Source organism: Peromyscus maniculatus, chromosome 5, assembly GCF_049852395.1.
Source record: "Peromyscus maniculatus bairdii isolate BWxNUB_F1_BW_parent chromosome 5, HU_Pman_BW_mat_3.1, whole genome shotgun sequence".
Classification (NCBI taxonomy): domain Eukaryota; kingdom Metazoa; phylum Chordata; class Mammalia; order Rodentia; family Cricetidae; genus Peromyscus; species Peromyscus maniculatus.
The window spans coordinates 215,490-359,668 of NC_134856.1; the positions used below are offsets into that span (position 1 = coordinate 215,490).

Below are 144,179 nucleotides of genomic sequence, written 5' to 3' on the forward strand. Positions count from 1 at the left end.
ACTTGTGTTTTCACTGAGTAGATAGGATAATTAGTAGTTCTCATGACCCAGACCTCTAATAGGTCTCACTCTTAATAACATCACATTGGAGCCTAAGTTTCAATATAGATATATGACTCACAGATACTTTCAAAACAAATTACATAGAGGTTCCCAAGTCAGTGACTTGTCTTGAAAACATCTTATTGTGTTTGTAGATTAAATGTCACCTACAATTTCATTTTAACATAATACATATATTAATCGATATTGATTTCTTTTTTCTACCCTTTTTATCATTCAGCCCCATTCATCTATTCTGTCCCAAAGTAGTCGGTTAACACTATTTTATTCTAGATGTAGGTTTAAATATTTATTATCTACTCCAGTCTGAGACAATGTGTGTGTGTGTGTATGTGTGTGTGTGTGTGTGTGTGTGTGTGTGTGTGTGTGTGTGTTTGCTGTTACTAATCATTTTTGGCCTTTCTAATAAATACCATCTCTTTTACTTTATGTCATTATGTAAAAGTGTGAAATTATGCTTAAGCTCCCTGAATTCTCCAAAACAGTTTCTATTTTTCATTAAGAGACCAGATCCTTCAAGATAGAAATCACAATATATCCTAGTGCCTTATGTCTGCTCAGCTTGCCCAACAAACCAAGTTTTCCAAGGTTGGCAAACTCCCTCTTCTAAAATCCAGTCCAAGGAATACTAACCCCAGGACAGCACAACCTCTGGATCAAAATGAAGATTACTGATTGTCCATCCTGGACGCCATGCCGGAGAAAGATACCCTCCAGGAGGGCAGCTGCCAGATTCTCCCACTATGTCCTGAGCTCATTATTGGGCTCCTGATGCCAATGTTTAAGATACATCAGGATGTTCAGGTAACACGAAGACTCTAGTTCCATGTCTTTGATCTTAGAAGAGCTGAGACAGTCCATCTCCTAAAGCCCAGCTGTTCCTTCAGTGGGGAAGCTGAGGGAAGAGAGAACATCTGCCTAGGCCAGGACTGGGAGCACAGATAATTTAAAGGGGAGACACTGAATTGACATCATGCCTTGCTGACTGGGGGTGGGGATGGGCACAGCCCTGGTTGTACCATGCCAGAGGAAACATTCAGAAAAGTATTGAGGAGGAAGGCCTGCTGAGCCAGGCTGTGGGTACTCTAGATTTCTAAGAGCTAGAGAGATGGAACCAGGTTCTCAGGTGGCACTAATGGTTGTCTGAAGTAGATACCCTTCAGTTTCCTCCATGAAGTCTGCCTTAGGCAAGTAGGAGTTCTTGAAGCTGTACTCTTTCATGAATCTTGACACATTCTCTGGAATTTCAAACTCCTGTTCATGGCTCAGTATCTCACCATTATCATAAGCTCTGAGCATCCTGAGAGTCCATGTGTTGGAACCAAAGGGCCCAAAAATGTTTGTCAGGTGGATAAATGACTCTGAAATTGTTCTCAGTAGGAGTCGCCACCATGCTAGCCACAGTATAGAGCAGAAATGAACAGGAAAAGGGCACTGAAGAAGTGCCACACAAAAGCAGAGGTACATCCAAATTAAAGACATCATCAGTCTAGTAGTGTTCATAGACACCTACAGAACACTCCATTTAAACACTACAAAATATACATTTTTTTCTTCAAAGTCCATGAGAATCTTTTATAAAACAGATTTCATAGCTGGTGGTGGTGGGACTTGCCTTTAATCCCAGCAATCAAGAGTCAGAGGCAAGTGAATCTCTATATGTTGGAGGCTAGCCTGGTCTATAGATCTAGTTCTGGGATAGCCAGGGCTATACAAAAAAAACCGTTCTAAAAAGAATACATTGTGTATTAGGACACAAAACAAGTTTTAGAAATACATGAATATTGAAATAATGACATCTATTTGATTACAATAGAATAAAAGTCTAAATCCACAGTCAGAGAAACTGTAGAACACATACAATCTTGTGGGGATTAAACAACATGCTACTAGATGATGAATGCATCATTGAAGAAATCAAGAAGGAAATTTTAAAATATGTAGAATTAAATCAAAAGGAAAAGGCAACAATTTCAAACCCTAGAGGACACACTCAAGGCAGTTCCAAGCTCTATTGACTAAATTAAATACTCAAGGGATCCTCAACACACACCTTCTTAGAGAAGCCAGAGCATCATAAACATGGTGGCTCTAGGTTGGGGGTAATTGTTGCTGGTATCTAGAATGGCTCCAGAGGCCATGCTGTGCCTTCCCAGGGAACCAATTGGGTGAGAAAATCCAGCAGATATGATTCCACCACCTGCTAAATACTGGCTCTCCAACACTGGCTCCTCTCTGTCTAGTCAGTACCACCCTCCTGTAGCTACCACTTTGCCCTTCCCCCAACAAGCTGTTTGCCATTACCTCTGTGAGTACAAATTTTTGCATGGGCAAGGCCTGAAATATCTTCTTTGTGGGAAGCATAGCACATCCATTGCAACACAGACTCAGACCATCATGCCACTGAAACAATTTTCTGAATGCTGTGGCTTAAGGATTCCTGATTCTCTTCTGTGGCATGCTAAGACTCCATAATGTGGGGGGAGGGATATAGACTGGCATCAGAGAGTCAGAGACTGAGAAGGTTGGTGTCAAGGGACAAGGAAGGACTAACCTAATACAGATGATAGATGACAGTGAAGGAAAGTGCGCCACCCAGTGCCCACACCAAAGCCCCTGGGGTGGCCCTTTGACACAGGGAAGGTCAATGATAAGTGAAGATACTCAACCTAAGGAGCCTGTCAGGTGGAGGGACTTTCAGGAGCCAGAACTATAGGTCACAGGTGCCAGGCAAAAAGTTCAAAACAGAGGGATAGATGTGACTTTTCCCTCCTCTGGGGGGTTGTGGCTGTACCTGTGACTCTAGCTGCTACTGACTCCTAGAGAATAATAAAATTAATAATGCCTTCATAGCGCCATTAAGCTCTGAGTATCATCTCCTTGGCCATAGGAGCACCCTTGTGCACTCCAGAATGACCATGGGCAAGTTTCCTGGCCCTAGGGCAAACAGTTCCTAGACCAGTGGTTCTCAACCTTCCTAATGCTGCAACCATTTAATACAGTTCCTCATGTTGTGGTGACTGACAACCCCGACCTGCACTGCAACCATAAAATTATTTTTGCTACTTCATAACTAACTCTGCGACTGTTGTGAATTGTAATGTAAACATTTGTGTTTTCTGGGACCTCAGACTACATGAGTGAAAGGGTTGTTCCAAAGGGGTTGAGACCCAGAGGCTGAGAACCACTGTCTTAGACCCATATTCCTCTGCTAATTGAGAATCTATAGATAATCTTTCCTATGCATCCCACCTTGGGAGAGGGAATGAGTTGGTTTCTAGGCTAAAAGTTAAGTTCTCTGGGTCCAAATGAGAAGTTGAGTCAGGAGGGTACAGTATCCAAGGTGTTTGAGCAACTATTGTTGCCTATCACTCCAGGTGTCCAAATGTGAGCCCTGCTGACCTCACGCCAGGATTGCCAATATAACCCAACCTAAGTGGACATTGCTTACCTCACCCTGTGACCCTTGCATGTTGTTTCTCAGGCTCTGGGGGTCACCAAGCCTTTGAGGTAGGAATATCTGCCTTACTTACTGAACATTCTTTGCTGAGATTCCTGGATTCAGAATCACTTGTAACTCTATGAAAGCATAGTGCTGTGTCTCATCTTCTTTTATCCCTCCCTGATAAAAGGGACAGCAAGGTAGAACTGCTTACACACAGGCCCAGGATTACATGAGAAGGTAAGTGTGAGAACATGCCTGTGCTCAGCATGCTGCATGAAGTGGAGACATAGGAGAAGGCCTACCTACAGGCCAGCCTGGGCTACATAGCAAGAGACTGTCTCAAAGTAACCATATAAGTGAATAATAAAATAAAATATCCTGAGTATGCTGGCTAGTTTTGCCAACTTGACACAAGCTATAGCTATATGAAAGAAGGGAATCTCAGTTAAGAAAATCCCTTCGTAAGATCCAGCTGTAGGGCATTTTTTAGATTAGTAATTGAGAGGGGAGTTCCCAGCCTACTGTGGGTGGCACCATCCCTAGGCTGATGGACCTGATTTCCATAAGTTCAGGAAATCATGGAGTTGGCATGGTCTAACTGCCTTGAGAGGCATATATCAGTCATAATTTTTGAGATTTGAACCTGCAGTTCCTGGGGGGCATTTTCTGTGCCTTTCAGTTCCTGCCTTCAGGCAGGAAAGCATATAGGGCACCTGTGTCTCTCTGTGTACCATAGAGTTTAGTAAAGCATGCAGAAACTGTTTAAACAACTGACATGCACCACCTGCACTATTTGGAGGAAGAAGTGAGTAACTGGTCTCCCACCTGAACTGCCCCAGTTCCTGGGCCCTCCCACTCCTATCTCAGTCCCAGCAGCCAGCCAGCCAGCAGGTAAGAGTCCTGCAAGCAGAAACCACCACCACCACCAACACCAACACCACCACCACCACCACCACCACCACTACCCCTGCCACCCATTCAACCCTGTAACCTGAAAGACCCACTGCTCTACCCAAGCCCACCCAGCCCATCATCCTTTCCCTGGCCAACCATCTCCCTCAAAGTCAGCATCCCCTAGAGGCACAAGCACCACTTGCACCAATCAAAAGAACAGCCTCCCCATTAACAACCCTCTCCAGCAAAATCAGCAGATCCTTTAGGCACAAGCACCACCCACACTAGTTAAAAGAACTAGCATAGGCAAAACCCATCTCAGTTGGAAGAACAGACCCCATAGGCACAAATAAAGCCCACAGCAGCCAGAAGAACTGGGCAATACACTAGATCTATGTACTCAAACCCCCACAACCTCAGGTGAGACAACCATACATGACTTGACAACCAGCCAATCACAGGAACCCTTGGCCATTCAGGACAAAAGACAATAAAGGAAACAGACAACGAAGGAACAAAAGACCCATGCAACAAAGACATTACAAGAATCAACACCTGTTCCTATAATTATCCCAAACACAGGTGGGTAAATGGCAGTGTAAGAATATATTCAGCAACATAAATAGCTGTATGAAAGACACAGGGATTGCACAGCAACGTAGAAATGAATGAGATCTACATGAGCAAACTGGGGGTGAGGAGGGCTAATGGGGGGCAAGGGTTGTGGGAAAGAGAGCTTAGGGAAGTGGAAGGTCCTAGCTAGATTAGGAACAGAGTGGGAGAACAAGGAAAGAGATACCATGATAAATGAAGACATCATGGGAATAGGAAGAAGCAGAGTGCTAAGGAGGTCCCCAGGAATCTATAAAGATAACTTCACTATAGACGACTGGCAATGGTCAAGAGGGTGTCTGAGCTGACCTACTCTGATGATCAGATGGCCAAACACCCTAACTATCATGATAGAACCCTCATGCAGTGACTGATGGAAGCAGATGCAGAGGTCCATGGCAAAGCCCCAGGCAGAGCTCCAGGAGTCCAATCTATGAGAGAGGAGGGATTCTATGAGCAAGAGATATTGAGACCATGATTGGAAAAGTACAGAGACAACTAGCCAAACTAGTGGAAACATATGAACTGTGAACCAATAGCTGAGGATCCCCCATGGTACTGGGCTAGGCCTTCTGGATAACTGAGACTATTGTTTAGCTTGAACTGTTTAGGGGACCCCCAGGCAGTGAGACCAAATGCTGTCCTTAGTGCATGAGTCAACTTTTTGGAACCTATGCTGTGCCTATGCTGAGACACTTTGCTCAGCCTTGGTGTAAGGAGGAAGGGCTTGGACCTGCCTCATCTGAATATATGAGGCTCTGCTGACTCCCCAGGGAAGACCTTGCCTTGGAGGAGGTGGGAATGGGGAGTGGGTTGAGGGGGGAAGACTAGGGGATGGGAGAAGGGAGGACAGGGGAATCAGTGGTTGATATGTAAAATGAATAGAAAAAAATCTCTTAATAAAAAAATAAATAAAAAGAGCTGCAAAGGAAAAAGGCAAAATAAAGTAACATACAAAAACAAATGTATCAGAATTACACCTGAATTCTCAGGGGAGACCCAGAAAGCCAGAAGGTCTTGGACAGACATTTTGCAGACACAAAGAGACCACAGATACCAGCTCAGACTACTGAACCCATCAAAATGTTCAATTATCATAGATGGAGAAAACAAGATATTGCATGATAAAACTAGATTTAAACAATACCTCTCCAAAAATCCAGCCCTACAGAAAGTACTAGAAGGAAAACTCCAACCCAAGGAAGTTAGCTGTACCCACAACAGCACAGGTAATAGATAATTTCACACCAGCAAATCCCAAAAAAGGGAAACACACACACACACTACCACCACCACCACCACCACCAAAAACAAAAAATAACAGTAATTAACAATCACTAGTCATTAATATTTATAAATATCAATGGACTTAATTCACCCATAACAAAGACACAGGCTAACAGAACGGGTATGAAAACAGGATCCATCCTTCTGCTGCATATGAGAAACATACCCCAACTTCAAAGACATTACCTCAGAGTAAATGACTGGGAAAAGATTTTTCCAATCAAATGGAAGTCCGATATTAGCATCTATCCTAATATCCAAGAAAATAGATTTCAAATGAAAATTAATCAAAAGAAATGGATAAGAAAAATTCATATTCATCACAGAAAAAAATCCATCAAGATGAAGTCTCAATTCTGAACATATATGCCTCAAATACAAGGGCAACCATATTTGTAAAAGAAACATTACTTAAACTTGAATCATGTAAGAAACCTCACACACTAATAGTGGGAGACTTCAACACCCCACTCTCACCAATGGACAGGTCTGTCAGCCAGAAACTTCAGAGGGAAATAAGGGAACTGACAAATGTTATGACTCAAAAGGACTTAACACACATCTATGAACATTCCACTGAAACACAAAAGAATATACCTTCTTCTCAGCACCTCATGGAACCTTCTCTAAAACTGACCACATAGTAGGTCACAGAGCAAATCATGACAGATACAAAAAAATTAGAATAACCCCCTGTATCTTATTGCATAACCATGTTTTAAAGTTAGAATTACAACAACAGCCGGGCGGTGGTGGCGCACGCCTTTAATCCCAGCACTCGGGAGGCAGAGGCAGGTGGATCATTGTGAGTTTGAAGCCAGCCTGGGCTACCAAGTGAGTTCCAGGAAAGGCGCAAAGCTACACAGAGAAACCCTGTCTCGAAAAACCAAAAAAAAAAAAAAAAAGAATTACAACAACAACACAAATTACAGAAAGCCTACAATCTCATGGAAAGTGAACAATGTTCAACTGAATCACCACTGAGTCAAGGAAGAAAGAAAGAAATTAAAGACTTCCCAGAATTCACTGAAAATGAATGTACAGCATGCCTAAACTTATGGGACACTATGAAAATAGTGCTAAAACAAAAGTTCATAGCACTAAGTACCTTCCTTCATAAGGAAATTGGAGAAACCACACACTATTGATTTAACAGCACACCTGAAAGCTCTAGAACAAAAACAAGCAAACTCAACCAGAAAGAGTAGATGACAGGAAATAATCAAACTAAGGGCTCAAATCAATAAAATAGAAACAAAGAGAACAATACAATGAATCAATGAAACAAAGAGTTGGTTCTTTGAGAAAATCAACAAGATAGCCAAACTCTTATCTAAGCCAACCAAAAGGCAGAGAGAAAATATCCAAATTAACAAACTCAGAAATGAAAAGGGGGACATAACAACAGACACTGAAGCAATCCAGAAAATCATTAGGTCATACTTCAAAAACGTGTACCCCAGAAAATTGGAAAATCTAAAAGAAATGGACAATTTTCTAGATAAGTACAACTTACCAAAAATAAATCAAGACCAGACTAAACAAGCTTAAGTAGACCTACAACCCATAAAGAAATAGAAGCAGTCATTAAGTCTCCCAAACAAAAAAATCCCAGGGACAGATGTTTTCAGTGCAGAATTCTACCAGAATTTGAAAGAAGAATTAATAACAATACTCTGCAAATTGTTCTCACAACAGAAGAAGAAAGAATATTGCCAAACTTTTTATGAGGCTACAGTCATACTGATACCCAAATCACATAAAGACACAACAAAGAAAGAGAATTACAGACCAATCATCCTCATCAACGTTGATGCAAAAATATTCAAAAAATTCTGACAATCCGAATACAAGAAAACATCAAAAAAAATCATCCACTGTGATCATGTAGATCTCAGAGATGCAGGGATAGTTTAACATACAAAAATTTGTCAATATAATACACCATATAAACAAACTGAAAAAAAAAACCACATGATCATCTCATTAAACACTGAAAAAGCCTTTGACAAAATCCAACACCACTTCTTGATAAAGGTCTTGGAGAGATCAGAAATACAAGAAACATACCTAAACATAATAAAGGCCATATACAGCAAACCAACCGCCAACATCAAAGTAAATGGAGAGAAACTCAAAGCGATTCCACTAAAATCAGGAATAAGACAAGGCTGTCCACTCTCTCCATAACTCTTCAGTATAGTACTCGAAGTTCTAGCTAGAGCAATAAGACAACAAAAGGAGATCAAGTTGATACAAATTGGAAAGGAAGAAGTCAAACTTTTGCTATTGGCAGATGATATGATAGTATACATAAGTGACCGCAAAAATTTGACCAAGGAACTCCTACAGCTGATAAACACCTTCAGAAATGTGGCAAGATACAAGATTAACTTAAAAAAAAACAAAAAACAATAGCCCTTCTGTATACAAATGATATACGAGCTGAAAAAGAAACCAAGGAAACATCATTCTTTACAATAGCCACAAATAACATAAAATATCTTGGAGTAATTCTAACCAAACATATGAAAGACCTATATAACAAGAACTTTAAGTTTGAAGACAGAAATTGAAGAAGATATCAGAAAATGGAAAGATCTCCCAATCTCTTGGATAGGTAGGATCAACATAGTAAAAATGGCAATCTTACCAAGAGAAATCTACAGATTCAATGCAATCCGCATCAAAATCCCAATACAATTCTTCACAAAACTCAGAAGAACAATGCTCAACTTCATATGGAAAAACAAAAAACCCAGCGTAGCCTAAACAATTCTGTATAATAAAGGAATCTCTAGAGGCATCATCATCCCTGCCTTCAAGCTCTACTATAGAGCTATAGTAATAAAAATAGCTTGGTATTGGCATAAAAACCAACATGTGGACCAATGGAATTGAATTGAAGACCCTGACATTCATCTACACACCGATGATCACCTGATTTTTGACAAAGAAGCCAAAATTGTACAATGGAATGAAAGAAACATCTGCAACAAGTGTTACTGGTATAACTGAATATTGACAAGTAGAAAAATGCAAATAGATCCTTATCTATCTCCATACACAAAATTCAAGTCCAAGATCAAAGACCTCAACATAAATTCAGTCACGCTGAATCTGAAAAAGAGAAAGTGGGAAGTAGCCTTGAACACACTGTCACAGGAGACCACTTCCTAAATATAACACCAGTAGCATAGACACTGAGAGCAACAATTAATAAATGGGACCCCCTGAAACTGAGAAGCTTCTGTAAGGCAAAGGACATAGTCAATAAGACAAAACAGCAGCCTATAGAATGGGAAAAGATCTTCACCAACCCCACATCTGACAGAGGCTTGATTTCCAAAATATATAAAGAACTCAAGAAACTAGACATCACAATACCAAACAACCCAATTACAAAAAAATTTACAAGGAGTTTTTCATTTGATGAGTGTGCAATGTCCTTCCCTATTTCTTCTGATTCTTTTATATTTGAAGTCTATTTTGTCAAATATTAAAATGGCTATTCCAGCTTCCTTTTTAGGTTTATTTGCTTAGAAGATCTTTTTCCAACCCTTTACCAGAGGTGATTCCTAGCCTTGATGTTAGGCTGTATTTAGAGGATGCAAGAGAAGAATGGATCCTCTTTTCCAATTCATTCCATTAGTCTGTGTCTTTTTATTGTGGGATTTGAGACGACTGATGCTGAGAGATAGCAATGGCCAATGGTTATTGACTCTTATCATTTTGTTGTGGTTGGTGCTGGTGATGGCAGTGGTGGTGGTGAATGAGTGTGTGTGTGTGTGTGTGTGTGTGTGTGTGTGTGTGTGTGTGTGTCTTCTTTTGAATTTGCTGGTCTATTTATTGCAAAGATTATTTAATACTTGTGTTTTCTTGAACACACTTGTTCTATTTAGGTTGGAATTTTTCTTCTAGCACCTTTTTTAGGGCTGGATTTGTAGATAAATATTGTTAAAATTGGTTTTTGTCACAGATTGTCAGTGCACAGATGTGTGTGTTTACATGGATCCTTTGAAAGAAAATTCAGAGTTACCTTGAGAATGAATCTATCCTTTTTGGCTGCAGGGGGCGTCCAGCCTTGAGGACTGAAGCACTTTCCCTTCACCCAGGACATTTTTATTTTTCTCTATATTTACAGTTTAGCCAACTGATTTTCATATGCTCAAAAAAATCTGAAAGGAGCTCCCAAAAATACAATGCCAAGTACAAATTCCTCAATTTCTTGGGTACCATGGTTTTCTGTGTTTCCTGAACCAAGTTTGCACAGGCCTTTGATCCTTAGGAGACTCTCAGACAAGAATCACATAGGGCAATAAGAGAAACAAAAAGTATCAGTTAAAAAAAAAAAGAATGGATTAGGGCTAGGTGCTACTCTCTGGAACCAGGCCAGGAGTAGCTCAGCAGAAATGCCACCACAGGTCTTACGTGGTGGTCTCATTTCCTCCACCTATGATGATTGAAAGTTCTTCTAGGTCTAATAGTATGAGCTGGTACCTATGGTCTCTTAGACTCTACAGCACATCTTCCCAGGTCCTTCTGGCTCTTCCATTGAGAAGTCAAGTATATTTCTAATAGGTCTACCTTAATATGTTACTTGGTCTTTTTCCCTTTCAGTTTTAAGTATTCTTTCTTTAATCTGTACATTCAGTGTTTTTATTATTATGTGCTGAGGGGACCTTCTTTTCTGTTCCAGTCTATTTGGTGGTATGTATGCCTCTTGTACCTTAATAGACATCGTCTTCTTTAGGTTAGGGAAATTTTCTTTTATGACTTCGTTGAAAATATTTTCTGTGCCTTTCACCTAGGTATCTTCTCCTTCTTCTATTCCTGTTATTCATAGATTTGTTCTTTTCATGGTATCTTAGATTTCCTAAATATTTTGTGTCAGGAGTTTATTTAGATTTAACCTTTTGTTTAAAGATGAATCCACTTCTATGGTTTCTTCAATGCTTGAGATTCTGTCTTCCATCTCTTGTATTGTGCTGGTGAGGCTTGACTGTGGATCCTGTTAGAGTTTCTAAATTTTTCATTTCCAGATTTTTCTCAGTTTTGGTTTTCTTTATTGATTCTATTTCCAATTTCAGGTCTTAAAATCTTTTATTCATTTTCTATACTATTTGTTCTCAATTCCATAGATTTCTTTAATTAAGGGATTTTTCATTTCTGCTTTAAAGACCTCTATCATATTTATAAAAGCTCTTTTTTTCTTATGCTTCAGCTATGTTGGAATATTAAATGTCAGCTGTGGTGGGGATTCTAAGCTCTAGTGAAGACATCTTGTCTGCTATTATTGATTGTGCTTTGATACTGCCGTCTCGATGTCTGGAACTAGGAAGATTGTAATAAATTCTATATGCTGGTATCTGGTCTTGACTTTGTCAGGTGGGTGTTTTATTTCTTGGTTTCTGATACTGCCTCTGGTTCTCATGAGAATGCAGTGACTGTGTGTTGCCACAGGAAATTTTTCTGGGGTCCTGATAGTTGTGGTCACTGGCGGTCCCAGGTAAAATATGTTTCTGAATATTGGGAGCTGAACCTCAGAATTGAGTTGGGTTTTGGTGGGACATCTGATGGGGTTTGCATGGTAAGAAAAGCAGGGTCTGTTTACTTGTGCTCCAGGAATGGGATCAGTGAGTGAGGAGAGGCCAGAGCTGTAAATCTACTATTGTGCTACGGATTGCACTGGGGGATTTGACTTGGAGGAATGGAGGGAGAGGTGAAGATCTACAGTTAGTGTACTTACTTTGCTGGTCCAAGTTACCTGTGGATTCCTGGGGAATTCGTGCTGCAGTTGGAGTCTGGGACAAAGCAATGGAAGGGGGTAGGGACATTAAGTGGGGAGACCTGTGGGATCCCCTGGAGATGGGTGCAGGAGGAGGAAGGTAGGCTGTGGCAGGTGTCCTGGTACAGACCTGGGGATGAAGCTGAGGGGACTGGATTTGGAGGAACAGAGCAATTTTGAAGACCTGTGATCAGCCTACCTGCTTCCCTGGCTAAACTGTGTCTGTGAACTCTCTCTCTCTCCCAAACATATGAATGTTTTCACAATTGCCCCCTATATTTAGAGGATACACCAGGCTGCCCAGGCAACACAAAGAAACTACTTCCATAGTTTTGAGCTTGGGGGATCTTCCATAGACCAGCCATTCCTTAGGCTGGAAAGAACACCTTCAGCAACATAGCAGGATACAGGATCAACTCAAAAAAATCAGTAGCCCTCCTATATACAATGGACAAAGAAGCTGAGAAGGAAATCAGAGATACATCACCCTTTACAATAGCCACAAATGACATAAAATACCTTAGGGTAACACTAACCAAGCAAGTGAAGGACCTATATGACAAGAACTTTAAGTCCCTGAAAAAAGAAATTGAAAAAGATGTCAGAAAATGAAAAGATCTCCCATGCTCATGGATAGGCAGGACCAACATAGTAAAAATGGCAATTTTACCAAAAGCAATCTACAGATGGGAATCAATGCAATTCCCATCAAAAAAACAACACAGTTCTTCACAGACCTGGAAAGAATAATACTCAACCTCATATGGAAAAACAAAAAACCCAGGAATAGCCAAAAGAATCCTGTACAATAAAACAACCTCTGGAGGCATCATGATCCCTGACTTCAAGCTCTACTATAGAGCCACAGTAATAAAAACAGCTTGTTATTGGCATAAAAACCGACATGTGGAGTAATGGAATCAAACTGAAGACTCTGGCATTAACCCGCACACCTATGAACATATAATTTTTGACAAAGAAGCCAAAAGTGTACAATAGAAAAAAGAAAGCAATTTCAACAAATGGTGCTGGCATTTTTCTTTTACCCTCTGACCCAAATCAAGGGACAAAGTCTTAGATGAAAGTGACCTTATCCTTCCCTATTGGTGGCCTATCCACAGCAACCCAAACAGTGTGGGTCTACCATACTGGCCGAGTTGGCCCATGATAAGCAGTACATGCAGCTAGACATTCAGCCTGCTGTGGGCCGAGCCCTGAAGGCAAGAGAGCTATAGTTCTGGACCAAGACTCTGCCCCAGAAGATCCAGGAGATAAAGGGGGCTCAGGTCAAGTATGCAGAGCTTTAGTGTCCTGTGACAGGAAAGATGTCTGGAATGAAGATGGGGTCATCCTGAGTTTACAGAGTCCATTGATTTATCTTTATTTGTTTCAACACTAACATAAACATTTCTAACCTCAGCATTTGCGCTTTCAGTCAAGTATGACAAATCCTCTGTGCCTTTCTCCTTATCCTTCTGGACACATTTTATTAGACTCAATAAACACACTCATAACTATATAGATGTGTGAGCCTGAAAGTTCCCTTATCTTATTTAACACTTCACTGTGAAGGCTTCTTCCTTTCTTCCTTCCATTCTTTCTTCCTTTACTCCTTCTTTGCTCCTACCCTCCCATCATCCTCTCCCCATCCTCTCTCCTTTTTTTTAAGCCTCAGACGTTCTTCAAATGAAGCAGAAGGTTCAGACACTGTGGACTACAGGAAATCCCATGTCCTCTCTCTTCAAGTTCATGTTTTTCCATATTTGTCTGCTGGCAATAGAAAACCTGATTTCCCTAAGCCCCATTGCCTTTTTAATTCACAATGCTGTTCCCAGTAGATAATAAACCACAAACCGCAATCTTAGTGTCTGCAGCTTAGTTGTTTGGAGGATTACATAAGCCTAGGGCAAGTTAATAAGATCCACATCTCAAAAACAAAACAAAAAACATAACCTCAGTAAGTTACAAACAGTAACAAATTATAATTTTGTAGAGGGTCCAGATAGCCGCAGATTTGCTGTGTGGTAAGAAACAGGTGTCTAGCTGGAGGTCTCAAGGATTATATCTTGTGCCCTTTCCTGCTAGAATGTGTAAACAATGGCATCCCAAAGACAACAAACATTAGGTCCCTGCTGACCTGAACTGGGGACAGGGAAGATTTTCCTGTTAGTGAGACTGACCATGCCAGTTGTTTCCATTCTATATGTAGAGCATTTATTGATGTTCCTACTGCTAGCTTGACTCTGCTTTTCAGTTCTGTACATACACAACACTCTTCCAACAGGAAGTCAGAATGTGTTTTCAACTTTTAATAATTATCTCATTTTTAGAAGCTTGAATGTGGATTGTTTTTATGGGGCTAGGGATTGAACTTAATTAAGGCTTGTGCATATTAGGCAGGTGCTCTACCCATGAACTACACCCTCTTACTACTGTGGATTGTTTAAATGTAATTAAATTAATCTATTTTAGGTGTATGGTTTAGTAAGCCTGAGAAAATTTCAAGACATGCAACTGCCACCACATCAGTTATAGAACAGACCTCACTCCCCCACCAAAGGCTTTCCTTGGGCCCCTTTGCTATCATTCACGACCTTTGACCCTGCTTCAAAGCAATAAGACATTACTTTGTCTTGCTATACTGGGCCTTCTCTCCAATGTAACATAAGTAGAATGTTCTGTGACTGGCTATGTCACTTTACATAAAGTTTTTGTTTTGTTTTATTGTGGAATGCCATTCAGGTGTGAACACCACATGTTCTATCCACTTAATCTATGCACAACTATTTCACTTGTTTATTTATTCTTCTTTTAGGGGACAAGGACTCTATGTAGCCCACGCTAGCCCTGAACTCATGACCTCACTGCCTTTGCTTCCTGAGAGGTTGCATTATAGGTATGGGCCTTCCATCCTAGGTTTGGTTTTTTGTTTTTCCCATCCCAGGTGGTTTTTTTTTTTTAGACAGGGTTTCTCTGTGTAGCTTTGCACCTTTCCTGGAACTGACTGTAGCCCAGGCTGGCCTCGAACTCACAGAGATCCACCTGCCTTTGCAACTCGAGTCCTGGGATTAAAGGCATACAATAGGATTGTTGTTTTTTTTTTTTAAGATTTATTTATTTATTTATTATATATACAGTGTTGTGCCTGCACATATGTCTGCAGGCCAGAAGAGGGTGCCAGATCTCATTACAGATGGTTGTGAGCCACCATGTGGGTGCTGGGAATTGAACTCAGGTCTTCTGGAAGAGCAGTCAGTGTTCTTAACCTCTGAACCATCTCTCCAGCCCCTAGGATTGGCTTTTAAATAAAGCTTTACAGATATTCTCATACATGATTTCATGTGATCACATGTATCCAGATTTTGGATTTACAATCTAGAACAAATTTACTAAGTCATGACATATGTAGTAAACATTTAAAGAAGTTGTCAGTCTTTGGGTATATGCCCAGGAGTGGCATAGCTGGATCTTGAGGGAGATCAATTCCCATATTCCCCAGAAATTGCCTCACTGATTTCAATAGCGGTTGTACAAGTTTACACTCCCACCAGGAATGGAAGAGTGTTCCTCTTTCTTCACATCCTTGTCAGTATGAACTGTCACTTCTTCATCTTAGTCATTCTGACATGTATAAGGTGAAATAGCAAAGTAGTATTGAATTGCTTTTCCCTGATGGCTAAGGATGTTAAACATTTCTTTAGGTGTTTCTCAGCCATTTGAGTTTCCTCTATTGAGAATTCTGTTTAGATCTGTACGTGATTTTTAACCAAGATGTTTGTTTCTTGATATCTAGTTTCTTGAGTTCTTTATATATTTTGGATAATAACCCTCTTAGGTGGCAAAATTTGATGCCATTTTGTTGGTTGCCTCTTTGTCTGACTGACAGTGTCCTTTGCTGTGCAGAGACTTCTCAGTTTCATGAGGCCCCATTTATTACTTATTGATCTTAGTGCCTGAGCTAAAGGTGTTCTGTCAGAAAGTCTTTTCCTGTGCTAATTAGTTCAAGGCTATTCCCCCACTTACACTTCTATCACAAACAGTGTATCTGGTTTTAGGTTGAGATCTTTGATGCACTGGGAGTTGAGCTTATTCAGTATGAATCTGTTTACATTCTTCTCCATGCAGTCCTCCAGCTTGACCAGCACCATTTGCTGAAGATGCTGTCTTCATCCCAGTGTGCACTTCTGTCCTCTTTATCAGAAAAATGGTGTCCCTAGGTGTATACACTTATATCTGGGTCTTCTATTTGATTCCATTGATCAATGTGTTTGTTTTTGTGCCAATACCATGCTATTTTGTTATTATAGTTTTGTAGTACTACTTGAAATATGGAATGATGATACCTTCAGCTTTTCTTGTATTATTCAAGATTATCTTAGCTATCCTGGGTTTTTGGTGCTTCCATATGAAGCTAGAAATTGTGAAGTATTATGTTGGAATTTTGGAAGTGGTTGTACTGATCTGTAGAATCCTATTTGGATAATGATCATTTTTAATATGTTAACCTTACTGATCCATGATCATGGGAGATTTTTCTCTCTTCTGATATGGTCTTCAATTTTTTCTTCAATGACTTGAACTTTTTATCATAAAAACCTTTTACTTGCTTAGAGTTACCTCAAGTGATTTTATATTATCTGAGGCTATTATGAAAGATACTTCTCTGATTTCTTTCTCAGTCCATTTGTCTATTGTATATAGTTAGGTGACTGATTTTTATGAGTTAATTTTGTATCCAGATACTTTGATGAATATATTTATCAGCTAGAGGAATTTCCTAGTGGAATTTTTCGGGTCACTTATGCATACTATCATATCATCTGCAAATAAAGATACTTTGACTTCTTCCTTTCCAATTTGTATCCCTTTGATCTCTTTCACTTAACTTATTTCTCTGGCTTAGAATTCCAATACTATATTGAATAGATATGGAGAGAGTGGAAAATCTTGTCCTGTTCCTGATTTTAGTGGAATTGCTTTGAATTTCTCTCCATTTAGGTTGGTGTTGGCTATGGCCTTCATTATATTGAGGTATGTATCTAATCACTTCAAGACGTCTAACATGAAAGAGTACTAAATTTTATTAAAGGCCTTTTCTGCATCTAGTGAGATGATCATGTGATTTTTCTTTCAGTTTATTTTTATGGTGGGCTATATTTATCAATTTACCTATGTTGAACCATCCCTGTATCTCTGGGATAGAACCTACTTAATCATGGTGGATGATCTTTTTCATGGGTTCTTGGATTCAGTTTGTAAGTATTTTATTGAGTATTTTTGCATCTATGTTTTTGAGAATAAATTGTGGTTTGGGTATCAGAGTAATTGCAGCTTTTTAAAATGAATTTGACAATGTTCCTTTTGTTTCTCTTTTGTGAAATAATTTGGTGAGTATTGACATTAACTATTCTTTGAAAGTCTGGTAGTGTTCTACACTAAAATCATGTATCCCTGGGCTGCTTTTGATTGGGAGGCTTTCAATGACTACTTTTATTTCAATAGGGGTTATAGGTCTATATAAATTGCTTATCTGATCTTGATACAACTTTTGTAAGTGGTATGTATGGAGAAAATTATCCATGTCCTTTAGAATTTCCAGTTTGGTGATGTGTAGGTTTTTAAAGTATGTTCTTATGATTCTCTGGATTTCTTTGGTGTCTGTTGTTATCTCCCTCTTCTTTCTTTCTTCCTTCCTTCCTTCCTTCCTTCCTTCCTTCCTTCCTTCCTTCCTTCCTTCCTTCCTTCCTTCCTTCCTTTCTATCTTTCTTTTTTCTTTTTTTTGGTTTTTCCAGACAGGGTTTCTCTGTGTAGCTTTGCGCCTTTCCTGGAACTTGCTTTGGAGACCAGGCTGGCCTTGAAGTCACATAGATCCGCCTGGTTCTGCCTCCCGAGTGCTGGGACTAAAGGCTTGTGCCACCACCCCCAGGCATGTCAATCTTATTGATTTTTCTCAAGAATTCTTTGTTTCATTGATTTTTTGTATTTTTTCTATATTATTGATTTCATCCCTATATTGTTAGATTACTTCTTGCCATCTACTCCTTTTGATGTGACTTCTTTTTGTTCTAGAGCTTTCAAGTGTTCTGCTGAGTTACTAGTGTGAGATGCTCCAGTTTTAGTATGTAGGTACTTAGTGCCGTGAAGTTGCCTCCATTGTGTCCCAATGAATCCTTTCCGAATTCTGTATTGACCCTTTTTTCATTCAGTAGAGAATTGTTTGGTTACCATATGTTTCTGTTGTTATTAATGTCCTGGTTTAATCCATGGTGGTCAGATAGGATTCAGGGCATTATTTCAATTTTTTTCTATTTGTTGAGACTTGCTTTGTATCGGAGTATGTGGTCAATTATGGAGAAAGTCATGAAGTGCTGAGAAGAAGATATATTCTTTGTGTTTAGAGGAAATTTTCTGTAAAAATCTGTTAGGTCTATGTGGTTTATAACATCATTTAGCTTCCACATTTCTCTGTTTAGTTTTGTCTGTATGGTCTGTCCATTTTCCAGAATGGGTTTTGAAATCTGCCACTATCAGTGTGTGAGGGTCAATATGTGATTTCAGCTATATTCGTGTTTCTTTTTCAACCTTGTGTGTCCTGGTATTTGTGGCATAGATGCTAATAATTAAAATGTTCTCCTGGTGAATTTTTCCTTTGAAGAGTGTGTAGTTTCCTTCCCTGTTTCTTCTGATTCATTTTGATTTGAACTCTGTTTTGTCAGTTATTAAAATGGTCATACCAGCTTGCTTCTTAGATCTATTTGCTTGGAAAATCCTTTTTCTAACATTTTGCCTGGAGGTGATATCTAGCCTTGAGGTTAGGGTGTATTTTTTTGCATGCAGCAGAAGAATGGATGCTGTTTTCCCATTCATTCTGTTCATCTGTGTCTTTTTTGGGGGGGGGCATCAAAACTACTGATGTTGAGAGACAGCAATGACCAATGATTTTTGATTTCTGTTATTTTGTTGCTGTTGGTGTTGGTGTTTATGGCAGTGGTAGGTGCTGTTGGTGATAAGTGTGTGTGTGTGTGTGTGTGTGTGTGTGTGTGTGTGTGTGTGTGTGTGTGTGTGTTTGTGAGAGAGAGGGGGGAAGGGAGAGGGAGAGGGAGAGAGATTCTTTTTTTGACTTTCCTGGTCTATTTGTTGCCTTGATTACTTAATCCCTGTATTTTCTTGAATGTACTTATCCTCTTTAGGTTGGAGTTTTTCTTCTAGCACCATCCTTAGGTCTGGCTTTGTAGATAGATACAGTTTAAATTTGGTTTTATCATGGCATGTCTCATTTTCCCCATCTATGGTGATAGAAAGTTTTTCTAGGTATAAGAATATGGTTGGCATCTGTGGTCTCAGACTCTCTACAGAACAACTCCTTTGGTCCTTCTGGTTTTTAGAGTTTCCATTGAGAAGTCAAGTATATTTCTAATAGGTCTACCTTGATATATTACTTGGCCTTTTGTCTTTTTGGCCTTTAATATGCTCTGTTTTTTATTATTATTATTACTATGTGCTGAGGGGACGTTCTTTTCTGATGCAGTCTATTTTTTTTTTTTTGGTTTGTATGCCTCTTGGACCTTGATAGGCGTCATCTTCTTTAGGTTATGGAAATTTCTTTCTATGATTTTGGTGAATACATTTTCTGTGCCTTTGTCCTGAGTATCTTCTTCTTCCTCTGATTCTATTACTCTTAGATTTTGTCTTTCTATAGTGTCCCAGATTTCCTACAAGTTTTGTGCCAGGAGTTTTTTAGATTTAATCTTTCCTTTAATCATCTTTCCATTTCTTCTATTGTGTCTTCAATGCATGAGATTCTCTCTTCCATCTCTTGTATTCTGTTGGTGAAGTTTGACTATGGATTATGTTCAATTCCTAATTTTTCATTTCCACATCTGTCTCAGTTTGTGTTTCTTTATTGATTTTCTTTCCACTTTCATGTCTTGACATCTTTTATTCATTTCTTTCAACTGTTTATCTGTGTTTCCATACATTCCTTTAAGGAATCTACTCATTTCTACTTTAATGATCTATCATATAAATTGCAGATTATTTTTCATGGGCTTCAGGTATGTTGAAATATTCAGATCCTGCTATGGTAGGGTTGCTAGGCTCTGGTGGAGACATCTTATCCTGCCTGTTGTTGATTCTGTGTTTACACTGGCATCTAGGCATCTGGGTTTGGGAAAATTGTAGTTCTTAGTGCTGATATCTTGTATTTTCTCTGTTGGGTGGACATTTTGTTCCTTGGTTTCTGTTGCCTTCTCCTATTCATAGGTGAGTGTGTTAGCTTCATATTGCCACAGGAAATTCTTTTGACACTCAATAGGTTTGGCCACTGGGGTTTGAGGTAAAATGTGTTTGTGTGGCTTGAGAGCAGAAACTTAGGAATTGAGATGGACTCGAGGTGGGGGAGCATCTGAAGGGGTTCAAAGAGTGAGGAAAGCAGTGTTTTTTAGTTAGTCCTCCAGGAATGGGGACAGTGAGTGGGATGAGGCCACAGCAGTTCTACTCCAGTGCTGAGGATTACACTGTGGAATTGGACTTGGAGGAATAGAGGGAAGGGTGAAGATCTGCAATAACCTTACTTCCCTGGTCTAAGTTGCCTGTGGGTTCCTGGGTAGTACCTGCTGCATTTGGGGCCAGAAACAGAGCAATAGGTGGGGTAGGGACATTAAGAAGGGAAGATCTGTGGGACCCCCTAGAGATGGGTGCAGGGGGAGGAAGAGAGGCTGCAGCAGGTGTTCTAGTGCAGACCTGGGGATGAGGCTGAGGAGACAGGATTTGGAGGAGAAGAGGGAGAGGTGAGGATCTGTAATGAGACTACCTGCTTCTTCTTCTTCCTCTCTCTCTCTCTCTCTCTCTCTCTCTCTCTCTCTCTCTCTCGTATGAATATGTACATACAACTGTCCAATATACACAGATTTGAGACTCTTTTTCATTCTTCATAATTACTATGGTCTCCATCATCATCCACAAAAGGCTTCTGAGTGACGCCTTACTGGGTGACACATGGGGACCTTCCCCCAAGTCATGCTACACAGCTTCCCAGGATTAAGAGGACACACCAAGGTTTCCAGGGAACATAAATATACTGCTTCTGTAATTTGAAACTTGAGGGATCATACACAGCCCAGTAATTCCTTACATGAGAGAGAGAGAGAGAGAGAGAGAGAGAGAGAGAGAGAGAGAGAGAAGAGAGTATACATCTTTTCCTAGAAGGGGCTAAAAACCCAAAAATACTGTCTGGAACAGAGAGGGTACTGGTAAGAGACACTGAATCTATAGAATTCTTTATTGATTGTTGGAAGCATGTGAAACCATTGCTATACCATGTCAGTGGGAACACTGCAAACCACTAAAAAGAAAAGTCTACTGTTTGGGGCTGTGTGTGCACTAGACTTGGGGGCTAGACAGAAGGAGCCAAGTTTGGCTAATCCTCAGGTGTCCCTAAGGTCTAAGTTTGCTTACTACCTCACCCAGGAATTCATAGTAAGCTGCTTCAGAACCTTTACCCTGTACTATTTCTGTATTCAGGCAGGGTCCTCTAGGATTCTGAAACTCCTGTTCATGGGCCAGTATCTCAGCTTTATCATGGGCTCTGAGAGCCCAGAGAGTCCCAGTGTTGGAATAAACTGGGCCTGAAAATGTTTGTGGATATACATGTCTCTAAATGTCTCCAAATTTGATCTCAGTGGGAGCTTGCCACTAGTGTGGGTACAGAATGGAAGAGGGATGAATAGGAGATGGGCACTTAAGGAAACAACACAAAAATAAACAGAAAAATATGATGAAAATGATATCATAGAACAAATGGACTTAACAGGTACCTATATAAAATTGCATCCAAATACTACAAAATACACATTCTTTTCAGCAGCTCCTGGGAGTTTCTACAAAATAGGTCATATATTAGGATACAAAGCACTTTTTGACAAATATAGAAAACTGAAATAATTTGTCCTATTTTATTACAATGGAATCAAATTTCCTACCCAGAGCAAAAGAAAGTATAGAATACACACAATCTCACGGAGATTCAACAATAAACTTTTTAATAATGTATGTGTCATCGAAGAAGTAAAAAGGACAGTTAAAATGATAAGAATGAATGGTTGGGGATTTAGCTCAGTGGTAGAGTGCTTGCCCAGCAAGCACAAAGCCCTGGAATCGATCCTCAGATCCAAATAAAAAATTTTAAGAATGAAATAAAACTGAAAAGGAAACAAATGAAAAGCAAAAGAGAGCAGTCAAAATCCCAAGGGAGATATGATAGGCCATGGGGTGGGCATTTGCAGGCCTAAGTCCCAGGGTATAAATTTCAAATGTGGATGCCCTTCTCCATCTGTGTTTTCTCCATCTGTGGAATCTCTGCACATACCTGCTTAGCATCCAGAATCTCCAGTGTAAACCTCTGCTTTCTGTTTCCCACTCCTTCACCCATGCTGGATCTGTGACAAGGGAGTTACCATGATTTGGGGTGAGGTTTGGGGTGAAGTTTACTGATATTCAGAATGACTTCAGAGTCCATGCTGTGCCTTGTGTGTGGGGGAGCAATAAAAAAGCAAAATGATAGGTGGCTTTATCAGCCTGATAAGCACAGGCTCTCCTCACCTCTGTCTGGTCACTGCATGTCTCCTGTGACAATATCTTCCACGGCCCCATAGAGCTCCCACCTACACCTTTTGGGTACAAATTCCCACGTGGACGAGGCCCACAACTGCTTCCTGTTGGGAAACACAGCGCATCCCACAGCAGCACAAACTCAGGCTAAGGAGCTAGCTGAGCCGTTCTCAATCTGACCACTTTGTGGTGGGGAAGGTCATATGATCCTTGCACATGGGTCCCATATCTCATATCCCACACATCAGATATGTACATTACAACTCATGTCAGTAGAAAAATTACATTTATAAAGTAGCACCACAGTAATTTTTGTTTTTTAAATCCTAACCAAAACTCCCCCCCTCCCCTCTTCCCTGTTCCTCCGCACCTACTCTACCCACCACTCCATGCATTCCTCCTCCTTTTCTCTTCAAACACCAGCTGGCATCCCATGGATTTCAGTCAGCCCTGGTATATCACTCTGCAGTGAGACCAGGAAGCCCCATCCTCCCCCAAGCTTAGATAAAGCATTCCTGCAGAAGGAATGGGCCTTAAATGCAGGCAACAGAGTTGGACCAAGATCCCAGATTACACCAAGAGCTCCCATTAAACCAAGAATATCAATTAGACCAAAAGAGGCTCCCTCAGACACAGATATCACTTGCATGGAGTGGAGAAAGAGATGGCTAGATGCCAGTGCAAAAATACAGTCAACATCATAAAGACCAATATGGCACCATCAGAACCTAATGGTGCTACATCAGCAAGACCTGAACATACCAAAGAAGCAGAAGCAGAAGAAATAGACCCTAAAAATGACTTTAAGAAGATGTTAGAGGCCTTTAAAGAGGAAATAAAATTTTCCCTTAAAGAATTTGAAGAAAAGACAAAAAAAATTAGAAGAAATTGATAAATCCCTTAAAGAAAGCCAAGAAAAAGCAATTAAGCAGGTGAATGTAACAGTTCAAGATGTGAAAACTGAAATAGAGGCAATAAAGAAGTCATAAACTGAGGGAATGCTGGAAATGGAAAAATTTGAGTAAACGAACAGAAACTACAGATTCAAGCATAACCAACAGAATGCAAGAGATGGAAGAGTGGATCTCTGGTGTTGAAGATACAATAGAGGAAATAGATTTATCAATCAAAGAAAACACTAAAGCCAAAAAATTCATAACACAAAATATCCAGGAAATTTGGGACACCATGTAAAGACCAAACTAAGAATAATAGGGATAGAAGAAAGAGAAGAATACCAACTCAAAGGAACAGAAAATATATTCAAGAAAATCATAGAAGAAAACTTTCCCAACATAAAGAAGGAAAAGCCTATGAAGGTACAAGAAGCTTACAGAACACCAAATAGACTGGATCCAAAATCATTGCCACATAGTAATCAAACCACTAAACATACAGAATAAAGAAAGAATATTAAAGCCGGGCAGTGGTGGCGCACACCTTTAATCCCAGCACTTGGGAGGCAGAGCCAGGCGGATCGCTGTGAGTTCGAGGCCAGCCTGGGCTACCAAGTTAGCTCCAGGAAAGACGCAAAACTACGCAGAGAAACCCTGTCTCGAAAAACCAAAAAAAAAAAAAAGAATATTAAGAGTTGCAAAGGAAAAAGGCCAAGTAACATACACAGGCAGTCCAATCAGAATAACACCTGACTTCTCAGTGGAGACTCTGAAAGCCAGAAGATTCTGCATAGACATTATGCAGACACTAAGAGACCATGGATGCCAACTCAGACTATTATATCCAGCAAAATTCTAAATTGCCATAGATGGAGTAAACAAAATATTTCATGATAAGATGAGATTTAAATAATACCTATCCACAAATCCAGCCATACAGAAAGCACTAGAAGAAAAAAATCCAACCTAAGGAAGTTGATACACCCACGAAAACACAGGCAATAGATAATCCCATACCAACAAATACCAAAGAAGAGAAACACACAACACTACCAACAAAAATAACAGGAATTAACATCATTGGTCATTAATATCCATTAATATCAATGGTCTCAATTTGCCAATAAAAAGACACAGGCTGACAGAATGAATCACCAATGGTCAAGGAGGCAATAAAGGAAGAAATTAAAGATTTTCTGGAATTCAGTGAAACTCCAAGGAGGCTACCTAGAAAACAGGAGCCTAAGAAAGACACAGGGATCTCCCAATGACAGAGAAATGGATGAGATCTACATGAACAACCTGGACATGAGTGGGGGTAATGCAGGGCAAGGTTCGAGGGAATGAGAGGTTAGGGGAGTGGGAGATCCCACCTGGATCAAGAACAGAGAAGCAGAACAAGAAATAAGAGACCATGATAAATGAAGACCAAATGAGAATAGGAAGAAGTAAAGTGCTAGAGAGGTCCACAGAAATCCACAAAGATACCTCCACAGTAGACTACTGACAATGGTTGAGAGAAAGCCCAAACTGACCTACTCTGGTGATAGGATGGCCAAACACCATAATTGTCGTGCTAGAAATCTCATCCAATTACTGAGGGAACCAGAGGCAGAGATCCATGGCCAGGCCCAAAGTGGAGCTCCGGGAGTCCAATTGGCGAGAAAGAGGAGGGTTTGTTTGAGCAAGAATTGTTGAGACCAAGATTGGGAAAAGCACAGGGACAAATAGCCAAACAAATGGAAACACATGAACTATGAACCAATATCTGAGGAGCTCCCAACTGGATCAGGCCCTCTGGATAAGTTAGACAGTTGATTAGCTTGAACTGTTTGGGAGGCATCCAGGCAGTGAGACTGGGACCTGTTCTCAGTGCATGAGCTGGCTGTTTGGAACCTGGGGCACATGCAGGGACACTTCACTCAGCCTGGGAGGAGGGGACTGGACCTGCCTGGACTGAATCTACCAGATTGAACTCAATCCCCAGGGGAGTCTTTGCCCTGGAGGAGATGGGAATGGGGGGTGGGCTGGGGAGGAGGCGAGGGGTGGGTGGGAGGGGGGAGGACAAGGGAATCCATGGCTGATATATAAAATTAAATTATAAAATAAAAAGATTATAAAAATACCCAGCAATCAGATTAAAAAAAAATGGACTACAAAGCTAAACAGAGAATCCCAAAAGAAGACTCTCAAATGACTGAAAGACATTAATAAATTGCTCAACATCCTTAGTCATCAGGTAAATGCAAATCAAAACAACTCCGAGATACCATCTTACACCTGTCAACATGGTTAAGATAAAAAACACTGAAGACAGCTTATGTTGGAGAGGATGTGGAGCAAGGGGAACACTCCTACTCTGTTGGTGGGAATGCAAACTTGTACATCCACTTCGGAAATCAGTATGGCAGTTTCTCAGAAAATTGGGAATCAATCTACCTCAAGACTCAGCTATACCACTCTTGGGCATATACCCAAGGAATGCTCAATCATGCCACAAGGACACATGCTTAATTATGTTCATAGCAGCATTATTCATAATGTCCAGAACCTGGAAACAACCTAGATGCCCCTCAACTGAAGAATGGATAAAGAAAATGTGATACATATACACAATGGAGTACTACTCAGCAGAGAAAAACAATGACGTTCTGAAATTTGCAGGCAAATGGATGGATCTAGAAAATATCTTACTGAATAAGGTAACCCAGACCCAGGACAAACATGATATGTACTCATCCATTAGTGGACATTAGATGTAAAGCAAAGGATAACCAGACTGCAACCCACAGCTCCAGGGAGGCTAGCTAGTAAGAAGGACTCTAGGAAGGACACATGGATCACCCAGTGAAGGAGAAATAGATGACAGCTATATTAGCAAACTGGGGGTCAGGGTGGGGTAATGGAGGGCAAGGGATGGGGAATGAGAACATAGGGGAATGGGAGTTTTGAGCTGGAACAGGGACAGAGTGGGAGAGCAAGGAAAGAGATACCATGATAAATGAAGACATCAGGGGAATAGGGAGAAACAGATTGCTAGGGAAGTTCCCAGGAATCCACAAGGAAGACCCTACCATGGACTACTGGCAATAGTCAAAAGGGTGTCTCACCTGGCCTACTCTGATGTTCAGATGGATGAGTACCCTAACTGTCATCATGGATCCCTCATTCAGTGACTGATGGAAGCAGATGCAGAGACCTACGGCTGGATGCTGAGCTGAGCTCCAGGAGTCCAATCAATGAGAGAGAGGAGGGATTCTATGAGCAAGGGACATTGAGATCCTGATGGGAAAAAGTACAGAGACAACTAGCCCAACTAGTGGAAATGCATATACTGTAGACGAATGGCTGAGGAGCCCTCATGCTACAGACTATGTCCTCTGGACAGGCGAGCCAGTTGTTTAGCTTAAACTGTTTAGGGGGCTCCCAGGCAGTGGGATAATAACCTGTCCCTAGTGCATGAGCTGGCTTTTTGGAGCCTAGTGCCCATGGTGAGACACTTTGTGCAGCCTTGGTGCAGGGAGGAGGGGCTTGTACCTGCCTCACCTGAATGTACCAGGCTCTGTTGAATCCCCATGGGAGACCTTGCCTTGGAAGAGGTGGGAATGGGGCGTGAGTTGTGGGGGAAGCCTGGGGCAGGAGGAGGGAGGACAGGGGTACCTGTGGTTGGTATGTAAAATGAATGGAAAATCTCTTAGTAATAATAATAAAAAAAGATTAAAGCCATGCACCAACACCACCTGGCCTTCAGTATAGAATTTTATTCAGCTGTAAAGATAACTGCAATTATGAGATTTGTAGGTAGATAAGCAGAAAAGAATTATACTGAATGAGGTAACCCAGGTTCAGAAAGACAAACACCATATTTCTCTCTGATATGTCAATTATTTGACTCCTTAATTCTATTATTTATCATGGAATACATCAGGAAGTCAGAAAAACAAGGAGGGGACATGGAGGAGTATCTTAAGGGAGGGGTGATCTAACAACATAGGTAAAAGGAAAGGGGGATGTCATGGGTGGTAAGTTTAAAGCAGGGAGGGAGGTGGGAGGATTGAGGAGATGAGAGTTTGGGAAGGGAGGGGCTTAGCTGGATGAGGGGAACACAAAGAAGCTGTATGGAAGCCCACTGTCCTGTAACTTAAATGAGAACGTGAAAGGGGGACTGAAGGGTGTTACCCTTCGTATCTAGAGAATGTGACTCTCAGAAACAGTGGATTACAATATTCTAGCCCCAAGTATGAGACTATGAAGTGGATCAGAGAGGTTCCAGAAACCCTCTCAAGATGCCGTCCATAGTGTGTTCCACTTTCCTGCCCCACCATGACAGTGCTGTCAGGCCTAGGATCAGAGAGCCTCGGTTTGTAGGCTTTGTACTTTCCTAAATGGCTTCACTATGTCAGAGGGAGTGAAGAAGGTGCCCCCAGGTTAAGACTAAGCCTGGGGAATGGTTACAGGCTGGGATGGGAAAAGGTAGAATGGGCAAGGGGAAAGCCTAGATCCTGGACGATGGCATTAGTTGTAAACAGAATTGGGCTCCACAGTCAGATTACAGCTTCTTTATGGTGAGTCTAGAGCATGAGAGGTGAAGAGCATGGACCCTTGTTTTACATCTGTTTGTTTCTGACCTCACTGAACAAGAGGAACTTCTGAACAGGATGGTGATGAAGTACTGGGTCAGCTATGCAGGACATGAGAGAACAGACATGATTCCCTTAACTTCCCCCTGGCTTGGTGGTCTATGGTAGCCTCATAGGCATACCTCATATACATATATCCTTAGTAACATGATAGCATACTCTTTAAGGCCAGATCACATTCAGACAGAGGTTCTTTTGGGGTATCAGTCACTAGTCACCTTCTAGTGCTCATGTGTGGGGTGTCCAAAGTGCAAAATCCCTCACTGGTTTTGTATATGTGAGCCCGCCCCTGGGAGGAAGGAAAAAACAGTGCGGCTATTGCTGCCCCATGAGGAGCAGACACTAGTGGAAGCTGTTTGCTTGCCCAACTCAGGACACCAGCCCTCTTTGTCTCCAAGACCTTGGGCTTCTTCACCTGTCATATTGTCCTAAACCAGGGATCAGGCCTGGGGACAACAAGCTTCAGAGTGACCTTCTTCCTGGGAGTTAGGGAAAATCTTTGATAATCCCATCCATAGGAATCCCAAGAAGAGCCAGGAACATTTCTCAGTATTGAACTAGGATGAACATTACCTGCAGTTGGTCATCTAGTTTGCCATGAAAAATGTCCTGAGGCTGGAAGGCTGCACTTCAGGAAGGTGCTCAGAAGATCTTTGAGCTGGACTGAAATGAGGAGAAACAAACAGGCCTGTAGCATGTTAAAGAATGTTTATTGTCCAGTAACATGAGTGCAAATGGGTTCAGTCTGATTTGCACAGACTTTGAAGACACAGGGCCAAGTGTATCTTTCATGTATCCATATATCCATTCCTCATCTATCTGTTCAGCCAACACTTACACGTGGTACTTGTTACCAAGACTGCTAGGGTCATATCTCTTTTCCATGAATCCTCTCATGACAATGTGTTTGTGTGAGCATCAATGGATGCCAAGATTTCTTCATACCCCAATGTACCTACATCTCTTCCTCCCTTCTTTACCTCACCTCCTCCACATTCTCTTTCTTCTTTTCTCCAAGTCCCAACCTCCTCACGTGAATCAGAAGCTTTATGGAATATTGACTATATCAGAGGTGGGTGGGTGTCATACTCCTCTGTCCATCTCTCAGCAAGTCCCCTTTTTCTCAAATCCATAAGTGGCTTACGGAACACCCACTCATTAACCATAGCCCCAGTGTCTTAGTAAATTTCAAATACCATAACCAAGTCATCATTAGTTGCAATCTGAGTGCTGTGGTGGATGTAGTCCCAAATACAAGGGAGCCTGACAGGGGAAGATTTCATGAACTCAAGAGTAAATTTATTCCACATGGACGGTGTATCTAAATACACATGAGTACAATACATATACATGTGAGTATGAACCATAAGCTGTGTGACCTATAAACAGAAATTTGACCCCAAGGTTGATGACCATGTAGTTCTTGGTTATGAAGCCATCATATTTACTCTGTGGTGAGGGCTAACTCTTTGGCTCAAATGTTGCTCATGTGAGGTCCCTAGTCATAAGAGATAATTGTGATCATGACATGGCCACTGACTAAAGGTCCAAACTCATAATACATTGGACACTGGGATTCAATATATAAATATGAGGCATAGGTGTTTTCAGAACAAGCACCTAAAGGTTTCATATCATCTACCAAACTTGCCAACAACTGAAAATGTCTCTACTCACTACATTTGTAAATTAAATGTTATCTAGATTGACATTCAAAACAATTATCAGTTCATCTATTTCTGTTCCAAAGTAGTGTCTGAAAATGAGAAACAATTCTGGGCATGTCCATTAGCTTTTCAAGAGGTGAGGTAGGCTGGGGTTGCAGAAGAACTATTTTGTATTATTGTCTACTGATTATTTATGATATGGAAATTTCCACAACCACTCCATACACACATAAATGCACCAAGGGCATTTTATCTTAGAAAATAGTCAAGGCATGTCCTTTGAATGATGTTCTGTAAGAGGCAGAAGACATTTCCCCTCAACATGACACCAGAGTCTAGCTTTGAAAGATTCTGAAGGAGCTGATGCCTTCACCCAGAGATGGGAGCATCTCTCAGGGTATCTCTCAGCCCCACAACCCATCAATTCCCTGGATCAGAAAATTCAGAGTAGAGAGAACATCTTTCTTGAAGGTCTGGGACCACAAACTGGATAAGAGGGCATTGGGGGGCTACAGTGAATTGACAGCAAACCTTGCTGACTGGAGGAGGCAGAAGAAGCCATGGCTGTGCCCTGCTAGGAGAAAGGAGGAAGTTCTGCTATGCCAGGCTGTGGATGCCCAAGACTGTTAGGGACTGGAAAGATGGAGGCAAGACCTGTGCTCAGCTGGCACTTGTGGGACTTTGAATGTAATTGCCCCCCATAATCTCATAGGCAGTGGCATTATTAGGAGGTGTAGCTTTGTTGGAAGAGGTTTGGCACTGTATGGGAAGGCTTTGAGGTTTCCTTTGCTAAGGATACTGCCCAGTGAGTCAGTCAACTTCCTGCTGCCTTCTGGTCAAGATGTAGCCAACACCACATCTGTTTGTATTCTGCCATGCTCTCTATCATGATGATAATGGGCTGAAACCCTGACATTATAAGAAAACCCAATTAAATGTTTTAGTTTATAAGAGTGGCCATGGTCATGGTCTCTCTTCAAGGCAATAAAATCCCTAACTAAGACAGAACTTCAGGCTGTCTGAACTGATTCCCCACACAACACCCTCCAGAAAGTGAGGCTGGGTCAGGTGGGAGCAACTCCTAATCCTGTACTCTTTGATGTACCTGCCAGGATTCTTTGTGATTCTGAAACTCCTACTCATTAACCTGTATTATAGGCTCTGAAAGCCTAGCTAGTCCCAAACACCAGAACCATAATGTCCCCATTAAACTGTGGATTTGAACTGTGTAGGGGCTGCCCATGAGAATTAGGAAGTATGGAGATGGAGTGGATAGGGGACAGGTACTTCAGAAGTGCTGGCTTTTCAGTGTGTTTAAAGGAAACAGCTATGTTTGAGCAGGGAGAGTAATCTGTTTACTTAAAATCATGACTGAAAAAAAAATCATCAGAGCCCTGGAAAGTAGATTCAGGAAATTGTAAGTTCTGAAAGTGTGGAGCAGTTTTCAGGGTGGTGGTAGTTCTCTTTTTTCCACATCACCTGTCTCAGGTTTGCATCCCATTCTTCACCTGTGGCATCCTGAGCATGCACCTAAGGGAGAGGCCCCCTGATATTTCCAGTTACAACTTTCTGCAGCCTTCTCTTCACCCCAACACCTGCCGTGGGCTTGCTACCGAAAGGACTGTGAACACAGTGACTCCAGGTTGAAGGAAGGGTTGTTGGTTTCCTAGAAGGACCTTGGGAGCCCTGCTGTGCCTTCCAGAGAGACTAAGGGTGAAATAGGAATTGAGTACATGGCTTGGCCCTATCTGCTGCCTACTGGCTCTTGTAACCTCTGCCTTGTCAGTTCAGTTCAATGACCTTGCGCTGCCCCAACAAACTCTCCACCTACTCATTTTGGATCCAAATTCCTGTCTGAGCAAAATCCCTATATTCTGTTTCCTGTTAATGACACACAGTGCACTCCACTGTAGCATAGACTCAGGCCTGGGAGTCCATCATGTTACTTGACAAACTTCCTAACTGGATAAATGCTGTGGCCTATGGGATCCTGCTTCTCCTTTTTCTCATTCAGGGGAGCTCTTCGGGTGACATAGGGAACCTTAGATTAAACTGGTAAGTAATGCAGAGTAAGAGGCTGAGATTACAGAGAGCGAGTAACTCATAGACATGTCAGAAGAAATTGTAGGAAATGTGTGTCCTCAAATTCCCTTACCAGGGCCTGTGAAATGAGCTGGTAAAGGTGCCTGCCTCTGAGCTGGTGGCCAGAGTTCAACCCCAGAACCTACACTATAGAAGGAGAGAACTGACTCCAAATGCCCAGACCAAAGCCCACAGAGTAGCCTTCTCCCAAGCAAAGTATCACTATACAGGAGGAGGTCACCCATAGTGAGGAACCAGCTCAGTAGTAGGGGATCTGAGTTGTGCTGGACCAGCAGGTCAGGGGATAAAGGAGCAAATGGATCTTTTCCCTCAGTGCTTTTGTAGCTGTGACTGCTATTGGACTTGTGGATAATAATGATATAATACATTGATGCTGTCAGATATCTGTGAGTGTGTCAGCCCCAAGGACAGAACAGTGGACGGGCAGTCATCAAAAGGTATTAAAGTTATTGGAGCATAGAGAAATTCCTGGTGCCCCACATTCTTCACTTGACCTTAGTGGTCCCTGGGTTCCCTTCACCATGAACCTACGCTGGGGCAAGGACAGGCTGGATTCTAGAGCAAAAGGCAAGGGTGCTCTGGGCCTATCAGCAACTCTTAGGTCCTTATCAGAAGTTGAGCCAGAATGGCTTCGTGCCCAGGGTGTGTGTGCAGCACTTACACTCTCCTAGTGTGAACACTGTTGACCTCCTCCTGGGCCTCTGCCATTTGACAGTGTAAACTTTGGGACCTCTCCCTGAGCCTCCCTAGTCAGATCCACTGAACTCACCTCACTCGTGGCCCCTGCTTTGGGGCACCAGGCTCAGGGAGGTCAGGAGGGATCTCCATGCATAAAGATCTGCCTGACTGACTTGTGGCTACTGTGTGGAATATCCCTTCTGTGGATTCCTGGGCTCAGAGTCAGTGACAACTTTAAGAGGGAGGGAGTGTATTCTGACTTATTCTGTCTCATCTTGGCCTGTGTCATCCAAGGGAACATCAGAGTGGTGGAGGCTTAGAGAGAATGCCCAGGATTACTTAGAAAGAATATAATAGCTGTGTGTTTTGTGACACACCTATAAACCCAGAACCTGGGAAACTGAAATAGGTCAGTCTGGACTACATACAATACTCTGTCTCAAAAATAAAATAAAATAAAATAAAAAATAAAAAATAATAATAAAAAGAAGAAAAAGAAAACATATGTTCATCTAATGTGGTTTTCACCAATGACTCCTGCTCTGGAATATGGCTTTTTAACTTCCAGCCAGAAGAAAATGTTGCTCAATTACACAGGGTTTCATGGTGAGGTTTTCTTTGAACATAAAGCACTGTGGGTGTAGGCAGGCTCTAAGCAGGACCATTTCTGTAGGTTTTGTCTGTTGCAATAACTGTCAGGCATCACAGGCAGGTGTCCTCAGTGAGACACACGGACAAAGATGCTGTGTGGTAAGTCTTGTGTGTAGGCAGCAAGTCACAGGGACAGGACGAGCACCTGACTCAGAAAGATGTTGACAAGTCACTCTTGGGTGGCTGTGAGTGGCTGATGTCCTGTCCTCATCCATAAAGGTGGCACCAAAGATGCTGATTCCTGGGGGTCGGATGGGGAGGGCTGCAACAGAAGATTCACTAGGCTGATTTGCAGCTCTTAACTTTTCTTGTTGCAACTCACCAGGTTTCCCTAATTCTGCAGTGTGAGAACGTGGTGCTGTGGGAGGGGAGGTGCAGGGAGGTGGGAGCTGGTAGGGATGACACACAGCAGGAGGAGGGTCTCACTGGACACCTCCCTGCACTCTCAGGCAGAGAGGATCAGGACTGCTTAAGACTGCACAGCATCCAGTCAGGACATTTTCTGAGGTAAAGAAGAGTTAACAACCCCATGGTGTCCAAACCCTTATCTTCACCAATGTCCACACTTAGAGCAGGTAGGTTGTCCAGGTCAGTGGGAGACTTTGTGTTGTCTCCTCATTTCCTGATCCCACCACAGCAGCCACCATTTTGTGTGCAGGTCACAGCTGTGCTTCTCTCAGCAGCTGTCACGTCAGTGCTGGCACAGACAATGGTGTGTGAGTGTGTAAGTGTGAGTGTGTGAGTGTGAGTGTGTGTGTGAGTTTGTGTGTCTGTGTGTGAGAGTGTGTGTGTGAGTGTGTGTGTGTGAGAGTGTGTGTGTGTGTGTGAGTGTGTGTGTCTGTGTGTGAGTGTGTGTGTGTCTGTGTCTGTGTGTGAGTGTGTGTGCCTGTGTGTGTCTCTGTGTGTGCCTCTGTGTGTGCGTATACACGTGCGTCTGTGTGTCTGTGTGTGTGTCTGTGTATGAGTGTGTGTCTGTGTGTGCCTGTGCCTATGCCTTTGTGTGTGTGTGTGTGTGTGTGTGTGTGTGTGTGTGTGTTTTGTTGGAATTGGTTGAAGTTTCTCCCCACCTCCCTTATAGAGCCTCTAGACACTATCAGATTTATGTTCACATCCTCTGGACATTTGTGAATATATTTGTGAATATGACTGTGAGTTTTGTCCTGGAAAGTGGGATGGGAGCATCAGAAGGTCCAGAAATGACCAGAAGAGCATCCTAACCCTGTCTCCCTGAGTATATGTCCATGTATGGAAAGTTATTTCTAACTTTCACAGATCCCCATAAATGCTTTGGTTCCTTGTGACACAATCATTCTCCTTCATCTCTTGGATTATTACATTATTCTGATTTTATCATTGTCCCTAAAGTTTTTCTAGGCCCTCTATTAAAATCATTATCTCATAATATATTCTATTATACAAAGGTGACAAATGGTGCTCAATCTGTCTCTCTGTTTCTCTAAAACATTTTCTCTCTGTCTTTAAAGGGCGTTATCCCCCATCTTCTAGATCCTGGTGATCCCAATCCCCCTACATATCACACACCTGTGCCATCCTAGGATACTGCCTTTTACAGATTTCATTCCTTGCCTTGAAAGCCTATCATAGGACTTCACCAAAATCATGATTCTTGCTGATGCCCACTAGGGGTGAGCTTCTCAACCTTGTGGGTCATGGCCACTTTTGGGGACACATATCAGATATCCTGAATACCAGATATTTACATTATGATTCATAACAGTAGCAAAAGTACAGTAGTGAAGTAGTAAAAAAAAATTATCTTTGGGGGTCACCACAACATTTCAAACTGTACTAAAGGGTCACAGCATTATGGAGGTTGAGAACCAGTGCACTAGGGCCTGAAGGTGTTATTGAACTGCTGCACACACAGGAGGAGGAGTCAGAAGTTCAGTGTCTTTCAGAGAAACCAGCATGACCTGACAGGGAGGGGCACTGCACATCCTAAGATCACCATAAGGGACAAGGAATTATGAGTCCTGACAGCAGAGTGGAGTCTTGAGGAGGATGATCACACTTAGAGCACCTTCCCTTGCATTATAGTGACTCCATGTTCAAGGACAGGGATCCTGGCATTCCAGACGGCATTCAGCTGCCATGCTGTGTCTATCCCAGAGACCAGGGGAGGGGCAGAAACTGTAGAGGAGGCTTTGCTCTCCCTGCTGACTATTGGCTCTCTTTGGCTTCCACCTTATCAATCAGTTCTCCTGCAATAAGAACTTTGCCCCACCAACCAAATTTCCACACCTACACCTGAAAGGTACAAATTCCTGCCTGGGCAAGGCCTACCTGTTCTGTTTCCTGCTGTTATTAGAGTGTCATTTTGTAGCAGCACAGACTTAGGCCTGGGATTCAACATGCCACTCGATAGACTTTCTGCCTGGCTGTATGCTGTGGCCTGTGGGCTCCTGCTTCTCCTCCTCCACGTGCATGGTGAGTGAACAGAGGGAACCAGGGTCAGAGCAGTCCCAGTTCTGCAGTCAAAGGCTGATCCTGAGGGAGGGAAGTACCAGGGAGGGAGGAGCTGGTGGAGATGACAGATGAAAGTGTGGGTTTGTGCAACCCTAATGCCTCCACCAAAGACCACATGATAGACCCTGTGGTACATGTATTGTCAGAGTTGTGTAAGGATGCCATGTACTGGGAGCCAGTAGGGACAGAAGAGCAGAAGGGACACGTCCCTCACCATGTGTGGTTGTGGCTAGAGCTCCTCCTGACCTTGGATAATGACAATAGTTCCTTAATAATTCAAAGTGGCTCTGAGCCTGTCATTTTGTTGACTAAAGAAGTGCCCTGTCAATGTTTAAGAGGGCCAATGGACAAGGTTAAAAGCTCTAGGTAATCCAGAAGACCTAATCTGCACATCCCACAGCTGAACTGGGAGGACTTGGCTTATATTTCCCATGTATCACAGTGACAATGATATAGGAATTCCCAAGAATCACAACTGATGGCATCTCTCCACTTACAGGCCAGGACTCATCCAGCCCCATCAGGAACACGCACACAGGACAGGTGAGAGGAAGCCTTGTCCATGTGAAAGACAGTGATGTTGGTGTCCATACCTTCCTGGGAATTCCCTTTGCCAAGCCTCCTGTAGGACCACTGCGCTTTGCTCCCCCTGAGGCCCCTGAGCCATGGAGTGGTGTGAGAGATGGGACCTCCCAGCCAGCCATGTAAGTTCTGGGGCCCAGGGGACTTCCGGCCTGACCTCTAGACCACACTGCAGTGCCTCCTCCATCTCAGCTCTATAGCAGCTTCAGTCTGTGCTGAGGGCAGTCTGCCAGGCTTGTTTTCGGTGAATGAGCTAAGGATTAGAGAAGAACAACTGTGCCAGGCTCCTGGATCAGAGCTTGGCACCTGCAGGGATTTAGCTGCAGGTACTGCAGTGAGGAGAGAGAGGCCATTCTTCATGGTCACTGTGACCATCCATTTCCCAGGTGTCATGGACTAAGGAAAAATTACACATGCTTTCAACTGGAGACTATGTGGAAGAAGGAGGTAACTTGAGAGTCTGGAATAAGATGAAGAATGTCTCACTCCCCTATGGTATTGTCCACTCATCCCTGTAGTTCCCATGTGGGCACAGAATCCCAGTACTGGAGTGTCTTAGTTTGTTTCCTGTTGCTGTGATAAAGTACCCTGACAAAAGCAATGTGGTGAAGAAAGATTTTACTCTGGGTCACAATCCCAGGTTATAATCAACCATAGATGGGAAACCACAGGGGCAGAAGTTTAAGGGAGCTGATCACATCACATCCCCAATGAGGAACAGAGCCTAAAGGAAACATATTGTTTGATGTTGGGTCATAGGTGCTGCAGTAGCAAGAGAAACTCACTAAGATGCTAAGCCTTCATTTTCTGAAGGAGCAGAGGGGTACAGTGTTTTTGGAAAAGACTGACACTCAGTTACCTAACTCCAGTTATTTTATTCAAGCATACAAAATGTTAATTGGGACTGGGAAAGGCTCCAACTACCAAAGTCATCTTCCTCTTGCTGCTCGTGAGAGCAGACAACCCACACACATCTCAGTCCCGTTTGATTATTGCAAGCTGTAATCAAAAGTAAGAATACCAGGTCAACCCCGGTCCTCGGGGGAGACCTTGATCTGGAGGAGGTGGGAATGGGGGGTGGGCTGGGGGGAGGGGTGGGCGAGAGGGGGAGAACAGGGGATTCTGTGGCTATTATGTTGAACTGAATGGTGTTATAAAATAATAATAATAATAATAATAATAAAAAAACCAAAAAAAAAAAAAAAAGAATGCCAGGTCTGCCAGGATTGTCTTAGGACCAAGGTCAGTGTAGTTCCAAGCTCCAAGTTCTCAAATAGCACCAAGCACAGACTCTCCAGAGAAACATTTCTTCAAGGCTTAAACAGTCCCAAAACAATTTCTGAGCCTCTACTGATTAACTCAAACAGAGCAATGGCTTTGCTCAAACAGTTCTCTCAAATTCAGACACAAAGGCTCTACTGTGCATTTCACTTGAAGCTGGACATAAAGGTTTTACTTACATATCACTACAGACGTAAGCATTCCTGCTAATGCTTCACTTACTCTCTCCATTCTTATACAGTTCAGAAGACACTTCCTAGAGAATGGTACCTCCTACAATAGACAAGTGTTTCTATCTCAATTTACATAATCAAGATAATTGGCCACAGACATGCTTAGAGACCAACAGGATCTAGGCCAGTGGTACTCAACCTGTGGGAACTATCCCACAGAGGTCAAATATCAGACATTCTGTATATCATATATTTACATTATTATTCATAACAGTGGCAAAATTAAAGTTATGAAGTAGCAACAAAATAGTTCATTGGAGGTCTCCACAACATGAGGAACTGTGTTCAAGTGTCAAAGAATTTGTAAAGTTGTAATTCACTGATCTAGACAATCCCTCATTAAGATTACTTTCCCAGTAGATTCTACATTGTGTCAAGTCAACAGTCAAAACTAATTGCCACACCAGGTTTTAAACAGTATAAAAGTGATGCAATCATTTTCATAGACTGCCAGCAGTCTCCATCAACTAGCCCTCAGGATATTACTATCTGACCAGAGGTCTCTCTGAAAGTCCTGCTCTATTAGCGTTTCCACAGAGCTGGTGGACTCTACATTGATGGGAAGGGACTTTAGAGAGGAATCATATGTTATAAGGGCATAGTGGAAAGCAGTAGCTAAAGGTGGCTGAGAGAATGTGCAAACTAAGACTTAGGTTTGATTATCACATATCCTGAACTGTCTTCCAATTTCACCAGGTGTCTGCAGACTGATGTGATGACTAATGAGGTCGAAAAGCTGCTGAATCTAAACATGCCTCCCACTTCTATGTCCAAGGACTGCCTGTATCTCAACATCTACACACCAGCTCATACCCATGAAGGATCTAACTTACCTGTGAGTGTCTTGAACTGTGGTTAGATTGGGAAGAGGAAGTTTCTTTCTCAGGAAGCTTGAAAGGGACAAAGTAAATCTGAACACTGTAGTTTACACCATGATTAATAGTCTTACCTTATTGGGTTCAAGAAGGTCACCCCAGCCATGGTGAACTGCTTAAACCTGGGTGTGTGACACAGAGCACTGGGAATCTGAAGATAAGAGGCTCTAAGTCTTTGATTAAATCAGGAATTCTTCTACCAACTTGAACCTGGCAGACCCATGCTAGAAAGTGCTCAAGGACTGCATATTGACACCACTGACATTTCTAGCTGCAGGTTATTTGTTGTGTCAATAAGATATGACGACTCTTCTGAATAGAAATCAAGAAAGTCACTCTTCAAGATACTCCCGTTTGCTCTACTTTGATGGTTCTAAGAGTGATGATCACATTACTTGTGATCTAGATCCACTAATTCACGCTGAGATTTTCTGTTTGGGGAAGTGGGAATGGAAATGTGCTTATAGGCCTAGAGTAATCATCTGTGGATCATGTCCTGAAATCCTGAGAAGGTCTGTGTGTAAATCAACCTGCACAGATGCAAAAACGTTTAATCTAATAGGCAGCTGGGCTGGATGTGGTGCTCCTGAGATCTGTGTTGATATCTCCAGGTGATGGTATGGATCCATGGTGGTGCACTTGTTATGGGCATGGCTTCTATTACTGATGGATCCAAACTGGCAGCTACCGAAGAAATAATAATTGTTGTTATCCAGTATCGCTTGGGTATCCTTGGCTTCTTCAGGTAATTCTGGAACTGAGTTGGAAAATAGGGGCTGAGTAGAATAAGGACAGACCTGTGACTCCTGTTCCTGCTACTTCTCAGCACTGGAGACCAGCATGCCAGAGGCAACTGGGGCTACCTGGACCAAGTGGCTGCCCTACGCTGGGTGCAGCAGAATATTGCCTACTTTGGAGGCAACCCTGGCCGGGTCACTATTTTTGGTGGGTCAGCAGGGGGAACAAGTGTGTCTTCACTTGTTGTGTCCCCCATGTCCAAAGGACTCTTCCATAGAGCCATTATGCAGAGTGGAGTGGCCCTGCTGCCTGACCTTATCTCTGACACATCTGAGGTGGTCTACACTGTAAGTGCACTCTATACTATCAGCAGTTACTTTGCTACCTCAGTCCTTGCCTATAGTACTCTGGTATTCTGTTAATTGGGGAACAAGGGTCATGGGAAATAGCTTCATTCCATTAATTTCTAAAATGCATAAGATTTAGAATCCATCCCTCTCTGGTTTATGTATGCTGAGTGTGATATACAACAGAAAAGCTATGCACAGTGGATGCCATCATTGGCAAAAACACATGTGCATGGTTTCCAAGTTTGCTTTTTATTGCTGTGATAAAGACCATGGTCAATAGCTATGTGGTAAGAAAAAGGTTTATTTCAGCTTACAGTTTATAGTTCAACTTGAATGGAAGTCAGAGTAGGCCCTCATGAAGGTACCTGGAGACAAAAACTCAAGCAGATGCCAGGGAGAAAAACTGCTTACTGCCTTGTTACCCATGACTTCCTCAGTTTGCTTTCTTATACAGCCCAGGACACCTGCCTATGAGTGGCACTATCCATATTGGTATGGGCCCTCCTGCATCAGTCACTTTTAAGATAAAAGCCAGGATTCACCTATGGACCAATCTGATAGAGGCATTTTGGCAGTTGAATTTCATTTTTCCAGTTGTCCCTGGCTTGTGTCAACTTGAAAAAAAATCTAACCGGGACACATGGATTAAGGAAAATAGCTAAGCAAGTATGAGATCCTAAGTTCAAATCCCCAGAGTCCACAAAAGTCTAGGGGTAGTAATATGTGTTAGTAAACCCAATGTTCCTATAGACAGACGGGAAGTAGAGACAGTAGAATCTATGGAAAGTCAGAGTTCAGCTAAGTCAGTGTAGACAAATGCAAACAAGGGGTAAGGTGACAAGTGCCACCTGAAGGTGTTCTCTGTCCTTCACAGGCAAAACATGACACACTATACTCATTGTCACACATGACCACCATGCACAAAAATAAACAAAACAACAACAAAACAAATATGGAGGTAGAACAGCCCCTTTCACAGCTGTCAAGTCTAGGCAATTGAAAATGTGAACATTTCCATTTAAGTCCTTCATACACAACAAACAGTAGGACGTGGAATTGGGGGCAATGACATCTACTGGAATCAAGGAAATTCTGCTCCATTCTGAGACGGATGAGATAACCATTATCGGTGCTTTTTTCAGATGGTTGCCAACCTGTCTTGATGTGAGGCCAAGGACTCAGAGGCCCTGGTACACTGCCTACGAGACACGAGTGAAGCAGAGATTCTGGCTATCAACCAGGTTGGGAGAATTGTATAGATTGGAGGACCTGGTCACCAGGATGTGGGATTGCCAGTACTTACTACTCAAACCAGTTAACTTGACTCTATGATTAGATGTCCTTTAGTACTGTGTGCAAAAAGAACAAGATGGGATAATTTTGATGTCCTATTTCTTCTGCAGTGAGCATAGCACCCTGCGATGAGATAGGAAATAGGGAAATACTGTGGATATTCAGTGGGCATCAGAATATTTACATGGTTAATCTTCAGCACTGACTCTTAATGCCTCATAGGTCTTCAATATGATTCCTGGAGTGGTGGATGGGATGTTTCTACCTAGGCACCCTCGGGAGCTGTTGGCCTCTGTGGATTTTCAGCCTGTCCCTAGCATCATTGGTGTCGACAGTGATGAGTGTGGCTGGGGAGTCCCCTTGGTGAGACCTAGTTCTAAGCCCCTGGGGACCTAAACTCAAATGGTGGGTGGTGGGAACTCAGGTACTTTGATCTAGATCCAACCCATCCTATACTTAAGACTCTCCTCTACCTCCTAGTTGAAGGGCCTTGATCCTGTCATAAACAACATAACCAGAGATACTCTGCCAGCTATTCTGAAGAGCACAGCAGCACAGATGGTGAGCAATGTTGAATCCTGTCCTAACAGAGAGGGTTCCCGTATATTCTTCTAGGATGGCAAGCTCAGAAATAAATGTTAGTGTATGAGGGTATTTCTGTGTGGGCTCACCCAAAGCTCATACCTTTCCCTCTACAGCCTGTTTCGTCCCTGGTCACATTCTTTACAAGGTGGTTGCTGCCTACCTTTCCAGGGGCCCACCCTACATCACTCTTCCTGATTCCTCATGGTGAAGATGCTGCCTCCTGAATGTAGTAACCTGCTAATGGAAGAATACATGGGGGATGTTAAGGACCCCCAGACCCTCCAAGCACAGTTCAGGGAGTTGATGGAGGACTTCATGTTTGTGATCCCTGCACTCCAAGTAGCACATTTTCAGCATGAGTACATTTTAACAAGACCAAGGGCAGTGGGAGCTCAGAACTGTTGGTTCTGTAGTGTCAGGCCTGACCCATGTCTTCACCAGGTCTCTGATATCAGGTACTTGAATACACTTACCATAGTAAATCCTTATGTCTAGAGTAAATGAATGGTTTCTTATCCAGGTCCAGAGGAGGGAACATGGTAGTTACACTTGGTATCTTATCACAACTACTCATCTAGAATGCCAGGGTCACTCTTTGACAAAAGGTTTCCCATAATCAGTTCTCCAGCCTGGAGCTCACCACTAAACTGTGGTTCCAGGTAACCTTACAGGAAGATTTCTAATCACCAAAGGTTGGGCAAAAAACTCCATGTAAGAAATCATCACGGCAACATGTGTCTTCACTTCCAGGTTCCCATGCTCCTGTCTACTTCTATGAGTTCCAGCACCAACCAAGTTTCATCAAGCATGTCAGGCCATCCCATGTGAGGGCTGACCATGGTGATCATGTTGCCTTTGTCTTTGGCTCCCAGCTTTGTGGAATGAAAGGTGAGTCTTCCTTATTTTTCTTGAGCTGAATGGAGTTCCAGATGAGTTCTTGAGGGATTACAGAGCTCTCAGTCTAGCTGAGGAAACTGAGACTATGGGAGAGAACACGATCAAGTATTCAACATTTCTGATCTGAAAAACATAAGACAAAAAACAAAAAACAAAAAACTCTACCAGGGTTAGAATAGGAACCTTCCTAGTCTACCTTGTGCAAGAAGCAATGAGAGCACACTGTGGTAGGAGTGATCCTGAAAGAATTCAAGTAGAGGCTTGGATGGATCCTAGAATCTGACTGGAATGGGAAGAGTTTAAACCAGGCCTAGTATTCAGATTCGGGCTATGGTTGCTCTAGTAGAGCATGAACTGTCACCTGCATGAGGTAGCTAGGACTTGGACCCTTGTCTCCTTCTGTCTGCAGTTGACCTCACTGAGGAGGAGAAGCTGCTGAACAGGAGGATGATGAAGTACTGGGCCAACTTTGCAAGACATGGGTGAGTATATAACCTTCCCTCAAACTCCCTTTGTCTGGGTCTCCATCCAGGGCTCACATGTGGGTGTGTCTCCTTAGCATGTGTAGGTCCTTAATTCTACCATAGTCTCCTCCAGCCTGGGGCACACATAGAGAGACACCTTCTAGCTTTAGTTACTGATCAGCCCACAGAAACCTAGTGGGTGGCTCATTGTATTGTGGAACTGTTCTTTATATTTTCCCTCTGAGAGGGAGAGACAAAACTAGACAGCTTACCTTATTTCACATGGACCAGACACTAATGGGTGACACTTGTATTCTCTATCAGTAGCCAGATATTCTTTACCCTCTGACCCTTAGCCTACTCATCCACTGCTCTGACCCAAATCAAGGGACAAAGTCTTGAATGAGAGTGACCTTATCCTTCCCTATTGGTGGCCTATCCACAGGAACCCAAACAGTGTGGGTCTACCATACTGGCCCGAGTTGGCCCATGATGAGCAGTACCTGCAGCTGGACATTCAGCCTGCTGTGGGCCGAGCCCTGAAGGCCAGAAAGCTGCAGTTCTGGACCGAGACTCTGCCCCAGAAGATCCAGGAGATAAAGAGGGCTCAGGTCAAGCATGCAGAGCTTTAGTGTCCTGTAACAATAAAGGTATCTGGAATGAAGGTAGATGGGGTCATCCTGAGGTTACAAAGTCCATTGATTTATCTTTATTTGTTTCAACACTAGCATAAACATTTCTAACCACAGCATTTGCACTTTCAGTCAAGAATTACAAGTCCTCTGTGCCTTTCTCCTTATCCTTCTGGACACATTTTATTAGACTCAATAAATACATTCATAACCATATGGATGTGTGAGCCTGAAAGTTCCCTCATCTTATTTAACACTTCACTGTGAAGGCTTCTTCCTTCCATTCTTTCTTCCTTTACTCCTTCCTTGCTTCCTCCCTCCCATCATCCTCTCCCCATCCTCTCTCCTTTTTTCCAAGACTCAGATACTCTTCAAAGGAAGCAGAAGTTACAGACACTGTGGACTACAGGAAATCCCATGTCCTCTCTCTTCAAGTTCATGTTTTTCCATATTTGTCAGTTGCCAATAGAAAACCTGATTTCCTTAAGTCCCATTGCCTTCATAAGTCACAATGCTGTTCCCAATAGATAATAAACCACCAACTGGGATCGTAGTGTCTGCGGCCTTAGTTGTTTGGAGACTGAGGCAGGAGGATTACATAAGCCCAAGACAAGATAACAAGACCCACATCTCAAAAACAAAACAAAAAGCATAACCTCAGTAAGTTACAAAGAGTAACAAATTATATTTTTGTAGAGGGTCCAGATAGCCTCAGATTAGCTGTGTGGTAAGAAACAGGTGTCTAGCTGGAGGTCTCAAGGATGATATCTTGTGCCCTTTCCTGTTAGAATGTGTAAACAATGGCATCCCAAAGACAACATTAGGTCCCTGGGGACAGGGAAGATTTTCCTGTTAGTGAAACTGACCATGCCAGTTGTTTCCATTCTATATGTAGAGCATTTATTGATGTTCCTATTGCTAGCTTGACTCTGCTTTTCAGTTCTGTACATACACAATACTCTTCCAACAGGAAGTCAGAATGTGTTTTCAACTTTTAATAATTATCTCATTTTTAGAAGCTTGAATGTGGATTGTTTTTATGGGGCTAGGGATTGAACTTAATTAAGGCTTGTGCATATTAGGCAGGTGCTCTACCCATGAACTACACCCTCTTACTACTGTGGATTGTTTAAATGTAATTAAATTAATCTATTTTAGGTGTATGGTTTAGTAAGTCTGAGAAAATTTCAAGGCATGCAACTGCCACCACATCAGTTATAGAACAGACCTCACTCCCCCACCAAAGGCTTTCCTTAGGCCCCTTTGCTATCGTTCACTACCTTTGACCCTGCTTCAAAGCAATAAGACATTACTTTATCTTGCTATACTGGGGCTTGTCTCCAATGTAACATAAGTAGAATGTTCTGTGACTGGCTATGTCATTTTACATAACGTTTTTGTTTTGTTTTATAGTGGAATGCCATTCAGGTGTGCACACCACATGTTCTCTCCACTTAATCTATGCACAACTATTTCACTTGTTTTACTCTTCTTTTGGAGGAAAAGGTCTCTATGTAGCCCACGCTAGCCCTGAACTCATGACCTCACTACCTTTGCTTCCTGAGAGGTTGCATTATAGGTATGGGCCTTCCATCCTAGGTTTGGTTTTTTGTTTTTCCCATCCTAGGTGGTTTATTTTTTTTTACACAGGGTTTCACTGTGTAGCTTTGCACTTTTCCTGGAACTGACTCTGTAGCCCAGGCTGGCCTCAAACTCACAGAGATATACCTGTTTTTGCATCTCGAGTGCTGGAATTAAAGGCATACTCTAGGTTTGGTTTTTAAATAAAGCTTTACAGATATTCTCATACATGATTTCATGTGAACACATGTATTCAGATTTTGGATTTACAATCTAGAACAAATTTGCTAAGTCATGACATATGTAGTAAACATTTAAAGAAGTTGTCAGTCTTTGGGTATATGCCCAGGAGTGGCATAGCTGGATCTTGAGGGAGATCAATTCCCATCTTCCCCAGAAATTGCCTCACTGATTTCAATAGCGGTTGTACAAGTTTACACTCCCACCAGGAATGGAAGAGTGTTCCTCTTTCTTCACATCCTTGCCAGCATGAACTGTCACTTCTTCATCTTAGTCTTTCTGACATGTGTAATGTGAAATCGCAAAGTAGTATTGAATTGCTTTTCCCTGATGGCTAAGGATGTTAAACATTTCTTTAGGTGTTTCTCAGCCATTTGAGTTTCCTCTATTGAGAATTCTGTTTAGATCTGTACGTGATTTTTAACCAAGATGTTTGTTTCTTGATATCTAGTTTCTTGAGTTCTTTATATATTTTGGATAATAACCCTCTTAGGTGGCAAAATTTGATGCCATTTTGTTGGCTGCCTCTTTGTCTGACTGACAGTGTCCTTTGCTGTGCAGAGACTTCTCAGTTTCATGAGGCCCCATTTATTACTTGTTGATCTTAGTGCCTGAGCTAAAGGTGTTCTGTCAGAAAGTCTTTTCCTGTGCTAATTAGTTCAAGGCTATTCCCCCACTTACACTTCTATCAGAAACAGTGTATCTGGTTTTAGGTTGAGATTTTTGATGCACTGGGAGTTGAGTTTATTCAGTATGAATCTGTTTACATTCTTCTCCATGCAGTCCTCCAGCTTGACCAGCACCATTTGCTGAAGATGCTGTCTTCTTCTCAGTGTGCACTTCTGGACTCTTTATCAGAAAAAAGGTGTCCATAGGTGTATACACTTATATCTGGGTCTTCTATTTGATTCCATTGATCAATGTGTTTGTTTTTGGGCCAATACCATGCTGTTTTATTATTATAGTTTTGTAGTACTACTTGAAATATGGAATGATGATACCTTCAGCTTTTCTTGTATTATTCAAGATTATCTTAGCTATCCTGGGTTTTTGGTGCTTCCATATGAAGCTAGAAATTGTGAAGTATTATGTTGGAATTTTGGAAGTGGTTGCACTGATCTGTAGAATCCTACTTGGATGATGATCATTTTTAATATGTTAATCTTACTGATCCATGATCATGGGAGATTTTTCTCTCTTCTGATATGGTCTTCAATTTTTTCTTCAATGACTTGAACTTTTTATCATAAAAACCTTTTACTTGCTTAGAGTTACCTCAAGTGATTTTATATTATCTGAGGCTATTATGAAAGATACTTCTCTGATTTCTTTCTCAGTCCATTTGTCTTTTGTATATAGTTGGGTGACTGATTTTTGTGAGTTAATTTTGTATCCAGATACTTTGATAAAAATGTTTATCAGCTAGAGGAATTTCCTAGTGGAATTTTTTGCGTCACTTATGCATACTATCGTATCATCTGCAAATAAAGATACTTTGACTTCTTCCTTTCCAATTTGTATCCCTTTGATATCTTTCACTTCACTTATAGCTCTGGCTTAGAATTCCAATAGTATATTGAATAGATATGGAGAAAGTGGAAAATCTTGTCCTCTTTCTGATTTTAGTGGAATTGCTTTGAATTTCTCTCCATTTAGGTTGATGTTGGCGATGGCCTTCATTATGTTGAGGTATGTATCTAATCACTTCAAGACGTTTAACATGAAGGAGTACTGGATTTTATTAAAGGCCTTTTCTGCATCTAATGAGATGATCATGTGATTTTTCTTTCAGTTCATTTTTATGGTGGGCTATATTTATCAATTTACCTATGTTGAACCATCCCTGCATCTCTGGGATGGAGCCTACTTAATCATGGTGGATGATCTTTTCCATGGGTTCTTGGATTCAGTTTATAAGTATTTTATTGAGTATTTTTGCATCTATGTTTTTGAGAATAAATTGTGGTTTGGGTATCAGAGTAATTGCAGCTTTTTAAAATGAATTTGATGGGCTGGAGAGATGGCTCAGCCGTTAAAGGCTAAGCTCATAACCAAAATGAATTTGACAATGTTCCTTTTGTTTCTACTTTGTGAAATAATTTGATGAGTATTGACATTAACTATTCTTTGAAAGTCTGGTAGTGTTCTACACTAAAACCATGTATCCCTGGGCTGCTTTTGATTGGGAGGCTTTCAATGACTACTTTTATTTCAATAGGGGTTATAGGTCTATATAAATTGCTTATCTGATCTTGATACAACTTTTGAAGTGGTATATATGGAGAAAATTATCCATATCCTTTAGAATTTCCAGTTTGGTGAAGCGTAGGTTTTTAAAGTATGTTCTTATGATTCTCTGGATTTCTTTGGTGTCTGTTTTTATATCCCTCTTCTTACTTTTTTTTCCTTTTTTTGGTTTTTCCAGACAGGGTTTCTCTGTGTAACTTTGCGCCTTTCCTGGAACTCACTTGGTACCCCAGGTTGGCCTCGAACTCACAGAGATCCTCCTGGGTCTGCCTCCTGAGTGCTGGGATTAAAGGCGTGCACCACCACCACCACCACCACCACCACCACCACCACCACCACCCCACCCCCTCCCACCCCCGGCTATCCCTCTTATTTCTAATTTTGTCAGTATGGATCTTCTCTAGACCCCTTTTGGTTTTCTGGATAAAAGTTTGTCAATCTTTTTTTGTTTTTTGTTTTTTTGTTTTTGTTTTTGTTTTTGTTTTTCGAGACAGGGTTTTTCTGTGTAGCTTTGCACCTTTCCTGGAACTGGCTTTGCAGACCAGGCTGGCCTCGAACTCACAGAGATACGCCTACCTCTGCCTCCCTAGTGCTGGGATTAAAGACGTGCGCCACCACCGCCTGGCAAGTCAATGTTATTGATTGTCTCAAGAATTAATTATTTGTTTCATTGATTCTTTGTATTGTTTTTCTATATTATTTTTTTCTAATTATTTTTTTCCTTTTATTTTATTTTACAATACCATTCAGTTCTACTTTTTACCTGGAGGTGATATCTAACCTTGAGGTTAGGGTGTATTTTTTTTTGCATGCAGCAGAAGAATGGATACTGTTTTCCCATTCATTCTGTTCATCTGTGTCTTTTTGGGGGGGCATCGAAACTACTGATGTTTAGGGACAGCAATGACCAATGATTTTTGATTTCTGTTATTTTGTTGCTGTTGCTGTTGCTGTTGGTGTTGATGACAGTGGTAGTGCTGTTGGTGGTAATGATGTGTCTGTGCGTGTGTTTGTGTGTGTGTGTGTGTGTGTGTGTGTGTGTGTGAGAGAGAGAGAGAGAGAGAGAGAGAGAGAGAGAGAGAGAGACAGAGAGAGAGAGAGAGAGAGAGAGAGAGAGAGAGAGAGAGAGAGAGAGAGAGAGAGATTCTTTTTTTGACTTTCCTGGTCTATTTGTTCCCTGGATTACTTAATCCCTGTATTTTCTTGAATGTACTTATCCTCTTTAGGTTGGAGTTTTTCTTCTAGCACCATCCTTAGGTCTGGCTTTGTAGATAGATACAGTTTAAATTTGGTTTTATCATGGCATGTCTCATTTTCTCCATCTATGGTGATAGAAAGTTTTTCTAGGTATAATAATACGGTTGGCATCTGTGGTCTCAGACTCTCTACAGCACATCTCCTCTGGCCCTTCTGGTTTTTAGAGTCTCCATTGAGAAGTCAAGTGTATTTCTAATAGGTCTACCTTGATATATTCCTTGGCCTTTTGTCTTTTTGGCTTTTAATATGCTCTGTTGTTGTTTTTATTACTATGTGCTAAGGGGACATTCTTGTCTGATGCAGTCTATTTTTTGGTTTGTATGCCTCTTGGACCTTGATAGGCATCATCTTCTTTAGGTTATGGAAATTTCTTTCTATGATTTTGGTGAATACATTTTCTGTGCCTTTGTCCTGGGTATCTTCTTCTTCCTCTGATTCTATTACTCTTAGATTTTGTCTTTCTATAGTGTCCCAGATTTCCTACAAGTTTTGTGCCAGGAGTTTTTTAGATTTAATCTTTCCTTTAACCATCTTTCCATTTCTTCTATTGTGTCTTCAATGCATGAGATTCTCTCTTCCATCTCTTGTATTCTGTTGGTGAAGTTTGACTATGGATTATGTTCAATTCCTAATTTTTCATTTCCACATCTGTCTCAGTTTGTGTTTCTTTATTGATTTTCTTTCCACTTTCATGTCTTGACATCTTTTATTCATTTCTTTCAACTGTTTATCTGTGTTTCCATACATTCCTTTAAGGAATCTACTCATTTCTACTTTAATGATCTATCATATAAATTGCAGACTATTTTTCATGGGCTTCAGGTATGTTGAAATATTCAGATCCTGCTATGGTAGGGTTGCTAGGCTCTGGTAGAGACATCTTATCCTGCCTGTTGTTGATTCTGTGTTTACACTGGCATCTAGGCATCTGGGTTTGGGAAAATTGTAGTTCTTAGTGCTGATATCTTGTATTTTCTCTGTTGGGTGGACATTTTGTTCCTTGGTTTCTGTTGCCTTCTCCTATTCATAGGTGAGTGTGTTAGCTTCATGTTGCCACAGGAAATTCTTTTGAGACTCAATAGGTTTGGCCACTGGGGTTTGAGGTAAAATGTGTGTGGCTTGAGAGCAGAAACTTAGGAATTGAGATGGACTCGAGGTGGGGGCACATCTGAGTGGGTTCAAAGAGTGAGGAAAGCAGTGTTTTTTAGTTAGTCCTCCAGGAATGGGGACAGTGAGTGGGATAAGGCCACAGCAGATCTACTCCAGTGCTGAGGATTACACTGTGGGATTGGACTTCGGGGAATGGAGGGAAGGGTGAAGATCTGCAATAACCTTCCCTGGTCTAAGTTGCCTGTGGGTTCCTGGGTAGTGCCTGCTGCATTTGGGGCCAGAAACAGAGCAATAGGTGGGGTAGGGACATTAAGAAGGGAAGATCTGTGGGACCCACCGGAGATGGGTGCAGGGGAGGAAGAGAGGCTGCAGCAGGTGTTCTAGTGCAGACCTGGGGATGAGGCTGAGGAGACTGGATTTGGAGGAGAAGAGGGAGAGGTGAGAATCTGCAATGAGACTACCTGCTTCTATGTCTAGACCATAACTGTGAACTTTTAGTTTCTCTCTCTCTCTCTCTCTCTCTCTCTCTCTCTCTCTCTCTCTCTCTCTCGTATGAATATGGACATACAACTGTCCAATATACACAGATTTGAGACTCTTTTTCATTCTTCATATTTACTATGGTCTCCATCATCATCCACAAAAGGCTTCTGAGTGATGCCTTACTGGGTGACACATGGGGACCTTCCCCCAAGTCATGCTACACAGCTTCCCAGGATTAAGAGGACACACCAAGGTTTCCAGGTAACATAAATGAACTGCTTCTGTAATTTGAAACTTGAGGGAGTCTTACATAGCCCAGTCATTCCTTAGGTTGGAGAGAAAGAGAGAGAGAGAGAGAGAGAGAGAGAGAGAGAGAGAGAGAGAGAAGAGAGTACATCTTTTCCTAGAAGGGGCTAAAAACACAAAAATACTGGGTACTGGTAGGAGACATTGAATCTGTAGAATTCTTTATTGATTGTTGGAAGCATGTGAAACCATTGCTATACCATGTCAGTGGGAACACTGCAAACCACTAAAAAGAAAAGTCTACTGTTTGGGGCTGTGTGTGCACTAGACTTGGGGGCTAGACAGAAGGAGCCAAGTTTGGCTAATCCTCAGGTGTCCCTAAGGTCTAAGTTTGCTTACTACCTCATCCAGGAATTCATAGTAAGCTGCTTCAGAACCTTTACCCTGTACTATTTCTGTATTTAGGCAGGGTCCTCTAGGATTCTGAAACTCCTGTTCATGGGCCAGTATCTCAGCTTTATCATGGGCTCTGGGAGCCCAGAGAGTCCCAGTGTTGGAATAAACTGGGCCTGAAAATGTTTGTAAGGTAGATATACATGTCTCTAAATGTCTCCAAATTTGATCTCAGTGGGAGCTTGCCACTAGTGTGGGTACAGAATTGAAGAGGGATGAATAGGAGATGGGCACTTAAGGAAACAACACAAAAATAAACAGAAAAATATGATGAAAATGATATCATAGAACAAATGGACTTAACAGATACCTATATATAATTACATCCAAATACTAAAGAATACACATTCTTTTCAGCAGCTCCTGGGAATTTCTACAAAATAGGTCATATATTAGGATACAAAGCTCTTTTTGACAAATATAGAAAACTGAAATAATTTGTCCTATTTTATTACAATGGAATCAAATTTCCTACCCAGAGCAAAAGAAAGTATAGAATACACACAGTCTCATGGATATTGAACAATAAACTTTTTAATGATGAATGTGTAATTGAAGAAGTAAAAAGGACAGTTAAAATGATAAGAATGAGTGGTTGGGGATTTAGCTCAGTGGTAGAGTGCTTGCCTAGCAAGCACAAAGCCCTGGGTTCGATCCTCAGTGCCAAATAAAAAATTTTAAGAATGAAATGAAACTGAAAAGGAATCAAATGATAAGCAAAAGAGAGCAGTCAAAATCCCAAGAGAGATATGACAGGCCATGTGGTGGGCATTTGCAGGCCTAAGTCCCAGGGTATAAATTTCAAATGTGGATGCCCTTCTCCATCTGTGTTTTCTCCATCTGTGGGATCTTCTGCACACACCTGCTTAGAGATCCAGAATCTCCAGTGTAGCCCTCTGCTTCCTGCTCCCCACTCCTTCATCCATGCTGGATCTGTGACAAGGGAGTTACCATGATTTGGGGTGAGGTTTGAGGTGAGGGTTACTGATATTCAGAATGACTTCAGAGTCCATGCTGTGCCTTGTGTGTGTGGGGGAGCAATAAAAAAGCAAAATGATAGGTGGCTTTATCAGCCTGATAAGCACAGGCTCTCCTCACCTCTGTCTGGTCACTGCAGGTCTCCTGTGACATTATCTTCCATGGCCCCATAGAGCTCCCACCTACACCTTTTGGGTACAAATTCCTACCTGGACGAGGTTCACAACTGCTTCCTGTTGGGAAACACAGCGCATCCCACAGCAGCACAAACTCAGGCTAAGGAGCTAGCTGAGCCATTCTCAATCTGACCACTTTGTGGTGGGGAAGGTCACATGATCCCTGCACGTGGGTCCCGTATCTCATATCCCACACATCAGATATGTACGTTACAACTCATGTCAGTAGAAAAATTACATTTATAAAGTAGCACTACAATAAATTTTGTTTTTTCAATCCAAACCAAAACTCCCCCCCTCCCCTCTTCCCTGTTCCTCCGCACCTACTCTACCCACCACTCCATGCACTCCTCCACCTTCAAACACCAGCAGGCATCCCATGGATTTCAGTCAGCCCTGGTATATCATACTGCAGTGAGACCGGGAAGCCCCTCCTCCCCCATGCTTAGATAAAGCATTCCTGCAGGAGGAATGGGACTTAAATGCAGGCAACAGAGTCAGACACCCCCTGCTTTCACTGCTAGGAGTCCCACAGGAAGATCAATTCACACAACTGTAACATATATGTAGAGAGCCTAGGTCAGTCCCATGAAAGCTCTCTGGTTGTTAGCAATACAATAATTTTATGGTTGGGGGTCACCACAACTACCTTAAAGGGTCACAGCATTAGGAAGGGTGAGAACCACTGAGCTAACTGATCATGCCACTGGATTAACTTCCTGACTTTCTGAAGGATGTAGCCTGTGGGTTTCTGCTTCTCCTCCTGTGTGTTCAGTGTGAGACTCTGAATGGGGAAGATAGGAACAGGGTCAGAGCTGCAAACCTTCGCAGAGTCAGAGACTGGGAGGGCAGCAGGCAATGGGTCAGGGAGTGAGGAGCATATGAGTAATGACAGACAGCTGTGAGGGATAATGCCTCAACTAGAGCCCACAGGGTGGTCCTGCAGCACACAGAGGTCAGTGATGCCCAAGGACACTCAGCATCCAGGAGTAGAACAGTGTGAGGGACTCTGATGAATGTTGGGCCTGGAGGTCAGATAGACAAGGCAGATGGTCAGGAACAGAGGGACAAATGGGTCATTTCCCTTCTCTATGTGTGGCTGTGGTTAGACTGTGGTTGTTGGTGCTGAGAACCCTTGGATAACAATGAAATTATTAACACCTTTGAGACATCATTAGGATCTTATGACTTATCACATTGGTCAGAGAATTACCCAGGTGCCCTCAAAAGGATTCTGGAAAATTTCCTGTCCCAAAACAGAACTAGAGCTGTGCAGCCTTACAGCACAGTGCTGAAACGAGAGGCCCAGAGTTCCGTCAATGTGTCTGACCTTGGGCAAAGATGCAACTTGGCTTCTAAGGCAAAAAGAATGTGGTCAGGTCCTGTAGCAAAGTCTTCAGGCCCTTCCAGAAACTGAGCCAAGAGAGGACCATGGCAGAGTGTGTAAGCAAACCTTGATGCCTCTTCTTCCTAGATATTCTACTGTGAACTCACAAATTCCTGCCACATGCCCTGCCTAGTCAGAGACACTCTAAGGAAGCCATACTTCCCTCAGCCTGAAACCCTTACCTGTAGATTCCTGGGTTCTAATAGTCACTTGGCATTATAGTCAACATGATCTAGTGCACTCATTCCATTATTGCTCTTCTGTACAGTTTTGGTTCATATAACTGGACTCTGAACCACAGACAACTGTAAGAAGACACAGAGTTGTATCACATCCTCTTCTATCACACCCAGATCTGGCTCATCCACAGGGACATCAAGATGACAGTGTCTTACACATGCTCCCTAGGATTACCCTAAAAGATAGGTGTGAGCAGGGTGTAGTGGAACAAGTCTGAAAATCCAGCACTCATGTTGAGGCAGAAGAAATAGGAGACTCTCCAACTGAAGTCTGGCAATCCGGCAAGAATCTGTTCATACAACAAAATCCTGAGGATGTTCAGGCAATGAAGGGTTGCTGGGGCAACAAGCTCAGGAAGTCCATCCCTTCCTCAGCATCTCTGGGTGGGTGATGGATACTGGGGAGGAAAGAGACATTTCCTTTAGTGATGTTGCTACTGGCAAACCACCCATACTCCTGTAAATAAACCCTTATCCAATTAGTTACTCTAATAAAACTGATTGGATGATCAAAAACTGTTTAAAAGACAATAAAGTACAAGAGTGACCAGTTGACAGCAAAAAGGAGAAGATGAACAGTAAGAGTAGTAGAGGAATGAAAAGTAACTAAAACCTCATTCACATGTTTGAAGATGTCATGATGAAACCCATTATTATGTATCATTAATATATACTAAGAGGAAAGTTAGAGAAAAAAAGAATTCCAACACAATAATGTCTTTGCAGATTATCTACATCAAGACAACATTACTTTTGTAGAGAGATGTTTTTAAAAGGGAGTATTAAAAGATCTATTGTGCTGCAGGCCTAAGCATACTCAGCTTGATTCCTCTGTCAGGTGATTCTTGCATGTTCTACCGTGGACACCATGGGGTAGACAGGATACAGCACAGCCCGACTGAGGTGCTGGGAGAGGGAAGAGCAATTCCTCTGAGTGCAGGAGAATGGCTGCCTGATGCTTCCACTGCAGTCTGAAGGCATTATTGAGCTCCTCCTGCAAACACTCCTGTGTGTGCTTAGAGGGTCACAGGACACTTTAGAATTTCAATAGCCATGTTATTTTTGAAGAGCTTCATTATAAAATGATCCATAGATGATCAAATCCAGCCATTTACATGAATACCTTTGTCGTTTTGAGCAAATGTATGAGACATTGTAACCATGTCCAAATGAAGTGTGAGGATGGTTCTGTCACTCAAAACAATTCCTTCCCACCACTTTACACTGGCTATTGTCCTGAACCATGTTTCCTGGCAACCACCTAGCTGCTTTCTCATTCTGGGATAAGAAAAGGACCACAATTAAGAAATTTCAAATCTCTGTGTATGCTATCACAGAAATGGAATTATTTGCCTGTGGCAAAAGTGTGCTTGACATGTCACGTCACCTGTGTCTCCAAGACTCTTCCAATGTGACCTAAGGTAGTGTGGGAAGAATCACATGCCCATTCTCATCTCCATCTTCCCTGAAACTGTCTGCACAGTGAGTGCCCTCTCACCCTGTCCTGACCTGCTGACTCTCTGTTCACCTTGTGAACTCTAGCAGTGTGAGGATAAGAAGGCATGGGAAAGTGCCTTGTTCCTGGGAACTGCTGAGGTTCTCAAGGGACACAATTCATACCCCTCTGCCTTACATAGGTTAATGTTCTCTTTGGCCACAAATTGTACCTAATGGTCCCCATTGTCTGTAAAATCATGTGAGGAGGTGGGATGGCTCCCCTGGCTGTCACTTTTCAGCATGGGGAAGTGGGAACAGTTTCATTCTGGTCACACAGTGTACACTACAAGATTTTCAGGGTGCACACACACATTGGGGATGTTGGAAATCTTCTGTTGTCCTACTGGAAGAATGAGCCAGTGCCTCCCTGCCTAGTTCTTCTACAGTTGCTGTTCAGCTTGTCTGGATGTTGCAGCTCAAAAGCTACTGTGGGATTAGAACTCAAGTTCCTTCCACACCAGCCTGAGCTCGCACCTTCTATACCCATCCCCATGTGAGCACAGTAACAAGTATCCAGGCAGAAGAGCATGCTTTATATTTTTATTTATTTATTTATTTATTTATTTATTTATTTATTTATTTATTTATTTATCTAATTTGAGAAAGGTTGCATTCACAATATTATACTGATTGTCCTAAAGTTCACTTCACAACCCGAATGGCCTGAAACATCACACAGTCCTTCTACCTAGGCCTGAGATTAAAAGGGTGTGCAACTGCTCCCTGACCCAGGAAAACAGGTCCCCAGTCCTTTCACTGCTGTTTTAAACCAATAACCCATCATCAGTGGTGATTCCTGCAGTGCTCTTTTCAAACACCAGTGGGCAGGAGAGACATGAGGATTTTTAGCCTGGCTCTCTGGCTTGGTAGAGAGATGAGACCTTCTCCCTATGAGTAAAGATGAGATGTGACTCTTACATCCAGGGGAGCCTGAAGGCATTACTGAGCTCCTGCTATAAACACACTTTTGTGGAGCTATGCATTTCTGAGGATGAACAGGATACTTCACCAAGCAGTTTTTACACTCTGAGTAGCCCTTACCATTGGAAAATTTGTTGTTGTCAGTTAAATATTCTTTTAACATCATAACTTGGTAAATTTGCATAAGGGTAAGAGATAAGCAACAAGCCCCTTCAAGGGTGAGAATATTTATTTCATTGGAAAATCCAGCTTTTGATCCTTTATGTCTCTGGTCTCTGCTCCCTACAACCACTTGACTACTTTCTGATGGAACAGTTTGGAAACTCCACAGAATTTAAAAACATTAGAGCCCTGGTCCTCCTATCACAGATAAGGAATCATTTGTATCTCATCCTACTATTAGGTAGGAGCTATTCAAGCCTGTAGTCTCCTGTTTTACAGTGTCATTCCTTATATGCAGGCAACACATTTTACCCACTACCAAGTTCAGGACCACCCAAGTGATCTAATTTAACTGCTCTCTCTCTCAAGTCCTTGTGAACATCTCAAACACAGGTTTTTGAGAGCAGTATTTTCTTTTCAATGGGCTAAAGACATCAGCGAAGAACTGCTGAATCTTTTAACATATGCGTGTTTAACTTTTAATGCAAATGCCAAACTGTCTTCCATGACTGTATTTTTGCATCTCCTTCAGACAAATGTGAGGGTGCCAGTGTCTTCCTATCTTTTCGACCACTTGGCATTATGGCTCCTAAGGCTGACTGTATTGAATGGGTGTGAAGGAGTGTCTCATTGCAGATGTTTCAATGAAAATTGAGCCTCTGTTCCCTGCTTCCACTTGCTCCTGTTCACTCCATACTTCCTTCCATAGAGAGGCACCTCAGCATCTTTATTTCACATATCTGCTATGGCCTTGGTAATTACCAGCAGAGGGTCTCTGAATGAAGGTGCAGTGAATGACAAAGCACATAGGTTCCACCCCTCCCCCAGCTGTCTTACTTATTGTTCTAGTGCTGTGAAGAGACACCATGACTAAGACATCTTGTGGTAGAAATCATTTAATTGGGAGCTTCCTTACAGTTTTCAAAGGATGAGTCCATGGGCCACGATCCTGGCGAGCAGCATGGCAGCAGGCAGGCATGGTGCTGTGGTCTCTTGCTGCAGCTGAGAGATTGCGCCCTGATCCACTACACCAGCAGGAGCCAGAGAGTTAGACTGGGCCTGGCGTGGGTTTTTGAAACCATAAACCCCATCCCCATTGAAATACCTTCTCCAATAAGACCATGCCTCCTAAAGGGTCCACCAACTGGGAACCAAGCACTCAAATATATGAGTCTATAAGGGTCATTCACATTCTAACCAGCACACCAGCTGAGCTCTGAAAAAGTCTTCTATCAAGAAGCAGCAACAGGAAGCCCAGGATACATGGAGAAATGACTGAGAGTACGGAGAACAGCTGCCCTTAATGGCTGGGACAAGAGACTGGACAGGAATGCATTGGAGCAGCTACAGTATAACAGTAGGAAATTTGAATCATTAGAGGAGGCTAGGAAAGGCATGGCTGTGTCATTTTAGGAAAAACACAAAAGAACCAAGGAGGGTGTGCCCGCCACTGAACAGGCTCCGGGTGTATGTGTGTGGAACGAAATCCATGAGTCTGTGGAAAAAGACCGAGCCAGGTGGGCCGGGAGCCCCACTCACTGTGGGAGCCCGTTCTTGGGTTCCTTGTGGCTTTACCCAGCAGGTCCACATAGAGGATGATCAGTACCACAGGCCTGAGTGCAGGTGTCTGAGATGGTCTGCACTTGGCTGTGCTGGGGGAGGAGGTCTTTTGCTCCACCCCTTGGTGTTCTATAAAAACCCTGGGGCAGAGACAATCAGGGCTGGTTGGAATAGGTTCCAGGCCCTCTCAAGGCTATCCTTTATTTTCTATCTGTTTATCTCCGTGATATTCTCTGCAATACATCCTTCTATCTAATATTTCCTGCTGCTCACACTCAAGAAAACTCTGGGGAGCTGTGGGGTTGGTGGGTAAACACCCCACAGAATGGCGCCATGAACAGGGACTAAAGAAAAAAATGGGACTAAAGAAAAAAAGGGGGGGGACAAAAAAGGGGTGACTAAAGACAAATGAACAGGGACTAAAGATAAAGTAATAGGGACTAAAGATAAAGGAAAATAATAGTTTTATTACAGAGTTTTTGGTGGAAGTGCTGAGTCAGCCCTGCCAGTGGAAAGGCATGCCGGTGTTATGGGAAAAGTATATTTTTTATATATATTATTGAGAGGCAGGGCTTTTATCCTGAAGAGAAAAGGAAAGCGGACTGGAAGGATGTCCGATGCTGCAGCGAAATTCTCTTCTGTCAAAAATTTCTATCTTCTATCCCTTTCTCAGTTTCTATCTGTGAAAAATAAGTATAAGGTATACGGTAGTAATATTTTTGTGCCCAGATTGTGACCCCCCCAAAGAGACCATCGAAGACCTTGGATGTCCAGAATGCAACAGCAAGGTTTATTCTGCAGATACAAGTCTAGACAGGGACTCATTCCTACACCCAATACAGTGAGGCAAGGAGGAGTCCCTCTTTCTTGGGGAAGTTAGTTTTTATAGGCAAAACCCATAAAATTTCTTAGAGGGGAGGGGGCTAGTACGGGTCCATCCTTGATTGGTCCAGTTTTTCCTGGGCCTGGACTTTATCTTATTCTAGCTTATCTGTTTGCCTTGTCAGGAGTTTTACAACTTCTCTCCAGGGTCAGGTCATGTTATCTCTGGAGAGGGGCATCTCGTGGTTAATTGGTTACCATCAGACATACTGACTCTGTTCTTTTGTTCCTGGGGCTGGCGCCATCATTTCTGGGGACTTGAAACTGGCCTGGGTCTATCTATATTGAGATATCTTTGTCTTAGGCCCCCTTTTTGAGACAATAGAGTGAGGGTCTTGTTGTGCCTAGATCACGTCCCCAAAGCCACGACTGGAGACTTTAGGTACAGAATGCAAAAGTAAGATGTTGTCTAAGTATACAAGCCTCCAGGGAGGCTCTTCTAAATCTCTCACTCACAGCAGGGAGGTTGGAAGGAGCACTCCCCTTTCTTTGTGAGGCTAGTTCTTAAAGGCACAGACCATATAATTTATTTTAACCTGCCTCCCTTTTTAGTCTTTTGGTCGAATATCCTGACTGTGTTTTTCTAAAGTCCCTGTAGCAGATACAGCCACCTGGGGAAAAGGGGTCTAAATTCTTATCTACACTTACGAATCCTGGTTTAAGCTTCTCTTTGTCTGTAGGGGATAGAGTGGGGGGTTTTACTGAGGTATCACAATATAGCGTAGGAAAAGCTTAGAAGTGTAAGATTGTGTAGGAAAAAATAAGTAAGGCGACTAGACAGAAAAACTCTTCCATTTTCTAACTTTGGGGGCTATGAAAGCAAACTGGGGGGATCTTTCTTTGGACTTTATGGGTAGTAAAAAAGCTCTTCTTTTACTTTTGGTTGTGAGCCTTCTTTAGCCGGGCGGTGGTGGTGCACGTCTTTATTCCCAGCACTCGGAGGCAGAGGCAGGCGGATCTCTGTGAGTTCGAGGCCAGCCTGGGCTACCAAGTGAGTTCCAGGAAAGGCGCAAAGCTACACAGAGAAACCCTGTCTCAAAAAACCAAAAAAAAAAAAAAAAAAAAAAAAAGCTCTTCTTTGAGCTTATAGGGAAGAAAAAATTTCCTATGGAAGCTTTTGACCTGGGGACACCTGAAATGCTAAGTCCAAGCGGCAGGAGAAAGTGTTTTCTCCCTGAGTCAAAAATGGGGGTATAAGAAGTCAAAGTTTAAAGTTGAAGTTTGGGGGAAAGTTGGTCTTTCTTTCTCCTGGGGGAAAAAATCGTTCTCTTAAACTATAAAGCTTTTCTTGGAAAATTTGGGGGGGGGATCTCTCTAAAAAGCCTTAATCTTTCTCTCTTAAGAAACTTAAAAACTAAAGCCTTTAACTTTCTCTCTCAGAAGGACAAAAATTAGAATCACCTGAAGATATTTTTATGGGGACCACCTGTGATTAGCTCTAAGGGAAAACAACTTAAAACTCTCTAAGTTCTTTCAAGCTTTAAAAATCCTCCCTGCAATTCAGGAGGCAGGAACAAGTTTCTAAAAAACCCCTTCTAAGCTCTCTCTTCAAGCTAGTAAAAGATAATGGGTCAGAGTACCCTAAGGGAAACACTTGGGGAGAGTAAGGGTGAAGTGCTATAGAGAGCCCCAAAGGGCAGGAAACTTTGCCTGAGAAAAGCAGAAAAACCAAGCTTTTCAGTTACAGCCAAGCTGAGGCATCAAGGGTTTTGTTTCTGAGTGAGCATTTCAGAATGAAAAGGTGCTCCTAACAGTCCTAAAGCAAAGATCCCCTGAAGCAATGCAAACTGTTAGCATTGTATCCTCCCTTCTGAGCAAAAATCCAGAGGCAACTGGCCAGTGTCTCTGAGTTGGAGTGCATTTCGGGGATACTAGGTTTCCTGAAGTTGTAAACTTCCCAGAGCACAGAGCTGAGGCAGGAAGGTGCAGGACCCAGGGGAAGATTGCTAATGAACAGCCAAGGCTAAAGCCAGTGGGAACAGCACAGTTGTCCACTTTCCTACAAGTCCCGGGTTGATAGGTCCACAGCTGCAAAATGAAATCTGAGAAAAAGTTTTCCTGTCAGTGTAAGGACCTTTCTGGGAAAACAGTAAAGCTGAACTGTGTTTGAAGCAGTTGTGCTGCTGAGTCAGAATGCTGTCTGGGGAAAGAGCCCAGCCAGGGCAGAACAGAACTATTCAGGAGTAAGGCTTTCTTTTCTGTCAGAGAAAGCACCTCTTTGAGAAAAGCTTTGTTTCAACTGACTCCCTGAGATGAGGGAGTGGAGCCCTAAGGGGTGATTGCCTCTGGTATAAGCTCTGTCCTTGAGCACCCATAAAAGCAAACACAACCCACTGGGAGACTGGGCCAGGTGAAGGCCTGATGAGGCAAAACACCTGTCCTAATGTGAGTTTAGAAATGGCAAAAACCTCTCTTGCTAAGCTTGATTTATGAACACAAACCACAGACCCCGAAAACAGAAACAGACTAAAGCCCCTACCTTCAAAAGCAAAAAAGCCGCTACTGTAGTGTCAGAAACTGTTTCTGGGGTAGAGAGGATAAACTGAGACCAAACTAGGTACTGTCAGGGAGAAAGACTCTGAAGAAACAGAGGGGACAGATTCCTCCCCCAAAAATGCATGACCTGGGAAAGTTGCTAAGAGTTTGAGGCAGATTGCGGGAGGGGGGGGGCTACCTCCAAAGGCAGCTAGCAGAGGTACAGAGCTGCAGACAGATACCTGAAGCTCTGCATCTGGGGGGAAATGAACAAGCAAAATGAGAATAAAATCAGTGGGAGAAAAATCTCTCTGAAAGAGCTATGGAAAAGCTGTTGTACATGATCTTGTTTTTTACTGACTGGCTAAAACAAATACAAGCCTCGAGGAAAATTGCTATCAGAAATGCCAGCCTCAATGCGCGCTAACGAGGCAGGTGCAGTTCTGATCCGGGGGCCAGTGTCAAATGAAGGAGACACACCTGTTGAAGCCAGCTGAGGAGAGAACAGAAATCTCCCAATGTCCGATAGCTGAAAATGTAAAATGTTTGTTCAAATCTCCCATTGCAAAGGCGAGAGACTTTGTTCAAACCTCCGGGGCAAGTCTAGTAAAAGAGTACTAGTTGACTCTCAGACCTGAAAAGAACTATGGGAAATCAATGATATAAGGGAAATGCATTCTGGGAAAGGTAGTTTTTCCGCTAAAGATGGCGACATTGCCCTGAAACACTTTTGTCAGCTCTAAAATTAAAATACAGCTTTTAAAAGAATAAGAAGGAAAATCGTCTGTTTAAGTGTCAGTTCCAGTGAAAAATTGAAAGGATATGGAACTAGGTGCTTCGCGGTTTGGGGCTCCATTGTTAAAATGCCTTATTTACCCTAATAGCTGTGCAAATGTTTTTACGGTAGTTGGATGACAAAAAGCTACCTTTAAGAGCAAACAAGCCACTTTAAAATCCTTAAAACAAGGGAAAACAGTTTATACACTGAACGTTGTCTTAGATATGAAGAAACTTATGTTGAAATTAAAAAAGTTCTTTGCCTTTTGAACAAACTGTCTGCAATGAGTAATTCCTTTGCAAATCTAATAAGGAGACAAGGAAATAGGCATTCAAAAAAGAAATGACCGCTTTATAGATGGGAAACAAACTTCAGAAAATCTAGCTGTCTTACAAAAGAGTTGCTTCACCTGAAAGTTCCTTATAAGAAATTAATGTTAAATATCACAGCTGCTAATAACATCAGGAGTTAAATCTAATGAAGTGAAAATACTAAATCCTGAAAATGCTTTTTCTCAAAGTAAGCTAATGAAGGATATGTTTCATGAAAGAACATCTATGTTCTTGACTCCTTTGAATAGTAACAGTTGTGGTGAAAATATTGGAACTAACAACAATCAAGTCAAAATGTTTCAACAAATTCAAGACGCTATTCCACAAAAGAAAGCTGCCATGCTTTGTGGGCCATAATAGAGCTCAGTCCAATCTTCCTGGGCCTTTAGCTGAGGGTAATGCAATGGCTGATAAGTTAACAAAGATAGTAGCATTATCCCAAGTGGAAATGGCTCAACAGTCATATGCTCTTCATCAAAATAGAAAAAGCTTAAGAAAGCAATTCAATCTTACCAAAGAAGAAGTTCATCAAATAGTTAAATGATGTGGGGTATGTCCAAACATTTTCGTATCCCTCACTTAGGGGTAAACCCTCGAGGTCTTCTTCCCAATCATATATGGCAAGTGGATGTTATGCATATTGCAGAATTTGGCAAATTAAGATATGTACATGTGACAATTGACACTTATTCAGGGTTTTTAATGGCTAATGCACAACCTGGGGAAGCTACAAAACATGTCATTATGCACTGCTTGAAGTGTTTTTCGCATATGGGTTTACCAAAAATTAAAACTGATAATGGTTCTGGATATAGTAGTAAGGCATTTCTACAATTTTGTACCCAATGGGAAATCGTACATAAAAGAGGTATTCCTTATAATCCTCAGGGACAAGGTATTGTGGAAAGGGCTCATAGCAGTCTTAAAATACAACTTCAAATAATAAAAGGAAGAAATTTACTCTCAATCGCCACATAATACATTAAATCATGCTTTTTGTTCTGAACTTTTTGAATATGGATGTCTATGAACAGTATGCTGCAGATAGATTTTGGCACAGTGGCACCCAAGCGACTTTTGCTCAAGTGAAATGGAAAGATCCCTGCTCGGGATTATGGAAGGGTCTTGATCCCGTTTTAATATGGGGTCAAGGACATATTTGTGTTTTTTCACAAGAGGAGAATGAAGCTCGGTGGTTACTGGAGCATTTGTAAGGAGCGTGGAACTAAGAAAAGTCAGCTCCAATGATGTTCCTATAAAGGAATCAGAATGAAAGTGGCTCGATTAGTGTTTCTGAGGTTTTGTTACTGGTAATGCAAACAGTGAGGAAATAGAGTTTGGAGCTGTGCCGCTTTTGGCTTTACTAGCTCTTTTAGAAAAATACTTTATATCACCTAATAGCTGTGCAGTATTTGGCGAAGAGCTTTACAACAGCTAAATACGGTAATTTCACCCTCAGTGTGAAGTGAATTTTTTCGGGAGAACAAACCAAAAGTACTGCTGTAATTAGAAACGTTTGTCTGAATTGAAGCACTTAAGGGAACTATTAAGAATTTGGGTGAAGGGACAGCCTCTAGTTAAAAACTGTCTACGCTGACAGTACATCTCTGCCAGTTCGGAAAGGCCGAGAGAACTCGGGAACTTTGGGGTGTGGCTTTGTCCATAGAATGTTTACAGTCCCCTAGCAACAAGTATCACAACTCTATAATGACAACACTCACTAAATCCCAGTGTTGTAGAGAAAAGCTGACTATAAACTCTAAACTTTAGAAATGATGTATGTACTTCCTGTCTAGTTAAGAGAATCTTTCTAATAGAGATAGTGATAATAATTAAGAGTAAGAAGTAGAAAAAGATGAAAATATGATATGTGAGTTTGTAGTAATTATTCTGTCTTGTTAGATCTGTGTTAAGAAATCTTTAGGTGTTTGCTAAGTTAGATACATGTTAATGGTGGCCCTATATAAGTTTGTAAAATAGATCTATAGAGTTCCTTTAAGAATATAAGCTTGCAAGAAGTATCTAAGGTAGTCTTAAGACATGTAGTAATAAGCTTGTAAGATGCTAGTTGTAAATGTAAGCTTAAATAAGAAATAAGATGGAATGAATATTAGTATATAAGAATTAATAAGAAATATATTTGCTAAAGTAGTTCTATAGTTTCCATAAAGTATGAATAAGTAGATGTTTATGTTATATGTGAGTTTGTAAAAATGTGTAAATGTTGAGTGAGTTTATGCTTAAACACATGTTATGTGAGTTTGTAAAAAAAAGTGTAAATGTTAAGTGTGTCTAATCTTAAATTATATGGTGAAAAAACCCGAGACACAGGTTAGTGTCCCAGTAGACTACAAAGTAGGCAGTCTGGATGGTTTCAAAAGCTCCAGAAGCCGCTAAGAAGCTAAGAATGGTGGTCGCCAGAACTAGCACAACAAGGCATTTCGCAGCTGAGATCCATGGAAAATTGACACAACACAGAAAAACCTGAGGTAACATCCAAAACGGTGCAGTTTAGAATACTACTGTACCTAAAAAGGTCTTTGGCTTGAGAATAAAAGTTCAGAGACGCTTGTTTGAACAAAAATTGTTAAAAAACGTCTCTTCATATTTGGAAGTGAAAGCCTGATACAGAATTTCTTTCTTTCTTTCTTTCTTTCTTTCTTTTTTTTTTTTTTTTTTTTTTTTGGTTTTTCCAGACAGGGTTTCTCTATGAAACTTTGCGCCTTTCCTGGAACTCACTTGGTAGGCCAGGCTGGCCTCGAACTCACAGAGATCCGCCTGCCTCTGCCTCCCAAGTGCTGGGATTAAAGGCGTGTGCCACCACCGCCTGGCCAGAATTGATTTCTTGTTTGAACTTTTTAAAACATAAAATGAGATAAAACTACAAAAAGATTTTGGTTATAGATTTCTCCAAATTTGAAAGGCTTTATTATTTGAATTTTAAGACTTAAATGAAATAAACAATAGAGATTTCATTGCAATGGGACAATTTTGAGTTTATTCATAGTAATGACCTAGGAAATGTTTGCTGGAATTGGGTTAAAAATGGAACTGTTTAAATGAAGAAATTTATTTCTACCTAGAATCAAGATGCAGTTTTATATATGCATATATGCTTTATTAACTGGTGATTCATGAATTGTTTTGTGGAACTGTTTATGTAAAAATGGAATTACTTATGGAACTGGTTTTTGCGTTACAAATGGAACTGTTTAAACAGAAAAGTTTGGGTTTTCAACTAGGCTTGAGATTTTGCTTAAAATTATGAAGGAAAGGAGGAGTTATGAGATTGCATTATGTTCCCAGAAACCTATTGATATTAATGCACCCTGGTTTTGTGGAGTTAAGGAAATATTTAAGTTTGATGAGAATACATCGAAGTTTTTCCTATGTTAACAAGAAAATTCAAATGATTGAGTTAAATTTGTAAGACGGAGAAAATTGTTAACTATATATAGCACCATATGTGCTAATTCAAATGGTTCTGTTAAGAGTTTGCTTTGTGTTGTAAGATTGGGAGAATTGTGACTATGTATAGTGATATTTATGTTAATGGTAATGATGAAGCTAAGGGCTTCTTTAAGTTTGTAGTCACCTTAAGAGTTTTTGGTTTAGAAAGGGCTTGAGGCAGCTAAGACTGCTGTAGTCACCTTGGACATAATTCAAAAGAGAAATGCCATCTATATCATCCTCTACTCCCATACTGGTAGGTGTAACAGCTATGGAGATTGCTATAAGCCACTAATAGTTATTTTCTATATAGATTAAGAAGGGGGGACCTGTGGGAGCCCGATCTTAGGTTCCTTGTGGCTTTACCCAGCAGGTCCACATAGAGGATGATCAGGACCACGGGCCTGAGTGCATGTGTCTGAGATGGTCTGCACTTGGCTGTGCTGGGGGAGGAGGTCTTTTGCGCCACCCCTTGGTGTCTCTATAAAAACCCTGAGGCAGAGACAGTCAGGGCCCATTGGAATAGGTTCCAGGCCCTCTCAAGGCTATCCTTTATTTTGTATCTGTTTATCTCCGTGATATTCTTCGCAATACTTCCTTCTATCTAATATTTCCTGCTGCTCACACTCAAGAAAACTCTGGGGAGCTGTGGGGTTGGTGGGTAAACGCCCCACAACTCATCACACCAAATATTGCCAGTGCTGGGCAATTACCCCACTTCCCACTGCTTCCAGCCAAGGAACTCAGGAGCAGCTGCATAGCCCTTCCCGGTCCCAGCTAGACCACTCCCGGTACGCTTGCCACAAGGCAGACAGGAGGGCCAGCAAGCACCCGCCCAAGCAGGACTAGAAGTCACAGGAGAAAACTTTTCTTACCACCACCAGCCATGACCCTGCCCACAGCTTGGTTCCGATTGGCGTTCTCAACCGCCTCGCCACGCCCACCGCGTTCCGCCAGCTCTGAGACTAGTCTTGCTTAGTCCCAGGAAAGGGTGCAGCACCGCCATTTCCTGTTACAAGCTGGTGGCCTGCAGGTCTTAGAAGCGTTTCCTCCGCCTCTGCACGTCTGTTTTTTAAAACCCGGAGGTGACCTATTGAAGAAGCCCACGGAAATAGAATCGAAATCATTCTAAGATGGCGAACCGTACGGGCAAGGATGCCCACAGCATCCATGGCACCAACCCTCAGTATCTGGTGGAGAAGATCATTCGCACGCGCATCTATGAATCAAAGTACTGGAAAGAAGAGTGCTTTGGCCTTACGGCTGAACTTGTAGTCGACAAAGCCATGGAGTTAAGGTTTGTGGGTGGTGTCTATGGTGGAAACATAAAGCCAACTCCTTTTCTGTGTTTAACCTTGAAGATGCTTCAGATTCAACCTGAGAAGGATATCATTGTTGAGTTCATAAAAAATGAAGATTTCAAGTATGTCTGGATGTTGGGGGCACTTTACATGAGGCTCACAGGAACTGCAATTGATTGCTACAAGTACCTGGAGCCTTTGTACAATGACTATCGAAAAATCAAGAGCCAGAACCGGAATGGGGAGTTTGAACTGATGCACGTAGATGAGTTCATTGATGAACTTCTGCACAGTGAGAGAGTCTGTGATATCATTTTGCCCCGGCTACAGAAACGCTATGTGCTGGAGGAAGCTGAACAACTGGAGCCCCGAGTTAGTGCTCTAGAAGAGGACATGGATGATGTGGAATCCAGTGAAGAGGAGGAGGAAGAAGAAGAGGAGAAGCTGGAAAGAGTCCCATCACCTGACCATCGCCGAAGAAGCTACCAAGACCTGGACAAGCCACGACGTTCTCCTGCACTGCGCTCCAGGAGGAGTCGGAGTCGGTCTCCCAGGAGGCGAAGTAGATCCCCCAAAAGAAGAAGCCCTTCTCCGCGCCAAGAAAGGCATAGGAGCAAGAGTCCAAGACACCATCGAAGCAGGTCCCGAGACAGACGACACAGATCCCGCTCTAAATCCCCAGGGCACCACCGTAGTCACAGACACAGGAGTCACTCCAAGTCTCCTGAAAGGTCTAATAAGAAAAGCCACAAAAAGAGCCAGAGAGGAAATGAGTAATGGATTCCTTTTGACTTTGGTCCTCCTGTGGATGGCCTCCTGTGGATAGGAGAAGAATATGTTTAGTGAAAGCATCAAGATCTCCTCTTCAGGCAGCTATGCTTATTTTGGGATTTTAAAAAATAAAGTTGTTTGGTTGGTTTCTATTTTGTTTTTATTTTAATATCACAGAGGTGCTGAGGTTTCTATCTCTTTCAGTTATACTCAACATCTTTGAAGGATGTTTTTGACCAAATCAAGGTCAGGTTTTGACCAAAACAGCTATGGTTATTCATCCTTAAAAGGGGTCAAGAGGATATGGGAGTTGGGGAGATTCATGAGAATGAAGAGATGTAGGTAGCCACGTGGTGATCCTTTTTTTCTTTGTAATTAAACCGGACATAGTTGTCATTTTTCTTTAGTTTCTGCTTTCTCCATGAAAACCTGGGAGTTCTGTGGTTGATAATGCTGCGACCCAGCTAGGAAAGCATAGTAATTCCTAACTTCTCATTCGCTACACACAGCAGTAGTACATTAAACATGCAAAGTTACCAGTTAGCGGTTTTGTAAGAACAAAATATGTTCAAACGTAAAGGTTTCCCTGGATTTCTTTTTAATTCAGTTTCATGAAACAATTCAACATGATTGCACATAACATCCTTTATACAAGCCAGGTATGGTGGTTCACACCTGTAAGTAATCTCAATACAGGCTGAAGCAGAATACGGTTTGTGGTTTGACCTAAGTGGCTAGGTAACATTAGAGACTGCTTTTAGAGGGGATGGGAGTGAGAGGGCTGTGCTAATGAAGGGACACATCCAGTTTAGCAAGCTGAAGACATCTCAGGGTATTTCTACATGGATGGAAATAGGGACTAGTGGGGCTCAGCATAGTGATCTAGGCCAGGGCTAAGAAATGTCAAAGATGTTTAGAGGCCCAAGGGAGTGTGAATCGATGTAAGGTCGAACAGAAGCACAGGCAATGCCCACCTTTGGGACTAGTAAGACAGCTCACCTAGTAAATACTGGAATGAGCCGTTCACTTAGGTAGAAGGATCAGTAAGTCAAGGATCCTGAAGGGTCTGAAGATATCAAAGCAAAGTAAAAGCTTTACTATGTCCAAAGGCTCTGACACTAGAGAGAATTACAAACTTAGCTAAACAGTTCCTTTGCCGGCACTTACCTTTCCTCCTTTAAAGGGGTAGAAATGACTTCTTGTAACTCTAATCCTAGGAAGAATTGTAAAGACCAGCTGCCTTATAGGAACCAGGTTCTCAGGAAGTAGTATGGGGTACTAGAATAAACATTTCTATTGTTTGTTGCCTCGGGGACTGTTGTAGCAATATTAAAAGCAGTTTTTATATATAAAAAAAAAAAAAAAAAAAACTAAGGAAGAAGTTCTACAGTGCTAGGCCATGGTCCAGAGATTATTGGGGTCTGGAAAGCCAGAAGGAAGGCAATTATAGGGGTGGATTGAATAGGGAATGTGGCTTAAGAAGTGCTTGAATTGCGGTGTTTAAATGAAATAGCCAGCACCTATCAGGAAGGGTCCACGTAGATGCTATGGTCAACTTAATGGTCACATTTTTAGCTCTCTCAGAATATATTTGTGACACCCCATGAAAAAAAAGCCACTCCAGTATGAGGAGGTCTGAAGAGTACAGAACCTGCAGATTAGGGGAAAGAGAAAAAAAGGGACATTTCCTTCCTCTGGGTGTGACTTTAGCTGCTACAGAACTCTGGATAATAATGAAGATACGACATTCATGCTGCCAAGTGGCTCTGACCACATCTCCTTGTGGGCCAGAGACATGCACAGGCACCACTCAAAAGGGGCGGGGATGTAAGCAACATTCCTGGCTTTGGGGAATAAAGAAACTCCAAGCCTAGACAGGCAGTGCATGTATATACCTTTAATCCCAGCAGTTGGGAGGCAGAGGTAGGAGGATCTCTGTGAGTTCCGGGCCAGCCTGGTCTTGAGAGTGAGTTCCAGGACTCCATGGCTAAACAAAGATCCTGTCTGCAAAAACAAACATGGGGGGTGGGATGTAGGGAAAGGGGGTCGGCTAAAGAAACCCACCATGACCCTGGAGTCCAGAACCAGTGAAAGAAAGAGCCTAGATCTGGAACCGAAGCCAGAGCTCTTCTAGCACCTCAACATATAGCCCGACTCCCTAAGCAGTCAGGATACCTTTCCCTCCAGAACCAAACTGTACCATTGCAGCTCAAGCCACCAGAGCTGTCCTAACATGTCAAGGTATAACATGACCAGACTTGCCTTGAAATCACAGAGATCTGCCTGCCTCTGCCTCCCCAGGGCTGGGATAAAAGGCGTCTGCCACCACTGCCTCTGTGTCCTCATCCCAATGGCTCTCAGCTGAACTGTGCTTCTCGAAAGCCTGAACGCATAACCAGCCAAATGCTCCTAGTTTATGGTCTCCAAGCCTGACATATCTTTCTGTTTTTGCCATCATTCCCTCCGATTAAAGACTCACTTCTTGGGATTAAAGGGGTGTGTCACCATGCCTGACTGTTTCCAAGGTGGCCTTGAACTCACAGAGATCCCAGATGGATTTCTCCCTCTGGAATGCTAGGATTTAAGAAGGTCAGTTCTACTATTTTCTGGCCTCTGTATCTAGTGGCTGTCTGTTGTCTAACCCCAGATAAATTTAGTAGGGTGCCCAATATTTTGGAGAATACAATACCACCACAGCTGTCTAAAGAGTGAATAGCATCCAAGGCAATACCAGTCATCCACCCTCACTCAAATCAGAAGAACTTGCACAACCTGGGTTTATTAGGGTCATTAGATAAAATAGTTGATTCTTGCATGTTCTTCCCTAGACACCATGGGGTAGACAGGATACAGCACAGCCCGACTGAGGTGCTGCGAGAGGGAAGAGCAATTCCTCTGAGTGCAGGAAAATGGCTGCCTGATGCTTCCACTGCAGTCTGAAGGCATTAGTGAGCTCCTTTTGCAAACACATCTGTGTGTGCTTAGGGGGCTCACAGGACACTTTAGAATTTCAATAGCCATGTTATTTTTGAAGAGCTTCATTATAAAACGATCCGTAGATGATCAAATACAGCCATTTATATGAATAACTTTGTCATTTTGGGCAAATGTATGAGACATTGTAACCATGTCCAATTGAAGTGTGAGGATGTTTCTGTCATTCAAAACAGTTCCTTCCCACCCCTTTACACTGGCTAGTGTCCTGAACCATGTTTCCCGGCAACCACCTAGCTGCTTTCTGGTTCTGGGGTAAGAAAGGACCACAATTTAGAAATTTCAAAACTCTGTGTATGCTACCACAGAAATGGAATTATTTGCTTGTGCCAAAGGTGTGCTTGACATGTCACATCGCCTGTGTCTCCAAGACTCTTCCACTGTGACCTAAGGTAGTGTGGGAAGAATCAGATGCCCATTCCCATCTCCATCTTCCCTGAAACTGCCTGCACAGTGAGTGCCCTCTCACCCTGGCCTGGCCTGCTGACTCTCTATTCACCTTGTGAACTCAAGCAGTATGAGGATAAGAAGGCATGGGAAAGTGCCTTGTTCCTGGGAACTGCTGAGGTTCTCAAGGGATACAATTCATACTCCCCTGCGTCACATAGGTTAATGTTCCCTTTGGACACAAATGTACTTAATGGTCCCCATTGTCTGTAAAATCATGTGAGAAGGTGGGATGGCTCCCCTAGCTGTCACTTTTCAGCATGGGGAAATGGGAACAGTTTCTTTCTGGTCACACAGTGTACACTAAAGATTGACAGGGTGCACACACTCATTGAGGATGTTGAAAATCTTCTGTTCTTCTACTGGAAGAATGAGCCAGTGCCTCCCTGCTTAGTCCTTGTACAGTTGCTGTTCAGCATGTATGGATGTTGCAGCTCAAAACCTACTGTGGGATTAGAACTCAAGCTCCTTCCACACCAGCCTGTGCTCCCTTCATTCTTATCCATCTCCACGAGAACACAATAACAAGTATCCAGGCAGAAGAGCATGCTTTATATATGTATGTATGTATGTATGTATGTATGTATGTATGTATGTATGTAAGTATGTATGTAGGTATGTATGTAGGTATGTATGTAGGTATGTATGTAGGTACGTATGTATGTATTTCTCTAATTTGAGAAAGGTTGCACTCACAATATTATACTGATTGTCCTAAAGTTCACTTCACAACCCGCATGGCCTGAAACATCACACAGTCCTTCTACCTAGGCCTGAGATTAAAAGGATGCGCAACTGCTCCCTGACCCAGGAAAACAGGTACCCGCCCCTTTTGAGTGGTGCCTGTGCTTGTCTCTGGCCCACAAGGAGATATGCTCAGAGCCACTTGGCAGCATGAATGTCGTATCTTCATTATTATCCAGAGTTCTGTAGTAGCTACAGTCAAACCCAAAGGAAGGAAATGTCCCTTTTGTTCTCTTTCCTCTAATTTGCAGGTTCTGTACTCTTCAGACCTCTTTACACTGGAGAGGCTTTTTTTATGGGGTGTCACAAACATATTCTGAGAGAGCTAAAAATGTGACCATTAAGGTGACCATAGGATCTACGTGGAATCTTCCCGATAGGTGCTGTGCTGCCAATTTCATTTAAACACCGCAACTCAAGCACTTCTTAAGCCACATCTCCTATTCAATCTCTGGACCATGCCTAGCACTGTAGAACTTCCTCCTTAGTTTTTTTTTTTTTTATAAAAATTGCTTTTAATATTGCTACAACAGTCCCCCAGGCAACAGCAAACAATAGAAATGTTTATTCTAGGACCACATACTACTTCCTGAGAAGCTGGTTCCTATATGGCAACTGGTCTTTACAATTCTTCTTAGGATTAGAGTTACAAGAAGTCACTCATTTCTACCCTCTGAAAGGAGGAAAGGTAAGTGCAGGCAAAAGGAACTGTTTTAGCTAAGTTTGTAATACTCTCTAGTGTCAGAGCCTACGGACATAGTAAAGCTTTTACTTTGCTTTGATATCTTCAGACCCTTCGGTGTGGTGGTATTGTGTTCCCCAAAATATTGTGTACCTTAATAAACTTATCTGGGGTCAGAGAGACAGAACAAGCCACAGCTATCTCACCTCGCCGGATCCTCAGCTGGTCTTATTTCCTCAGACTGGAGGTCTCTGAGTCCTCATCCGAAATGGGTCTCAGCTGAACTGCTGCTCGAAAGCCTGAAGCTTAACCAGCCACATGCTTAACCAGCCAAATGCTTCTAGTTTCTGGTCCTCACGCCTTATATATCTTTCTGCTTTCTACCACCACTCTCTGGGATTAAAGGCTGGCCTTCTGGGATTAAAGGTGTGTGTCACCATGCTTGGCTTTTTCCAATATGGCCTTGAACTCCCAGAGATCCAGAGGGATTTCTATCTCTGGAATGCTAGGATTAAAGGTGTGTGCTATCACTGCCTAACTAGTGGCTTTTCTGTTCTCTGACCCCAGATAAATTTATTAGAGTACACAATATTTTGGGGAACACAATACCACCACATTTTCTCTCTTTTGGTCTAAAATTAAAATAGCTTATAACTAATACAAGAAAAAATATCTTCAATAAGTATATATATGCAATATACAGTCAAGATTACATTAACAATGTCCCCCAGATAAGTTTATTAAGGTACACAATATTTTGGGGAACACAATACCACCACACTTCGGTATCCTTGACTTACTGATTCTTCTACCTTTGTGAACGGCTCATTGCAGTATGTACTAGGTGACCTGTCTTACTAGTCCCAAAGGTGAGCATTGCCTGTGGTGCTTCTGTTTGACCTTACATCCATTCACACTCCCTTGGGCCTCTAAACATCTTTGACAATTCTTAGTCCTGGCCTAGATCACTATGCTGACCCCCACTAGTCCTTATTTCCATCCATGTAGAAATACCCTGGGATGTCTTCAATTGCTAAACTGGATGTGTCCCTTCTAAAAGCAGTCTCTATTGTTACCAAGCAACTTAGGTCAAAACTACAAACCGTATTCTGCTTCAGCCTGTGTTGAGATTACTTACAGGTGTGAACTACCTTACCTGGCTTGTATAAAGCATGTTAAGTGTAATCATGTTGAATTGTTTCATGAAACTGAATTAAAAAGAAATCCAGGGAAACCTTTACGTTTGAACGTATTTTGTTCTTAAAAAACTGCTAACTGGTAACTTTGCACGTTTAATGTACTACTGCTGTGTGTAGTGAATGAGAAGTTAGGAATTACTATGCTTTCCTAGCTGGGTCGCAGCAGTATCAACCACAGAACTCCCAGGTTTTCATAGAGAAAGCAGAAACTAAAGAAAAATGACAACTGTGTCTGGTTTAATTCCAAATAAGAAAAGGATCACCACGTGGCTACATCTCTTCATTCTCATGAATCTCCCCAACGCCCAGATCCTCTTGACCCTTTTTAAGGATGAATAACCATAGTTGGTTAGGTCAAAACCTGACCTTGATTGGGTCAAAAACATCCTTCAAAGATGTTGATTATAATTGAAAGAGATAGAAACCTTAGCACCTCTGTAATATTAACATAAAAACAAAACAGAAACCAACCAAACGACTTTATTTTTTAAAATCCCAAAATAAGCATAGCTGCCTGAAGAGGAGATCTTGATGCTTTCACTAAACATATTCTTCTCCTATCCACAGGAGGCCATCCACAGGAGGACAAAAGTCAAAAGGAATCCATTACTCATTTCCTCTCAGGCTCTTCTTGTGGCTTTTCTTATTAGACCTTTCAGGAGACTTGGAGTGACTCCTGTGTCTGTGACTACGGTGGTGCCCTGGGGATTTAGAGCGGGATCTGTGTCGTCTGTCTCAGGACCTGCTTCGATGGCGTCGTAGACTCTTGCTCCTATGCCTTTCTTGGCACGGAGAAGGGCTTCTTCTTTTGGGGGATCTACTTCGCCTCCTGGGAGACCGACTCCGACTCCTCCTGGAGTGCAGTGCAGGAGAACGTCGTGGCTTGTCCAGGTCTTGGTAGCTTCTTCGGCGATGGTCAGGTGATGGGACTCTTTCCAGCTTCTCCTCTTCTTCTTCCTCCTCCTCTTCACTGGATTCCACATCATCCATGTCCTCTTCTAGAGCACTAACTCGGGGCTCCAGTTGTTCAGCTTCCTCCAGCACATAGCGTTTCTGTAGCCGGGGCAAAATGATATCACAGACTCTCTCACTGTGCAGAAGTTCATCAATGAACTCATCTACGTGCATCAGTTCAAACTCCCCATTCCGGTTCTGGCTCTTGATTTTTCGATAGTCATTGTACAAAGGCTCCAGGTACTTGTAGCAATCAATTGCAGTTCCTGTGAGCCTCATGTAAAGTGCCCCCAACATCCGGACATATTTGAAATCTTCGTTTTTTATGAACTCAACAATGATATCCTTCTCAACAATGATATCCTTCTTAGGTTGAATCTGAAGCATCTTCAAGGTTAAACACAGAAAAGGAGTTGGCTTTATGTTTCCACCATAGACACCACCCACAAACCTTAACTCCATGGCTTTGTCGACTACAAGTTCAGCCGTGAGGCCAAAGCACTCTTCTTTCCAGTACTTTGATTCATAGATGCGCGTGCGAATGATCTTCTCCACCAGATACTGAGGGTTGGTGCCATGGATGCTGTGGGCATCCTTGACCGTACGGTTCGCCATCTTAGAACGCTTTCGATTCTATTTCCGTGGGCTTCTTCAATAGGTCACCTCCGGGTTTTAAAAAACAGACATGCAGAGGCGGAGGAAACCCTTCTAAGACCTGCAGGCCAGCAACTTGGAACGGGAAATTTCGGCTCTGCACCCTTTCCCTGGACTAAGCAAGACTGGTCTCAGAGTTGGTGGAAGCAGGTCAGGAGCCCGCGGTGGGCGTGGCGAGGCGGTTGAGAACGCCAATCGGAACCAAGCTGTGGGCGGGGTCACGGCTGGTGGCGCACAGAAAAGTTTTCTCTGACTTCTAGTCCAGCTCAGCCATTTCCTGGCTGTCCAGTTGGTCCGCGGTGTGGCTGGCGGACCCCGGAGGGTTCTAGTTTGGACGGGCAAGCGCTGTGCAGCTGCTCCCCGAGTGCCTGGGCTGGAAGCAGTGGGAAGTACAGGGAATCGGTCAGCCCTGGCAGTCTTCAGCGTGGTGAGTGGGGCTCCCGGCCCCACCAGGCAAGGTCTTTCTCCACAGACTCACGGATTTCGATCCACACACGTACACCCAGAGCCTGTTCAGTGGCGGGCACGCCCTCCTTAGCTCTTTTGTGTGCTTCCTAGCATGACACAGCCATGCCTTTCCCAGCCTCCTCTAATAATTCAAACTTCCTACTGTTACACTGTAGCGGCTCCAATGCATTCCTGTCCAGTCTGTTGTCCCAGCCATTAAGGGCAGCTGTTCTCCCTACCCTCAATCGTTTCTGCATGTATCCTGGGCTTCCTGTTGCTGCTTCTTGATAGAAGACTTTTTCACAGCTCAGCTGGTGTGCTAGTTAGAATGCCAATGACCCCTATAGACTCATTCATATATTTGAGTGTTTGGTTCCCAGTTGGTGGACCCTTTAGGAGGCATGGTCTTATTGGAGTAGGTATTTCAATGTGGATGGGGTTTAAGGTTTCAAAAACCCACGCCAGGCCCAGTCTAACTCTCTGGCTCCTGCTGGTGTGGTGGATCAGGGCGCAATCTCTCAGCTGCAGAAAGAGCCCACAGCACCATGCCTGCCTGCTGCCATGCTGCTCACCAGGATCGTGGTCCATGGACTCATCCTTTGAGAACTGTAAGGAAGCTCCCAATTAAATGATTTCTACCACAACATATCTTAGTCATGATGTCTCTTCACAGCACTAGAACAATAAGTAAGAGAGCTGGGGGAGGGGTGGAACCCACATGCTTTTTCATTCACTGCACCTTCATTCAGAACCCCTCTGCTGGTAATTTCCAAGGCCATAGCAGATATGTGAAATAAAGATGCTGAGGTGCCTTTCTATGGAAGGAAGTATGGAGTGAACAGGAGCAAGTGGAAGCGGGGAACAGAGGCTCAATTTTCATTGAAACATCTGCAATGAGAAGCTCCTTCACACCCATTCAATACAGTCAGCCTTAGGAGCCATAATGACAAGTGGTCGAAAAGATAGGAAGACACTGGCACCCTCACATTTGTCTGGAGGAGATGCAAAAATACAGTCATGGAAGACAGTTTGGCATTTGCATTAAAACTTACACACGCATATGTTAAAAGATTCAGCAATTCTTCGCTGACATCTTTAGCCCATTGAAAAGAAAATACTGCTCTCAAAAACCTGTGTTTGAGATGTTCACAAGGACTTGAGAGAGAGAGTAGTTAAATTAGATCACTCGGGTGGTCCTGAACTGGGTAGTGGGTAATATGTGTTGCCTGCATATAAGGAATGGCACTGTAAAACAAGAGACAACAGGCATGAATAGCTCCTACCTAATAGTAGGATGAGATACCAATGATTCCTTTTCTGTGATAGCAGGACCAGGGCTCTAATGTTTTTAAATTCTGTGGAGTTGCCAAACTGTTCCATCAGAAAGTATTCAAGTGGTTGTAGGGAGCAGAGACCAGAGACATGAAGGATCAAAAGCTGAATTGTCCAATGAAATAATTATTCTCATCCTTGAAGGGGCTTGTTGCTTATCTCTTACCCTTAAGCAAATTTACCAAGTTATGATGTTAAAAGAATATTTAACTGACAACAACAAATTTTCTAATGGTAAGGGCTACTCTGTGTATAAAAACTCCTTTGTGTAGTATCCTGTTCATCCTCAGAAATGCATACCTCCACAGAAGTGTGTTTATAGCAGGAGCTCAGGCTCTTCAGGCTCCCCTGGAAGAAGAGTCACATCTCATCTTTACTCATAGGAAGGGTTCTTCTCTCTACCAAGCCAGAGAGCCTGGCGAAAAATCCTCATGTCTCTCCTGCCCACTGGTGTTTGAAAAGAGCACTGCAGGAATCACCACTGATGATGGGTTATTGGTTTAAAACAGCAGTGAAAGGACTGGGGACCTGTTTTCCTGGGTCAGGGAGCAGTTGCACACCCTTTTAATCTCAGGACTAGGTAGAAGGACTGTGTGATGTTTCAGGCCATTCGGGTTGTGAAGTGAACTTTAGGACAATCAGTAAATTATTGTGAGTGCAACCTTTCTCAAATTAATAAATAAATAAGAAAGAAAGAAAGAAAGAAAGAAAGAAAGAAAGAAAGAATGATGGATGAATGAATGAATGAATGAATGAATGAATAAATAAATAAATAAATAAATAAACAAACAAACAAACAAACATAAAGCATGCTCTTCTGCCTGGATGCTTTTTACTGTGCTCATATGTGGAAGGGTATAGCAGATGGGAGCACAGGCTGGTGTGGAAGGAGCTTGAGTTCTAATCCCACAGTAGGTTTTGAGCTGCAACATCCAGATATGCTGAACAGCAACTGTACAAGAACTAGGCAGAGAGGCACTGGCTCATTATTCCAGTAAGAGAACAGAAGATTCAACGTCCCCAATGTGTGTGTGTGTGTGCACCCTGAAAATCTTGTAGTGTACACTGTGTGACCAGAATGAAACTGTTCCCACTTCCCCATGCTGAAAAGTGACAGCCAGAGGAGCCATCCCACCTCCTCACATGATTTTACAGACAATGGGGACCATTAGGTACAATTTGTGTCCAAAGGGAACATTAACCTATGTGAGGCAGAGAGGTATGCATTGTGTCCCTTGAGAACCTCAGCAGTTCCCAGGAACAAGGCACTTTTCCATGCCTTCTTATCCTCACACTGTTGGAGTTCACAAGGTGAACAGAGAGTCAGCAGGTCAGGACAGGGTGAGAGGGAACTCACTGTGCAGACAATCTCAGAGAAGATGGAGATGGGAATGGGCATCTGATTCTTCCCACACTACCTTAGGACACAGTGGAAGAGTCTTGGAGACACAGGCGACGTGACATGTCAATCACACTTGTGGCACAGGCAAATAATTCCATTTGTGTGATAGCATACACAGAGATTTGAAATTTCTTAATTGTGGTCCTTTTCTTACCCCAGAACCAGAAAGCAGCTAGGTGTTTGCCGGGAAACAGGGTTCAGGACAATAGCCAGTGTATAGGGGAGGGAAGGAACTGTTTTGAGTGACAGAAACATCCTCACACTTCAATTGGACATGGTTACAATGTCTCATACATTTGCTCAAAACGACAAAGGTATTCATATAAATGGCTGGATTTGATCATCTATGGTTCATTTTATAATGAAGCTCTTCAAAAATAATATGGCTATTGAAATTCTAAAGTGTCCTGTGAGCCCCCTGAGCACACGCGGGGGTTTTTGCAAAAGGAGCTCACTAATGCCTTCAGACTGCAGTGGAAGCATCAGGCAGCCATTCTCCTGCACTCAGAGGAATTGCTCTTCCCTCTCGCAGCACCTCAGTCGGGCTGTGCTGTATCCTGTCTACCCCATGGAGTCCAGTGGAGAACATGCAAGAATCAACAATTTCATCTAATGACCCTAATAAACCTAGGTTTTGCAAGTTCTTCTGATTTGAGTGAGGGTGGATTATGGACATGAGGAATATGCTAACTCTTCTCTGTCTCAAACTGGGATTGCCTTGGATTCTATTCACTCTTTAGACTGCTGTGGTGGTATGTCAGGCTTGGAGACCAGAAACTAGGAGCATTTGGCTGGTTAAGCCTTTGGCCGGTTAAGCGTTCAGGCTGGGTCGCAGCAGTATCAACCACAGAACTCCCAGGTTTTCATAGAGAAAGCAGAAACTAAAGAAAAATGACAACTGTGTCTGGTTTAATTCCAAATAAGAAAAGGATCACCACGTGGCTACATCTCTTCATTCTCATGAATGTCCCCAACGCCCAGATCCTCTTGACCCTTTTTAAGGATGAATAACCATAGTTGGTTAGGTCAAAACCTGACCTTGATTGGGTCAAAAACATCCTTCAAAGATGTTGATTATAATTGAAAGAGATAGAAACCTTAGCACCTCTGTAATATTAACATAAAAACAAAACAGAAACCAACCAAACGACTTTATTTTTTAAAAACCCAAAATACGCATAGCTGCCTGAAGAGGAGATCTTGATGCTTTCACTAAACATATTCTTCTCCTATCCACAGGAGGCCATCCACAGGAGGACAAAAGTCAAAAGGAATCCATTACTCATTTCCTCTCAGGCTTTTCTTGTGACTTTTCTTATTAGACCTTTCAGGAGACTTGGAGTGACTCCTGTGTCTGTGACTACGGTGGTGCCCTGGGGATTTAGAGCGGGATCTGTGTCGTCTGTCTCGGGACCTGCTTCGATGGCGTCATAGACTCTTGCTCCTATGCCTTTCTCGGCGCGGAGAAGGGCTTCTTCTTTTGGGGGATCTACTTCGCCCCCTGGGAGACCGACTCCGACTCCTCCTGGAGCGCAGTGCAGGAGAACGTCGTGGCTTGTCCAGATCTCGGTAGCTTCTTCGGCGATGGTCAGGTGATGGGACTCTTTCCAGCTTCTCCTCTTCTTCTTCTTCCTCCTCTTCACTGGATTCCACATCATCCATGTCCTCTTCTAGAGCACTAACTCGGGGCTCCAGTTGTTCAGCTTCCTCCAGCACATAGCGTTTCTGTAGCCGGGGCAAAATGATATCACAGACTCTCTCACTGTGCAGAAGTTCATCAATGAACTCATCTACGTGCATCAGTTCAAACTCCCCATTCCGGTTCTGGCTCTTGATTTTTCGATAGTCGTTGTACAAAGGCTCCAGGTACTTGTAGCAATCAATTGCAGTTCCTGTGAGCCTCATGTAAAGTGCCCCCAACATCCGGACATATTTGAAATCTTCGTTTTTTATGAACTCAACAATGATATCCTTCTCAGGTTGAATCTGAAGCATCTTCAAGGTTAAACACAGAAAAGGAGTTGGCTTTATGTTTCCACCGTAAACACCACCCACAAACCTTAACTCCATGGCTTTGTCGACTACAAGTTCAGCCGTGAGGCCAAAGCACTCTTCTTTCCAGTACTTTGATTCATAGATGCGCGTGCGAATGATCTTCTCCACCAGATACTGAGGGTTGGTGCCATGGATGCTGTGGGCATCCTTGACCGTACGGTTCGCCATCTTAGAACGCTTTTGATTCTATTTCCGTGGGCTTCTTCAATAGGTCACCTCCGGGTTTTAAAAAACAGACATGCAGAGGTGGAGGAAACCCTTCTAAGACCTGCAGGCCAGCAGCTTGGAACGGGAAATGGTGGCTCTGCACCCTTTCCCGGGACTAAGCAAGACTGGTCTCAGAGTTGGTGGAAGCACGTCAGGTGCCCGCGGTGGGCGTGGCGAGGCGGTTGAGAACGCCAATCGGAACCAAGCTGTGAGCGGGGTCCCGGCTGGCCGTGGGAAGAAAAGTTTTCTCTGACTTCTAGTCCAGCTCAGGCATTTGCTGGCGGTCCAGTCGGTCTGCGGGATCGCTGGCGGACCTCGGAGGCTTCCAGTTTGGACGGGCGAGCGCTGTGCACCTGCTCCCCGAGTGCCTGGGCTGCAAGCGGTGGGAAGCGTGGGGAATCGGACAGCCATGGCAATCTTCGGCGTGGTGAGTGGGGCTCCCGGCCCCACCAGGCACTATCTTTCCCCACAGAGTCATGGATTTCGTTCCACACACGTACACCCAGAGCCTGTTCAGTGGCGGGCACACCCTCCTTAGTTCTTTTGTGTGTTTCCTAGCATGACACAGCCATGCCTTTCCCAGCCTCCTCTAATAATTCAAACTTCCTACTGTTGCACTGTAGCAGCTCCAATGCATTCCTGTCGAGTCTGTTGTCCCAGCCATTAAGGGCAGCTGTTCTCCCTACCCTCAGTCGTTTCTGCATGTATCCTGGGCTTCCTGTTGCTGCTTCTTGATAGAAGACTTTTTCACAGCTCAGCTGGTGTGCTGGTTAGAATGCCAATGACCCCTATAGACTCATTCATATATTTGAGTGTTGGTTGCCAGGTGGTGGACTCTTTAGGAGGCATGGTCTTATTGCAGTAGGTATGTGGATGGGGTTAAAGGTTTCAAAAACCCACGCCAGGCCCAGTCTAACTCTCTGGCTCCTGCTGGTATGGTGGATCAGGGCGCAATCTCTCAGCTGCAGAAAGAGCCCACAGCACCATGCCTGCCTGCTGCCATGCTGCTCACCAGGATCGTGACCCATGGACTCATCCTTTGAAAACTGTAAGGAAGCTCCCAATTAAATGATTTCTACCACAAGATGTCTTAGTCATGGTGTCTCTTCACAGCACTAGAACAATAAGTAAGAGAGCTGGGGGAAGGGTGGAACCCATGTGCTTTGTTATTCACTGCACCTTCATTCAGAGACCCTCTGCTGGTAATTTCCAAGGCCATAGCAGATATGTGAAATAAAGATGCTGAGGTGCCTTTCTATGGAAGGAAGTATGGAGTGAACAGGAGCAAGTGGAAGCAGGGGACAGAGGCTCAATTTTCATTGAAACATCTGCAATGGGATGCTCCTTCACACCCATTCAATAAAGCAGCCTTAGGAGCCATAATGCCAAGTGGTCGAAAAGATAGGAACACACTGGCACCCTTACATTTGTCTGGAGGAGATGCAAAAGGACAGTCATGGAATACAGTTTGGCATTTGCATTAAAAGTTAAACAGGCATGTGTTAAAAGATTCAGCGGTTCTTCGCTGTTGTCTTTAGCCCATTGAAAAGAAAATACTGCTCTCAAAAAACTGTGTGTGAGATGTTCACAAGGACTTGAGAGAGAGTAGTTAAATTAGATCACTCAGGTGGTCCAGAACTGGGTAGTGGGTAAAATGTGTTGCCTGCATATAAGGAATGACACTGTAAAACAGGAGACTACAGGCTTGAATAGCTCCTACCTAATAGCGGGATGAGATACAAATGATTCCTTTTCGGTGATATGGGGACCAGGGCTCTGATGTTTTTAAATTCTGTGGAGTTTCCAAACTGATCCATCAGAAAGTAGTCATGTGGTTTTAGGGAGCAGAGACCAAGGACATAAAGGATCAAAAGCTGAATTTTCCAATGAAATAATTATTCTCATTCTTGAAGGGGCTTGTTGCTTATCTCTTACCCTCATGCAAATTTACCAATGGTGAGTGCTAATCAGAGTATAAAAACTCCTTGGTGAAGTGTCCTGTTCATCCTCAGAAATGCATACCACCACAGAAGTGTGTTTAAAGCAGGAGCTCAGTAATGCCTTCCGGCTCCCCGGGAAGAAAGAGTCACATCTCATCTTTACTCATAGGAAGGGTTCTTCTCTCTACCAAGCCAGAGAGCCTGGCGAAAAATCCTCATGTCTCTCCTGCCCCCTGGTGTTTGAAAAGGGCACTGCAGGAATCACCACTGATGATGGGTTATTGGTTTAAAACAGCAATGAAAGGACTGGGGACCTGTTTTCCTGGGTCAGGGAGTAGTTGCAACCCTTTTAATCTCAGGCCGAGGTAGAAGGACTGTGTGATGTTTCAGGCCATGTGCGGGTTGTGAAGTGAACTTTAGGACAATCAGTAAAATATTGTGAGTGCAACCTTTCTCAAATTAGATGAATAAATAAATGAATAAATGAATAAATAAAGAATAAATAAATAAACAAATAAACATAAATCATGCTCTTCTGCCTGGATGCTTTTTACTGTGCTCACACGGGGATGGGTATAGCAGGAGGGAGCACAGGCTGGTGTCGAAGGAGTTTGAGTTCTAATCCCATAGTAGGTTTTGAGCTGCAACATCCAGATATGCTGAACAGCAACTGTACAAGAACTAGGCACGGAGGCACTGACTCATTCTTCCAGTAAGAGAACAGAAGATTTTCAACATCCCCAATGTGTGTGTAGACCCTGAAAATCTTGTAGTGTACACTGTGTGACCAGAATGAAACTGTTCCCACTTCCCCATGCTGAAAAGTGACAGCCAGAGGAGCCATCCCACCTCCTCACATGATTTTACAGACAATGGGGACCATTAGGTACAATTTGTGTCCAAAGGGAACATTAACCTATGTGAGGCAGAGGGGTATGAATTGTGTCCCTTGAGAACCTCAGCAGTTCCCAGGAACAAGGCACTTTCCCATGCCTTTGAGAGGGTGGATGGTGGACATGAGGAATATGCTAACCCTTCTCTGTCTAAGACTGGGATTGCCATGGATGCTATTCACTCTTTAAACAGCTGTGGTGGTTTTGTATTCTCCAAAATATTGGGCACCCTAATAAATTTATCTGGGGTCAGAGAACAGACAGCCACTAGATACACAGGCCAGAAAATAGTAGCACTCGCCGCTTTTAATCCTAGCATTCCAGAGGAAGAAATCCATCTTGGATCTCTGTGAGTTCAAGGCCACATTGGAAACAGCCAGGCATGGTGACACACCCTTTTAATCCCAAGAAGTAAGTCTTTAATCCCAGGGAGTGATGGCAAAAACAGAAAGATATGTCAGGCTTGGAGACCAGAAACTAGGAGCATTTGGCTGGCTAAGCATTTGGCTGGCTAAGCGTTCAGTGTTTCAAGAAGCACAGTTCAGCTGAGAGCCATTGGGATGAGGACACAGAGACGGTGGTGGCACATGCCTTTAATCCCAGCCCTGTGGAGGCAGAGGAAGGCAGATCTCTGTGAGTTCAAGGAAAGTCTGATCATGTTATACCTTGACATGTTAGGACAGCTCTGGTGGCTTGAGCTGCAATGGTACAGTTTGGTTCTGGAGGGAAAGGTATCCTGACTGCTAGGGAGTCGGGCTATATCTTGAGGTGTTAGAAGAGCTCTTTCTTTCACTGGTTCTTGACTCCAGGGTCATGGTGGGTTTCTTTAACTGGCCCCGTACCCTACATCTCCCTCCCCCATGTTTGTTTTTGCAGACTTGATTTCTTTATATAGCCATGGATGTCCTGGAACTCACTCTCCAGACCAGGCTGGCCTGGAATTCACAGAGATCCTCCCACCTCTGCCTCCCAACTGCTGGGATTAAAGGTATATACATGCACTGCCTGTCTAGGCTTGGAGTTTCTTTATTCTCCAAAGCCAGGAATGTTGCTTACATCCCCGCCCCTTTTGAGTGGTGCCTGTGCATGTCTCTGGCCCACAAGGAGATGTGCTCAGAGCCACTTGGCAGCATGTATATATTATCCTCATTATTATCCAGAGTTCTGTAGCAGCTACAGTCACACCCAGAGGAAGGAAATGTCCCTTTTGTTCTCTTTCCCCTAATCTGCAGGTTCTGTACTCTTCAGACCTCCTTACACTGGAGAGGCTTTTTTTTTTTTGATGGGGTGTCACAAACATAGTCTGAGAGAGCTCAGAATGTGTCTATTAAGGTGATCATAGGATCTACGTGGACCCTTCCTGATAGGTGCTGGTTATTTCATTTAAACACTGCTACTCAAGCACTTCTTAAGCCACATCCCCTATTCACTCCACCTCTATAATTGCCTTCCCTCTGGCTTTCCAGACCCCAATAATGTCTGCACCATGGCCTAGCAAAGTAGAACTTCCTCCTTACTTCTTTTTTTTTTTTTTGATAAAAACTACTTTTAACATTGCTACAACAGTCCGCAAGGCAACAGCAAACAATAGAAATGTGTATTTTAGGACCAGATATTACTTCCTGAGAAGCTGGTTCCTATAAGGCAGCTGGTCTTTACAATTCTTCTTAGGATTAGAGTTACAAGAAGTAAATCATTTCTATGTGCTGAAAGGAGAAAGGTACCAGTGCAGGCAAAAGGAACTGTTTTAGCTAAGTTTGTAATAATGGTCTCTAGTGTCAGAGCCTACGGACATAGTAAACCTTTTACTTAGCTTTGACATCTTCAGACCCTTCGGTATCCTTGACTTACTGATCCTTCTACCTTTGTGAATGGCTCATTCCACTATTTACTAGGTGACCTGTATTACTAGTCCCAAAGGTGAGCATTGCCTGTGGTGCTTCTGTTTGACCTTACATCGATTCACACTCCCTTGGGCCTCTAAACATCTTTGACAATTCTTAGTCCTGGCCTAGATCACTATGCTGACCCCCACTAGTCCCTATTTCCATCCATGTAGAAATACCCTGGGATGTCTTCAGCTTGCTAAACTGGATGTGTCCCTTCCTTAGCACAGCCCTCTCACTCCCATCCCCTCTAAAAGCAGTCTCTAATGTTACCTAGCAACTTAGGTCAAAACTACAAACCGTATTCTGCTTCAGCCTGTGTTGAGATTACTTACAGGTGTGAACCACCATACCTGGCTTGTATAAAGGATGTTATGTGCAATCATGTTGAATTGTTTCATGAAACTGAATTAAAAAGAAATCCAGGGAAACCTTTACGTTTGAACGTATTTTGTTCTTACAAAACTGCTAACTGGTAACTTTGCATGTTTAATGTACTACTGCTGTGTGTAGTGAATGAGAAGTTAGGAATTACTATGCTTTCCTAGCTGGGTCGCAGCAGTATCAACCACAGAACTCCCAGGTTTTCATAGAGAAAGCAGAAACTAAAGAAAAATGACAACTGTGTCCGGTTTAATTGCAAAGAGGAAAAGGATCACCACGTGGCTACCTACATCTCTTCATTCTCAGGAATCTCCCCAACTCCCAGATCCTCTTGACCCTTTTTAAGGATGAATAACCATAGTTGGTTAGGTCAAAACCTGACCTTGATTGGGTCAAAAACATCCTTCAAAGATGTTGATTATAATTGAAAGAGATAGAAACCTTAGCACCTCTGTAATATTAACATAAAAACAAAACAGAAACCAACCAAACGACTTTATTTTTTAAAAAACTCAAAATACGCATAGCTGCCTGAAGAGGAGATCTTGCTGCTTTCACTAGACATATTCTTCTCCTATCCACAGGAGGCCATCCACAGGAGGACAAAAGTCAAAAGGAATCCATTACTCATTTCCTCTCCGGCTCTTCTTGTGGCTTTTCTTATTAGACCTTTCAGGAGACTTGGAGTGACTCCTGTGTCTGTGACTACGGTGGTGCCCTGGGGATTTAGAGCGGGATCTGTGTCGTCTGTCTCGGGACCTGCTTCGATGGCGTCATAGACTCTTGCTCCTATGCCTTTCTCGCGCGGAGAAGGGCTTCTTCTTTGGGGGATCTACTTCGCCTCCTGGGAGACCGACTCCGACTCCTCCTGGAGCGCAGTGCAGGAGAACGTCGTGGCTTGTCCAGATCTCGGTAGCTTCTTCGGCGATGGTCAGGTGATGGGACTCTTTCCAGCTTCTCTTCTTCTTCTTCCTCCTCCTCTTCACTGGATTCCACATCATCCATGTCCTCTTCTAGAGCACTAACTCGGGGCTCCAGTTGTTCAGCTTCCTCCAGCACATAGCGTTTCTGTAGCCGGGGCAAAATGATATCACAGACTCTCTCACTGTGCAGAAGTTCATCAATGAACTCATCTACGTGCATCAGTTCAAACTCCCCATTCCGGTTCTGGCTCTTGATTTTTCGATAGTCGTTGTACAAAGGCTCCAGGTACTTGTAGCAATCAATTGCAGTTCCTGTGAGCCTCATGTAAAGTGCCCCCAACATCCGGACGTACTTGAAATCTTCATTTTTTATGAACTCAACAATGATATCCTTCTCAGGTTGAATCTGAAGCATCTTCAAGGTTAAACACAGAAAAGGAGTTGGCTTTATGTTTCCACCGTAGACACCACCCACAAACCTTAACTCCATGGCTTTGTCGACTACAAGTTCAGCCGTGAGGCCAAAGCACTCTTCTTTCCAGTACTTTGATTCACAGATGCGCGTGCGAATGATCTTCTCCACCAGATACTGAGGGTTGGTGCCATGGATGCTGTGGGCATCCTTGACCGTACGGTTCGCCATCTTAGAACGCTTTTGATTCTATTTCCGTGGGCTTCTTCAATAGGTCACCTCCGGGTTTTAAAAAACAGACGTGCAGAGGCAGAGGAAACCCTTCTAAGACCTGCAGGCCAGCAGCTTGGAACGGGAAATGGTGGCTCCGCACCCTTTCCCGGGACTAAGCAAGACTGGTCTCAGAGTTGGTGGAAGCACGTCAGGAGCCCGCGGTGGGCGTGGCGAGGCAATTGAGAACGCCAATCAGAACCAAGCTGTGGGCGGGGTCATGCCTGGCTGTGGGAAAAAAAGTTTTCTCTGACTTCTAGTCCTGCTCAGGCATTTCCTGGCCATTCATTTGTTCCGCGGTGTGGCTGGCGGACCCTGGAGGGTTCTAGTTTGGACGGGCGAGCGCTGTGCAGCTGCTCCCCGAGTGCCTAGGCTGCAAGCGGTGGGAAGCATGGGGAATCGGCCAGCCCTGGCAATCTTCGGCGTGGTCAGTGCGGCTCCCGGCCTGCTGTGCGCGGTCTTTCTCCACAGAATCACAGATTTCGTTCCACACACGTACACCCAGAGCCTGTTCAGTGGCGGGCACGCCCTCCTTAGTTCTTTTGTGTGTTTCCTAGCATGACACAGCCATGCCTTTCCCAGCCTCCTCTAATAACTCAAACTTCCTACTGTTGTACTCTAGGGCCTCCAAGGCATTCCTGTGGAGTCTGTTGTCCCAGCCATTAAGGGCAGCTGTTCTCCCTACCCTCAGTCGTTTCTCCATGTATCCTGGGCTTCCTGTTGCTGCTTCTTGATAGAAGAGTTTTTCAGAGATCAGCTGGTGTGCTGGTTAGAATGCCAATGTCCCCTATAGACTCATTCATATATTTGAGTGTTTGGTTCCCAGTTGGTGCACCCTTTAGGAGGCATGTGTAGATGTAACCAATCGTCTTATTAAAATAAGAAACACAGAGCCAATGTAAAAGAGAAAGCCGAGAGGTCAGAGCTCAGAGATAAAATCTTACCTCCTGCAGTGCTCCTAACTTCCCCAAGAGAGAGCTACTTCCCGTTTGTCTGTGTTTAAATAGTCTTTCTGTTCTGCCTTCTCATTGGTTCTAAACCCAACCACATGACTGCCTCATCACTGCCTGTAAGTACCCCCCTCCCTCCAGGTCTTAAAGGCATATGTCTCCAATACTGGCTGTATCCCTGAACACACAGAAATCTACCTAGCTCTTTTATCCACCACGCTCTTGCTATGGCTCTAATAGCTCTGACCCCAGGGCAATTTTATTTATTAACATAAAATTAAAATCACATTTCAGTACAAATAAAATATCACCATATTTCCCCTTTTCTATTTTAATAAAAGAAAAAAGGCAAAAGGTTATAACTAACAAAAGAAAAACTATATACAAAAGTACAATAACTATATACAATATATACAAGTAACAAATACCTAAACGATGTCTAGTCCATTTGTATTTGACAAATCAGAGAAAATAATTCCCTTATCTATCCTATTTTACTAAGTCCAAAATGTATCTAATTCACTTTCTATCCTAATTAATCTTCAACTATAACTAACTAATCTTCAACTCCCTCAGAGACCCAAGAAGGAAATAATATTAGCTAACAAAAATAAAAACAGGAAGTGCACAAAAGCAACTTCCAAAAATTTTGTGAGTTGACAGAAACAGCCAGCTGCCTGGACAGTCACCTGAGGTTTCTCTGCAGTGTTGGGGCATCATCTTCAGCCTATAGGCTTAGCATATCTGACAGACTCATTTGTGAAGTAGCTTGTACACAAGGTCAACAGTTCAACCTCACATTGGGTGAGAGCAGTCCATGTACCAGAAACACCTGAATTCCACTAGTGTCATGTCATGATTCAGGATTTTAAATTCTGGAAATTGTTGATGGTTTTTGAATTCAGCTGTCCATTCTTCTTGGCTGTGTATATATGGCTTCATCTCAGCATCCCCTTCTTCTCCACATCCCTCTATTAAATGCCAGTCTACCATTGAGAGGCGTGAGCTTTCAGTTGCTGTTCCATTGCACAACAGAAGCCATCGGCCCACTGCCTGTTCAGCTGCCTTCAAAGAAAAGGGCACTGTACCTTTTCCAGATTGTGAAGGCCACTTCAGGGATGGTGCCATATTGTCCTGGCCTCAGAAGATGCCTTCTGATAAAGCCATAACCACACTTGTTTTGGCAGGAATCGGTAGTCCTTTGTTTCGTGTTCTGTCTGTCCATTTTGTCCTGTTGATTTGAGGATACTTTGTTGTCCAGTGGCTAACTTTTGCCACAATGAAAGTTAACTCCATATGCAGTTTCTTCAATGCCCATATTTTCTCTGAAGTAGATTGGTACTGCCAGGAGCCGACATGTCTCAAAAAAAAATTTTCTAAGTTATTAAAACATTTTAAATGCCATATTCGGTAGATCTCTGAAGGGTTTGAAGATGACCTGTCTAAAATATATCTGCTCAATTTTTAAAACATATCTAATATGACTACAATTTCTATTGTAATGTCTAACTACTTTCATTTCTTTATATCCTAATAATTGGTAATAATGTAAAGTATTTAAAACTAGCAATTGTCTTTTTCTTTTCTTTTCTTTTCTTTTCTTTTCTTTTCTTTTCTTTTCTTTCTTTCTTTTTTTTTAAACAAGAACCTTAAATCTAATCTCCTTTGCTTAGCCTTTTTCCTAAGCCTTGACAACAACGTGTAACCAACCCCCCTAAACACTGAAAATTATCCCAGACCCAAAACCCATTAAAAAGACCAAAAAAAAAAAAAAAAAAAACACCTGCCCCACACCACCTCTTTGGGAATGTGGGCGTCATTCTTAAAATTGCTTCCTGCTGGGTATGGGCGAAGTTATCTTTATCCTGAAAGAAAAATTTTAGGTTAATTGTCAAATTCTAGGAAAGGTAACTATATCCTTCATTATTATCCAGTCTGTGTATAAAGCCAAAGTTCAGGGTTTATCTCAAGTCCTTATTCAAGTAGTCTGTGAGACTGGATCATCTCAGCTAGTCATCTCAAAATTGCTCTGAGCACCTTGTAGTTCAAAGCTGATCTGTAGATGATGTTTGTCAGCTTAGTTATATTATTATTGTCCACGTGGAATTGTTGTTGTTGTTGTTGTTGTGGGGCCCCATCTTCTTTCCGGAGACTTCAGTTGATGTTAGGCCTGGCCGTGATTTCCTGCAGAAAACTGATAAGAGACTCGAACACAAAGACATATATATGCAGCTAATTGAAGCCTTTTTTCTAGAATTAGTTAGTACTCTATATGACCATTCATATCTTAACAAAGTTTAAAATGTATATATATATATATATATATATATATATATATATATATATATATATATATAAATCTTGTAAATTTTGATATAAAATTTATACTTTAAGAAAAGTTTAAAGAATCAGAATAGAATCAAAGAGTTGAGATTAGTAATAGAATAGTCCCTTAATTAATTTGGCTTTTGTCCTGTCCCATAGCAGAAAATGGCTCTTTTATTCTGGCATGATACAGGGAGTTTGTATTTTCCTTTTAACAACATGCTTGAGTTTAAAGAAGGAGAGAGCCATTCTCCAACTCCAAAGTCAGCTTTAAATTTTAATTGAACTGGGACTATTAGAAGACCAATAGTGTTAAATCTTTAGAGAAAAGCAGAAACAAACATTTAAGAAGACATAAATTTATTTTTTAGATAATATATACCCATACGCCATTTCATTCTGTTTCCTGGGATAGATGATTTGTCCCTTTTCTTCAGTTGTCTCATTTGTCTTGTGTTCTTCAGATTCCTTAACCTTCATCCTCCTAAAAGACAAAAAACAAAAACCTTTCCCCAAGACTAATTTTGGAGATGTTCCTTTTTGGCAAGTTATTATCTGATTAAATGAAAAGACATGTGTTGCAGGTACAAGTTAGTTTAAATTGGATGTTCATGCTGGTTGATGAACTATCACCTCCTCTAATTAAGAGGTTTCTCTTGAGCCGGGCGTTGGTGGCGCACGCCTTTAATCCCAGCACTCGGGAGGCAGAGCCAGGCGGATCTCTGTGAGTTCGAGGCCAGCCTGGGCTACCAAGTGAGCTCCAGGAAAGGCGCAAAGCTACGCAGAGAAACCCTGTCTCGAAAATCAAAAAAAAAAAAAAGAGGTTTCTCTTGTTCAAATCGAACCTTTATCAATTTTGATGGTACCCACAGCTTATCTTCTCCTGTAGAAACAAAAGCAAAACCTCATCCCCAATGTAATACATACCCTGGTTTCCATTCTGAGGTCAGCACATCCTTAAAGTATATAGGCTGATTTAATTCTGTAGTTTTTTCTATTACCCAATGTCTCTCTGCAGCTGTTGTTCCTTTCTCATTGGCATTCAGAAAATTCAAAGTTAATAGAGCATTATGCAGTCTATTTCTGGGGGTTTTTGTTACTCCTTTCTGTTTATTTAGCATATCCTTTAGAGTTCTGTTTGATCTTTCTATAACTGCTTGACCTGTAGGATTATGTGGTATACCTGTAATATGCTTTATTTTGTAATAATCAAAAAACTGTTTCATTTTACCAGAGACATATGCTGGAGCATTGTCAGTTTTGATTTGTGCAGGTATACCCATGATGGCCATAACTTCTAGCAAATGAGTGATTACAGAATCAGCTTTTTCAGAACTCAGAGCAGTTGCCCATTGAAATCCTGAATAAGTATCAATGGTGTGGTGTACATATTTCAATTTTCCAAATTCTGCAAAGTGAAACACATCCATCTGCCAGATTTCATTCCTCTGAGTACCCTTTGGGTTACATCCTGCTGGTAATGGTGTTTGATTATAGAAGGAACAAGTAGGACATTTCTTTACTATTTCTTTGGCTTGTTGCCAGGTTATGGAAAAATCCTTTTTTAAACCTTTACTATTGACATGATGTTTTTTTATGAAATTCTGAGGCCTCCAGCACATTTCCTATCAATAATTTATCAATCTCATCATTGCCTTGTGCTAAAGGGCCTGGCAGACCAGTATGAGATCGGATGTGAGTTATATATAAAGGATGACTCCTTTTCCTGATTGTATCTTGTAATTGAATTAATAGTGAAGTTAATTCTGAAGCATCAGGGATAAATTCTGCAGTCTCAATATGTAATACCACTCTTTCAGCATACTGAGAGTCAGTTACTATGTTGAGAGGTTCTGAAAAATCCATTAATACCAACAGAATAGCATACAATTCTGATTTTTGCACTGAATTATAAGGACTTTGTACCACTTTACTTAAATTTTCTGATTTGTAACCTGCCTTTCCTTGTTTGTTGGCATCTGTATAAAATGTACGAACTCCAGATATGGGTTTTTGCCGTACAATTCGAGGCAAGATCCAATCAGCTCTCTTTATAAAATCAATTCTGTTGCTTTTGGGATATTTGCTGTTAATTTCTCCCAAAAAATTACTGCAAGCTCTTTGCCAAGGTTCACTTTCTGTCCATAATTTTTCAATGTCCTCCTTAGTTAAAGGTACGACAATTTCTGCTGGGTCTATTCCTGCTAATTGATGAAGTCTCAATTTTCCTTTCCAAATCAAGTCAGAGATTTTTTCCCCATAAGTTTTTAATTTTTTATTTGGTTTATTTGGTAAAAATATCCATTCCAATATAATATCTTCCCTCTGCATTAATATTCCAGTAGGAGAATGCCTAGAAGGTAAAATAACCAAAATGCAATTCAGCTTTGGATCAATACGATCCACGTGCCCTTCATGTACTTTCTTTTCTACCAAGGCCAATTCTTTCTCAGCTTCAGGTGATAATTCTCTTGGACTATTTAAGTCCTTGTCACCTTCTAAGGTTTTGAACAAATTAGTCAGTTCATCATTTTTTACCCCAACAATAGTTCGTAGATGAGAAATATCTCCAAATAATCTTTGAAAGTCATTAAGAGTCTGTAGTCTATCTCTCCGAATTTGCACCTTTTGGGGTCTAATTTTTTGTAGCTCTATTTTATATCCTAAATAACTAATAGAATCTCCTCTTTGTATCTTTTCGGGAGCAATTTGTAATCCCCAGCAAGGCAAAATTTTCTTTACTTCTTCAAACATTCTTTCTAAAGTATCTGCATTTGAGTCAGCTAGTAAAATATCATCCATATAATGATAAATTATAGATTTAGGAAATTTTTTACGTATCACTTCCAATGGCTGTTGTACAAAATATTGGCACAGGGTTGGGCTATTTAACATTCCCTGTGGGAGGACCCTCCATTGAAATCTTTTAACCGGTTGAGAATTATTATAAGTAGGCACTGTGAAAGCAAATCTTTCTTTGTCTTTTTCTTGTAAGGGTATTGAAAAGAAACAGTCTTTTAAATCAATAACTATGAGCGTCCATCCTTTTGGTAACAGAGTAGGCAAAGGAATTCCAGATTGTAGAGAGCCCATTGGCTGAATTATTTTGTTAATTGCTCTAAGGTCTGTTACCATTCTCCATTTACCAGATTTCTTTTTAAAAACAAATACAGGAGAATTCCAAGGGCTGGTTGACTGTTCAATATGCTGAGCATTTAACTGTTCTTCTACCAGCTCTTCTAAAGCCTGGAGTTTCTCTGTTGTTAAAGGCCATTGCTGAACCCATACAGGCTTGTCTGTTAACCATTTTAAAGGTAGAGCTGTTGGTATTTTTGGAAGATTATCAGTTGTTGTGCCCTGTTCTTGTATAATATGGATGGCTGGTGACCACTCAAAATAATGCCTTCTAATATTTCTCTCAGAAACATGTGCTAGTTTATGATTTGTTTCTGAGATTGGAGGGATTTTAATCTGAGTATTCCATTGTTGCAACAAGTCTCGACCCCACAGGTTCATAGCTATGTTAGCCACATATGGTTTTAATTTTCCTCTCTGTCCTTCTGGACCTATACATTCCAGCCATCTTGCACTCTGTTTCACCTGAGATAATGTCCCAATTCCTAACAGTTGAACGTTTACCTCCTGAAGAGGCCAAGCTGGATGCCAAAATTCTGGTGCAATTATGGTAACGTCTGCACCTGTGTCTACCAGACCAGACAACAAAACACCATTTATTTTTATCGTTAATTTTGGTCTCTGTTCATTAATAGAAGTTTGCCAAAAAATTTTCTTTATGTTTTCTCCTGAATTTTCTATTCTCTCTGTTTCATCATCCTGACCAGCATGATTTATTCCAATAGGCATTTGGTTATTTAGTCGCTCAGAGCAGGGATTTCCTCTACAGCTGCAGGAAAGGTTTGAACTGGTTTTGCTATGGGGGCCTGCATGAGGCCCCTCCGGGAGTTTCCCGAAAACTGAGGCAAAGGATTACCCTGTCTGTCCTTTGTTGATCTACATTCGTTGGTCCAGTGTTTTCCCTTACCACACCTTCTGCATACTCCAGAAGGAAGGGGCATTCTGTTGCCATTGTTCCTTGAAGAAACATTGCTTCTAGGAATGACCTGTTTACAGTCCCTTTTAAAATGTCCTTGCTTTCCACACCCAAAACATCTAACACTCCTCAAACCTTTTGAAATTACTTCTCCTACCCACGTATCATCATGCTCATCAGCCTCAACATTAATTGTTTCTCTAATCCAATCTTTCAAAGGTGCAGATCTTGCCTTTAACGGCCTGATTATTCTTTTGCATGCTGCATTCGCATTCTCAAATGCCAAAGCTTCAATTATTGCCTTACTAGCTTCTGATCCTGAGACCATTCTGTTTACTGCTGAAGCCAGTCTTTCTAAAAAATCTGTGAAAGATTCTTTTGGGCCTTGCATAACCTTTGTGAATGACTCAGGTTTTTTTCCTGGTTCCTCAACTCTGTCCCATGCATTCAAGGCTGCCATTCGACATAAAATTAGGGTTTGAACATCATATAAACATTGTGTTTTTATTGAAGTATATTGGCCTTCTCCAATAAGCTGATCCTGACAAACTTGTATTCCTTTATCCATCCATTGTTTTTCTACGTTTCTAGCTTCCTCCTTAAACCACGTTAGAAATTGAAGTCTCTGGCTGGGTTCCAGAACAGCTTGTGCAAGGTCCCGCCAGTCCTGTGGTATAATCCTATTATATGTTGACCAAGAGTTTAACATTTCCTTTACATATGGGGAATGCATGCCATAAGATACTATTGCCTCCTTAAACCTTTTAAAATCCATCAGTTCAATTGGAGCCCAAATATTTTGTGTAGCCATTTGATCAGGCATCTGCTGTACGGTTACAGGATAAATTAAGGGTGACTGTGTGAAAACAGGCTTTCTTTCTGTAACCTTATGATCCAAACTTGAACCAACTTCACTGTTAATTTCTTCTGTCTGAATTTTTACAGGTTTAACAGGTTTTTCTAAAGCTGTTATCCTGGCACTTAAATCGACTATCTTTTTAAATACTAAAATGAGAATAAGCATGGTGATAAACTGCATAATTCGATCAACATTAATCTTCTCATATAGTTGTTCCATTGTCAGACTGCCTAAAATTTCAAAAACCCAATTTTCTTCCAATGTACACAGAAAACCCATTTTTTTTTAAATGTGGAAAAAATTTGTCTTTTAAATAGTTTCCTTTATGACTTACCAAATCTGCGTAGAACAGTAGAAATCCGAGCGAATTTCAAAAGAGCCACCTAGTGTCCTAGGTGTGAATCCAGAGAGAGAGAGAGAGAGAGACAGAAACAGAGAGACAGAGAGAAAGCAAGAGAAAAAGCGAAAGCGAAAGTGAAAGTGAAAGTGAAAGCGTAGCTGGCTAAAGCTTAAATCCAGCCACTTGTTCCCTCTTGAGTCGAGTCAAGGCTTGGCTTTACAGGCAGGGGCCTTGTTTAGCAGGGCAGGCCTGAGTTGTTTGTAGCACTGGCTTTAAGCAAGCAGCTCACAGTCCGGCCTGAGGCCAAGCAGACCTTGGGCCGGGGCTAGGGAGCTGGCTGCTCCGGCTAGGGAGCTGGCTGCTTGGGCTAGGGAGCTGGCTGCTCGGGCTAGCGAGCCGGCCCCAAGCAGTTTTTAATGGATTCTTGTCACGTTGGGCGCCAGATGTAGATGTAACCAATCGTCTTATTAAAATAAGAAACACAGAGCCAATGTAAAAGAGAAAGCCGAGAGGTCAGAGCTCAGAGATAAAATCTTACCTCCTGCAGTGCTCCTAACTTCCCCGAGAGAGCTACTTCCTGTTTGTCTGTGTTTAAATAGTCTTTCTGTTCTGCCTTCTCATTGGTTCTAAACCCAACCACATGACTGCCTCATCACTGCCTGTAAGTACCCCCCTCCCTCCAGGTCTTAAAGGCATATGTCTCCAATACTGGCTGTATCCAGAAATCTACCTAGCTCTTCTAACCACCACGCTCTTGCTATGACTCTAATAGCTCTGACCCCAGGGCAACTTTATTTATTAACATAAAATTAAAATCGCATTTCAGTACAAATAAAATATCACCATAGGCATGGTCTTATTGGAGTAGGTATTTCAAAGTGGATGGGGTTTAAGGTTTCAAAAACCCACGCCAGGCCCAGTCTAACTCTCTGGCTCCTGCTGGTATGGTGGATCAGGGCGCAATCTCTCAGCTGCAGCAAGAACCCACAGCACCATGCCTGCTTGCTGCCATGCTGCTCACCAGGATCGTGACCCATGGACTCATCCTTTGAAAACTGTAAGGAAGCTCCCAATTAAATGATTTCTACCACAAGACGTCTTAGTCATGGTGTCTCTTCACAGCACTAGAACAATAAGTAAGACAGCTGGGGGAGGTGTGGAACCTATGTGCTTTGTTATTCACTGCACCTTCATTCAGAGACCCTCTGCTGGTAATTACCAAGGCCATAGTAGATATGTGAAATAAAGATGCCGAGGTGCATTTCTATGGAAGGAAGTATGGAGTGAACAGGAGCAAGTGGAAGCGGGGAACAGAGGCTCAATTTTCATTGAAACATCTGCAATGAGACACTCCTTCACACCCATTCAATACAGTCAGCCTTAGGAGCCATAATGCCAAGTGGTCGAAAAGATAGGAAGACACTGGCACCCTCACATTTGTCTGGAGGAGATGCAAAAATACAGTCATGGAAGACAGTTTGGCATTTGCATTAAAAGTTACACACACATTGAAAGACCCCCAGGGGGGATCTTCCTTCAGGAGAGACCCGAAACCCAAGGAACACACTGAAACCACAGATCAGATGCAAACAGCAAGAGGGTGTATTCAGATACACAGGTACCTGGGGGAAGTCTCTCGGAGGACTTGCACGCCTTCCCAGGGCAAGGGGAACTTTTTATAGGATCCCAGGGGCAGAGGCGCGGTTACAGAAGCTAGAAGCATAGTTACAGGGTTCCTATTGGTTGTTTCAAAGAAGGCCAGGGTGAACTTGGGGACGTACTCTTAATTTTCAGAAATTTGATGTGTGTGGCTGACTTGGCCTTGCCTAGGGTACAGTGGGCATTTTTCCAGCCCAGCTGCTTATTCCTCAAGGCCAGGGGGCCAATTATAAATATCCTGATTTGGGGGCTGGAGAGATGGCTCAGAGGTTAAGAGCACCGAGTGCTCTTCCATAGGTCCTGAGTTCAATTCCCAGCACCCACATGGTGGCTCACAACCATCTGTAATGAGATCTGGCACCCTCTTTTGTATACATAATAAATAAATAAATCTTTAAAAAAAAATATATCCTGATTTGACTCAACGGTTTTTCTCCCAAGGCCAGTGGCCGACCACAGTTATCTCTCTCTCTCAAGGCCGGATGGCCGGCCACAGTTATCTCTCTCAAGGCCGGGTGGCTGGCCACAGCTGTGAACTCCTGTTTTTCTAGTTCCTTCAGAATGGCGTTTCTTAGGCTAAGTTATTGGAACGGGGGGGGGGGGGCATTTCATCGGCCCAACGCCCCATGTCCTCATAATGGAGTGGGGGTCTTTCATTCCCCCATTTTTTTTTTTTTTACCAAATGGAATCTTTCATTTTAGGATGGAGAATAAGGTGTCAGCTCCATCTCTGACTGTCTGAGCCTCTGATATTGCTGGGTTAGGACCAAAGCCTGGGCAACAGAAACCCTATCCTTGATGAATTGCACCAATCTGTTGGGGATGCATGGCCCAAACAATAAAATGAGCAGGAGGATGATTAGGGGGATCAAAGGGACCCCCGGGTGAGTCTTATCTTTAGTGGGTTTGGAGAGTGTTGAACCTTCCATGTAGATGTCTCGGTGTTCTCAGCTCCGTCGGGTTCTTTGGCAGCTTTCACATGCGACCCGTGGACCCAAGCTGCTATCCCGTCAACCTTGAGTGCAGTGGGAGTAGTTAACAGGACGGTGTATGGTCCTTTCCACCTCGGCTCTAGGTTCCTGGATTGATGGCGTTGGACCCAGACAGAGTCCCCAATCTTGAATGGGTGAGGCACCACTGGGCGATTCAGTTGCTCCCGGTAGGCATCGGCCAGGGGTTTTCACACCATCTTTTGTACCAGTTGGAGGGCTTGGAGATGCGCCTCCAGGGTAGGGCTAGTGGCGAAAGAGGAGATATCAGGGTGAAGGAAATTTACAATTGGTGGGGGAGCCCCATACATAATCTCAAACGGGGTTAGGCCATGAGGCCCAGGAGTATTCCGGGCTCGGTAAAGGGCTAGAGGGAGTAGGAGCACCCAATCTCTAGTGCCAGTTGCAAGTGTTAATTTGGTTAAAGTCTCCTTAATGGTTCTATTTGCACGTTCTACCTGTCCTGAGCTCTTGGGGCGGTATGCACAATGAAATTTCCAATCTATCCCCAGTAGCCTGGCCATCTTCTGACTTACCTGGGAGACGAAGGCGGGCCCATTGTCTGACCCCAATATCTGGGGCATTCCATACCTCGGTGAAGTCAAGTTCCCAATGGACTTTGGGGCGGTGGCCTCGCAGGCGGCTCCCTCTGCTCAGATGGGCTTTTCCTGGATTAACTTGGGCACAAGCAGGGCAGCTGGAAGTCACCTGTTGGAGGACCTTCCGCCATCCGGAGGGCCTGGGTCAGAGCAATCAGCTCTGCTCTTTGGGCCGATGTTCCAGGCTGCAGCGGTGAGGCCCAAACTATCTCTGATTCAGTGGTGACGGCTGCTCCAGCCCTCCGTTCTCCTTCTTGGAGGAAGCTGCTCCCATCCGTGAACCAGATAAAATCTGGGTTCGACAGCGGTTGATCTGTTAGGTCGGAGCAGGTGCCATGGGCCTCCGCCAGAATCTGGAGGCAATTGTGCTCCTCGGATGGGTCTGGCAAGGGCAGCAGGGTTGCGGGGTTGAGGGAGACAACTGGTCCGAACACCACTCGGTCTGTGTCTAACAACAGAGCCTGTCAGTGGGTCATCCTGGAATTTGAGAGCCATCTATCTGGGGGCTGTCGGACCAGAGCTTCCACCACATGGGAGGATAACACAGTTAATGGCTGTCCCAAAGTCAGTTTCCCTGCATCCTTGAGCAAAACAGCAATGGCGGCTACCATGCGCAGACAGGGGGGCCATCCTGTAGCTACTGGGTCTAATTTCTTGGATAGATAAGCTACAGGTCTCTTCCATGGCCCCAGTCTCTGTACCAACATTCCTTTTGCAAAGCCTGAGTTCTTGTCCACGAACAGTTCAAAGGGCTTAGTCAGATCTGGTAGGCCAAGAGCTGGTGACTCAAGTAAGGTTCTCTTAATTCGTTGAAAGGCCTGTTGTTGCTCCTCTCCCCAGTGGAACATGACCCCGGGCTTGGTGAGAGGATACAGAGGGGCAGCCATCTCAGCAAAACCTGGGATCCAGAGGCGGCAGTAGCCGGCAGTACCTAGAAACTCCCGCACCTGGCGGGGGTTCCTTGGAGGGGGTATGGAGAGTATGGCCTCCTTTCTTGTTTTTGTGAACCATCTCTGTCCTCCCTCTAGGGTATAACCCAGGTAAATGACTTTGCTTTGGCAAATCTGGGCCTTGAGCTTAGTCAACAGGTCTCGGCCCAATAATGGGTGAGGGCAATCGGGTATATGCAAAAAAAAGAGTGGGTTACCTGTCCAGATGCCAGCTGCACCTTTCTCTCGGTGGTCCATCGATACCTCCTGCTACCTGTGACCCCCTGGACCAAAGCTGTGCGGTCACTGAGAGAGCCTCCGGTATGGGTCAGGACTGAATGTTGAGCCCCGGTGTCCACAAGAAGGTCACTGGCTGTCCCCCAATCTTGAGATTTATCCTAGGCTCAGGGGGGGGGGCTCCTGGTCTTGACCTCCCTAATCCTCCAGATTGAGGAGGTCCGTGGCCCTTGGCTTAGTTCTCCGAGACCCTTGAGGCTTCTTTGATCAGTCACGAGCCCAATGTCCTCTCTCTTTACAGTAAGCACACTGGTCTTTGTCAAGTGGTGTCCTTCTTTGATCTCCTGTCCTAACTCCCTCTCTGACCTGTCCCTGAGACATTACAGCGGCCAGGACTTTACTTATTTCCCTATGACGTTTCTTATCTCTCTCTTCTTGCCTCTGTCACATCCTCTCCTCCCACTCTTCGGGAGTTTCTCTCTTATTAAACACGTTCTCTGTCTCTCTCAATAAATCTGACAAACTGAATGAATGCAATCCTTCTAGTCTCTGTAACTTGGCCCTTATATCTGGACTTGACTGATAGATGAAAGACAAGATGACACCCGGCGCCTGTCCTGGATCTTCCGGATCGTCCGGGGTATACATCCTATAAGCCTCTCTAAGTCTTTCCAAGAACGCTGCCGGCGTCTCCTCCTTTCCCTGGATCACATTCCTATCCTGAGCCAAATTGGTAGGGCGCCTAGCAGCCCCTCGGAGACCCGCTAAGAGCAACTGGCGATAGAGACATAGGTGCTCCCTACCTTCTGGGGTCGTGAAGTCCCAGTTCGGGCGGGTGAGGGGAAAGGCTGCATCAATGATATTAGGCAATTGGGTGGGTCTTCCATCGTCTCCTGGAACCTGCTTCCAGTTGTAAAGATCAGAGGCCGAAAACGGCCAGTATTGGAGTTGGTGATTGGGCTGGTTCGTCGTGCCTTCCTCGTAGGCGACCAGCACTTGGGGAGGGAGCCGGGGCCTCATCCTCCTGCTCTCTCTGTAGAGGCTGTTCGGGGGCTGCTGCGGGGACCGTCGGTCCCTCCGGCGCCCGATTCCCCGGGTATGGCGGTGGATCCTCTGTCAGGAGGTCAATAAGAGGTGAATTGGGATCTGGGGGAAGGACAGAGGCCCTAGGGGGATCCTTTCGTGGGAGAACAGGGTGAAGGGGGTAAAGGGAGGAGGTAGGAGGGGCGGGAGGGAGCGGTGGTGCCGTGGAGGGGCTGTAACACTTGGTGCGGGGTGGCTCGGCGCCCACGGGTGATGCCGTCCCCGAGCCATCCTCCCCACACCGGGCCCTCCCAGCCGTCCTGAAGCCGGTGGCGGCGCACCGCCACGGTGGAAGTGCGCCCAACGGCGGCAGGTCGCCAGCCGGGGGGTGGTCCTCCGCAACCCCACCCCCGGCCCCGCCCGCGCATCCCCGCCACACCCCACGCCCGCCGCTGGAGCGGCAGGATGCAGGGAGAGGAAATGACGACGCGCGGGAGGAACGGGGAGCAGGAGAGATCCACCGATCCGGCTTCCTCGGCCCCAGGATTCGGCGAGCGCTGCTGCCGGAAGGGGGGGGGGGCTGGAGGGGAGAGAAACGGCCTAGCCCATGGAGGGGGTTCTGTCGCCAGGAGTCTCCACATGACGATGTATGGGACCTGGTCCGGGTGGCCATGGGGACTTGGAGCGAAAACTTTTCCCTCCACCGGTGAAATAAGACTGAGGTTAAAGGTTCCCTCATTGTTGGATCGTGTCTTCACGTCTGACCAGTGGTTAAGCGTGAGGCTCAGGGGGGGTGGTGACAGTCTGTCCCATGGCTGTTTCTAGGAGGAGAATGGTTAAACAGAAAACAAAGAACGACAGACAAACGCAAATAAGACGAACATGCGCTCCAAACCGAAAGCAAACCAGAAAGAGACTGTGAGGGTCCGGAGCCCTCATCTCCGACCAACACCACATATCCCTCGGATACGTGAGTGGCCCCGAAAAACCGTGCCCCAGAGGGGACTTCAGACACCCGTGGAACGTCTTCCAGGGTCATGGTGGGCGAAGTCCGAGCTCGTCAGCTCCTTCAGCCCCCACAGCCACAGACAGATTATCAGGCGCACGGACAAACAGACAACACTCAGACAGGACAGGGATGACATATACCAAGGCCGGCCAGCTTACCTCCTGACAGTGGGTCAGTGGTCCCAGGGAGGGGTCTCTATCTTGGTGGGACCTCCAATGAAAGACCCCCAGGGGGGATCTTCCTTCAGGAGAGACCCGAAACCCAAGGAACACACTGAAACCACAGATCAGATGCAAACAGCAAGAGGGTGTATTCAGATACACAGGTACCTGGGGGAAGTCTCTCGGAGGACTTGCACGCCTTCCCAGGGCAAGGGGAACTTTTTATAGGATCCCAGGGGCAGAGGCACAGTTACAGAAGCTAGAAGCATAGTTACAGGGTTCCTATTGGTTGTTTCAAAGAAGGCCAGGGTGAACTTGGGGACGTACTCTTAATTTTCAGAAATTTGATGTGTGTGGCTGACTTGGCCTTGCCTAGGGTACAGTGGGCGTTTTTCCAGCCCAGCTGCTTATTCCTCAAGGCCAGGGGGCCAATTATAAATATCCTGATTTGACTCAACGGTTTTTCTCCCAAGGCCGGTGGCCGACCACAGTTATCTCTCTCTCTCAAGGCTGGGTGGCTGGCCACAGTGATCTCTCTCAAGGCCGGATGGCCGGCCACAGCTGTGAACTCCTGTTTTTCTAGTTCCTTCAGAATGGCGTTTCTTAGGCTAAGTTATTGGAACGGGGGGGGGGGGCATTTCATCGGCCCAACGCCCCATGTCCTCATAATGGAGTAGGGTTCTTTCAACATATGTTAAAAGATTCAGCAATTCCACGCTGACGTCTTTAGCCCATTGAAAAGAAAATACTGCTCTCAAAAACCTGTGTTTGAGATGTTCACAAGGACTTGAGAGAGAGTAGTTAAATTAGATCACTCAGGTGGTCCTAAACTGAGTAGTGGGTAATATGTGTTGCCTGCATATAAGGAATGACACTGTAAAACAAGAGACAACAGGCTTGAATAGCTCCTACCTAATAGTAGGATGAGATACAAATGATTCCTTTTCTGTGATAGGAGGACCAGGGCTCTGATGTTTTAAATTCTGTGGAGTTGCCAAACTGATCCATCAGAAAGTAGTCAAGTGGTTATAGGGAGCAGAGACCAGAGACATAAAGGATCAAAAGCTGAATTGTTCAATGAAATAATTATTCTCATCCTTGAAGTGGCTTGTTGCTTATCTCTTACCCTTAAGCAAATTTACCAAGTTATGATGTTAAAAGAATATTTAACTGACAACAACAAATTTTCTAATGGTAAGGGCTACTCTGAGTATAAAAACTCCTTGGTGTAGTATCCTGTTCATCCTCAGAAATGCATACCTCCACAGAAGTGTGTTTATAGCAGGAGCTCAGTAATGCCTTCAGGCTCCCCGGGAAGAAAGAGTCACATCTCATCTTTACTCATAGGAAGGGTTCTTCTCGCTACCAAGCCAGAGAGCCTGGCTAAAAATCCTCATGTCTCTCCTGCCCCCTGGTGTTCGCAAAGAGCACTACAGGAATCACCACTGATGATGGGTTATTGGTTTAAAACAGCAGTGAAAGGACTGGGGACCTGTTTTCCTGATTCAGGGAGCAGTTGCACACCCTTTTAATCTCAGGCCTAGTTAGAAGGACTGTGTGATGTTTCAGGCCATGCAGGTTGTGAAGTGAACTTTAGGACAATCAGTAAAATATTGTGAGTGCAACCTTTCTCAAATTAATTAATTAAATAAATAAACATGAATGAATGAATGAATGAATGAATAAATAAATAAACAAACAAACAAATAAATATAAAGCAGGCTCTTCTGCCTGGATATATTCTACTGTGCTCACACGGGGATGGGTATAGCAGGAGGGAGCACAGGCTGGTGTGGAAGGAGCTTGAGTTCTAATCCCACAGTAGCAACATCCAGATATGCTGAACAGCAACTGTACAAGAACTAGGCACGGAGGCACTGACTCATTCTTCCAGTAAGAGAACAGAAGATTTTCAACATCCCCAATGAGTGTGTGTGTGCACCCTGAAAATCTTGTAGTATACACTGTGTGACCAGAATGAAACTGTTCCCACTTCCCCATGCTGAAAAATGACAGCCAGGGGAGCCATCCCACCTCCTCACATGATTTTACAGACAATGGGGACCATTAGGTACAATTTGTGTCCAAAGGGAACATTAACCTATGTGAGGCAGAGGGGTATGAATTGTGTCCCTTGAGAACCTCAGCAGTTCCCAGGAACAAGGCACTTTCCCATGCTTTTGAGTGAGGGTGAATGATGGACATGAGGAATATGCTAGCTCTTCTCTGTCTCAGACTGGGATTGCCTTGGATGCTATTCACTCTTTAGACAGCTGTGGAGGTATTGTATTCTCCAAAATATTGGGCACCCTAATAAATTTAACTGGGGTCAGAGAACAGACAGCCACTACGTACAGAGGCCAGAAATTAGTAGCACTCGCCCCCATTAATCCCAGCATTCCAGAGGGAGAAATCCATCTGGGATCTCTGTGAGTTCAAGGCCACATTGGAAACAGCCAGGCATGGTGACACACCCTTTTAATCCCAAGAAGTGAGTCTTTAATCCCAGGGAGTGATGGCAAAAACAGAAAGATATGTCAGGCTTGGAGACCAGAAACTAGGAGCATTTGGCTGGTTAAGCATTTTGCTGGCTAAGCGTTCAGGCTTCTGAGAAGCACAGTTCAGCTGAGAGCCATTGGGATGAGGACACAGAGGTGGTGGTGGCACATGCCTTTAATCCCAGCCCTGGGGAGGCAGAGGCAGGCGTATCTCTCTGAGTTCAAGGTAAGTCTGGTCATGTTATATCTTGACATGTTAGGACAGCTCTGGTGGCTTGAGCTGCAATGGTACAGTTTGGTTCTGGAGGGAAAGGTATCCTGACTGCTTAGGGAGTCTGCGTATATCTTGAGGTGCTAGAAGAGCTCTTTCTTTCACTGGTTCTCGACTCCATGGTTATGGTGGGTTTCTTTAGCTGGCCCCCTTTCCCTACATCTCGCCCCCCTTCCCCCACCCGGGTTTGTTTTTGTAGACTGGATTTCTTTTTATAGCCATGGATGTCCTGGAACTCACTCTCCAGACCAGGCTTGCCTGGAATTCACAGAGATCCTCCCACCTCTCCCTCCCAACTGCTGGGATTAAAGGTATATACATGCACTGCCTGTCTAGGCTTGGAGTTTCTTTATTTCCCAAAGCCAGGAATGTTGCTTACATCCCCGCCCCTTTTGAGTGGTGCCTGTGCATGACTCTGGCCCAAAAGGAGATATGCTCAGAGCCACTTGGCAGCATGAATGTATTATCCTCATTATTTTCCAGAGTTCTGTAGTAGCTACAGTCACACCCAGAGGAAGGAAATGTCCCTTTTGTTCTCTTTCCCCTAATCTGCAGGTCCTGTAATCTTCAGACCTCCTTACACTGGAGAGGCTTTTTTTTTTGATGGGGTGTCACAAACATAGTCTGAGAGAGCTCAGAATGTGTCTATTAAGGTGATCATAGGATCTACGTGGACCCTTCCTGATAGGTGCTGGTTATTTCATTTAAACACTGCTACTCAAGCACTTCTTAAGCCACATCCCCTATTCACTCCACCTCTATAATTGCCTTCCCTCTGGCTTTCCAGACCCCAATAATGTCTGCACCATGGCCTAGCAAAGTAGAACTTCCTCCTTACTTCTTTTTTTTTTTTTTTTTTGATAAAAACTACTTTTAACATTGCTACAACAGTCCGCAAGGCAACAGCAAACAATAGAAATGTGTATTTTAGGACCAGATATTACTTCCTGAGAAGCTGGTTCCTATAAGGCAGCTGGTCTTTACAATTCTTCTTAGGATTAGAGTTACAAGAAGTAAATCATTTCTATGCGCTGAAAGGAGAAAGGTACCAGTGCAGGCAAAAGGAACTGTTTTAGCTAAGTTTGTAATGGTCTCTAGTGTCAGAGCCTATGGACATAGTAAACCTTTTACTTAGCTTTGACATCTTCAGACCCTTCGGTATCCTTGACTTACTGATCCTTCTACCTTTGTGAATGGCTCATTCCACTATTTACTAGATGACCTGTATTACTAGTCCCAAAGGTGAGCATTGCCTGTGGTGCTTCTGTTTGACCTTACATCGATTCACACTCCCTTGGGCCTCTAAACATCTTTGACAATTCTTAGTCCTGGCCTAGATCACTATGCTGACCCCCACTAGTCCCTATTTCCATCCATGTAGAAATACCCTGGGATGTCTTCAGCTTGCTAAACTGGATGTGTCCCTTCCTTAGCACAGCCCTCTCACTCCCATCCCCTCTAAAAGCAGTCTCTAATGTTACCTAGCAACTTAGGTCAAAACTACAAACCGTATTCTGCTTCAGCCTGTGTTGAGATTACTTACAGGTGTGAACCACCATACCTGGCTTGTATAAAGGATGTTATGTGCAATCATGTTGAATTGTTTCATGAAACTGAATTGAAAAGAAATCCAGGGAAACCTTTACGTTTGAACGTATTTTGTTCTTACAAAACCGCTAACTGGTAACTTTGCATGTTTAATGTACTACTGCTGTGTATAGTGAATGAGAAGTTAGGAATTACTATGCTTTCCTAGCTGGGTCGCAGCAGTATCAACCACAGAACTCCCAGGTTTTCATAGAGAAAGCAGAAACTAAAGAAAAATGACAACTGTGTCCGGTTTAATTGCAAAGAAGAAAGGGATCACCACGTGGCTATCTACATCTCTTCATTCGCATGAATCTCCCTAACTCCCAGATCCTCTTGACCCTTTTTAAGGATGAATAACCATAGTTGGTTAGGTCAAAACCTGACCTTGATTGGGTCAAAAACATCCTTCAAAGATGTTGATTATAATTGAAAGAGATAGAAACCTTAGCACCTCTGTAATATTAACATAAAAACAAAACAGAAACCAACCAAACGACTTTATTTTTTAAAAACCCAAAATACGCATAGCTGCCTGAAGAGGAGATCTTGCTGCTTTCACTAGACATATTCTTCTCCTATCCACAGGAGGCCATCCACAGGAGGACAAAAGTCAAAAGGAATCCATTACTCATTTCCTCTCCGGCTCTTCTTGTGGCTTTTCTTATTAGACCTTTCAGGAGACTTGGAGTGACTCCTGTGTCTGTGACTACGGTGGTGCCCTGGGGATTTAGAGCGGGATCTGTGTCGTCTGTCTCGGGACCTGCTTCGATGGCGTCGTAGACTCTTGCTCCTATGCCTTTCTCGGCGCGGAGAAGGGCTTCTTCTTTTGGGGGATCTACTTCGCCTCCTGGGAGACCGACTCCGACTCCTCCTGGAGCGCAGTGCAGGAGAACGTCGTGGCTTGTCCAGATCTCGGTAGCTTCTTCGGCGATGGTCAGGTGATGGGACTCTTTCCAGCTTCTCTTCTTCTTCTTCCTCCTCCTCTTCACTGGATTCCACATCATCCATGTCCTCTTCTAGAGCACTAACTCGGGGCTCCAGTTGTTCAGCTTCCTCCAGCACATAGCGTTTCTGTAGCCGGGGCAAAATGATATCACAGACTCTCTCACTGTGCAGAAGTTCATCAATGAACTCATCTACGTGCATCAGTTCAAACTCCCCATTCCGGTTCTGGCTCTTGATTTTTCGATAGTCATTGTACAAAGGCTCCAGGTACTTGTAGCAATCAATTGCAGTTCCTGTGAGCCTCATGTAAAGTGCCCCCAACATCCGGACGTACTTGAAATCTTCATTTTTTATGAACTCAACAATGATATCCTTCTCAGGTTGAATCTGAAGCATCTTCAAGGTTAAACACAGAAAAGGAGTTGGCTTTATGTTTCCACCGTAGACACCACCCACAAACCTTAACTCCATGGCTTTGTCGACTACAAGTTCAGCCGTGAGGCCAAAGCACTCTTCTTTCCAGTACTTTGATTCATAGATGCGCGTGCGAATGATCTTCTCCACCAGATACTGAGGGTTGGTGCCATGGATGCTGTGGGCATCCTTGACCGTACGGTTCGCCATCTTAGAACGCTTTCGATTCTATTTCCGTGGGCTTCTTCAATAGGTCACCTCCGGGTTTTAAAAAACAGACGTGCAGAGGCGGAGGAAACCCTTCTTAGACCTGCAGGCCAGCAGCTTGGAACGGTAAATGGAGGCTCTGCACCCTTTCCCCGGACTAAGCAAGACTGGTCTCAGAGTTGGTGGAAGCAGGTCAGGAGCCCGCGGTGGGCGTGGCGAGGCGGTTGAGAACGCCAATCGGAACCAAGCTGTGGGCGGGGTCACGGCTGGTGGCGGGAAGAAAAGTTTTCTCCTCTGACTTCTAGTCCTGCTTGGGCGGGTTCTTGCCACCCCTCTTGTCTGCTGTTGGCAAGCATACCTGGGAGGGGTGTAACTCGGACAGGGGAGGGCTGTGCAGGTGCTCTTTGAGTACCTTGACTAGAAGCAGTGGTAAGTGCGGGGAATTGCCCAGCCCTGGCAATCTTTGGTGTGGTGAGTGTGGGGCGTTTACCCACCAACCCCACAGCTCCCCAGAGTTTTCTTGAGTGTGAGTAGCAGGAAGTATTAGATAGAAGGATGTATTGTGGAGAATATCGTGGAGATAAACAGATAGAAAATAAAGGATAGCCTTGAGAGGGCCTGGAACCTATTCCAATGGGCCCTGACTGTCTCTGCCCCAGGGTTTTTATAGAGACGCCAAGGGGTGGAGCAAAAGACCTTCTCCCCCAGCACAGCCAAGTGCAGATCATCTCAGACACCTGCACTCAGGCCTTTGGTCCTGATCATGCTCTATGTGGACCTGCTGGGTAAAGCCACAAGAATTCCAAGAACGGGCTCCCACAGGTTCACCCTTCTTAATATATATAAAAAATAACTATTAGTGGCTTATAGCAATCTCCATAGCTGTTACACCTACCAGTATGGGAGTAGAGGATGATATAGATGGCATTTCTCTTTTGAATTATGTCCAAGGTGACTACAGCAGTCTTAGCTGCCTCAAGCCCTTTCTAAACTAAAAACTCTTAAGGCGACTACAAACTTAAACAATCCCTTAGCTTCATCATTACCATTAACATGTTAACATAAATATCACTATACATAGTCACAATTCTCCCAATCTTACAACACAAAGCAAACTCTTAACAGAACCATTTGAATTAGCACATATGGTGCTATATATAGTTAATAATTTTCTCCGTCTTACAAATTTAACTCAATCATTTGAATTTTCTTGTTAACATAGGAAAAACTTCGATGTATTCTCAAACTTAAATATTTCCTCAACTCTACAAAACCAGGGTGCATTAATATCAATAGGTTTCTGCGAACAAAATCTCAAGCCTAGTTGAAAACCCAAACTTTTCTGTTTAACAGTTCCATTTGTAACACAAAAACCAGTTCCATAAGTAATTCCATTTTTACATAAACAATTCCACAAAACAATTCATGAATCACCAGTTAATAAAGCATATATGCATATACAAAACTGCATCTTGATTGTAGGTAGAAATGAATTTCTTCATTTAAACAGTTCCATTTTTAACCCAATTCCAGCAAACAGTTCCTAGGTCATTACTATGAATAAACTCAAAATTGTCCCATTGCAATGAAATCTCTATTGTTTATTTCATTTAAGTCTTAAAATTCAAATAATAAACCCTTTCAAATTTGGAGAAATCCATAACCAAAATCTTTTTGTAGTTTTATTTCATTTTAAGTTCAAAAAGTTCAAACAAGAAATAAATTCTGGTATCAGGCTTTCACTTCCAAATATGAAGAGACTTTTTTTTTTTTAACAATTTTTGTTCAAACAAGCGTCTCTCAACTTTTATTCTCAAGCCAAAGACCTTTTTAGGTACAGTAGTATTCTAAACTGCACCGTTTTGGATGTTAGCTCAGGTTTTTCTGTGTTGCGTCGATTTTCCATGGATCTCAGCTGTGGATGTCTTGTTGTGCTGGTTCTGGCGACCGCCATTCTTAGCTTCTGAGCTGCTGCTGGAGCTTTTGAAACCATTCAGACTGCCTACTTTGCAGTATACTGGGACACTAACCTTTTGTGTCTCGTGTTTTTTCACCATATACATTAAGAATAGACACACTTAACATTTACACTTTTTTTACAAACTCACATAACATGTGTTTAAGCATAAACTCACTCAACATTTAAACATTTTTACAAACTCACATATAACATAAACATCTACTTATTTATACTTTTTGGAAACTATAGAACTACTTTAGCAAATATATTTCTTATTAATTCTTATATACTAATATTCATTCCATCTTATTTCTTATTTAAACTTACATTTACAACTAGCATCTTACAAGCTTATTACTACATGTCTTAAGACTACCTTAGATACTTCTTGCAAGCTTATATTCTTAAAGGAACTCTATAGATCTATTTTACAAACTTATATAGGCTACCATTAGCATATATCTAACTTAGCAAACATCTAAAGATTTTTTAACACACATCTAACAAGACAGAACTTTTACAAACTCACATATCTTTTCATCTTTCTACATCTTACTCTTAATTATTATCACCATCTCTATTAGATTCTCTTAACTAGACAGGAAGTACGTATATCATTTCAAAGTTTAGAGTTTATAGTCAGCTTTGTTATAAAGCACTGGGATTTAGTGAGTGTTGTCATTATAGAGTTGTGATACTTGTTGCTAGGGGTTTGTAACATTCTCAGGACGAAGCCACACCCCAAAGTTGCGTGTCGGCCTTTTCGAAGCGACAGAGATGCACTGTCAGTGGTAGACAGTTTTTAACTAGAGGCTGTCCCTTCACTCAAATTCATAATAGCTCCCCTAAATGCCTCAATTCAGACAAACGTTTCTATTACAGCAGCACTTTTGGTTTGTTCTACTGAAAAACTTCACTTCACGCTGAGGGTGAAATTACCGTATTTAGCTTCTGTAAAGCTCTTTGCCAACACTGCACAGCTATTAGGTGATATAAGGTATTTTTCTAAAGGAGCTAGTAAAACCAAAAGAGGCACAGCTAGGAACTCTTATTTCCTCACTGTTTGCATTAACCAGTGACAAAACTTCAGAAATACTAATCGAGCCACTTTCATTCTGGTTCCTTTATAGGAACGTCATTGGAGCTGACTTTCCTTAGTTTCACACTCCTTACATCAAACGCTCCAATAACCACCAAGCTTCATTCTCCTCTTGTGAAAAAACACAAACATGTCCTCGACCCCATATTAACATAGGATCGGGACCCTTCCATAATCCCGAGCAGGGATCTATCCATTTCACTTGAGTTTCAGGATTTAGTATTTTCACTTCATTAGCTTTAACTCCTGATGTTATTAGCATCAGTGATATTTAGCATTGATTTCTTGTAAGGAACTTTCAAGTAAACAACTCTTTTATAAGACAGCTAGATTTTAATTTTGTTTCCCATCTATAAAGCAGTCATTTCTTTTTTGAATGCCTGTTTTCTTGTCTCCTTATTAGATTTGCAAAGGAATTACTCATTGCAGGCTGTTCGTTCAAGGCAAAGAACTTTTTTAATTTCAACATGTTTCTTCATATCTAAGACAACATTCAGTGTATAAACTGCTTTCCCTTGTTAAGGATTTTAAAATGGCTTGTTTGCTCTTATAGGTAGCTTTTTGTCATCCAACTACTGTAAAAACTTTGCACAGCTATTAGGGTAAATAAGGCATTTTACCAACAGAGCCCCAAACCGCGAAGCACCTAGTTCCATATCCTTTCAATCTTTCATTGGAACTGATACTTAAACCATTAGACGATTTTCCTCCTTATTCTTTTAAAAGCTGTATTTTAAGTTTACCATGACCCTATTTTTGAGCTGACAAGTGTTTCAGGGCAATGTTGCCATCTTTAGCAGAAAAACTACCTTTCCCAGAATGCCTTTCCCTTATATCAGTCCATAATAATATCAGTCCCATATCAGTCCCTTATATCATTTTCCTTATATCATTGATTTCCCATAGTTCTTTTCAGGTCTGAGAGTCAACTGGTACTCTTTTACTAGACTTGCCCGGGAGGTTTGAACAAAGTCTCTTGCCTTTGCAACGGGAGATTTGAACAAGCACTTTACATTTTCAGCTATGGGACATTGGGAGATTCCTATTCTCTCCTCAGCTGGCTTTAACAGGTGTTTCTCCTTCATCAGACACTGGCCCCCAACTCAGAACCGCACCTGCCTCGTTAGCGCGCATTGAGGCTGGCATTTCTGATAGCAACTTTCCTCGGGGCTTGTGTTTGTTTTAAGCAGTCAGTAAAAAACAAGATCATGTACAACAGCTTTTCCATAGCTCTTTCAGAGAGATTTTCTCCCACTGATCTCATTTTGCTTGTTCCTTCCCCCCCAGATGCAGAGCTTCAGGTATCTGCGGCTCTGTACCTCTGCTAGCTGCCTTTGGAGGTAGGGGCTTTTTTTTCTCCCCCTGAATCTGCCTAAAACTCTAGCAGCTTTGTCAGGTCATGCATTTTCTGGGGAGGAATCTGTCCCCTCTGTTTCTTCAGAGACTTTCTCCCTGACAGTGCCTAGTTTGGTCTCAGTTTATCCTCTCTACCCCAGAAAGGGTTTCCTACACTACAGTGGCGGCTTTTCCTGCTACTGAAGGTAGGGGCTTTTTGTCTGTTTCTATTTTTCGGGATCTGAGGTTTGTGTTCATAAATTAAGCTTAGCAAGGGAGGTTTTTGCCATCTCTAAACTCCCATTAGGACAGGTGTTTTGCCTCATCAGGCCTTCACCTGGCCCAGTCCCCCAGTGGGTTGTTTGCTTGTCTGGGTGCTCAAGGACAGAGCTTATGTCAGAGGCAATCACCCCTGAGGGCTACACTCCCTCATCTCAGGGAGTCAGTTGAAACAAAGCTTTTCTCAAAGAGGTGCTTTCTCTGACAGAAAAGAAAGCTTTACTCCTGGATAGGTCTGTTTTGCCCAGGCTGGGCTCTTTCCCCAGACAGCGTTCTGACTCGGCAGCACGACTGCTTCAGACACAGTTCAGCTTTACTGTTTTCCCAGAAAGGTCCTTTCTCTGATAGGAAAGCTTTTCTTAGATTTCTTTTTGCAGTTGTGGACCTATCATCCCGGGACTTGTAGGAAAGTGCACAACTGTGCAGTTCCCACTGGCTTTAGCTTTGTTTGTTCATTAGCAATCTTCCCCTGGGTCCTGCACCTTCCTGCCTCAGCTCTGTGCTCCAGGAAGTTTACAACTGCAGGAAGCCCAGTATCCCCGAAATGCACTCCAACTCAGAGACGCTGGCTAGTCGCCCCTGGGTTTTTGGTCAGAAGCGAGGATACAATGCTAACAGTTTCAGGGAATCTTTGCATAGGACATTAGGAGCACCTTTTCATTCTGAAACACTCACTCAAAACCTTTGCTGCCTCAGCTTGGCTGTAACTGAAAAGCTTGGCTTTTTTTCTTGTCTCAGCTAAAGTTTCCTGCCCTTTTGGGCTCTCTGTAGCTCTTTACCCACACTCTCCCAAGCGTTTCCCTCAGGGTACTCTGACCCACTGTCTTTTACCAGCTTGAAGAGAGCTTAGTAGAGGTTTTAGAAACTTGTTCCTGCCTTCTGCATTGCAGGGAGGATTTTTAAAGCTTAAAAGAGAACTTAAAGGTTTTGCTGTCTTAAGAGGTTTGTTGTTTTCCCTTAGAGCTAATCACAGGTGGTCCCCATACTAATATCTTCAGGTGATTCTAATTTTTGTCCTTCTGAAAGAGTTCTGAAAGGCTTTAGTTTTTAAGTTTAAGAGAGTTTTGAGAAAGATTAAGGCTTTTTAGAGAGTATTTCCCCCCAATTTTCCAAGAAAAGCTTTATAGCTTAAGAGAAAGATCCTCCCCTCCCCCCCCCCCCCCAGGAGAAAGACCAACTTTTCCCAAAACTTCCCAACTTTAAACTTTGACTTCTTACACCCCCATTTTTGCTTCAGGGAGAAAACTTTCTCCTGCTGCTTGGACTTAGCATTTCAGCTGTCCCCAGGTCAAAAGCTTCCATAGGAAACTTTTTCTTCCCCATAAGCTCAAAGAAGAGCATTTTTTTACTTCCCATAAAGCCTAAAGAAAGATTTTTTCCCCAGTTTGCTTTCATAGCCCCTAAAGTAAGAAAATTGAAGAGTTTTTCTGTCTAATTGCCTTACTTATTTTTTCCTACACAATCTTACACTTCTAAGTTTTTCCTACACTATATTACTACCCTATACCTTATACTTATTTTTCACAGATAGAAAATGAGAAAGGGATAGAAGATAGAAAATTTTGACAGAAGAGAATTTCGCTGCAGCATCGGACATCCTTCCAGTCCGCTTTCCTTTTCTCTCGAGGAGAAAAAACCCTGCCTTCCCAAAAAATATATATATATATAAATATATATTTTTTCATAACACTGGCATGCCTTTCCGCTGACAGGGCTGACTCAGCACTGTCACCAAAAACTCTGTAATAAAACTATTATTTTCCTTTATCTATAGTCCCTATTACTTTGTCTTTAGTCCCTGTTCATTTTTCTTTAGTCCCCCTTTTTTGTTCCCCATTTTTTTCTTTAGTCCCCCTTTTTTTTCTTTTTTCTTTAGTCCCTGTTCATGGCGCCATTCTGTGGGGTGTTTACCCACCACTCCCACAGCTTCCCAGTGTTTTCTTGAGTGCGATCAGCAGGATATATTAGATAGAAGGATTTATAGCGGAGCATCTTGTGGAGATAAACAGATAGAAAATAAAGGATAGCCTCGAGAGGGCCTGGAACCTATTCCAACGGCCCCCGACTGTCTTTGGCCCAGGGTTTTTATAGAGACGCCAAAGGGTGGAGTAAAAGACCTCCTCCCCCAGCACAGCCAAGTGCAGACCATCTCAGACACCTGCACTCAGGCCCATGGTCCTGATCATCCTCTATTCAGACCTGCTGGGTAAAGCCACGAGGAACCCAAGAACGGGCTTCCACAGGTCCCCCCTTCTTAATATATAAAAAAGAAAGAAAGAAAGAAAGAAAGAAAGAAAGAAAGAAAGAAAGAAAGAAAGAAAGAAGGAAGGAAAGAAAAACATAAAGCATGCTCTTTTGCCTATGTGAGGCAGAGGGGAATGAATTGTGTCCCTTGAGAACCTCAGCAGTTCCCAGGAACAAGGCACTTTCCCATGCCTTCTTATCCTCACACTGCTGGAGTTCACAAGGTGAACAGAGAGTCAGCAGGCCAGGACAGGGTTAGAGGGCACTCACTGTGCAGACAGTTTCAGGGAAGATGGAGATGAGAACAGGCATCTGATTCTTCCCACACTACCTTAGGTCACAGTGGAAGAGTCTTGGAGACACAGGCGATGTGACATGTGAAGCACACTTGTGGCACAGGCAAATAATTCCATTTCTGTGATAGCATACACAGAGATTTAAAATTTCTAAATTGTGGTCCTTTTCTTACCCCAGAACCAGAAAGCAGCTAGGTGGTTGCCAGGAAACATGGTTGAGGAAAATAGCCAGTGTAAAGGGTGGGAAGGAACTGTTTTGAGTGACAGAAACATCCTCACACTTCAATTGGACATAGTTACAATATCTCATACATTTGCTCAAAACGACAAAGGTATTCGTATAAATGGCTGGATTTGATCATCTATGGATCATTTTATAATGAAGCTCTTCAAAAATAATATGGCTATTGAAATTCTAAAGTTTCCTGTGAGCTCCCTAAGCACACACAGGGATGTCTGCAGGAGGAACTCACTAATGCCTTCAGACTGCAGTGGAAGCATCAGGCAGCCATTCTCCTGCACTCAGAGGAATTGCTCTTCCCTCTCCCAGCACCTCAGTCGGGCTGTGCTGTATCCTGTCTACCCCATGATGTCCAGGGTAGACCATGCAAGAATCCCCATTTTCATCTAATGATCCTAATAAACCTAGGTTGTGCAAGTTCTTCTGATTTGAGTGAGCGTGGATGATGGACATGAAGAATATGCTAACTCTTCTCTGTCTCAGACTGGGATTGCCTTTGATGCTACTCACTCTTCAGACAGCTGTGGTGGTATTGTATTCTCCAAAATATTGGGCACCCTAATAAATTTATCTGGGGTCAGAGTACAGACATCCACTAGATACAGAGGCCAGAAAATAGTAGCACTCGCCGCCTTTAATCCTAGCATTCCAGAGGTAGAAATCCATCTGGGATCTCTGTGAGTTCAAGGCCACATTGGATACAGCCTGGCATGGTGACACACCCCTTTAATCCCAAGAAGTGAGTCTTTAATCCCAGGGAGTGATGGCAAAAACAGAAAGATATGTCAGGCTTGGAGACCAGAAACTAGGAGCATTTGGCTGGTTAAGCATTTTGCTGGCTAAGCGTTCAGGCTTCTGAGAAGCACAGTTCAGCTGAGAGCCATTGGGATGAGGACACAGAGATGGTGGTGGCACATGCCTTTAATCCCAGCCCTGGGGAGGCAGAGGCAGGCGTATCTCTCTGAGTTCAAGGTAAGTCTGGTCATGTTATACCTTGACATGTTAGGACAGCTCTGGTGGCTTGAGCTGCAATGGTACAGTTTGATTCTGGAGGAAAAGGTATCCTGACTACTTAGGGAGTCGGGCTATATCTTGAGGTGCTTGAAGAGCTCTGGCTTGGGTTCTAGATCTAGGCTCTTTCTTTCACTGGTTCTGGACTGCAGGGTCATGGTGGGTTTCTTTAGCTGACCCCCTTTCCCTAAGTCCCGTCCGCCCTGTATGTTTATGCAGACAGGATTTATTTATTTAGCCATGGAGTCCTGGAACTCACTCTCAAGACCAGGCTGGCCTGGAACTCACAGAGATCCTCCTACCTCTGCCTCCCAACTGCTGGGATTAAAGGTACATCCATGCACTGCCTGTCTAGTGTTGGAGTTTCTTTATTCTCCAAAGCCAGGAATGTTGCCTACATCCCCGCCCCTTTTGAGTGGTGCCTGTGCATGTCTCTGGCCCACAAGGAGATATGCTCAGAGCCATTTGGCAGCATCAATGTACTATCATCATTATTATCCAGAGTTCTATAGCAGCTACAGTCACACCCAGAGGAAGGAAATGTCCCTTTTGTTCTCTTTCCCCTAATCTGCAGGTCCTGTAATCTTCAGACCTCCTTACACTGGAGTGGCTTTTTTTTTTTTTTTTTTTTTTTTTTTTTTTTTTTTGGTTTGGTTTTTCGAGACAGGGTTTCTCTGTGTAGCTTTGCGCCTTTCCTGGAGCTCACTTGGTAGCCCAGGCTGGCCTCGAACTCACAGAGATCCACCTGGCTCTGCCTCCCGAGTGCTGGGATTAAAGGCGTGCGCCACCAACGCCCGGCGGCTTTTTTTTTATAGGGTGTAACAAACATAGTCTGAGAGAGCTCAGAATGTGACTATTAAGGTGATCATAGCATCTACGTGGACCCTTCCCGATAGGTGCTGGTTATTTCATTTAAACACTGCTACTCAAGCACTTCTTAAGCCACATCCCCTATTTACTCCAACTCTATAATTGCCTTCCCTCTGGATTTCCAGACCCCAATAATATCTGCACCATGGCCTAGCAATGTAGAACTTCCTCCTTAGTTCTTTTTTTTTTTTTTTTTTTTTATAAAACTGCTTTTAATATTGCTACAACAGCCCATCCAGGCAACAGCAAACAATAGAAATGTTTATTTTAGGACCAGATATTGCTTCCTGAAAAGCTGGTTCCTATAAGGCAGCTGGTCTTTACAATTCTTCTTAGGATTAGAGTTACAAGAAGTCAGTCATTTGTACCCCATGAAAGGAGGAAAGGTAAGTGCAGGCAAAAGGAACTGTTTTAGCTAAGTTTGTAATACTCTCTAGGGTCAGAGCCTACGGACATAGTAAACCTTTTACTTTGCTTTGATATCATCAGACCCTTCGGGATCCTTGACTTACTGATCCTTCTACCTTTGTGAACAGCTCATTCCAGTATTTACTAGGTGACCTGTATTACTTGTCCCAAAGGTGAGCATTGCCTGTGGTGCTTCTGTTTGACCTTACATCCATCCACATTCCCTTGGGCCTCTAAACATCTTTGACATTTCTTAGCCCTGGCCTAGATCACTATGCTGACCCCCACTAGTCCCTATTTCCATCCATGTAGAAATACCCTGGGATGTCTTCAGCTTGCTAAACTGGATGTGTCCCTTCATTAGCACAGCCCTCTCACTCCCATCCCCTCTAAAAGCAGTCTCTAATGTTACCTAGCAACTTAGGCCAAAACTACAAACCATATTCTGCTTCAGCCTGTATTGAGATTACTTACAGGTGTGAACCACCATACCTGGCTTGTATAAAGGATGTTATGTGCAATCATGTTGAATTGTTTCATGAAACTGAATTAAAAAGAAATCCAGGGAAACCTTTACGTTTGAACGTATTTTGTTCTTACAAAACTGCTAACTGGTAACTTTGCATGTTTAATGTACTACTGCTGTGTGTAGTGAATGAGAAGTTAGGAATTACTATGCTTTCCTAGCTGGGTCGCAGCAGTATCAACCACAGAACTCCCAGGTTTTCATAGAGAAAGCAGAAACTAAAGAAAAATGACAACTGTGTCCGGTTTAATTGCAAAGAAGAAAAGGATCACCACGTGGCTACCTACATCTCTTCATTCTCAGGAATCTCCCCAACTCCCAGATCCTCTTGACCCTTTTTAAGGATGAATAACCATAGTTGGTTAGGTCAAAACCTGACCTTGATTGGGTCAAAAACATCCTTCAAAGATGTTGATTATAATTGAAAGAGATAGAAACCTTAGCACCTCTGTAATATTAACATAAAAACAAAACAGAAACCAACCAAACGACTTTATTTTGTACTCACTCATAGGAAGATGCTAGATATGGAACAAGGATGTCTAGACTGCTACTCACATCACCAGTGAGGCTACCTGGAAAACGGGACCCCAAAAAAAGACACGGAGAAATGGACGAGATCTACATGAATAGCCTGGTCATGAGTGGGAACAATGAAGGGCGACAGTCGAGGGAAAGAGTGGGAGATCCTAGCTGGATCAAGAAAAGAGAGGGAGAACAAGGTTTGGAGACCATGGTAAATGAAGACCACATGAGAAGGTGAGAAGGGGAGGAAGCAGTGAGCTAGGGAGGCCCACGGAGATCCACAAAGATACCCCCTCAAAAGACTGCTGGCAATGGTCGCGAGACGGCAGGAACTGACCTACTCTGGTGATGGGATGGCCAGACACCCAGATAGTGGTGCCATAAACCCCATCCAAGGACTGAGGAATCTGAAGGCAGACATCCACGGCTGGGCCCCTGGTGGAGCACTGGGAGTCTAATTAGTGAGTAAGAAGAGGGTTTATATGAGCGAGAATTGTTGAAGCCAAGGTTGGATAAAGCACCGGGACAAATAACCAAATGAATGGAAGCACAGGATCTATGAACCAAAGGCTGAGGGGCCCCCAACTGGATCAGGCCACCTGAACGGGTGAGACAGTCATTTGGCTTGATCTGTTTGGGAGGCAGCTGTGCATTGGTGCCAGGTCCTGGGCTCGTTGCATGAGTTGGCTGTTTGAATCCTGGGACTTATGCAGGGACACTTGGCTCGGTCTGGGAGGGGGGAATGGACCTACCTGGACTGAGTCTACCAGGTCAACCCCGGTCCTCGGGGGAGACCTTGATCTGGAGGAGGTGGGAATGGGGGGTGGGCTGGGGGGAGGGGTGGGCGAGAGGGGGAGAACAGGGGATTCTGTGGCTATTATGTTGAACTGAATGGTGTTGTAAAATAATAATAATAATAATAATAATAATAATAATAATAATAATAATAAAACCAAAAAAAATAAAAATAAAAATAAACAAAAAACAAAATAAGCATAGCTGCCTGAAGAGGAGATCTTGATGCTTTTACTAAACATATTCTTCTCCTATCCACAGGAGGCCATCCACAGGAGGACAAAAGTCAAAAGGAATCCATTACTCATTTCCTCTCCGGCTCTTCTTGTGGCTTTTCTTATTAGACCTTTCAGGAGACTTGGAGTGACTCCTGTGTCTGTGACTACGGTGGTGCCCTGGGGATTTAGAGCGGGATCTGTGTCGTCTGTCTCGGGACCTGCTTCGATGGCGTCGTAGACTCTTGCTCCTATGCCTTTCTCGGCGCGGAGAAGGGCTTCTTCTTTTGGGGGATCTACTTCGCCTCCTGGGAGACCGACTCCGACTCCTCCTGGAGCGCAGTGCAGGAGAACGTCGTGGCTTGTCCAGATCTCGGTAGCTTCTTCGGCGATGGTCAGGTGATGGGACTCTTTCCAGCTTCTCCTCTTCTTCTTCCTCCTCCTCTTCACTGGATTCCACATCATCCATGTCCTCTTCTAGAGCACTAACTCGGGGCTCCAGTTGTTCAGCTTCCTCCAGCACATAGCGTTTCTGTAGCCGGGGCAAAATGATATCACAGACTCTCTCACTGTGCAGAAGTTCATCAATGAACTCATCTACGTGCATCAGTTCAAACTCCCCATTCCGGTTCTGGCTCTTGATTTTTCGATAGTCATTGTACAAAGGCTCCAGGTACTTGTAGCAATCAATTGCAGTTCCTGTGAGCCTCATGTAAAGTGCCCCCAACATCCGGACGTACTTGAAATCTTCGTTTTTTATGAACTCAACAATGATATCCTTCTCAGGTTGAATCTGAAGCATCTTCAAGGTTAAACACAGAAAAGGAGTTGGCTTTATGTTTCCACCATAGACACCACCCACAAACCTTAACTCCATGGCTTTGTCGACTACAAGTTCAGCCGTGAGGCCAAAGCACTCTTCTTTCCAGTACTTTGATTCATAGATGCGCGTGCGAATGATCTTCTCCACCAGATACTGAGGGTTGGTGCCATGGATGCTGTGGGCATCCTTGACCGTACGGTTCGCCATCTTAGAACGCTTTCGATTCTATTTCCGTGGGCTTCTTCAATAGGTCACCTCCGGGTTTTAAAAAACAGACGTGCAGAGGCGGAGGAAACCCTTCTAAGATCTGCAGGCCAGCAGCTTGGAACGGGAAATGGTGGCTCTGCACCCTTTCCTGGGACTAAGCAAGACTGGTCTCAGAGTTGGTGGAAGCACGTCAGGAGCCCGTGGTGGGCGTGGCGAGGCGGTTGAGAACGCCAATCAGAACCAAGCTGTGGGCGGGGTCATGGCTGGTGGCAGGAAGAAAAGTTTTCTCCTCTGATGTGTGCCTGGGCTGGAAGTGGTGGGAAGCACAGGGAATTCGCCAGCCCTGGCTTGGTGAGTGCGGCCCCTGGCTCTTGGGGCGCGGTCTTTCTCCACAGACTCACAGATTTCGTTCCACACACGTACACCCGGAGCCTGTTCAGTGGCGGGCACACCCTCCTTAGTTCTTTTGTGTGTTTCCTAGCATGACACAGCCATGCCTTTCCCAGCCTCCTCTAATGATTCAAATTTCCTACTGTTACACTGTAGCGGCTCCAATGCATTCCTGTCGAGTCTCTTGTCCCAGCCATTAAGGGCAGCTGTTCTCCCTACCCTCAGTCATTTCTCCATGTATCCTGGGCTTCCTGTTGCTGCTTCTTGATAGAAGACTTTTTCACAGCTCAGCTGGTGTGCTGGTTAGAATGCCAATGACCCCTATAGACTCATTCATATATTTGAGTGTTTGGTTCCCAGTTGGTGGACTCATAGGAGGCATGGTCTCATTGGAGAAGGCATTTCAATGGGGATGGGGTTTAAGGTTTCAAAAACCCACGCCAGGCCCAGTCTAACTCTCTGGCTCCTGCTGGTGTGGTGGATCAGGGCGCAATCTCTCAGCTGCAGCAGGAGCCCACAGCACCATGCCTGCCTGCTGCCATGCTGCTCACCAGGATCATGACCCATGGACTCATCCTTTGAAAACTGTAAGGAAGCTCCCAATTAAATGATTTCTACCACAAGATGTCTTAGTCATCGTGTCTCTTCACAGCACTAGAACAATAAGTAAGAGAGCTGGAGGAGGGGTGGAACCCATGTGCTTTGTCATTCACTGCACCTTCATTCAGAGACCCTCTGCTGGTAATTTCCAAGGCCATAGCAGATATGTGAAATAAAGATGCTGAGGTGCATTTCTATGGAAGGAAGTATGGAGTGAACAGGAGCAAGTGGAAGCGGGGAACAGAGGCTCAATTTTCATTGAAACATCTGCAATGGGACGCTCCTTCACACCCATTCAATACAGTCAGCCTTAGGAGCCATAATGCCAAGTGGTCGAAAAGATAGGAAGACATTGACATCCTCACATTTGTCTTGAGGAGATGCAAAAGAACAGTCATGGATGACAGTTTGGCATTTGCATTAAAAGTTAAACACGCGTGTGTTAAAAGATTCAGCAGTTCTTCCTGACATCTTTAGCCCATTGAAAAGAAAATACTGCTCTCAAAAACCTGTGTTTGAGATGTTCACAAGGACTTGAGAGAGAGAGTAGTTAAATCAGATCACTCAGGTGGTCCTGAACTGGGTAGTGGGTAATATGTGTTGCCTGCATATAAGGAATGACACAGTAAAACAAGAGACAACAGGCTTGAATAGCTCCTACCTAATAGTAGGACGAGATACAAATGATTCCTTATCTGTAATAAGAGGACCAGGGCTCTGAGGTTTTTAAATTCTGTGGAGTTGCCAAACTGTTCCATCAGAAAGTATTCAAGTGGTTGTAGGGAGCAGAGACCAGAGACATAAAGGATCAAAGGCTGAATTTTCCAATGAAATAATTATTCTCATCCTTGAAGGGGCTTGTTGCTTATCTCTTACCCTTATACAGATTTACCAAGTTATGATGTTAAAAGAATATTTAACTGACAACAACAAATTTTCTAATGGTAAGGGCTACTCTGAGTATAAAAACTCCTTGGTGTTGTGTCCTGTTCATCCTCAGAAATGCATACCTCCACAGAAGTGTGTTTATAGCAGGAGCTCAGTAATGCCTTCAGGCTCCCCTGGAAGTAAGAGTCACATCTCATCTTTACTCATAGGAAGGGTTCTTCTCGCTACCAAGCCAGAGAGCCTGGCTAAAAATCCTCATGTCTCTCCTGCCCCCTGGTGTTTGAAAAGGGCATTGCAGGAATCACCCCTGATGATGGGTTATTGGTTTAAAACAGCAATGTAAGGACTGGGTACCTGTTTTCCTGGGTCAGGGAGTAGTTGCACACCCTTTTAATCTCAGGCCTAGTTTTAAGGACTGTGTGATGTGTCAGGACATTTGGGTTGTGAAGTGAACTTTAGGACAATCAGTAAAATATTGTGAGTGCAACCTTTCTCAAATTAAATAAATAATAAATAAATAAATAAATAAATAAATAAATAAATAAATAAATAAATAACATAAAGCATGCTTTTCTGCCTGGAATCTTGTTACTGTGCTCACATGGGGATGGGTATAGAAGAAGGGAGCACAGGCTGGTGTGGAAGGAGCTTGAGTTCTAATCCCACAGTAGCTTTTGAGCTGCAACATCCAGACATATTGAACAGCAACTCTACAAGAACTAGGCAGGGAGGCACTGGCTCATTCTTCCAGTAAGAGAACAGAAGATTTTCAACATCCCCAATGTGTGTGTGCACCCTGACAATCTTTAGTGTACACTGTGTGACCAGAATGAAACTGTTCCCACTTCCCCATGCTGAAAAGTGACAGCCAGAGGAGCCATCCCACCTCCTCACATGATTTTACAGACAATGGGGACCATTAGGTACAATTTGTGTCCAAAGAGAACATTAACCTATGTGAGGCAGAGGGGTATGAATTGTGTCTCTTGAGAACCTCAGCAGTTCCCAGGAACAAGGCACTTTCCCATGCCTTCTTATCCTCATACTGCTTGAGTTCACAAGGTGAATAGAGAGTCAGCAGGCCAGGACAGGGTGAGGGCACTCACTGTGCAGACAGTTTCAGGGAAGATGGAGATGATAACGGGCATCTGATTCTTCCCACACTACCTTAGGTCACAGTGGAAGAGTCTTGGAGACACAGACGACGTGACATGTGAAGCACACTTGTGGCACAGGCAAATAATTCCATTTCTGTGATAGCATACATAGAGATTTAAAATTTCTAAATTGTTGTCCTTTTCTTACCCCAGAAAAAAAGAAAGCAGCTAGGTGGTTGCCAGGAAACATGGTTCAGGACAATAGCCAGTGTAAAGGGTGGGAAGGAACTGTTTTGAGTGACAGAAACATCCTCACACTTTAATTGGACATGGTTACAATGTCTCATACATTTGCTCAAAATGACAAAGGTATTCGTATAAATGGCTGGATTTGATCATCTATGGATCACTTTATAGTGAAGCCCTTCAAAAATAATATGGCTATTGAAATTCTAAAGTGTCCTGTGAGCTCCCTAAGCACACACAGGGATGTTTGCAGGAGGAGCTCACTAATGCCTTCAGACTGCAGTGGAAGCATCAGGCAGCCATTCTCCTGCACTCAGAGGAATTGCTCTTCCCTCTCCCAGCACCTCAGTCGGGCTGTGCTGTATCCTTGTCTACCCGCCCCCATGGTGTCCAGGGTCAAACATTCAAGAACACCTGACAGAGGAATAAATCTGAGTATGCTTAGGTCTGCAGCACAATGGAAGATCTTATAATACTCCTTTTTAAAAACATCTCTCTACAAAAGTAATGTTGTCTGATGCAGATAATCTGCAAAGACATTATTGTGTTGGAATTCTTTTTTTCTCTAACTTTCCTCTTAGTATATACTAATGATACATAATAATGGGTTTCATTATGACATTTGCAAACATGTGAATGAGGTTTTAGTTACTTTTCATTCCTCTACTACTCTTACTGTTCATCTTCTCCTTTTTGCTGTCAACTGGTCACTCTTGTACTTTATTGTCTTTTAAACAGTTGTTGATCATTCAGTCAGTTTATTATAGTAACTAATTGGATAAGGGTTTATTTACAGGAGTATGGGCGGTTTGCTGGTAGCAACATCACTAAAGGAAATGTCTCTTTCCTCCCCAGTATCCATCACCCACCTAGAGATGCTGAGGAAGGGATGGACTTCCTGAGCCTGTTGCCCCAGCAACCCTTCATTGCCTGAACATCCTCAGGATTTTGTTGTATGAACAGATTCTTGCCAGATTGCCAGACTTCAGTTGGAGAGTCTCCTATTTCTTCTTCCTCAACAAGACTCCTGGATTATTAGACTTGTTCCACTACACCCTTCTCACACCTATCTTTTAAGGTAATCCTAGGGAGCATGTGTTGGACACTGTCACCTTGATGTCCCTGTGGATGAGCCAGATCTGGGTGTGATAGAAGAGGATGTGATACAACTCTGTGTCTTCTTACAGTTGTCTGTGGTTCAGAGTCCAGTTACGTGAACCAAAACTGTACAGAAGAGCAATAATGGAATGATTGCACTAGAGCTTGTTGACTATAATGCCAAGTGACTATTAGAATCCAGGAATCTACAGGTTAGTGTCTCAGGCTGAGGGAAGTATGGCTTCCTTAGAGTGTCTCTGACTAGGCAGGGCATGTGGCAGGAATTTGTGAGTTCACAGTAGAATATCTAGGAAGAGGAGGCATCAAGGTTTGCTTACACACTCTGCCCTGGTACTCTCTTGGCTCAGTTTCTGGAAGGGCCTGAAGACTTTGCTACAGGACCTGACCACATTCTTTTTGCCTTAGAAGCCAAGTTGCATCTTTGCCCAAGGTCAGACACATTGACGGAACTCTGGGCCTCTCATTTTAGCACTGTGCTGTAAGGCTGCACAGCTCTAGTTCTGTTTTGGGACAGGAAACTTTTCAGAATCCTTTTGAGGGCACTCGGGTAATTCTCTGACCAATGTGATAAGTCATAAGATCCTAATGATGTCTCAAAGGTGTTAATAATTTCATGGTTATCCAAGGGTTCTCAGCACCAACAACCACACTCTAACCACAGCCACACATAGAGAAGGGAAATGACCCATTTGTTCCTCTGTTCCTGGCCATCTGCCTTGTCTATCTGACCTCCAGGCCCAACATTCATCAGATTCCCTCACACTGTTCTACTCCTGGATGCTGAGTGTCCTTGGGCATCACTGACCTGTGTGTGCTGCAGGACCACCTGTGGGCTTTAGTTGAGGTATTATCCCTCACAGCTGTCTGTCATTACTCATAAGCTCCTTCCTCCCGGATCCATTCCCTCCTGCCCTCCCAGTCTCTGACTCTGCAAAGTTTTGCAGCTCTAACCCTGTCCCCATCTTCCCCTTTCAGAGTCTCACACTGAACACACAGGAGGAGAAGCAGAAGCCCACAGGCTACATTCTTCAGAAAGTCAGGAAGTTAATCCAGTGGCATGATCAGTTAGCTCAGTGGTTCTCACCCTTCCTAATGCTGTGACCCTTTAAGGCAGTTGTGGTGACCCCCAACCATAAAATTATTGTGTTGCTGACAAGCAGAGAGCTTTCATGGGACTGACCTAGGCTCTCTACATATATGTTACAGTTGTGTGACTTGGTCTTCCTGTGGGACTCCTAGCAGTGCGAGCAGGGGGTGTCTGACTCTGTTGCCTGCTTTTAAGACCCATTCCTCCTGCAGGAATGCTTTATCTAAGATTGGGGGAGGAGGGGCTTCCCGGTCTCACTGCAGAGTGATATACCAGGGCTGACTGACATCCATGGGATGCCAGCTGGTATTTGAAGAGAAAAGGAGGAGGAGTGCGTGGAGTGGAGGGGAGAGTAGGTGGGGAGGAACAGGGAAGAGGGGAGGGGGTAGTTTTGGTTAGGATTTAAAAAACAAAAATTATTGTAGTGCTACTTTATAAATGTAATTTTTCTACTGACATGAGTTGTAATGTACATATCTGATGTGTGGGATATGAGATACGGGACCCATGTGCAAGGATCATATGACCTTCCCCACCACAAAGTGGTCAGATTGAGAACGGCTCAGCTTGCTCCTTAGCCTGAGTTTGTGCTGCTGTGGGATGCACTGTGTTTCCCAGCAGGAAGGAGTTGTAAACCTGGTCGAGATAGGAATTTGTACCCAAAAGGTGTAGGTGGGAGCTCTATGGGGCCATGGAAGATAATGTCACAGGAGACCTGCAGTGACCAGACAGAGTTGAGGAGAGCCTGTGCTTATCAGGCTGATAAAGCCACCTATCATTTTGCTTTTTTATTGCTCCCACACACACAAGGCACAGCATGGACTCTGAAGTCATTCTGAATATCAGTAACCCTCACCCCAAACCTCACCCCAAATCATGGTAACTCCCTTGTCACAGATCCAGCATGGGTGAAAGAGTGGGGAGCAGGAAGTAGAAGGCTACACTGGAGATTCCTGATCTCTAAGCAGGTGTGTGCAGAGGATCCCACAGACAGAGAAACCACAGATGGAGAATCCACAGATGGAGAAGGCATGGACATTTGAAACTTATACCTACGGACTTAGACCTGCAGATGTGCACCCCATGGCCTCTTATATCTCCCTCAGGATTTTGACTGCTGTCTTTTGGTTTTCATTTGTTTCCTTTTCAGTTTCATTCCTTTTTATAATTTTAACTTTCCTTTTTTATTTCTTCAATGACACATTCATCATTAAAAAGTTTATTGTTCAATCTCCATGAGACTGTGTGTATTCTATACTTTCTTTTGCTATGGGTAGGAAATTTTATTCCATTGCAATAAAATAGTACAAATTATTTCAATTTTCTATATTTGTCAAACTGTGCTTTTTATCCTAATATATGACCTATATTGTAGAAACTCCCAGGATCTGCCGAAAAAAATGTGTATTCTGTAGTGTTTGGATAAAATTTTATATACATATCTGTTAAGTCCATTTGTTCTATGATATCATTTTCATCATATTTTTTCTATGAATTTTTGTGTAGTTACCTTAAGTGCCCATCTCCTATTCATCCCTCTCCCATTCTGTACCCACACTAGTGCAAGCTCCCACTGAGATCAAATTTGGAGACATTTAGAGACATGTATATCCTCCTGACAAACATTTTCAGGCCCTGTTTTTTCCAATCCTGGGACTCTCTGGGCTCTCAGAGCCCATGATAAAGCTGAGATACTGGCCCATGAACAGGAGTTTCAGAATCCTAGACGACCCTGCCTGAATACAGAAATAGTACAGGGTAAAGGTTCTGAAGCAGCTTACTATGAATTCCTGGATGAGGTAGTAAGCAACCTCAGACTTTAGGGACACCTGCGGACTGGCTAATCTTGGCTCCTTCTGTCTAGCCCTGAAGTCTAGTGCACCCACAGTCCAAAACAGTAGACATTTCTATTTAGTGGTTTGCAGTGTTCCCACTGGCATGGTACAGCAATGGTTACACTGCCTCTTCAAATCAGTAAAGAATTCCACAGATTTAGTGTCTCCATCTAATTCTCTCTCTGTTCCAGACAAAATTTTTGTGTTTTTAGCCCCTACTAGGAAAAGATGTGCTCTCTCTCTCTCGCTCTCTCTCTCTCTCTCTCTCTCTCTCTCTCTCTCTCTCTCTCTCTCTCTCTCTCTCTCTCTCTCTCTCTCTCTCTCTCTCTCTCTCTCTCTCTCTCTCTCTCTCTCCAACCTAAGGAATGACTGGGCTATGTAAGATTCCCTCAAGTTTAAAATTACAGAATCAGTTTATTTATGTTACCTGGAAAACCTGGTGTGTTCTCTTAATCCTGAGATTAAAAGCTGTGTAGCATGACTTGGGGGAAGGTCCCCATGTGCTTTGTCACCCAGTGAGGCATCATTCAGAAGCCTTTTGTGGATGATGATGGAGACCATAGTAAATATGTACAATGAAAAAGAGTCTCAAATCTGTGTATATTGGACAGTTGTATGTACGTATTCATATGAGAAAGAGAGAGAGAGAGAGAGAGAGAGAGAGAGAGAGAGGAGAGAGAGACAGAGAGACAGAGAGAGACAGAGACAGAGAGACAGAGAGAGAATCTAAAAGTTCTAGAAATAGAAGCAGGTAGTCTAACTGCAGATCTTTACCTCTCCCTCTTCTCCTCCAAATCCAATCGCCTCAGCCTCATCCCCGGGTGTGCAGTAGAACATCTGATGCAGTTCCCTTCCTCCTCCTGGACCCATCTCCAGGGGGTCCCACAAATCTTCCCTTCTTAATGTCCCACATATTGCTTTGTTTCTGGACCCAAATGCAGCAGGCACTCTCTGGGAACCCATAGGCAACTTAGATCAGGGAAGTAAGTAAGGTTATTGCAAATCTTCACCCCTCCCTCCATTCCTCCAAGTCCAATCCCACAGTGTAATCCTCAGCACTGCAGTAGATCTGCTGTGGCCTCATCCCACTCACTGCCCCCATTACCGGATGACTAACTAAAAAATACTGCTTTCCTCACTCCTTTGAACCCACTCAGATGTCCCCCCCCCACTATCTTAATTCCTAAGTTTCAGCTCCCAATGCTCACAAGCACAATTTACCTCAAACTCCCAGTGGCCAAACCTATTGAGTCCCAAAAGAATTTCCTGTGGCAACACACAGCTAACACACTCTCCTATGAATCAGAGAAGGCAACAGAAGCCAAGGAACAAAATGTCCACCCAACAGAGAAAAGACAAGATAACAACACTAAGAACTATAATTTCCCCAAACCCAGATGCCTAGATGCCAGTGTAAACACAGAATCAACAACAGGCGGGATAAGATGTCTTCACCAGAGCCTAGCAACAAAACTTGTAGGAAATCTGGGACACTGGAAAGACCAAATCTAAGAATAATTGGATTAGAAAAAGGAGAAGATACCCAGGACAAATGCACAGAGAATATATTCAACAAAACCATAGAAGGAAATTTCCATAACCTAAAGGAGATGATGTCTATCAAGGTCCAAGAGGCATACAAACCACCAAATAGACTGCATCAGAAAGGAAGTTCCCCTCAGCACACAGTAATAAAAACACTGAATGTACAGATCAAAGAAAGAATACTAAAAGCCAAACAGGCAAAAGACCAAGTAATATATCAAGGTAGACCTATTAGAAATACACTTGACTTCTCAATGGAGACTCTAAAACCCAGAAGGGCCTAGGCAGATGTGCTGTAGAAAGTCTGAGACCACAGAGGCCAACCCATATTATTATACCGAGAAAAACTTTCTATCACCATAGATGGAGAAAATGAGACATGCCATGATAAAACCAAATTTATTTATTTATTTATTTTTTTTTTATTTTTTTTTTTTGAGACAGGGTTTCTCTGCGTAGCTTTGCGCCTTTCCTGGGACTCACTTGGTAGCCCAGGCTGGCCTCGAACTCGCAGAGATCCGCCTGCCTCTGCCTCCCGAGTGCTGGGATTAAAGGCGTGCGCCACCACCGCCCGGCGATAAAACCAAATTTAAACAACATCTATCTACAAAGGCAGCCATAAGGATGGTGTTAGAAGGAAAACTCCAACCTAAAGAGGATAAGTACATTCAAGAAATTACAGGGATTAAGTAATCCAGGCAACAAATAGAGCAGGAAAGTCAAAAGAACACACACACACACACACACACACACACACACACACAGCATTACCACCAACAGCACTACCACTGCCACCAATACCAACACCACCATCAGCAACAGCAACATCAACATCAACAAAATAACAGGAATCAACAATCATTGATCATTGCTGTCTCTCAAAATCAGTAGTTTCAATTCCCCAACAAAAGGACACAGATGAACAGAATGAATGGGAAAACAGGATCCATTCTTCTGCTGCATCCAAAAAAAATACACCCTAACATCAAGGCTAGATATCACCTCCAGGTAAAATGTTGGAAAAAGATTTTCCAAGCAAATAGATCTAAGAAGCAAGCTGGTGTGGCCATTTTAATAACCGACGAAACAAAGTTCAATTCCACACACCTATGAACATATAATTTTTGACAAAGGAGCCAAAACTGTACAATGGAAAAAAGAAAGCATCTTCAACAAATGGTGCTGGCATAACTGGATGTCAACATGTAGAAGGCTGCAAATAGATCCATATCTGTCACCATGCACAAAACTTAAGTCAAAGTGGATCAAAGACCTCAAAATTAATCCAGTTACTCTGAATCTGATAGAAGAAAAAGTAGGAAGTAATCTTGAACACATTGGCACAGGAGATCACTTCCTAAATATAAATAGCACAGACACTGAGAGAAACAATCAATCAATGGGACCGCTTGAAACTGAGAAACTTTTGTAGAGCAAAGGACACAGTCAACAAGACAAAGCAACAGCCTACAGAATGGGAAAAGATCTTCACTAACCCCACATCTGACAGAGGGCTGATATCCATAATATATAAAGAACTCAAGAAATTAAACATCAAAATGCCCAACACTCCAATTAAGAAATGGGCTATAGAGCTAAACAGAGAATTCTCAATAGAGGAAACTCAAATGGCTGAAAGACATCTAAGGAATTGCTCAACATCCCTAATCATCAGGGAAATGCAAATCAAAACGACTCTGAGATACCACCTTACACCTGTCAGAATGGCTAAGATCAAAAACACTGAAGACACTTTATGCTGGAGAGGATGTGGAGCAAGGAGAACTCTCCTCTACTGTTGGTGGGAATGCAAGCCTGTACAGCCACTTTGGAAATCAATATGACACTTTCTTAGAAAATTGAGAATCAATTTCCCCTAAGTCCCAGCTATACCACTCTTGGGCATTTTCCCAAGGAATGCTCAATCATACCACAAGGACACATGCTCAGCTATGTTCATATCAGCATTGTTTGTAATAGCCAAAACCTGGAAACAACCTAGATGCCCTTCAACTGAAGAATGGATAAAGAAAATGTGGTACATATATACAATGGAGTACTACTCAGAAGAGAAAAACAATGACATTATGAGGTTTGCAGGCAAATGGAAGGATCTAGAAAAAATCATCCTGAGTGAGGTAACCCAGACTCAGAAAGACAAACATGGTATGTACTCACTCATAGGAGGATACTAGATGTAAAACAAAGGATGACTAGACTGCTACTCACAATTCTGGGGAGGCTACCTGGAAAATAGGACCCTAAGAAAGACACAGGGATCACCCAATGACAGATAAATGGATGAAATATACATGAGCAAACTGGACATGGGTGGGGGTAATGAAGGGTGAGGGTCAAGGGAAAGAGAGCTTAGGGGAGTGGGAGATCCCAGCTGGATCAAGAACAGAGAGGGAAAACAAGAAAAAGCAGACCATGATAAATGAAGACCCCATGGGAATAGGAAAAAGCAAAGTGCTAGAGAGGTCCCCAGAAATCCACAAAGATACCTCCACAATAGACTACTGGCAATGGTTGAGAGAAAGCCCGAAGTGATCTACTATGGTGATGGGATGGCCAAACACCCTAACTGTCATGCTAGAACTCTCATCTAATGACTGATGGAAGCAGATGCAGAGATCCATGGCCAGGCTCCAGGTGGAGCTCTGGGAGTCCAATCAGCAAGAAAGAGGAGGGATTGTATGAGTGAGAATTGTTGAGACCATGATTGGAAAAAAGCACAGGAACAAATAGCCAAACTAGTGGAAACACATGAACTATGAACCAATAGCTAAGGAGCTCCCAACTGGATCAGGCCCTCTGGATAAGTGAGACAGATGATTAGCTTGAAAGGTTTGGGAGGCCCCCAGGCAATGGGACCAGGACCTGTCCTTAGTGCATGAGCTAGCTGTTTGGAACCTGGGTCCTATACAGGGACACTTTGCTCAGCCTGGGCAAAGGGAGGAGGGGACTGGACCTGCATGGATTGAATCTACCAGGCTGAGCTGAATCCCCAGGGGAGTTCTTGCCCTGGAGGAGATGGGAATGGGGGGTTGGCTGAGGGGAGGGTGGGAAGAAATGTTTGGAGGAGGGAGGATGGGGAAGCCGTGGCTGATATGTAAAATTAAATTAAATTGTAAAATAAATTTTTAAAAAATGAATCAGAAGAAATAGGGAAGGAAACTTCACACTCATCAAAGGGAAAATTCACCAGGAGAACATTTCAATTCTTAGCATCTATGCCACAAATACCAGGACACACAAGGTCGAAAAAGAAACACTAATATAGCTGAAATCACATATTGACCCTCACACACTGATAGTGGGAGACTTCAAAACCCATTCTGGAAAATGGACAGACCATACAGACAAAACTAAACACAGAAATGTGGACGCTAAATGATGTTATAAACCAAATAGACCTAACAGATATTTACAGAACATTTCCCCTAAACACAAAGAATATACCTTCTTCTCAGCACCTCATGACTTTCTCCATAATTGACCACATACTTGGACACAAAGCAAGTCTCAACAAATAGAAAAAAAAAGAAATAGAGCCCTGAATCCTATATGACCACCATGGGTTAAAGCTGGATATTAACAACAACAGAAACAAAAAGAAACCAAACAACTCTTGAATGAATGAAAAAAGAGTCAAGACAGAATTCGGAAAGAAATTCTGAACTTATGGGACAAGACAACTTCATGGCACTAAGTACCTACATACAAAAACTGGAGCATCTTACACTAGTAACTCAGCAGAACATCTTAAAGCTCTAAAACAAAAAGTAGTGACATCAAAAGGAGTAGATGGCAAGAAGTAATCTAACAATATAGGGATAAAATCAATAATATAGAAAAACAATAGAAAGAGTCAATGAAACAAAGAATTTATTCTTGAGCAATCAATAAGATTTATCAAAACTTTTATCCAAAAGACCGAAAAGGGGATATAGAAGATCCATATTAACAAAATTAGAAATAAAAAGAGGGATATAACAACAAACATCAAAGAAATACAGAGAATCATAAAAACATACTTTAAAAACATGCACTTCATCAAACTAGAAATTCTGAAAGAAATGGATAATTTTCTCCATGCATGCCACTTACAAAAGTTATATCAAGATCAAATAAGCAATTTATATAGACCTATAACCCCTAGTGAAATAAAAGTAGTCGTTGAAAGCCTCCCAATCAAAAGCAGCCCAGGGATAGATGGTTTTAGTGTAGAATACTACCAGACTTTCAAAGAATAGTTAATATCAATACTCACCAAATTATTTCACAAAATAGAAACAAAAGGAACATTGTGAAATTCATTTTTAAAAGCTGAAATTACTCTGATACCCAAACCGCAATTTTTCTTTCTTAAAAACATAGATGCAGAAATACTCAATAAAATATTTACAAACTGAATCCAAGATCCATCGAAAATATCATCCATCATGATTAAGTAGGCTCCATCCCAGAGATGCAGGGATGGTTCAACATAGGTGAATTGATAAATATAGCCCACCATATAAATGAACTGAAAGAAAAAAAATGCATGATCATCTCATTAGATGCAGAAAAGGCCTTTAATAAAATCCAATACTCCTTCATGTTAAAAGTCTTGAAGAGATTAGATACATACCTCAACATAATAAAGGCAACTTACAGCAAATCCATGGCCAACTTAAATAGAGAGAAATTAAAAGCAATTCCACTAAAATCAGAAATAGGACAAAGTTGTTCCCTCTCTCCATATCTATTCAATATAGTATAGGAATTCTAAGCTAGAGCAATAAGACAACTGAAAGAGGTCAAAGGGATACAAATTGGAAAGGAAGAAGTCAAAGTATCTTTATGTGCAGATGATATGACAGTATGCATAAGTGACCTAAAAATTCCACTAGGAAAGTCCTACAGCTGATAAACATTTTTATCAAAGCACTGGATACAAAATTAACTCACAAAAATCAGTTGCCCTCCTATATACAAAAGACACATGGACTGAGAAATCAGGGAAATATCTTTCACAATCGCCTCAAATAATATAAAATCACTTGAGGAATCTCTAAGCAAGTGAAAGATTTTTATGATAAAAACTTCAAGTCATTGAAGAAAAAAATTGAAAACCATATCAGAAGATGGGAAGATCTTCCATGATCGTGGATCAGCAAAATTGACATAGTAAAAATGACCATCCTCCAAATAGGACTGTACAGATCAATGCAACTCCATCCAAAATTCCAACATGATACTTCTCAATTTCTAGCTTCATATGGAAGCACAAAACACCCAGGATAGCTAAGACAATCTTGAATAATAAAAGAAATGCTCGAGTTATCACCCTTCCAGATTTCAAGTAATTCTACAAAACTGTTATAAAAACAGCATGGTATTGGTATGAAAACAAGACACATTGATCAATGAAACCAAATCGAAGACCAAGACGTAAGTCCACACACCTATGGAAACATTTTTTCTGACAAAGAGACCAGAAGTGCACACTGGGAAGAAGACAGCATGTTCAATAAATGGTACTGGTCAAACTGGAGGGCTGCATGTAGAAGAATGCAGACAGATCCATACTGACTTCCAGAAGTAAACTCAACTCCCATTGCATCAGAGACCTCAACCTAAAAGGAGATACACTGAACATGATAGAAAGGAAAGTGGGGAATGACCTTGAATGAATTGGCAGAGGAAAGGATTTTCTGAACAGAACACCTTTAGCACAGGTACTAAGATCAACAAGTAAATAGGGCCTCATGAAACTAAGAAGGTTCTGCACAGCAAAGGACACTGTCAGTCAGACAAAGAGGCAGCCAACAGAAAGGGATCAAATTTTGCCAACTATGTATCTGGTAGAGGGTTAATATCCAAAATACATAAACAACTCAAGAAACTAGATATCAAGAAACAAATATCTTGATTAAAAATCAGGTACAGATCTAAACAGAATTCTTAATAGAGGAAACTCTAATGACTGAGAAACACCTAAAGAAATATTTAAAATCCTTAACCATTAGGGAAATGCAAATCAATACATTTCACCTTACACATGTCAGAATGACTAAGATCAAGAAGCGACAGCTCATGCTGGCAAGGATGTGAGAAAAGAGGAACCCTCCTCTATTGCTGGTGGGTGTGTAAACTTGTACAACCACTATGGAAATCAGCGTGGCAATTTCTGGGGAAGATGGGAATTGATCTCCCTCGAGATCCTGCTCTGCCACTCCTGGGCATATACCTAAAGCCTGACAACTTCTTTAAATGTTTACTACATGTGTCATGACTTAGCACATTTGTTCTAAATTATAAATCCAAAATCTGAATACATGTGATCACATGAAATCATGTGTGAGAATATCCATACAGCTTTATTAAAAAACAAACCTAGGATGGAAGGCCCATTCCTATAATGCAACCTCTCAGGAAGCAAAGGCAGTGAGGTCATGAGTTCAGGGCTAACTGGCTACATAGAGTCCTTGCCCCCCAAAAGAAGAGTAAATAAACAAGTGAAATAGTGGTGATTAGATTAAATGGATAGAAATGTTGTGTGCATACTTGGATGGCATTCCACAAAAACAAAAAACAAAAACATTATGTAAAGTGACTTAGCCAGTCACAGAATATTCTACTTATGTTACATTGGAGAGAAGCCACAATATAGCAAGATAAAGTAATGTCTTATTGCTTTGAAGCAGGGTCAAAGGTCGTGAATGATAGCAAAGGGGCCCAAGGAAAGCCTTTGGTGGGGGAGTGAGGTCTGTTCTATAACTGATGTGGTGGCAGTTTCATGCTTTGAAATTTTTTCAGACTTATTAAACCATACACCTAAAATACATTAATTTAATTGCATTTAAACAATCCACAGTAGTCAGAGGGTATAGTTCACAGGTAGAGCACTTGCCTAACATGCAAAGCCTTAATTAAGATCAATCCCTAGCCGCATAAAAACAATCCACATTCAAGCCACTAAAAATAAGATAGTTATTAAAAGTCAAAAACACATTGTGACTCACTGTTGGAAGTTTAGTGTGTATGTACAGAACTGAAAAGCAGAGGCAAGCTAGCAATAGGAACATCAATAAATGCTCTACATATAGAATGAAAAAAACCTGCATGGTCAGTCTCACTAACAGGAAAATCTCCTTGCCCCCATTTCAGGTCAGCAAGGACCTAATGTTGTCCTTGGGATGCCATTGTTTACACATTCTACCAGGAGACAGCAGAAGATGTAAACCTTGTGATCTCCAGCCAGAGACCTGTTTCTTATCACACAGCAAATCTGTGGCTAGTTTGACCCTGAAATTATTTAATCTACAAAATTATAATTTGTTATTGTTTGTAACTTACTGAGGTTATGTTTTTTGCTTTGTTTCTGAGATGTGGATCTTGTTATCTTGCCCTGGGCTTATGTAATCCTCCTGTCTCAGCCTCCACACATCTGAGGACACAGACACTAAGAGTCCAGTTGGTGGTTTATTATCTATTGGGAACAGCATTGTGACTTATGAAGGAAATTGGGCTTGAGGAAATCAGGTTTTCTATTGGCAATGGACAAATATGAAAAAAACATGAACTTGTTGAGAAAGGACATGGAATTTCCCACAGTTAACAGTGCCTGAAGCTTCTGCTTCATTTGAAGAATGTCTGAGGCTTGGAAAAAAGAGAGAGAGAGAGAGGATGGGGAGAGGATGATGGGAGGGAAGAAGCAAGGAAGGAGTAAAGGAAGAAAGAATGGAAGGAAGAAAGGAAGGGAGAAGCCTTCACAGTGAAGTGTTAAATAAGATGAGGGAACTTTCAGGCTCACACATTTATATGGTTAGAAGAGTATTTACTGAGTCTAATAAAATGTATCCAGAAGGATAAGGAGCAACACACAGAGGATTTGTCATATGTGGCTGAAAGTGCAAATGCTGAGGTTAGAAATGCTTATGCTAGTGTTGAAACAAATAAGGATAAATCAATGGACTTTGTAACCTCAGGATGACCCCATCTTCATTCCAGACATCTTTCCTGTCACAGGACACTAAAGCTCTGCATGCTTGACCTGAGTCCCCTTTATCTCCTGGATCTTCTGGGGCAGAGTCTTGGTCCAGAACTGCAGCTTTCTGGCCTTCAGGGCTCGGCCCACAGCAGGCTGAATGTCCAGCTGCAGGTACTGCTCATCATGGGCCAACTCGGGCCAGTATGGTAGACCCACACTGTTTGGGTTCCTATGGATAGGCCACCAATAGGGAAGGATAAGGTCACTCTCATCCAACACTTTGTCCCTTGATTTGGGTCAGAGCAGTGGATGAGTAGGCTAAGGGTCAGAGGGTAAAGAAAAACTGGCTACTGATAGAGAATACAAGTGTCACCCATTAGTGTCTGGTCCATGTGAAATAAGGTAAGCTGTCTAGTTTTGTCTCTCCCTCTCAGAGGGCAAATGTAAAGAAAAGTACTACAATACAATGAATCACCCACTAGGTTTCTGTGGGATGATCAGTAACTAAAGCTAGAAGGTGTCTGCCTATGTGTACCCCGGGCTGGAGAAGACTATGGTAGAATTAAGGACCTACATATGCTAATGAGGCACACCCACATGGGAGCCCTGGATGGAGACCCAGAAAAAAGGAGTTTGAGGGAGGAGAATATTCTCACCCATGTCTTGCAAAGTTGGCCCAGTACTTCATCATCCTCCTATTCAGCAGCTTCTCCTCTGGAGTGAGGTCAACTGTAGACAGGAGACAAAGGATTGCTACCAAGTCTTGCTACCTCATGCAGGTGCCAACTTATGCTCTACTATGGCAGCCATAGCCCAAACCTGAACACTAGGCCTGGTTTAAACTCTTCCCTCAGTGCTCAGAATCTAGGATCCATCCAAGCCTCTACTTGAATTCTCCCAGGATCACTCCTACCACAGTGTGCTCTCATTGCTTCTTGCACAAGGTAGACTAGGAAGGTTCCTATTCTAACCATGGTAGAAGTTTTGTTTGTTTGTTTGTTTTTTGTCTTTTTTTCAGTTTAGGAATGTTGAAGACTTGCCCCTGTTCTTTCCCACAGCCTCAGTTTCCTCAGCTGATAACTGAGAAATCCCTCAAGAACTCATCTGGGGCTCCACTCAGCTCAAGGAAAACAAGGAAGACTCACCTTTCTTGCCCCAGAAATAGGAGCCAAAGACAAAGGCTAGGTGATCACCATGGTCAGCCCTCATGTAGGATGGCCTGACATGCTTGATGAAGCTGGGCTGATGCTGGAACTCATAGAAGTAGACAGGAGCATGGGAACCTGGGAGTGAGACACATGTTGACATAATAATTTCTCACGTGGAGCTTTTTGCCGGCCCAACCTTTGGTTATAAGAAACCTTCCTGTAAGGTTATCTCGAACCACAGATTAGTGGTGAGCTCTGGCTGGAGAATTGGCTATGGGAAACCTTTTGTTAAAGAGTGAACCTGGCATTCCCAGATGAGTAGTTGTAATAAGACACCAAGTGTAACTAACATGTTTCCTCCTCTGGATCTGGATAATATGACACTCTTTTCCAATAGACAAAAGGAATTAATGAGATAATTGACTTCAGGTGCCTGGTATCAGAGACCTGGTGAAGACATGGGTCAGGCCTGACACTACAGAGCTCATCTGGGACCAACAGTTCTGAGCTCCCCCTGCCCTTGGTCTTGTTAAAGATGTACTCACACTGAAAATGTGCTACTTGGAGTGCAGGGATCACAAACATGAAGTCCTCCATCAACTCTCTGAACTGTGCTTGGAGGGTCTGGGGGTCCTCAATGTCCCCCATGTACTCTTCCATTAGCAGTTCAGTACATTCAGGAGGCAGCATCTACACCATGAAGAATCAGGGAGAATGATGAAGGGTGGGCCCCAGAATAGGTAGGCAGCAACCTCCTTGTAAGGAACGTGGCCAGGGATAAGACAAGGTATAGAGGGAAAGGTATGACCTTTGGGTGAGCCCACACAGAAATACACACATACAATATCACTTATTTCTGAGCCTGCCATCTGTGAAGAATATATGGGAACCCTCTCTGTTAGGACAGGATTCAACATTGCTCACCATCTGTGCTGCTGTGCTTCTCAGAATAGCTGGCAGGGTATCTCTGGTTATGTTCTTTATGACAGGATCAAAGCCCTTCAACTAGGAGGTAGGGAAGAGTCTTAAGTATAGGATGGGTTGGATCTAGATCAAAGTATCTATGAGGTCCCACACCCGACACTTGAGTTTACGTTCCCAGAGGCTTACAACTAGGTCTTACCAAGGGGATTCCCCAGCCACACTCATCACTGTCAACACCAATGATGCTGGGGACAGGCTGAAAATCCACAGAGGCCAACAGCTCCTGAGGGTGCCTAGGTAGGAACATCCCATCCACCACACCAGGAATCATAACAAAGACCTGTGGGACATTAAGGGTCAGTGCTGAAGATCAACCACATAAATATTCTGATGCCCACTGAATATCCACCATATTTCCGTACTTTCTATCTCATCTCTGGGTGCTATGATCACTGCAGAAGAAATGGGACATCACAATTAGTCTATCTTGTTCTTTTTGCACACAGTACTAAAGGACATATAACCACAGAACCAAGTTAACTGGTTTGAGTAGTAAGTACTGGCAATCCCACATCCTGGTGACCAGGTCCTTCAAGCTACAAAATTCTCCCAACCTGGTTGATAGCCAGAATTTCTGCTTCACTCTTGTCTCGTAGGCAGTGAACCAGGGCCTCTGAGTCCTTGGGCTCACATCCAGACAGGTTGGCCACCATCTGTAAAAAGCACAGGTAACAGTTGTCTCATTTCTCTCAGAATGGAGCAGAGTTTTCTTGATTCCAGTAGATGTCATTTCCCCGAATACCACATCCTACTGTTTGTTGTATATGAAGGACTTAAATGGAATTTTTCACATTTTCAGTTGCCTAGAGGTGACAGCTGGGAAAGGGACTGTTCTACCTGCATATTGTTTTGTTGTTTTGTTTATTTTTGTGCATGGTGGTCATGTGTGACAATGGGTATGGTGTGTCATGTTTTGCCTGTGAAGGACAGAGAACACCATCAGGCGTTACTTGTCACCTTACCCCTTGTTTGCATTTGTCTACACTGACTTAACTATGACCTTCCAGGGAGTCTACTGTCTCTGCTTCCCATCTGTCCACAGAAGCCCTGAGTTTTCTGACACATATTACCACCTCTAGCCACCTCTTAGCCACCTCTAGGTGGGCTCTGGGGGTTTGAACTTAGGACCTCATACTTGCACAGCAAGTATTAATACCAGCTGACTATTTCCCTCAATCCATGTGTCGCAGTCAGATTTATTTATTTATTTATTCAAGTTGACACAAGCCAGAAACAACTGGAAAAAGGAATTTCAACTGCAAAAATTTCTCTATCAGATTGGTCCATAGGTGAGTCCAGGCTTTTTCCGTGAAAGTGACTGATACAGGAGGGCCCATACCACTATGGGCAGTGCCACTCATGGGCAGGTGTCCTGGGCTGTATAAGAAAGCAAACTGAGGAAGTCATGGGTAACAAGGCAGTAAGCAGTTTTTCTCCCTGGCATCTGCTTGAGTTTTTGTCTCCAGGTACCTTCTTGAGGGCCTACTCTGACTTCCATTCAACTTGGACTATAAACTGTAAGCTGAAATAAACCTTTTTCTTTAACACATAGCTATTGACCATGGTCTTTATCACAGCAATAAAAGTAAACTTGGAAACCGTGCACATGTGTTTTTGCCAATGATGGCATCCACTGTGCATAGCTTTTCTGTTGTATATCACACTCAGCATGCATAAACCAGAGAGGGATGGATTCTAAATCTTATGCATTTTAGAAATTAATGGAATGAAGCGATTTCCCATGATCCTTGTTCCCCAATTAACAGAATACCAGAGTACTACAAGCAAGGCCAGAAGCAGCAAAGTAAGGGCTGGTAGTGTAGAGTGCACTCACTGTGTAGACCACCTCAGATGTGTCAGAGATAAGGTCAGGCAGTAGGGCCACTCCACTCTGCATAATGGCTCCATGGAAGAGTCCTTTGGACATGGGGGACACAACAAGTGAAGACACACTCACGCCACCTGCTGACCCACCAAAAATAGTGACCCGGCCAGGGTTGCCTCCAAAGTGGGCGATATTCTGCTGGACCCAGCGTAGGGCAGCCACTTGGTCCAGGTAGCCCCAGTTGCCTCTGGCGTGCTGGTCTCCAGTGCTGAGAAGTGGCAGGAACAGGAATTACAGATATGTCCATGTTCTACTGAGACCCCATTGTCCAGCCCAGTCACAAAATTACCTGAAGAAGCCAAGGATACCCAAACGATACTGGATAACAACAATTATTATTTCTTCAGTAGCTGCCAGTTTAGATACATCATGCATGGAAGCCGTTCCCATAACAAGTGCACCACCATGGATCCATACCATCACCTGGAGAAATAAACACAGATCTCAGAAGCACCATACCCAGCCCAGCTGCCTATTAAATTATAAACAATTTCACATTTGTGTAGGTCGACTTACACACAGATCTCCTCAGGATTTCAGGACATGCTCCACAGATGATTACTCTAGGCCTATAAGCACATTTCCATTCCCACTTCCCCAAACAGAAAATATCAGCATGAATAAGTGGATCTAGATCACAAGTAATGTGATCATCACTCTTAGACCCATCAAAGTAAAGCAAATAGGAGTGTCTTGAAGAGTGTCTTTCTTGATTGCTATTTAGAAGAGTCATTGGATCCCATTGGCAAAACCTGAAGCTAGAAATTGTGGTGATGTCAATATGCAGCCCTTGAGCACTTTATAGAGTGGGTCTGCCAGGTTCAAGTTGGTAGAAGAATTCCTGGTTTAATCAAAGACCTAGAGCCTCTTACTTTAGATTCCCAGTGCTCTGTGTCACACACCCAGATTTAAGCAGCTCACCATGGCTGGGGTGACCTTCTTGAACCCAATAAGTTAAGACTATTAATCATGGTGTAAACTACAGTGTTCAGAATTACTTTGTCCTTTCCAAGCTTCCTGAGAAAGAAACATCCTCTTCCCAAGTTAAGCACAGTCCAAGACACTCACAGGTAAGTTAGATCCTTCATAGGCATGAGCTGGTGTATAGATGTTGAGATACAGGCAGTCCTCAGACATAGAAGTGGGAGGAATGTTCAGATTCATCTTCTTTTTAATCTCATTATTCATCATATCAGTCTGCAGACAGCTGGTGAAAATGGAAGACAGTTAGTTCAGGATATGTAATAATCAGACCTAAGTCTTAGTTTGCACATTCTCTCAGCCACCTTCAGCTACTGCTTTCCATGATGCCCTGATAACATATGATTCCTCTCTAAAGTCCCTTCCCACCAAGGTAGAGTCCACCAGCTCTGTGGAAACGTTA

General features: G+C 43.0%; 3 protein-coding genes and 6 pseudogenes across 3 annotated transcripts in view; 3 read left to right on the forward strand and 6 right to left on the reverse strand.

Moving 5' to 3' along the window:
* The first annotated feature begins 35,606 nt into the window (after nt 1-35,606).
* On the forward strand, nt 35,607-39,041 carry LOC143273229 (pyrethroid hydrolase Ces2a-like). Its single transcript, XM_076571597.1, has 3 exons — nt 35,607-35,780; nt 36,319-36,523; nt 38,612-39,041. The coding sequence occupies exons 1-3, from the start codon at nt 35,705-35,707 to the stop codon at nt 38,772-38,774; spliced, it is 444 nt and encodes a 147-aa protein (XP_076427712.1). The 5' UTR covers nt 35,607-35,704; the 3' UTR covers nt 38,775-39,041.
* An 80-nt stretch (nt 39,042-39,121) lies between these two features.
* On the forward strand, nt 39,122-41,238 carry LOC143273228 (liver carboxylesterase-like). The gene is made up of 2 exons (XM_076571596.1): nt 39,122-39,535; nt 39,617-41,238. The coding sequence occupies exons 1-2, from the start codon at nt 39,405-39,407 to the stop codon at nt 39,948-39,950; spliced, it is 465 nt and encodes a 154-aa protein (XP_076427711.1). The 5' UTR covers nt 39,122-39,404; the 3' UTR covers nt 39,951-41,238.
* Nucleotides 41,239-67,198: 25,960 nt separating this feature from the next.
* On the forward strand, nt 67,199-68,296 carry LOC102911177 (pre-mRNA-splicing factor 38A pseudogene; annotated as a pseudogene).
* A 6,636-nt stretch (nt 68,297-74,932) lies between these two features.
* LOC143273130 (pre-mRNA-splicing factor 38A pseudogene) lies at nt 74,933-75,971 on the reverse strand (annotated as a pseudogene).
* A 4,316-nt stretch (nt 75,972-80,287) lies between these two features.
* LOC143273131 (pre-mRNA-splicing factor 38A pseudogene) lies at nt 80,288-81,389 on the reverse strand (annotated as a pseudogene).
* A 5,713-nt stretch (nt 81,390-87,102) lies between these two features.
* Nucleotides 87,103-88,112, reverse strand: LOC143273132 (pre-mRNA-splicing factor 38A pseudogene; annotated as a pseudogene).
* Nucleotides 88,113-108,090: 19,978 nt separating this feature from the next.
* Nucleotides 108,091-109,220, reverse strand: LOC143273230 (pre-mRNA-splicing factor 38A pseudogene; annotated as a pseudogene).
* An 11,800-nt stretch (nt 109,221-121,020) lies between these two features.
* On the reverse strand, nt 121,021-122,072 carry LOC143273231 (pre-mRNA-splicing factor 38A pseudogene; annotated as a pseudogene).
* Nucleotides 122,073-137,146: 15,074 nt separating this feature from the next.
* The window catches only part of LOC102911484 (liver carboxylesterase-like), a 9,664-nt gene continuing 2,631 nt past the window's right edge, over nt 137,147-144,179 (reverse strand). Inside the window, exons 3-12 of the mRNA XM_076571598.1 lie at nt 143,864-144,002; nt 143,085-143,218; nt 142,745-143,003; nt 141,465-141,563; nt 141,050-141,190; nt 140,851-140,931; nt 140,472-140,616; nt 139,924-140,061; nt 139,435-139,507; nt 137,147-139,007 (exon numbers count right to left, since the gene is read on the reverse strand). Coding sequence (XP_076427713.1) covers nt 138,821-139,007; nt 139,435-139,507; nt 139,924-140,061; nt 140,472-140,616; nt 140,851-140,931; nt 141,050-141,190; nt 141,465-141,563; nt 142,745-143,003; nt 143,085-143,218; nt 143,864-144,002 — 1,396 coding nt within the window. The 3' untranslated portion in view covers nt 137,147-138,820. The remainder of the gene's footprint in view (nt 139,008-139,434; nt 139,508-139,923; nt 140,062-140,471; nt 140,617-140,850; nt 140,932-141,049; nt 141,191-141,464; nt 141,564-142,744; nt 143,004-143,084; nt 143,219-143,863; nt 144,003-144,179) is intronic.

Excerpts from the sequence above, each read along its gene's own strand:
- LOC143273229 (XM_076571597.1), top strand. The coding sequence starts at position 35,705 with ATGCCACTCGATAGACTTTCTGCCTGGCTGTATGCTGTGGCCTGTGGG. Across the intron at positions 35,781-36,318 it reads TCTCCTCCTCCACGTGCATG|GCCAGGACTCATCCAGCCCC; the intron begins GTGAGTGAACAG and ends CTCCACTTACAG. Across the intron at positions 36,524-38,611 it reads GGGACCTCCCAGCCAGCCAT|GTGTCTGCAGACTGATGTGA; the intron begins GTAAGTTCTGGG and ends CAATTTCACCAG.
- LOC143273228 (XM_076571596.1), top strand. The coding sequence starts at position 39,405 with ATGGTATGGATCCATGGTGGTGCACTTGTTATGGGCATGGCTTCTATT. Across the intron at positions 39,536-39,616 it reads GGTATCCTTGGCTTCTTCAG|CACTGGAGACCAGCATGCCA; the intron begins GTAATTCTGGAA and ends GCTACTTCTCAG.